The sequence below is a fragment of the Corvus moneduloides genome, chromosome 3 (genome assembly GCF_009650955.1).
Source record: "Corvus moneduloides isolate bCorMon1 chromosome 3, bCorMon1.pri, whole genome shotgun sequence".
Classification (NCBI taxonomy): Eukaryota; Metazoa; Chordata; class Aves; order Passeriformes; family Corvidae; genus Corvus; species Corvus moneduloides.
The window spans coordinates 61,247,081-61,361,266 of NC_045478.1; the positions used below are offsets into that span (position 1 = coordinate 61,247,081).

At 40.2% G+C, this 114,186-nt stretch overlaps 4 protein-coding genes across 5 annotated transcripts; 2 read left to right on the plus strand and 2 right to left on the minus strand.

Annotated features, from left to right (window-relative positions):
* Window positions 1–248: 248 nt before the first annotated feature.
* ZBTB2 (zinc finger and BTB domain containing 2) lies at window positions 249–10,669 on the minus strand. Its single transcript, XM_032101853.1, has 3 exons — window positions 10,449–10,669; window positions 6,495–6,678; window positions 249–4,511 (listed from the first exon to the last, which is right to left on the minus strand). Exons 2-3 carry the CDS (start codon window positions 6,665–6,667, stop codon window positions 3,149–3,151), a joined length of 1,536 nt encoding a protein of 511 aa, XP_031957744.1. The 5' UTR covers window positions 6,668–6,678; window positions 10,449–10,669; the 3' UTR covers window positions 249–3,148.
* Window positions 10,670–17,877: 7,208 nt separating this feature from the next.
* Window positions 17,878–38,221, minus strand: RMND1 (required for meiotic nuclear division 1 homolog). Its single transcript, XM_032101856.1, is given in 13 exon segments — window positions 17,878–18,064; window positions 18,296–18,412; window positions 19,083–19,203; window positions 20,357–20,433; window positions 21,305–21,369; window positions 23,388–23,494; window positions 24,743–24,843; window positions 27,862–27,901; window positions 28,249–28,324; window positions 31,224–31,332; window positions 35,783–36,294; window positions 37,681–37,763; window positions 37,765–38,221. Coding segments are annotated over 13 exon segments (1,803 nt in total). The 5' UTR covers window positions 38,127–38,221; the 3' UTR covers window positions 17,878–18,031.
* Window positions 38,222–39,101: 880 nt separating this feature from the next.
* Window positions 39,102–48,974, plus strand: ARMT1 (acidic residue methyltransferase 1). 2 transcript variants are annotated; one of them, XM_032101855.1, is made up of 5 exons: window positions 39,102–39,201; window positions 40,567–40,672; window positions 41,220–41,461; window positions 42,917–43,082; window positions 44,067–48,974. In XM_032101855.1, exons 1-5 carry the CDS (start codon window positions 39,152–39,154, stop codon window positions 44,832–44,834), a joined length of 1,332 nt encoding a protein of 443 aa, XP_031957746.1. In that variant the 5' UTR covers window positions 39,102–39,151; the 3' UTR covers window positions 44,835–48,974. The 2 variants fall into 2 exon arrangements, with proteins under 2 accessions (XP_031957746.1, XP_031957745.1); XM_032101854.1 differs by lacking the exon at window positions 39,102–39,201 and adding an exon at window positions 39,353–40,237.
* Window positions 48,975–52,673: 3,699 nt separating this feature from the next.
* Window positions 52,674–89,209, plus strand: CCDC170 (coiled-coil domain containing 170). Its single transcript, XM_032101857.1, has 12 exons — window positions 52,674–52,733; window positions 56,201–56,249; window positions 59,548–59,679; window positions 62,637–62,893; window positions 66,519–66,663; window positions 68,368–68,553; window positions 74,972–75,289; window positions 78,096–78,296; window positions 80,085–80,258; window positions 81,030–81,272; window positions 82,145–82,381; window positions 86,113–89,209. The coding sequence occupies exons 1-12, from the start codon at window positions 52,693–52,695 to the stop codon at window positions 86,308–86,310; spliced, it is 2,181 nt and encodes a 726-aa protein (XP_031957748.1). The 5' UTR covers window positions 52,674–52,692; the 3' UTR covers window positions 86,311–89,209.
* Window positions 89,210–114,186: the final 24,977 nt, after the last annotated feature.

A 114,186-nucleotide genomic window follows, 5' to 3' on the forward strand; every position in this document is an offset into this window, starting at 1 on the left:
AACCCTGAAGTTATCTCTAACAGTAATAATAATTCAGAGTTTAAATGAAGAATCTTGAACCAAATTGCATCTGTGCTGTAATTTCCCAAATTCTTGATGCAGCTGTTAGTAATACAATTTCTAATAGTTTCTAGTTCATTGTAGATAAACAAAACTGCTCAAGCAGTTGAAAGGCAATGACTTAAACATCCCTATGGAGCATCAGACAATAAAAGGGTATTTAAAAGACACCATTATCATAGCTCGACACATATTAAAACAGTCTCTTTATTGTGATTTTTTTTTTCTCTTTACCCGACCGTGTTATTTCATAAGAATAAATATTAACAGGTGAAAGTATCTCTGCTGAGCCTGCAACTTCACGTTCCTTGTAGCAGCAGTAGTCATAACCAACTCCTTCCACGGCTGCTTGTTCCCTGCCTACCTTGCTCCTTCTTGCTGGGCAGCACACCGGCCTGCAAGGCCACACTGCCCTCCAGAGGAGCTACCTGCCCAAGTGGGAGTCACCACTTCCCATCTTCTACATCCTGGATGTTGCTAGCAGCAACACTGGCTTCAGTAAAGCCTCTTCCCGGCTCATCTCCATCCTTGGACAATCTGTGAGTTGTTCAAAACCTTCTGCAGAGCTAAAATAAGGAACAAACTTGACAGAAAAAAATAGCACTTTTTAAGACTGGTTGTTTTTCACTTGAGTCCATTCAACATGTAACTGAGCAAACATCATGATGTCCAAAGAGTGGAGAAGGAAAGGTGGGAGCAGGAATAATGTCTCACAATAAATGGTGTGGCCATGTGCACCCCGAAACAACCAGCTACCTGGAGAGTTGAGCTGAACTGTTGTACTTTGCCCCAGAGCAGAGCTCTGGAATGAAAAGCAAAAACAGCATCTAAGCAGTAACTAACAGCTGAGGTGGCAGCACCTTTAGCAGCTTCAGTCATTTTGGAAATGAACTTGTGACCATCCCCTAAACCACAGATACCTCAAAAGCTGACATTACCCTGAACTAGGAAAGATTTATTCTTTTGTTTTTCTACTCTGAGAGCATTTTTAAGGAAGATTAAATAAACCCCACATTTAGGGGAATTATATTGGTAGATGAAGATCCTAAAGAAGTTTTAAAATGGGAAACACTAAAATAATTCTGTAAGATGTTATTTTTTTATCTCAAAAAGACTTCTATACTTTGAAGTAAATTGATTTTAAATCTATTACTCTAATACAAGAGAGATAATAAAATCAATACCACTTACAATAAACTTTACAATAACTGTCATATTATAATAAACTGGGAAAAAGTCTAGTATGTAGTAACTTTTTGTGCTAAATCCACCTTAAATTTTAGTAAGCTCACTGTTCACTTGTGTGACAGAGGTTTTAGTCTGATGAACAGGATACATCACTTGGCTTTTAAACTGATTCAGCAAGAGCTCATTCAGGAAGACCAAACACCGGCAACCTTCCACCTTCAACTCAATAAATCATATCCCATTTAATTCAGTTTTTATTCAATGAAATGATGTATAAAAACTTACAAATCTGAGAACTTAACTATACACAAAAAGATGATATTCAGTTTAAACATACACACAGAGAAGAGCTGTGGTTTGTGACTTGCCCTCTCCCACCCCTCCCCCCAAACACACACTGTCTCCATTTATGATGGGGCACTTTTTCTGTCCACTTACGCCTTCTGCTGGCCCAGTAATTGCTCAGTGGGCTTCACTGCTGCTGTCACTTTAGGTTTTTAGGCTACCAGCAAAAAATCTGGGCATCTATATGAAATAATAAAAATCAACAACTTGATTTTTAACACAAAGATGCAGTACTACCATCAGCAGTAACTAAAACTACAGAATTCATCCTTTCAGTTTTTGCAGGCTTCGTCTTGGCTTTCAAAATAACAGGACTCTCATAGAGCAGAATTTCCCAGCCAGCACTACAGATTCATTTTAAAACAACCATGATCCCCTGTTGCTAGAACACCACTTTTTCTCCCTCTTAACTCATGCCATTAGACCAAATGAAATCATGGACATTCCTTGCCTGAGTAAGGGAATAAAGCTTTTCTCTCTCCTTTCATCCAGAATGACTCAAACCTATATATAGCTAACAACACACACACGTGCTGCACTAGCGATGGTGCAGTGCTCACCAGTATGCCACTTCTCTAGTTTCCTTGGTAGCTTGGGTGACAACACTTACCTATTGGCTTCTCTTCAACAGGTCAATAAAAATGCACACAGCTCAGGACGTTTCAAATTTGGTTAAAAGTAACCTGTGCAATGACTAGTTCTGTTGAACAACTAAAAGACATTCCAGGCTGAATCTGAGAGTAGATGGCCAGTTACTTAAAAAGGATGTGTGCATTTATTTACCTGTACCAAATATACACACAAACACTTTATATATATATAAATCTTTATACATATACAGTATATATATATATATATATAAAGATTGCCATCACATTACTATTACAGCTACTTTAGTCAAAATTTGACTAAGTAACGACTTTGCTTGACTCTGAAACAGATACCCAAAGGCATACTTGAAGGAAAACATACAGCTAAAAGAAAACCAACACCCTCAGCTCTTTTTAACTCAATGAACAGAGATTTCTGCATTCCTTGAGAAAAGCTCTGAGGGCTTAGGTTATAACCTTAATTGACTTGCATGTGGACTTGTAAAGAGCATGGTGTTTAATCTGCCAGATCTCAAAATGCCTTCTACCAGGGAAACTAAAATACATATATCCTTTGCTTACCAAACTGATACTCTGTTTCTCGTTACACTCATCATTGTATCTAAATACACTTTTAAGCAATCTAAATTTTGTTTAAAATCTATTAAATTTGGAATAACTAATACTATCAACATAGTTAGCTGGATTGTTTTTTCACGTTCCTTTGTATTAAAATCAATTTTGTTGTGGTTTGATGCAAGAGCTTTTTTGTTTGTTTTGGTGGGAGAGGCAAAGTCCAATTTCCTAATGTGCCAGTACAGTTCTGGTTGTTGAAGACAAAGGGTGGGAAGGAGGTTGCTGGAAAAGATGGCGGGGATAAGTGAGGTAAGAGGTAGGGGGAGGAAAAAATTGGTTTAATAAAAAATGAGTAAAGAAACTTTAAAAAATTGATATAGGTTTCACATTCAGTCCAACAACACTGCTTCCTGCTCCTTTTTGATGGAGGCTAACACTGCATTATCAGTCTCTGAGGCTTCTGTGTCCCCACCACCTAACAGAATGGAACGATCTTCTTCTAGTGTAAAGACAGAGTTTTGATTTTGGCACGAATGTTTGACTACTTCATTGGGAGTTGAAAAAGTTTTGTCACACAAGTTACATTTGTAGGGCTTGTTGGTCTGTACTAACATGTTGTCCATTTGACTGCCTTCCTCAAAAGTACAGAGCTCCAGAGTCTGTTTATCCACCATCGTGTACGTGTCCATGCTCTGGTTTAGGCACACGTGTCTGGCAGCCTGGTTAGCCCTACAAAAGCTTTTGTCACAAGTGCTGCACTTGAAGGGCTTGCCTGTGTGTATGTACATGTGCTCCCTCCAGTGGCTTTTCTGAATAAATTTGCGACCACAGATGGAGCATTCATATTTCCGTCTCTTTACCTCCCTCTCTTGATCTGCCTGCTCCAGGTTGTCAATGTCTGCGATATCAGAGGGGGGAGGTGTCTCTGACTGCTGCTGCCCATCAATTATTGGAGAGTCTGAGATCTGCTGCAGCTCGCTGTCACTAATCATCCCTGCTTCAGGCACTTCCATGGCGTCTTTATCAGCTGTGTTGTTACAGAGAGACAAAGAAATATTACTTTCTCCCTGCTGGCTAGATGTGAAGGGAACTCCTGTGTGGATCTGCAGGTGCTCCCGCAAACTGCTGCGCAGATTGAACCGGCGACCACAGAGGTGACAGGCATAGTATTTTGGGAAGCTTCCATTCCTTTTCATAATGCTTGGCTTGACATGTGCAATCGTGAGAGAGGCAGGCTGCTCATCTGAAGAAGATGCTTCCATGTTGGCCTCTTCTCCCGAAGGTGAATTATTACCAGCAGCAGATACCAATTCTGGAGACAGAGAAGATGGCAACGGGTCAGAAGCAGACATATTTGTCCGGGTCACTTGTGGCAGATTTGCACCCAACTGCGAGAGCTGTGAGCCTTCAGAAACCTGCTCTTGGTTCATCCGTGATGTCTGTGGCCGTGGTTCTCGCCCAAGTTTGTCAGTCGCTGACGTAACCTTAGTGGGATGTCTTATCTGGTGATCTGCAATCTGAATGCCATATAATGAAGATGCTAATGGAAAGACTTGATCCGGGTGAGAAAAAGTTCCCTGACTTGCAAGGCTGGCCTCTTGAATTAGTGGATATGCATGCAGAAACTTTATTCCCTGTTCTAGTCGAACTGGGTCAATGAGTTGTGGTGCCATCTTCCCAGTGTACATCAAATGCAAGAGATAACTGAAGATATCTGGTTGTATGTCGGTCGCTTTCAAACGGACACATTCACTGAAAGGTGAAACAAAATTATAAACAAGAGATAAGGAAAATATTTTTTTCCAGTTCTAGGTTATTCAAGCCTTGATAAAAATAGGAGGCTTCTACTTAAATTCAAAAGACAGAATCTGCAATGAATATTAACAGAAATGATTTACTGTAAAAGAGCTAAACTTAGGAGCTACTTGAAAGATGACTTTTTTCCTCAGTGAAGTAACCAGCTTGAAAGAAAAGCTGTCCCATTGCAATCTATACCATTCTAAACTGCTTGTTGCAAATGTGGTGTCACATATTAATATATTTTGTAAACTACAAAGACATTTTTCCCCTTTTCTTGGCTGGATTCAAACACATCTGTAGCTAAATTAAAACCTGCTAGCATGGGACTCTAAATTCACAGTCCATTAAACTCTTCTCAGTATTTAACCCTGAAAACACCTAAAATTCATCTGGCACTTCCCTGCTGGGCTTCTATGTCCCACTAGGGTTTACAGCTACAGTTCTGCAAGTGTGTGGTATCGCACTGTCCCAAGTGCATTACGATCCAGAAACCATGCGGGACAGGGTGTGAATCCCCCTGGGCATCTGATGCAACAGGTGTAACCCATGGAGTCCAGGTTCCTTATGCCGCAGAACAGCAGCTTCTTTCCTTGAATAGGGAAGGAGAAACAGCAGCACCAGCGGACCGCCTGGTCAGCCTAGCAGTCCCTTGGTTAGAGCACTCAAAGGAAGATGCTTAGGCTGTGATGCTTTCTTCAGCCCAACAGGACTGAAACCAACACCACCCTCCAGCTCAGTGTGCCCTATGCATCAACCTTTACGATGCTCAGGACTGAGACAGCTACCACTGCTCTAGCCAAAGCTGTATTTCCGTGCAGAACGCAAGGCAAGGTTCTCAGAAGAAGAAAGAAAACACGGAACATCTTGGTTAGCTCAGTTAGCTAACCAGAGAGGAACTGGGATTCTAATTATTTTTCAGAAGTATTTGTAGCTCCTCTATTAAAAACAAACATAAATAAAACACAGAAATTCAGAAATGGACATGACTGCGTGCTGTGGCCTGAATGCTCTAACTACCATAGGCTACCAAGCTGAGGATGAAATTATAGGCAATTCTTCCATTTCTTGAGGTACACCCTTCTCGAGCTCTCTCTGTGACTGTTTCTGAATTCAGATATATGACTCAAAAGTAAACCTTGCAATGCTGTTTTCCAAAGATGACTGTGTGCTCTTGATGGAGCATCAAGACTGATACATCTGCCTGCAGTACTGTTTCAGAAGTGCAAATGCACTTCTGTCCTAGCAGTTCACTTTTGGCTAAGAACTCTTAGCCAATGAGTTAAGAGTGTGACTCACTTAACATAAACTTTCTGAGTTATTTCAAGTATTTTGGAAAAAGACCAAAAAATCTTTAGAGTGGTCTCACACTTTGGTGATCTTTTCAATGTCTTCAATGTAAGGCTGTGGTACAAAAAAAAAAACCAAACACAGAAAGAAAAGTACCACAAACCCCCTTATTTTCCACCATGTAGTATTTTACCATTTAACTGACTGAAAAACTGCAAAGAAATGAAACACATACACCTCTTTTGTAAGTTTATTTCTCAAAACCTCCTAGCAAATACTTACTGGGTTGTATGTAACATTACACAAATGTCAAGAACAGTGTCAAGACAGAGCAGAAGATAGTAAGTGGGGGAAGGAAAGTGCAGGAAAGAAGACAGGATCCTTGAAGTACTCAACTGTAGAAATTCTATGTTCTATGCTTTTTTAAGGATAAAGAACTTGTGCTGAATTATAAAATGACTGTTAATGAATCACAGTTCAACTTGAACATGTTCTAAAGTGAGGTTCTAGTTTGGAGATAAGACTGGATTCCATACTCCTTATGTCAGAGCAAGAAGCAAAAAGAACATTTTTGTTTCAAAATGTTTCTAGACTTCCTTAGCTTAGTTAACTGAACAACATTTAAATGGTGAACCTTTTTACAGTTACCTGGTTTGATGAACAAACAACATCTTGAAGTAGTTGGAGAAAGAAGCGAGGACAGATTTGTGTGCCTTGAAGTAGACATCCCCAATGGCAACTGTGCAGTCACACAGGAAACCGAACTCTCTCTGAGCATTTAGCTGCTGCAGCAGAATAAGTCCATGGTTGGCCAAATCCATTTTTTTACACTCTGAAAAGCAAATGACTTTCATGTAAAACTTAACAGTAGATGCACAGATGCAACAGTAGCTGTCTCTTAACAGATATTTTCTCCAATATCCAGATGCCATACTTTAGTAACACATCTTAACCACAAGTTACTGTATAAAAGATACCTTACATATAGGCAAGGATCTCTCTTTCGTGATCGGCAATGCAATTCACAAAGGTGTGAGTGATTTACCAAGGCTTAAAGAGCAAAGGAGAACCACGACTAAAGTGTTCTGAAAAGGCATGTTGTGGGTACTTGGATACAGAAATATAAATAGCTAAGGAAGATATATTAGTAAGTAGTAAAAACACCTATACACAATAGGAAAAAGAAAGTGTTTTGGTTGCTACCTGTCTGCTCAAATAGGAAAGCTGAATTTCTGACGTCAGTCACCCTCACCTATGTTGGTGGGAGTGTATTTTTAACCTGGATTTTAATGTCTCTCTATATCTTTTACCTAAAAGTTATGGGTCCATCCAGCTGAATCCAAGTTCAACATTAGATAACCAAACATTTGTGATGGTTATGCCCTCTCCTGGGAAACACCAGATACACACCTGAATCTTCCCAGGCTCATACAGTGAATTCATTCTAGGTATTGGCAAGCTCTCTGGACTATAATTTCACCTAACAATTATTGATCTATTTACTGAGACCAGCCACAACAGCATTTTTAAGAAGTCTGCATGCCTCATGCCTGCCTAGCAAATCAAGAAACTGAAAGAGTGAGAGGTGCAGTTCTGTCCATGGCCAGCCTTCAGCACCAGGTAGGATAATGAACGGTGAAACGTGGCACTGACCCAAGCCCCCCTAGGCCAGGGCTTCCACAGCCCCTCACCCTCCCAGGCACCTCCTTGTACCAGCTGCTGGAGCCTGCCCATAAAGCACTACCTAAGAGCTAGAAACTTTTTCTCAAGGATTCAAGGGCAGCCTTGGAAGCAAAAATTGGTAACTTCGGGGGAAAAAAATAGCCAGGAAAACACATTAGGACAGTTACCCATGGTTGGATGGATGGATGAATATAGGGCTAGTAAGATCAACGAGCAGATACAAAGTTAATCAAAGCAAATAGAGCTTTGGTCAAAAAAAGTGAAAGTATGAAGCAATGTAGATCTGTACATAAACATATAAAACAGCAAGAGAAGCCAAAAAAATTCCTGGCCATGTAATGCCCAGGACAGAACCAGAACAGAACAGAAAGAGAAGGTGAAACTAGAAGTGGACCAAAAGGTTTATAAAAAGTCTTGGGTGTTTTCTCCTCTAAACTTAGCAGGAAGTTATCAAAATTTTAAGTCAGGTTCAAGTGCCTTGTTTCTTTTACACAGTAAGAGCACGGCTTTTTGGGAAAGAGAACAGAAGTGTATCCCACATATGCCAGTATGTTTAGTCATTGGAGAAGCAAGTATTTCTACTTGCTGGACAGGGAAGAATTCCCTCATATTTAAAGCAATAACCAGGCTGGCCAAATGCATTCCTTTGCATTCACACGAGATCAGAACTCACTGGAGACAGGTGTGTAAAGACAAAGAAAGAAATACAGTGTAAGATACAGCTGATTATTTTCCTACAGTTAATAAGAGAAAAAGGTTTCAGCTCTCTTTAGGTACATAGTCTCCTCCCTAAAATAATGTTTGGATAACTAAGTTTGTACATACAATATGCTAAAATTCTCTTCCTCTCTCCACAAGAGGGAATACTTGCTATCAGCAAGAACAAAAATTATGCTTGGTGTTATTTAATACTGCAAGATGCGCCATGAGGGTGATGTTACAGAAAACACACTAGACATTTTTTTTTAACCTTTAATTTAGATTATTAATGTGTTCTACATTTTTTAATTCAGTCTCGTTTGCACTTGGACAACAAAACTTGCCAAGCAGAGCAAACCACCGATGTGAGGGCACTCTAAGCCAGACAGGCATTCTTTCTAGCTATTACCGTCCTAAGTTTGTTTGGTTTGGAGTTTTGCTCTTACCCAAACAGCAGGTCCTTCATCAGAGACCTGAACCGATCTTTTTAAAAAATGATACGTGTGCACAACGTTGTGTTTTGCACGTATCTGGATTATATTTAAATGCCCTAGCTAAAAGCACTACAGGAATTACACTCTGAGGAAATCACAGGGCAGATGAAAAGAGCGAGGAAAGCACGTTGTACATTATAGGTATGGGTGTGCTCAGGAATTTTACCCTTAGCTAAATAAAATGGTGATTAACACCGGCAAGGGCGTACTTCAGCGCTGACCGATTCAACAAGTGTGTGAAATACTTGTTGCGCCCTGAAACCCCGTGGGGACAGTCCTTCCCTGGCCCGGCCCCGCTCTGCCACGGCTTTGGAAATTACCTAATCTGTTCAACGCTGGGTGAGAAGCCGCGCGGGGGCGAGCCCGATCGGGAAGAGTGTTCGCTTCGGAGACCGCGCAGGGAAAAGGGGTACACACAAGCCCAGGATAACACCGGGGAAGCGCCGGTACCACCCCGCGGGAGTGCGCGGGGCACGGGCAGCCAACCGGGCTGGCAGGGGACAGCTCGGGCACGGCGCTTCCCGCTCTGCCCTCGCACTCCGGGCACCGAGCCTCGAGAGCACCGAGCCCGCGGCGCTGCTCCCGCTCCGACGGCGGCCCGGCCCCGGCCGCTCACAGACGCGCCGCACCTCCCGGAGCGGCGGCAGCCGCCCACTCGGCCGTCGCCCTCACCCCGAGCAGCGGGCGGGGACCCGCGATGGGCCCCGGCCCGGCCCGGCCGGCCCGCCCGCCACGACGGGACGGGACGGGACGGGAAGGGACGGGACGGGAAGGGACGGGACGGGAAGGGATGGCGCGCGCCCCTTCCCTGCCTCCCGCCCCCGCCGCCGGGGCGCTCCCGCCTTGTCCGGGGCCGGGGGCGTGTCCAGCCGCGCGCCCCCTCCATGCCCGGAGCACGCTCGGCCGCTGCGCGGGCGGGGACGGCGCCCTCCCATTGGCCGCCGGGGCGGAAGGCCGGGCGGCCGCGCGCCGCTCTCACTGGCTGCGCCCCGCCCCTCCCTCCTCCTCCTGGCCCCGCCCGCCGCCCCCCCCCGCGCACGCCACGCGCGCACGGACGGGACGGAGACGGCGCGCGAGACGCAGCGCGAGCGGAGCCGCCAGGGCGCGCGAGACGGGAAGAGCCGCCGCCGCCGCCGCCGCCAGGGCCGGCCCATCCCAATCCGCCGGGGGGGGACGGGGGACAGGCGGGGCCGCCCCGCCCCACGCGCGCCGGATCCCGCTGCTGCTGCTGCTGCTGCCGCCGCCGCCACCGCCGCCGGAGGGGGCGGGAGGGAGGGAGCGCGGGCCTCAACCGGCCGAGCCGAGCCCGGCGCCGGGCGGTACCGGCCCGCCCGGCCCCCTCCCTCTCTCCCTCCCTCTCTGCGACCCACCCACTCCCCTCCGGCTCGGCCCGGCCCTCCCCTCGGTGCGCACCCATCCCCCCCTCCCCCCCCCCCCGTACCGTGTCCCGGATAGAGCCGCCCGGCCCGGTCCAGCCCGGCCCGGCCCGGCGGGGATTCACCGGGGAGTTCCACCTCCCGCCCTGCGCCCCCTCGGCCCGGCGGGGCCCGGGGCGCCCCTCGCACACAATGCGGAGGTAGGGCCGAGCAGGCCTCGCCGCGCCCCCGCCGCCGCCGCCGCCGCTTCAGCCCGGGCCGCGGCCGGCGCGACGGGGCCGGGCGCACGTGCGGGCGGCGGGGCCGGGCTGCCCCGCGGGGCGGGCGCGGCGCGGCCGGTGCTCGCTCACCTGGGGGGCGTGGGGGCCGCCGGGTGGCGCCGCGCGGGGGCCGCCGCCGTCTCCGCGCCCGGCAGCAGCAACAACGGAGTCAGCGCGGCGGTGGCGGCGGCGGCGGCTTTTCCTGTCCGGTTACGTTCGGGTCACATGACCGGGAGCGGAGCACAGAGGCTGCGGCGAGGAGCCCCCGCCGTGGGGGAGGGGAGGCGGCGAGCGCTGTGGCGGCAGCGGCAGCGGGAGACACCCAGCCCCCGCCCCTCCCTCCGTGCCCGCCCCACCACCGGGAACGGGAGCGGCCCTCCCGCCCTCCGGGCACCCCTGGGCCAAAGCCGCTGCTCCCGTCCTAGCGAGGCGCGCTGCCCCTTTAAAACTCCCGGGCGGCGGCAGCCGGTGTGGCCCCCTGCACCCCCCTCCGCCTCAAGCGCTGCGGGATAACGGGGATCGTGGTGGCGTGCGGGGCCGGGAAGGGATGGGATGGGGCCGTGCTGTGCCGCGCCGTGCCGCGCCTGCCGCCGCCTTCCCGGCGCCCGTCCGGCCTCGCCGCGGCGGCAGAGGCTGCTCGGTGCCGCCGCCGGGGGGCACCGAGCGGCTCCCGCCGGGCGGTGCTTGGCGGCGGGCGTGGGATGGAGGGATGGATGCCGCCCGGTGCTGCCCTCCCGCTCGCTGCCGGGGAGGAGTGGCGGGCGCAGGTGCGTCCCTGCGCTTCCCGCGGAATCGCCGGGGATGTGGGAAACGGGGACGGGCCGGCAGAGGCGGGACGCGGTGTGCCGGGCCTCTCGGGCACGAACTCTGAGAGCCGGTGCCCTCCTCTGCGTCACCCTGGCTGCTCTCCAGGTGTCATTTATAGCCAGTCTCGGTTCGGTGCGCCGGGAAGGGGCGGCGTGGGACCGGTCTCTGTGAAACTGCCCTGGGTACGCCGTGGCTGAGCTGTCAGATGGGAGGTTACAAGTTCAGTTGTCAAAAAGAGTGATTCAGAGTACAGAAGGGGAAAGGTTGGGTCTGCTTGCGGTCTGTTGAGCTGGACGCAGGTTATTGGAAGCGGGTGTTCTGAACTTGCCTTTTTAGATGATATAGCTGTCATATGTAAAAATTACATCTGCAACTTCCCACAGTGGCAGATTTTGTTGTGGTGGAGTGTGGAGGGAAGGTGGCTGCAGCAAGGCCTTGTTTTATCCAAATCTGAGGCATGCTGTAGAATAATCCATGGATGCTTATAAAACTGCATAAAGAAATGCACCAACAGACATACATGGAAATACACGTATGTCTGCAATACGTGGAAAAAATTGTTGGTCTTGCAGAAATATTAAGTCAGAGCTGCTAGTGTGGAGCCGGGATGCCGTCTTCTACAAGACGCTGGGAAGCCCTTGGACGTGATTTCTCCAAGCAGGGAATCAGTCCAGGGACAGCGCGGATACATCTGCTAAGCGGAGCTGTGGCATGGACAGAAACGTTTTCGGAGAGAAACTTTGTTGTTGTTGTTGAAGACCTTGTGGGAAGATGTTTGGCCAGCAACAGTTAAAGGGGATTCCTTTGCACCCGCTCCCTTGGAGCCCTGCTCCTGCTGTCCTACAACATACTTTTTGTTGTTCATGGGGAACAGCATATGCTGCAATGCCAACTGTCTGAATTAGGTCCAGATGATTATTACCTTTTTTAAGGTACTTCTTTACACAAGCATTTAGGGGGCTAGCTGTACCTGGGGTGTTGTTTCCACCACAGTTAAATAAGATGTACTATGGAAAAAAATGCCCAAACTTTGAATTTTGCATCTTGACAGCAGGTGTGCTGATGGGGAGGAGGAGTTTTGTATCTTGTCTGTTTTGTAGATCCACAGATGATTGCAGCCATCCCAGGCTATTGTTACTTTTACAGGATCTAAACTGATAAAGCATTAGGCCAGTTTTATGTGAGTCTGACTAAGCCATCTCCCACTGAAATTAATGGATGTCTTGATAGGCACAGCTTGAGTCTGTTTGTATCAAATAGCTCATGAATATTAATTTATTTACCCAAGTTAAACTGCACTTGGAAAGTACAGGTTTTTAAGACTAGTGAAGTCTTAAAAAACCCCAGCAAACCAACCCCAAAACCCAACAACTTTTAATTCTAATGGAGCTGACAGTTTGTCTGCTGCTATTCCAGTACTTTGAATAAAGCAGCTGAACAGAACTTAATCTTTAAGACCCACCTCGAATAGCTGAGATGTTAAAAACATGTCCATTGTAGTTCAGCACAACTCTTTGAGTTCTGCAATGTGAGCATGTGGCAGAAAGTTTATAGAGTGTATTTAACCAGTCTACTTGGCAATTTTTTCCCCTGAATGGTTTCCCTTGCATTTCAGTTTTGCAAACTAAGTACAAAGTAAAGAGAGTAGATGGGCATTTGAACTCAAGTTGCTTAGTGTCTGATGATCTGTCTCATTCTCATGGAAGATACTGAAAAAATGATATGATTTTTAATTTAATTGAGTGGGCTACTTAGGAAAACCAGTGTGTTTCTGGCAGATATCTGGCAGGCTTTGTGGCCTCTTTTTCTCTTTTATGCTGCACTTGCTTACTTGTGTGTTGGCATTCGTGTGGGATTCTCCTCTCTGCTGTCTCTGAACTGGAGAAAAATTAACTTAGCTATGGTTTATTCATATTATTAATAGCTCATAATTCAGCTTTAAATCATCTTTATTTGGACTGCAGTACTTGAATCCAGAATAATGCAGTTTCTAATCCTGTTGGATTCAGTAGAAAGAAGGCTGTGTTGAGTATAATGCTGACAAACTTCAGAATTTCAGTACTGACTGACACCTGAGACATGTCACCTGGGTGACAGGGAGTGATAAGCAGTTCAACTGGTGCATTTGGGACACCGAATTTATGATGTGAATCCAAAATACTACTTCTGTCTCTTCTTCTGAGTTTTGGGTTTGTTTGTTTTCTAGGTTACAATCCATGCACCTGAAATTGTAATAAAAATTTATTCATGTCTCATTAAGTGGCATTACTGTGCTTTTAGTTTTTATGTGCTGGTTTTTCCTCCTGAGTTCCTAGAGGTACTTGATTAGGATTTCTTTCCCAGTTTTATAACTTTTTGAAAGGACTGTTCAGACTGTTTGAGATAGTGCTATACATTTGAGCACATTTTTAGTTAGGTGTGATGCTGTTGATGACAGCATCAGTCCCTAGGTTTTGGGTTTCACTTTGATCTGCACGTACTTGGATTAGAGGCAGCATTTTGTCTGATAAGATCATACTTTACATTGTAAATGAGCATACTGCTGATGATTTAAGTGTTAATAGGATGACGGAAGTGTCTGCTAATCTGAGTGAAAAGTCACTTGAGCAGTGGGAGGAACTTGATTCAGTCTCAAGTCCTGTAAGTGTGTCTTTTTGGAAGAGTTCAGTTGAAATCTGGAGTGGAATAGCAGATATTTTTACTGCTATAGTCAAAACCTTAACAGCTCTAGTGATGTTAATTAGGCTCAAAGTGCTAAGATTTTTAGTGAGTTTTCAAATTTCTCAGCATTTTTGAAAAGTAAGAGAGCAGGGCCCCTGTTCTGAAGAGCTCTTTGCTCACTGTTCTCTGCAACACTGCTGACCCACTCCCAGAGGAGTGGAAGCCATGGGGATCTGAGACTAGGCAATGTGTGGGAACTCTTCCCTGAAGGTGTGGGGCACTGCTTTCACATGGCTACAACTGTAGTAAAACATGAGTTTATGTCAGTGCTGTAAATCTGTTTTATTAGCACAGCTGCCGTTTCTAACACTTCCACTTCTGATTTATGTTGGCGACAAGGCTTGGTGGCAAGTGTGACGGCTGCAGTAGCTTCTTGCTGGAACACTGTACCTCTGAGAGTCTCCAAGCTTTTCATCCAGGACTCTTTCCTTCCTCTGTTAGAATTGTGCACAGTTGACCCAAGTCTCACCTATCTTTCATACAGCATTGTAGGAATGTAAAAGTGATCCCTGGGAAAACTGATGTATGGGTCCAGTAGCATTTGTGGAATGGCTCTGCTTTTTCTTCCCTTGGCTTCTGTGCCCTTCCTTGCCTTGCTGTTGGGGTATGTTTGTGAAAGGTGAGTGGTCATCCCCAAGGAGATCTGAACCTTCACATTTTTGTCGCCAGTAGGTCTGGTGGTCTGAGAGGTGGAGGAGATCCATGGTGTGTGAGCCACCTTTTGTGTAAGATCTATGAGGTGAAAAGATGAAGAAATGGATCTTTGCTGTTCTGTAGGCTAAGGTGTTTTTCTGGTATCAGGTTATTAGGAATTTTTTCTACACCTAGTGAACAAAACTAGTTGAGTAGCTGCAATTTAGACCAGGGGAAATAATAATTATAACCATACGTTTGTCAGTACAATGTATGTCATTTAAGGAAATGGTTTAACTGTGTGTATAGTTTTTCTTGTTAGGAGACTCATCTCCATCATGAATTTTTAGTGTAACCAACACAGTTCCTGCAGTGCAGATTAGCTGTCTATTGGCTTAGTCCGAAATTAGCCTTTTACATGGGCCCTGCCCACTTTTAACTGGTAAAGTTCAAATGTGACAATGTTGTCTTGGCTGGAGCAACATATCTAGTGGAGCTTGACTATAAAGTTACAGCAATATATGTACTTGCATGTGTTGTTTTCCTCAGAAAAAAAGGATTCAAACGACACTGGTTCCCAAGTGCATTTTTAATGCTCATGCAGGTGAGGTATTCCATAGAGGAAGCAGCTCTCAGTGGCAGAGCTCCAGAGAGGTGTGTGTATGCATCCAGCAAGCAGAGCTGATGTGAACAGCAGCACAGCTGAGAGCAGAGACTGACTCTATACCCACGAGTGCTGTCACCCCAGAAAAATGGGTCTGCAATTGAGTCACAACTCTCAGCATTCCTTGCTGTTTTACAAATAGCTACTCTTGTGACAACTTCCCTGCAAATCTGCCAAAGAAAATCATGTGCAAGTTGTCCTTTACCTCATTTGACAGAAAAAGCACAGATAGAAACAGTTTGCACAGTTGAGATCCTTATAAAGAATGGTCTAACAAGGCTCCATATGAACAGAATTTTGCCATTCAGTTCCAATTTTGTTAAAAAGGTCAAAATTTCAGAGTTCTGGATATTTTAGGATTCCTCTCTGGTTTTCCTTGCATTTATTGCTACTGCATCTTTCTTTTTTTTTTTTCCCCTCAAATGACCCTTACTGGTTAGAGTAGACCCATTTTGATGGAGACTCAAACTGTGCAAGCTGTAGTGACAATGGTTGTTTTTAGTTACACCATGAGGGCACGTGGTGGATGAAGCAGGCAGGTGTGTTCTCATAGCTAAGGCAATTTTGTGCTGCTTCTGAAGCTCGAGTCTCATCCTGCCTCTGCCATAAAACTTCCTCCTGGTCAGCCATGTGTACATGTGCACAGGCTGCCCAAGGGATCTCTGGCTTGAAACAGAAACAGGGACTGCAGGCAGGCAGTTTCCCACATGCTGTGCGGTCGCAGAGGGCTCTACTCTCTGGTATACTCTGCTGGGAAAGCTCAAGTTACGTTCTTGGTGCACTCAACTTCCCAGCTTGGTTCTCTATGTGCAATATAGCAAGAGGATTCTCTATAGTTAGCTGCTAAAACAAAAACCCCTCATCCTTGGATGCAGCTGCCAGTGTGTACACCATGAAAAAACGGATACAAAGTTTTAAAAGTCTGTTAAGGCTTAACTGAAGCTTTTGTTTTTTTTATACTTGACTAGCCAGTCAATGGAGTAAGCAGGGTTGGGGGCTTGGCAGAAAGCAGAGTGTGACTTTATGGCTGTGGTTTTAAGTGCCAAGATAAACTGATTTACAGTTTCAAAAGTAACTGTGCTTCTCTTGTTGACGTGTTGGTAACTCTTACAGTCCTGAGACAGAATGCTTTAGATAATGAAGCCTAGACACTTTATGCTTTTAAAGAGCATTTAGGAGTCCTCCAATGACTTTGTTAAAACCACTTTTCCTAGTGATGCAGTTGGTCTGCATATTTACGTTTTAGCAAATGACCTGAAATACTGAAACATTAAATGTCCGATGAATGTCTTTCAAGAACTAATGTTCTTGAAAGCAAGTATTACACTCAAAAGAGCAGAAGGAGAAGCCTGAAAAATATTTGCTGGAAAAATTAGAATTAAAATGTAACCTAATTCTCTGTTACTGGAAGTAAGTGGTGCTTGGTAAGTTTTCCTGCTGCATAAAAGATGTAACGTTCTGTTTCTTAACAACGCTGTGTAAGTCAGGTTACTGATGCAGTCTTTGTCACCAAGCTGTTTTAACCGATTCACTTCCCTGAGCAGGGTCTAACTGTTCAGACCTTCTCAGCAGTTCAGAGAAGCAGTACTTGAGCTATTCCAGAACTAAGACCTCCAGCTACAATCTGTTCTGATTCCAATGGAGAAAGCCTACTCTTAAGAGCAGCATCTGCTTCTTCACAGGCACCCATGGCATTGTATCATAATTTATGGCAAAAGGATGGGTTTGCAGTCAGATGTTTTTCCTAGCTGTGCCTGACTTTATTATTTTCTCCATTATATCTGTTTGATGTATTCAACAGGAGTCCAGCATTACACTCAGAAATAATGCTCTCGGGTGAAGAGAGAACAGTAAGCTACTGCAAATGTAGTTGCATTTTTAGCCAGAATTTAGTCATCATGGCTTGTTAATGATGCTCCAGGAGCTTTTAACAGAATCTTTAGGTTCTGTTCCTTATTCAATACACTGGACTAAAGTGACTTTGAAACAGGTGATAAAACAGCAGTTGTGTAGCAGTTTCTGAAAATACACTTAGAAAAAGAAGTTGCTAGGGAAAAAAATCCATTCATCCTCTCCTGAGTAAGTAACACTGTGGACTAGGAATAGATTAAAAATAAAAGAGAAGAAACTTTTACCTTAGAGGATGATTAAGACATCTTCCCCTATGCTAACTCACTCCCTGCAACTTACACTGATGAAAATCAGATAGCATGATAAGGTGCACAGAGAAATCCTGTGAATCTTAGTTTACCATTTTGCCACAGGTCCCTGTGACCTCAGAAATAACTCATTCTCCTTCCAAATGAATACTAAATGTTAAAAAAAATATAAATAGTACTACATCTCAACAAATGTATTCCTGTACAAGTATGTAAACACCACTTTCTGATGGGGTGGAACATAACATTAAATATATCTGCAATATATATTAAAATCATGCCAGGAGAACAAACAGTAGTGCCATCTCCAAGCTTGGGACAGTGTGGTAGCTGTCCAAGAGGGAGCTGGTGAAAATGAGGGAAAACACCATCAATCAGAAATACACGAAGTAGGAAAGTATTCAGCATCATTTTAACTGCTAGGGGAGAAAGCAGTAGACTCCTTCACCAAATACATTCAGCACAGATGGGATTCATCCATAGGTTAAGACCTCTCTAACCATCCCAGTAATGTTTGGGAATAATGTTCACAGACTGATTTTTAATTTTTTTTTTATTTGAATAGAAGATTTAGAGATTTATCAAGAAACACAATTTCATGATTCTCCAGAAGCATATGATCGGAATTTTCTAAGCCTTGTGTTCTCTATTGTTTTGTCAGTTTTCTTCTTCCTGAGTTTGTTCTGCCATCAGAAAACTACCCTTGCAAGTTCAAACAGAACCTGTGGAACAGCAAACACATTGATAAGAATTTTTATTTTATTTAGAAATCTTTAAACCAGCTTACACTATAAATCAGATAATCTGAAAAATAACTGTATCTGCAGTTTGAAAATTGCAAAGAAATACTAATCCCCATGTACATCACATTAATAAAATAATTCCCAAATCATCGAAATATAGAAATTGCACTTATTATTACATTCTTAATATTGGAAAGAAGCCCCACCAACCTCTATGGTGATGAGTATTACTATCATCCACTCAAGGCGTAGCGTGTGCTTTTCATTCAGGTGATTTCGCATCAGGTCTGTCAGCTCCATGCAGTGCTGGAGCTTTTCATTCATTACCTGCAAGCAATTACAAACACCACAAATCTGGACTCCCAAAATGGAATCAGATCACTAAATAGGGAAACACACTCCACAGAACTAGAAAGGGGTTAACACCTCTGCAAATAAGAACAGAAAATTCTGTAAGGCAACATGCACAAGCAACAGAAGCTTCAGTATAAATGAACCTGTTATTTCAATAGGTTCCCCAAAAGAATATAAATTTGGATATGCATCTACAGGTATTGAGGTGCTTCTGGGGGATACCTACTCATGAAAACAGTCACAAGCAAAAGAAGATGCAGCTTTCTGGAATGCCTCGAAATTAAATATTTATGCTTTCTGTACAATCAGGAGAGGTAGTTTTTGTGCTTCTTATTCTTGTCCAGCAGTAAACATTATGTCACCCTTCAAGAACTGATGTGAATTCCACTTCTCAGTTCTTCTAATTTAAAGCCTAATTTAGTGGCTCAGGAGATAAGCAATTCATTCATGTGAGGCAGGTTAACCTAAATTGGGTAAAGGTGCGAGTGGGCTAAGAACACATGGAAAAGGGGAAAGTGTAGAAAATCTTATTTTTTATTCAGTTTCTGCAGTTAAAGCACATTCACAGAGCGATCTGTGACCCTGCTGAGCCAAAGACAACTGATCTGAGCATGAAAAATTCTCTCAACAATATGACACTCACCTTAACTCTGCGATTAATGTTGAGAAACTGGCAAGTCTTGTCATAAAGCTCTTCCAGTTTTTCTCTATCCCAGTAGAAGTCAGGTGTTATTAGCAGGTCTGAGCTCAGATTTATACGGTGTCTAAAAAGAATGGGTACTACTGTAGTTCAGGCTTCATCTTGGTGAATATAGGAGCAAATATTTACATGGCAGTTAAACGAAATAAGAAAATTTTCCTGTAATGCTACATAAAATATGAAAAGAATTTCCTTTCATAGTATAAATACATTTGGAGCGATTGTTTAAAATTGGTCACATCTCCTGAAACCTTCCTGGGAATACTCTACTGTGGAACTGTTCTGAATGTAAATAACTTTTTGCCTTATGGCAACACCGCCTCCTCAACCTGTCACCTGCCTTAATTTTTGATACCTGCAGAGAGGTCCCTGACTATGCTGGCAGTACACAAAATAACAATACAGAACTCCTAAATGTGACTGGATGTGTGAACATAGCCCACTCCTCAGAATCAGACTATGGTCTAAGTATCATAAAGGCTAAAAGCTAAAATCTCCTGCCTTCAACGTACTGCTAACATAAACCTTTGGATACTTGGAACATCATTGTTGATTACTGATCAGTTCTTCAAACAAGGATGTAAGTCCTAGTGTTTGAGATAGGAATTTTTTTTTAATTTTACCTTGGAGATTTTGGTGGGTTTTTTTGCTGTTTTTTGTTTGTTTGTTGTTGTTGGTTTTTTGGGTTTTTTGTGGGGTTTTTTTTGAGTGTGTAATGGTCTGTATTGTCAATGGCCAAATTTCACCTGAGGGAGGAAAATATGTTAAATCCAGTAATTTTGCAGAGGTTTCTGAGTAAGTCAAGGGAAGACCAGAACTCACAGAAGATTTTTACCAACTCTAGGCTGTAGCTAACAGTTCTACCTAGCTGTCTTTCCCCTGGTATCCTTTACGCGCTGTAGTATCTGCTGTAATTGCTAGTTAAGAGACGTGTTGTGTTGCTGGACTCAGGAAGGGAAAAGGGTGTGGAATTTGGCCATTTATGATACACTGCCTGCCTAATGCCTGTAGTTGAAATGCCAGTGTGAGTGGTGAGCCATGGGGTCCTCTGACTAATGTAAATAGCACACAGACTCCAGTCAAAAGAAGGCTGAAGGAATTCTTCCACTCCGTCTCACCCTGCTCTATATTTAGTGTGTATTCTGCTCTTTGTATCATGCACAACATTATTTTTAAGTTCCATGTAATACAATGTCTTGGGTGCAACCAAAAATTACCTTAGTGCGAAGAGTTCTCCAATTTTCTGCATCACATCTGCATGAGAGAGTTTTACCTTCCTTCGAGACTTTAGAATCTGAAAAGTAAATTCTTTGCTACTTGATCAAGAAACATGTACTAGTAATTAAGAAGTCCAGAACTTTACAGCCTGAAGTGTGTTAAAATCTAAATGCATACTGTACTTATTAACATTTTAGTTTTGTTTGCTTAGTGCCTTGCTTCTCTAGCTTTCTAAGAGTATCACCAAGCAACTGGTTCATCCAGGTTTTTCAATAAATCACTGAGTATGTCATCAGTATCTACAAAAAATACTGGGGAATTTTCTATAAATGACTTCCTGAACAAGAGATCATTTGTTTTTCCTTCCTACTATTTTTAAGTCATGACAGTGCTCTTTTTACCTTGTCACTACTTAGCCTTTTAATAGACTTTCTCCTTACAACAGTCAATGTATTACCATTTATTTCCTTCACATAAAAGTAATAAACCCAGCATTTTCTCTTTTGAACCCTACAAATCTCATTTTTATATACAACATCATATAGGCTTTGTACAGTAATTAGGTCTCATGAAAAACTTTTAAGTAATTCACTCAAACTCTTCATTATATTCAAGTCAAGGCACATTATTTTCAGCCCTAGTTACCACACACTGTGTTTGGCCAGGTTTTTAAATGCTGCTTGTCCCGTTACACATACATTTCACCAGTAGCAGGTGACAGTGCCACAACATGGGAAACATCATGACAATGCAGAACCCCACTCCCAACCCTTTAAAGGTTGATGATTTCTTGTCTGACCACTTTGCAGGTGTTCTGAGCTGCTCCACATTGATGGATTTACCATCAAATGTGTTGAATTGCTTTTTCCCTACAGCTACATATGCACTGGTCTTTTACAAAACACAGGAGAAAAGGAGGGGAGAATTACAAACAAGACCTCACTCACCTCAGGAATTGACTGGATAGATTCCACAAAGTTATCCAGTAACGATTCCCAAATAGCCAGCTTTACTGCAACACAGAGATGAGAAAGCTGACTGTGAGAGGTACATATGCTTTCAAGTAATTGTAACTTTAAATCTGCCAACAGGCTGCTTCAGGACATGTTGATGCTTACAGACATTTGAAGCAAGTTACAGTTTGTATTATATAATCACTATTCATGTATCAGTGGACAAATCTGGGCCGGGCACTGACACAGCTCTGCACACAGAACCAGCTGCACTTTGAGTGCAGCTTTCTTCTCCAAGCAATTAGTTTATATCCTGGAGAGTTTTTGCTTCAACTCAGAAGCTGTGTGTCCAAGTGCTCTACTGGATGTATGAGCCCTCTGCAAATTACATTCCAAGGAGGCTGGAGAAAATGAGCTATGCTGGTGTCAGGCTGACTTCATATGGTACCTCAAGAGCCTCCACTGCATTTCTAGTGTCCTGCACAACTCTCATTCTCCATTCTCTCATCTCCACATGGATGCACAGTGCTCTCCAACCACAGAATTAGCTGGCATAGACACACCACCAGTTCCTGTTGAAGCTCAAGTCAAACTTGAGCAATCTCCCGTTTTGTTTTTAGGTGAGTGTACTGTTACTGAAGATACTAACTTCTGTTCTCTGGAAGCTTGAGTTCAGCACTGGCATTGGCAACACAAATTCTACCATGCCTCAGCTTGAACCTGGAAAGCTGTTTCTACAAGATGATAAAACTTGGGCCTTGTTCTTTAGTCCAGATTCCCAGACAAGAATGAAGTTGCAACAGATCAAAAATTAACCCCATTCAAACAGAAAAAATAATCGGGTAAGATTTAATTGTCAAAATGAACTCTTGTGGGAGTAATCAATAGTATCATCTGGTTAGGACACTGACAGTAAACCCAGTGCTGAGCATTTTGCACACTCATCTTTTGAATACAGAGGCCTAATCCAAGCCACTGACTTAAATGACTTTAAATTTAGCCCCTGAAAAAAAAAAGCCAGTAAGCGTTTAATCTGTCACCTGTTACTTGACAGAGGTTGGTCTCTGCTGTGTCATAAATTTGACGAGGGACTATACTTGCATCCTTTATTTTTACTGAACATAATCTCCTGAGAAAAAATCCCTTGCTCCCTTTTAGGTGGCACTATTCTTCCATACAGTGACTTTATGTATAGGAAAACTATAGAAAACAATATGCTTTTTTCTCAACAGCTCTTCCTTCCTCTTCCTTCAGGAACCATTTAGTTACACTGTACTCCTTGATCAAATGGTGTAGCACTTCAAAAATGTGCATTCTGTTTCTCTCCTGCATAAAGGTGCACTTCCCCCAAAATACTACTGGAATCCTGGAATTTACCCTAAAGACAGTAGTGGTAGGCAGACCAGACAGACTTCCCTTAAAGGCCTTTCTGAGGACAGCCTTACTGCTGCTAGTTCCTAACTCCCACTTCCTACATCATTCAATGTCTGAAGCAGCAGACAGGTGTTATTTCCTGAAGCAGCAGCACGACTGGTGAGCCTGACTTCTTCCCAGTGCCTCCCACTGTCTGCTACCATGGCTAATAAGCCTGGAAAACTTTATTTTGACTCTGGTCCAGATATGTGTATACTGATACACCTCCCCAGCTGGGAATAGGTGCTCTGTATCACTTTAGCTGGCATCTAGCTTCTTCTGTCAGAGGAAATGTCGTCAGTATGAATTACCCAAGATTACTGAGAAGTTTCTAATACTGAACTCTACACTCATTGTTATCGTAGGATAGTTCTCAAGGGTGGGGAACAGGATGCTCAGTAGAACGTGTATCTTTTGCAAAGCATGCTTGTTAATGTGCTTTGTTCAGCTTTAGAACAATTTACATTGAATAAGGCAATTCCAATTTACAAAAAACACAGTAAAAGCATTGAAAACAAATCCTCTCACTGAAGCACACTCCTTACACAGTTTGTCTAACCAGATACCAAGTCTTTTCCAGCCTGTGACTGTACAAGTCCCACTTATAATGACATTTCACAAAATCTGTAGCACAGACTACATAGTAGGAACAATATTAACTTACCAGAAAGACAAAGAGCATTTGAAAAGGCAAATTTCTGCAGAACAACTTCATCACTATCCAGCTCAGAATTTAACAAGATTTGTCCTTTATGGAGCTTTGACTGACCTCTGTTAAGACAAGATTGAAGCATCTTCACTGACGGAGCCACAAGCTTAAGAACATTTAAAGAATAATTGACAATGCAAGAAGGGCTGGTTATTTATTTAGATAAGGCATGCCATATCTGTATGGGTGTCATACTCATCCTTCCATTTTACTCATGTTCAACCTGACAACAATCACAACAATCACTGAAAATTAGTTCCTCAATTTAAGACTAATATTATGACCAAATTTTCTAGGTGTAAATGCAAGTGCCGCAAGCTGTGATGGTAACTACAGCATTACTGCATACACACAGATAATTCAGAGCAGGATGCTGGCCTCTCTCCTGCTCTTTAGCTCTTCTGTTATCTTTCTGTTTTCATTTTCCACTGTCACTCTTACCAACCTTACTACCTGCCCACTATAATGTTACTTTCCCTAAAACCTCTACTGCATAGGGGGCAAGGAGCAAAGAAAAGAGGACAAAAGACTCGTTTAACTTTTCATATGAATCTCTATGAAACATGCATAAGCACAATGGAGCATGTCAGGAATCACAAATTACACAACTGAATAGTACATGCAGTTTTCAAATGGTCAGGAAAAATCAAACACCTGTCTCCTTACCAGATTACCTTAAATAAGCTCAACCTCATTAGTTCAGTTCCTAGTATTAACAGTGTCCTGTCTAGGGGTTGCTTTTAGGTGCTGTTGGAAAATTACAGGTAATTTATATAATCATTTTCATTGTGAAATATTTCTGTAGAGATAATTTTCCTTCCATGATGAAAAAACATTATTTAACATGGAAAGACAACTTGCCAGGTTTATCATTACCCAATAATCAAGTTGTAACTTTCCTAGGAAATGAAGTATATGCTGAAATTACGTCTTTGTATATGAACCTCAGGGACAAAGAGAAAGCTTATAGAGAGCATCTTCTTTAAAATCGGACTTGTTTCAATAATGCTCATAAGTTTCTTTGCTGTGAGGTACATAGTTTCTGTTTGGGATTGCTGAAGAACACAGAGAGTTGTGTGGGCAGGGAGCTTCTTATTTACAAGATATATTGTATAAGCAAATAGCAAAAGCCACTACCTGCAAGTTTACCAAGACAGCAACACTTGTCAACTTAGATTTACTGTTTTCTTTATTTATTTTACTCATTTGGGAAAAAAGCAAGGACAAGTATATTTTTACTAGCTGCTTTTGCTTGAATTAGCTTTAGGTGTCTATTAGCTTTTATATACAGAATGCCTGAAGATACTTACTCTCCTATTCTATAGTTCAGCTCTTCATTCTCCCAATGGACTAGTGCAACTTCATATGGCTGAATTTCATGCTGCTCTAGCACTCTCATGATATTCTTCATCTAAGAAGACAATTGCAGCAACAGTTACCATGCAGTAAATTATCGCTCTGCAAAGAACTTGCATAGAGCAGGCTGATGAATGCAACCTTTATGCTGAAGTTATTTACATAACAATGAAGAGGTGTGCTAAATAATGAAGTTATTATTAACATAGTTTACTTCTGAAACTGCTTCAGAAGAATTTGTGGCTATTAACAACTGCAAGTAATCTGGGAAAACTGAAATGTCATTTAATATCTGCACACATGGAACACAGTAAGGATTAACCACAATAGCATTGAGGACAACATGGATGTATTCAGTATAACAATGAGCTGTACAAGATTTTGGCAGATGTCTCAATGTGGGAATGAATCTTTAGGATAAGTACATCAGGTGGTTGTTTCTGATAAAATTACTAGTTTGCTGCTAAATCAGTAGTTTTGTTTCTGATTGCTGCTGAAATCAGTAGTCTTGTTTCAGCTGCCAGAGGTCAGTTATATTAGAGAAATCCTTTACCACTACAAAAATCTGGAAAAATTGTTACAGCTGCCACATTCATCCCTGTAAATAGTTAAATGTGCAATTTTACTTGCAGAAGTAATCTCTTTGCTCTTTTATTCTCCAGCACATTAAAATCTGATGCAGGAAGAAAGAGCCTTTTTCTCTCACAAAACTTTGTCCTCTGACACCTGATTTAGGCTCTCTCATCCTTGTTCCTTTTTATATGCTACAAGGCTCCCCTCATCTGCAATTAGAACAAGTTCTGAACTAAAAAAAGCACTCACCTACAAGTTTTTAAAAGGCATTTAGCTACACAACAGCCAGTAAAAAACCAAACCACAAAACCACAATACACTTTTGATGCCTAAATTCTTTAAAGAGGTCAATCTTCTACTAAGGCATACTTAAAAAGCACTCTCTTTTTAAAATAAAAGATCATAGTTAATATTTTAGTACAAAACTGTATACTGTAACTTTTTCATAAAGCATATTCTCCAGGTTAAGTACTCTAAAAAATCCGCTGGATCACCTGCAAGAGGGATTTCCTTTGCATTGCTAGCTTTCTTCATTGCTTTCAAGAGTTTTGCTGATACTATCTATGTAACACAGTAACATTTTTCACTGAAAAAAACCCCCTCAACCCTACAGCTGCAACTGCTCCCTTTGTAATCCTGAATTCAGTATTAGCATGACTAAGATTTGCCATATAATTCACGTCTTTGGAAAAAAAAGGGTATGAAAACATAGGAAGCGTCTGTTCTGAGGCCAGTCACCTCAGCCAACCAGTGGTGTCCAGGGACAGTTCAGCAATGCAAACCCTGCTTGCTTCTAGGCCCAGCCTAATTTTATAGAAGGGACTAGTTGTGACACAGTAAAACTAATTAGAAAAGATGTTCTGGAGTCACTAGCTGCAAACTCTTGCTATTATGGGCACTTACGTCACACAATTTCCTTTTAAAAAAACCTCAAAGCTGGTTTTTCTTTTTGTCCTAGCTATTTTCGTAGGGAAGCTGCTCTACAACCTTCCTATTCAGGTATTTGAAACTGGTATTTCGTATTCTAAATTTTTTTTTGTGATCAGTCTGTATTTGTTACTTCTCCTGTTAAGCGTCTCTTAATGTAAAATAAGTTTTTTTTCTCCTACTAGTCAATCTGGAGCACTTTTGTCCATTTGCAGTGATACTCTACATTCTCTGTTTTACTGAATTACTTTCAGTTTCTGTTCTACAGCCCAGTTCGGGGTTTTTCTCCTTTTGTTTCAGTTCATTAAAGCATGTCCACAAAAATACTTCTTCTGTTTGAGCAAGTTGTTTGGCAGTTAAAACTTTGACTATGATTTCGATAAGCAGAAAGAGGCATTTTTCCTCCTCTTTTATAAATAAAGCTAGCAAGGGACCAACTACTGTTACTAGTATTGACCAGGAAAACAAGGTACGAAATTTTCAAAGGTACAAAGCATGTACAAGAAAAGGAGAATTTTCAGAGTACTCCAGGGGCTGAGGTGTCCAACTCAAAGATCATCAGGAGTTAAGTCAGCTGGTCTTCAGTAATACTTATGAATCAGTAGCGTAGATACATCCATAGCATCCTAAGTGTGCTAGAGGCAAGGTTTGAAGGGAGAACTAGTATCTTTTTTTGTACGGACACCTGATATACTGACACCTCCCAGAACAGACAGGAAATCAGGAACATTTCAGTTCTGAAACAGAAAAAATGAACTTGGATCCAGAAATTGTTCATGTCTGGAAACAAGTGCTCTCTGTTTTCATTTACCCCAATGAAAATCCTCCTGTGAACTTCTATGCATCTCAGTATGATCTATTAATTACACCATTTAATTTCACATACTCTGCCTACAGATAAGGTCAATACTTTTTGTATCTAGATCCCAGTTTAACCAGTTATAAAAATACATTTAAAACATTAAATAACTTTAAATATATTCATCAAAATAGATATGCCTCTGGCATACCCTTCTTGGTCAGCAAAGATCACCAAAATATTATATGTCAGCAACATATTTAATAATTATACCAACCAATAAAAAACTTCCTTCAGGAAAATTGCTAGCTGGTAAAAACACAGAACAGTATTAAAGAGTTGCTTATAGATTTTTTTCTCTTTCAAAGTTATACAAATACAAGTGTCTAATCGTTTTGACATAAAATGGAATAGAGTGGAATGATCCTTTTCTTCTAACATATTTTCTGTTATATTAATGCCTTTCAAACAATCATTCACAGGTTGATTTTTCTGATCTACTTTTTCAGGATGTAGAGCTGCAAAAATTTTCTTTTTGTCAGTCTCACTAGATTAAGGTGTCATATTTTTGTCTTAAGTATGAGTTGCAAAGGTGATGTATCAGCAGCCCACACACTTGAGGGCAGCAGCAGGTAAGAACCTGCACTCATTAGGAGAAGAATTTTCCTTCATGGAAAGATCAATCTTCCAAACAAACCCCTAACACACTGAGTTTTGTGAGACTGACAAAACACCTGCTTATGCAGTTTTAACCAACAGTTTCACTTTACTTACACTTTTCTCTTCAACATTCCAAAATACAACAGCCCCTTCCCTGCGAATTCAAGGAAAAACTGAGTGTAATCATACTGTTTTAAATGTATTTTAATGGAATAGTCTAATTGTACAGTGGCAATTTTTGTCATTGTGAATCAAGAAACTTAAAACTATCTTCACAGAAATTACATACCAGTTGCTTTTTAACCATACTTTAATGAAAAACCATGAGAAGGTGTTTTTTAGCCATTTAAATAATTCTGATTTTTTTTTAGTCATTCTGGCTGGACAGTTATTCCTTGAGTTTCATAAGGTAACATGATACAATGATTTAGCAAGCTGCACTACTTCCTTCACACCATTACTACTAATCCCATAATGTTTTGAGCACGATTTATAGCTTACCTGAAGAAAAAGATCATGCCAGGATCATCTTCTTTTGCAGATTTCTCAGTACTGACCACCAAAACATTTGCAGCATCTTGTTTGAAATAAATGAAAAAATTGAATAATTAGTTAAACTTCTGAACATGACAGCTGATAGCTGTAAGCATATAATTCAACAGTTGCACAGTAACACATCTGCCAGTCCCACATTGTATTTTTCTGATAGAAATGCTTGCCAGGAAACAACTACAATATGAAACTATACTGCTTCTCAGAACTGCCACACTCTAGGCCGACTGAGCCTCTACTGGGAACTTCACCAGAATCTTCAGTTAACGAAATGTAGCAGCCTTGAAGAACAAAATACTTAAGAGAAAACTGATGCAGACATAGTAAATAACCAGGAACAGAACACAGAAGTGGACATGCAGTGTGAGAGAATTATGGAAGTTGGCTGCAGTTGCAGAGAAATTACTGTTCAAATCTGTTTGCCTGGAAGATCTTTCTCTTTTCTATACACTAAGGGACTAATCTGCACTCAAATTGTGCTGACTTTGCTTTGCCAGTCAGAAACTTGAAAGAGCATACCCCCTGGATGGGGGAGCCTACACCTGCATTTCCCTGCACATCAGAAGTGTGCTTTTGAAACAAATCTTCCACCCACCCTCCTTTACCACACTTCTCATGTGCACTGCACAACAATACAAAAAATGTGAGGGTTTTTGCATTAAATTAAACTGAAAGAGAAGCTCCAAAAAATGCACCTGTGGTACTCCAACCACTCATGGGGCATTTGTTACAAAGGATTAGACTAGAGCTAGTCCAAGTAGAATTCCCCCAAACTTACAAAATGTGGTTGCTGGGTTCTCAAAACAGGGGTTTGAACTTTCTTCTACAAATCTTCTCCACTGTGCCACTCACTAATACAGATAAAGTTTTAGAAGTCCTGATGCTGTTTCAAACCAGCATGACTCATTTTGTTGCAGCACTAGTGGAAGCTAGACCAGTAAAGCCCCCTATATAAAGTGAAACCAGTAAAGCCCACTATTATAAAGTGAGACTTCACAAAGATTTTGCAGGGCCTAACAGCTAAGCCTTAAAAATTTAAATGTCTTTGCAGGAAAATCACAAGTCAAGTGACAATTCTGCTTGTGTACAAATTCTACCTTGTGCTTTACTGCTCAAGCCATAGAGGCCAGGTAGACTGAGGCAGCAGACAGAGATGACCAAGTGTAAAATACACTTTTGCTAATATCTGAATTGGGACCACATGGTTGGTCTGAATGAGCCCTTAAAGACTTTTCTTCCACTTGCTATTTCAGTTCAGAAACGCATCATTGGATGAACAACTAGAGCAAGTTTTAGGTGTGAAGTTTGAGTTCATCATGGAAGTAACATTTGTCTATATTTTCTCATTTGCCTTTTCAAATACTGGCCATATCTTTATTTATCCACTCCAGCCAAAACATATACAATTGAAGAGAATTTGGTCTACTTTAAGTGGAGGTGCAGGATCTGCCTCTAAAATGTTTTTAAAGAGGTCAAAACCAAGAATAATGCTGTGGAAAAACACTACAAAGTAACAAATCCACACAATAACTGCTGATTTAGATTTCTATGTGGTAATATTTTTAAAAATTATTTTCCAAGATTCAGTGTTTGGCTTGGTAACCAACCACTGCTACATGCATATGCTAACCATCACAACACTTCAGATTTGCTGGCACAATCCAATATCCTTTCATCATTACTTCCTCCAAACCTTTGATAAACAGTACTCATTATGAGTCAAAAACACCATGAAGAAATAAAAGGAACTGGCAAAAACGACACTGCCAGGGTAAAATACCATCAACAGTAACATTTAATTCACGGTCATGCTGGGGTTGTACAAAGTTTCTATCCCAAAGCTGTGAAACCAGGGTTAGTTTTAATACAAAGAAACGACAGAGGAACAGGAAGCCTATATTCTAGTGGGTATTGTCTTTCATATTCAGCTTTCTGAACAAGACAATCATTAGTAAATCTTGTCCTTGCAAGAGACCTACTGGAGTATTATTGCACTTAGATTATTATTTGAGAGGCAGACAGGTTTTTGATAAGCCCTACTAAAATGCCCATGAACTGCCTCTCCTTCTCCTAGCTTCATATAATTTGTTCTTCCAAAAGGAAGAAGAAAGGCATTCTACTACTCACATATGAAAATCACAGCTGTTCCAGGGCATAAGGCTCCTTAAGCTATAATAAGATCCATTTGTTTTTCTTTTGTAGTATACTGCAGCTATTTCCAAGCCATACTTTCCCAAGTCTTCCGAGATACTCTACATGGAAACCAGAACCAATTATTTTGCTAAAGCCTAGCTAAGTGAAGCATTCCACAATTGCTAGAATATACTTGGCCCAATAGAGAAGAAGTATCAACAGCATTCTCTTTACTAGAACTAAGCATTTATGTGTGTATCATTTTAATTTCACTTAGTCAGTAAGATTCTCTCTTGCATGCCTTCCTCTCCAGCTCTGTAATTTACATTAATAGAAATGTGGATACAGAAAGAAGATGCAACACTTCAAATTACAAAATTGTTTTGACAGCTGAAGTAGTGCACTACCTCACTACTGAAAGATTAATTAAAATAAAACATTCAGAATTTTCTCAGTTAGTGATGTCTATAGAAATTCTCTCTATCAGTCAATTTCCAAAGCTATTTCTCATGCATGCACGTAATTTTTCTATACTTCTAGTGTAATTGTAATGTTGGGAAAAATTATCACAGGGTAAGAGCAAGAGCTGCCCATATTGCTATTCTGAAAGGTTTTGTTGTGGGAATTTTTAAGCAAATAGAATCTTTAAGCAAAGCAATAATTTTACAGGAAGTATGATATATTCCAGGATATTATCAGAATAAGAATACATAAAGTTATAAAAATTATGTCCCTCACCCGTATTTTATTTCCCAAGGTATAACATTGCATTTAATGTTTCAAAAATCTACCTCTAGGCAAACTTGTTATTTCAACATATCCATGTGAAGTCAGGTCATGACACAGATTACCAAGATGATACTCATCTGCTGTTGCAAAGGCTGTGCACTGCATCAGATTCTGTGCCAAAGGAATAAAGATTTGAGTTAGGGCAAGGCTGAAGCAAAATGTTAATAAGACAACTATTTGCTTCAAATTTATTAAGAGTGACAGTTTTCATTTATGCACTGTTCTGTGGTATCATTGCCGTGCTGCCCACCTGCTGTACATATACTAATGAGATTACTTGCTCCTTGTTAAGTAGGAAAGCAAATCACACACTGAGAACAAACCAGGAGACAGGAGTTTAGTTGCACCAAAAAACTCTGTGGTAGAGCCACAGTGAAAACCCTTCTTCCCTGAATGCCAATCAAATACTTGAACAGCAGAGCCACACTTGCTGCTGCTCTCCCATCACACAGCTTATGACATGCTTGGCTGACCACTGAAACCAGAGGCAAGATATCCCTGATAGCAGTTTTAACATCCGTGTTTTAAAGATAAACCAAGTCTGACTACCCCAGACTGTTTATCAAGCAGAACCTCCAATCACAAACATCATGTTCTGCCATGCACCAAGCTACTGCCCAGGCTGAGCCACTGCAGCACAGGAAGTCACTGACCTTCTGGGCCACTTGCAGTGCTGCACATCTACAGCATCCCTTCCCCACCCTGAGCTGCATCCTGCACTAACAGCGTAGTCTCCACCACCACCACGGCTGAACAGTACACAATGGCCAGTTTGTCCCAATATCCCACAATCCTAAATAACTAAAATGCCTTATTCAACTGGAAAAAATTATGTTGACTTGCAAGGAGATTTGAGATTTTCTTGATTAATCAAGTCACAATAAACTGATTTGAAAATTGTAGTACTCATTTGAAGTATATTTCTTTGTTCTGACACCATGTATGACCTACAATAATGTTTTTCCGTACAATGTAGTGGAAAATATCCAGAAAGCAATGTCTCACTGTGGATCAGTCACTTCCCAGTTTTTTGTAACTAATACAAATGGAGATGTAACTAACCACAAATGAACAAAGGAACTGTACTCATCTGGAGGGATTTAGACCCACAATACACTTCAACCTAAAATCCAAGTTACATTCTTGCAGCACTCATACTGTCAAACAGCAAGGCTTAAAGAGGTGTTCTGCTCCCTGCAGGGGGCCTGTCACCACTAATCATCAGAATCACCACCTCACATTTGAACTTTTCTTTTTAAATGTTCACATTCTGTTATCACATCCAAAGCTTTCCTTACCCATCAGCTTAATTCTGCAACCACTCGCAGAAAATAAGCTTTCAAAGTAATTCTAATATTCAAAGAGCAACTCTGTAGGCATATTTCGACAACTGTGCTAGAAGGCTGAATTAACAGTGGAACAGAACTGTGTTTTCAGTTCCCTTGAAGTAGCAAGTTTCATTATCACAATTTCAACTGTATAAATCCGTTCTCAATCTCTAAATCGCCAGTGCCAATTATGCATCTGAATCTGAAGATTATTCCAAAAACCTCTTATTGTAAGTACACATACTCTGCCATGAAATTCTTCTGTCAAGAGTTAAGGGAGCAAACTCTTCATCTTCTAGTTAGTATACAATTGAAAATCTTTATCCTGCTCTGTGCTTCCCACACACAGTTTATTACTTGGGCTACTCTTCATTTCAACTTTCTGTCCTACAGCTGCAATTTTAGTTTGAATGGCTACATTTCTCATTTAGTTACAACCAGAAGTTTTTCTGCTAAGCTACATGCCTGAAATAGCATTTTGAACATGAACTACTTTCAGGTTTTGGGTTTTTTTGTTACAATGTACTGTTTCACTTAAGTATTTACAAAATTCTTGTTTGATAGAGAACATTTGCCTTGGATATAATTTGAGATTAAGACACCTAAAATACATGTCCACGGGTGCTCTGAATATCTAAATTCCCATGACTGTTGGTGGAGATACAGCCAAAAAATCTACTCTAATCAGTGAATCAGCTAATCCTAAAATCGATGTGTTAAATGGCTTATCAACCTTAATGTCATGTTTTCTGCTACATCGCTTTCACCTGCAAACTTCAAAAACCCCAGAATACAGCACCTGTACTGGTGCTAGAATGGAACTTGAGCTACTCACCACCCTCCTCCTTTCTGCCTACACTGTTATTGAGATTCCATTCAGAGCAGCACACAGGATGGCTGCTCCTAAGGACAGCTAAGTACACTGACAACTGATTTTCTGTATCATCATGCCCCCAACGACTGTACAAGCTCATGGAATCATAAGTCTCTGTAGTCCATCTCTTCCACTTAAAGCATACTAAAATTTTTAAGCAAGAAAATCTGCATGATGAGCTTTAGTCCTTGTATCACCAGAAGGGGAATCAGTCTTCACCTAAAAGTGTAGTAAATACTACGTCTTTGCCTGAATTTCAAGCTATTTCTATGCTAGATGACTATAGCACTAAGAATTAGCTCAGAGGCTTTTCCTGCCATCAGACCGTACGTACAAGATTAACCAAGTAGTGGTACCACTCACTGATGGACCGACTAAACCACCCAACTGCTTTCAAGTAACTCCTCCATCTATCCTGAAAAACTGGTTGTACAACGATTTATCACTGCTGGTGCTCAGCACTCTGCCTGTAAAAACACATGAAGACCAGTGTTGGGGAGGATGGGAAGGATCTCATTCACCAAGTGCTCTGCAAAAGAAAGGTGTCAGCTGTCAGGCTCTCCCAGACAGAAACCACCACAGATCCTCAGGGTTCTCTAACCAAGAACCTCAGGAGTGGGCCTGCAGCTCCTCCAGAGGCAGGAGAAGCTGGGAAGGAGATGTCCCCAAGGCAATGGCCTTGGCATTATGGCCTGCAATACTAGGGGGCACCTGGTTGCCTTCAAACATGCACAGAAGGCAAGATCAGCTTTTTTTGTGACACCAGGATTTAGAAAAAACTGATGGCATGCTGCAAAAAAAACCCTTCAAAGATTCTCCATTTGTGCTACTTCTATTAATCTTCCAGAAATCAGCTACCTCCAGAAGTTACTTCTCTATACTACATAGCTATAAGGACAGGTAAAAAAATGCTGACTCCACTACTGTCAGCCTGCAGTCATGGTGACAGCTTATCTGCACCCCTGCAGATTGGAATAAATATCTGACAAAACCACACTGGATTTATTAAAAAATAGCAAATGTTTCTGTTTCTGTTAGGTCTGAGTTTACATAATTTCTGGCCCAGCATTTTGCCATGCAAAAGCTTCCTCAGGAAGTATATTATTATTTCAGTGTATCAGGCAGTATTTTCTCCATTTCTTCACAATGGAAAAAAGTAAAAATAGCACTGCATGTTACTTGCACATATATATGAAAATGTCAAACAAAGAAACTGTTTGCATTCTATGCTGTCATTTAAAAGCCTCAAGAATGCTGCTGCTTCACCCAAAACCAAAAAGAATCAAACTCTGAATGTAATGTCATAGCATGACTAAAAAGCTGGAAACATTACATGATGTTTCAGGACTAATATTTCTCAGTTTCCTCTTGCGAAGCAGTATGAAAATAGGAGTGGGAACTAAATTGTCTGTAACTACCTCTTTATGTTACACTAAGGCATAGTCATCACACAGAATATTAACCAGAAGCTTAGATATGAGAAGGCAAGCACTAAAACTTTTCTCTGCTCACATTCAGTAGATTATGTAACAGATATATTTTGCAACGTGGAAGCTATTTCTGAAGGGACAAGGCTTGTTTTAGTCCCCCCTATCATACTATTTAACTAACAACACCCTGGAACTCAGTTGTTTTAGCCTGAGAACAGTACACATCTGACACCAGGATTCACCATGGAAATCCTATACTCAAGTATACTTAAGGCCTGGCTTGGCTAAGAGCTATCTTAAGGAGATATGGCTACAAATATGCACTGTTCTTCCTCGTCATATCTCAGGGTATCTAAAACAGTGTGTTGCTGCATTTCCTCTATAGCCCTAGGAGTCTGATAATCAAGGTGCTATTTCTACACAAAGAATGATCTTTCTCAGGTAACACAGGCTACACTTGCACGTTCATTTCCCATATGAAACTTAATCTGAATATAAACTTTATACTATTTACTTTCATTTTTATTTCTGTTTGAGTGAAGCCTTAAAACTGGGTAGATCTGGATAAGCAAGGAAATGTAGGGAAAGTTCAATTATTCTGAAAGCTAGACTTTGTTTCTCAATAGTAAATGTGATTTGAAAGCACTGGTCAAAACTATTTTTAATGCACTTCACCTTTCCACTTTATAATAACCACTCATCTTCCCTCCAGTTTTGTTAACACATTGCAAGTAAACTTCCATTTTACCTTCAAAATACCAGACATGCCAATTTCTATCAAGCTTGCTTCTATTTGCAAAGGTCCCACACTAGTGTAAATAATGAAGTATGTTAATTTCATTAAAATGTTAATCTAAACCCAAATCTGAATGTAAATTAAAGTGATGCACTCCCTTAATGTCACACAGACTGTAAATGTCATCCTTTACCTCCATGTCTGAGAGTGGCAGGTTTGTTCTGGATGGCTGCTTGGTCCTCGGTGCCTTTGGTGGCCTCTTAACTGGCTGGTTACTGGGTTTGGGGACAATTTTACCAGCTGATACAACTGCATAAAATCTTGACGATGTGTTCCTAAGCTTTTTGATCCACTCTGTATTGAGCCTGTAGTTTTCCATCACTGTCGCACCCAAATGTCTCCAGGATGAGAAAAAGCCCTCCCCACTCTGATAATGAACATTTCTTCCCAAAGTGGATACAAATCCTCGGAGGAACTGGCAATTCTTGACTTGCACATGTTGACTTGTCAACCAAGGGAACGCAGTTTTCAGAGCATACAAATTCCAAGACTTTGCTGTTCTGTGAGCTGTTCTTTCAACGCCATTATCCAGCTTTAATTGTAGACATCCAGTTTTGCTAAAGCTTTGGCACTGGCATATTGTTAAAGTGTGGAAAGATCTCATCTGAAGATGCAGAAGTTTCAGTCTCATTTCTTCCCTCTGAACTGTACTTAAAACAAACAAAATCATCGATCAACATTTTGGAAAGAAATAATATTATTTCCTCTCTTATCTAAAAGGTTGTCCATACTACTCTTGCATGTGTGACTACTCCTAAGCACATGACATTGGTGGGAATAAGATTTTTTTGATCCTATGGAAACACTCTAAGATCAAAACACATCTGTGTGCTTACAACAAGTGGTGAAAAAATAGAACTGGATGCTGTGTCAATGTACAAGCAGGCATCTTTTCCTTCTGCTGCTCATTCTGTGCAGCAGCCTGCACTTTCAGTAACCCCACTGCTTGTGAGCAGTGCCTTAAAGAGGACATCAGACACTGTGAATCACTGTGATATAAAATAAAAACAACAATTAGATTACTACATGGTTGTATGGGAATGTCACCTACAGAACACGCACACTGCTCAGCATCAGCTCCAGCTGCTGTGCCACGTACAGCCGAGCACAGATCCAGCCCCAGCCATCTGTCCTGACTACAGAGAATAAAGCTGAGTTACAGCCTTGCTCCTGCCAGTACATCCTGGTGCAACAGGGACCACCAGGCCTGCCTGCAGACTGATCCGTGCAGCCAGAAACACAACAGTGTCCTTATTCTGGTCGTTCAGACTAAGAGCAAACCTACTGTTTTCACACTATGTTGTGTGAGGTAATCAAATAAAATATTCAGACAGTAGACGCAATACCTCAGTGGATGTGTTTCATTTGCTGAAAAAACCCAGTGACAGTCCTCACCTGGTTTTCTTAATCAAGAACATTTCCCTTATGACACAAAATGCATTCCTCAGCAAGTTATTAACAAAAAGTCATTAAGCTGACTAGTTCATAAATCTGCCTATTTCAGAATATTTTTCAAAAACCGAAGAAGGATCTTCAATACTACAAATACTTTTTAATGTAACAGTCGAAATAAACATTTTCTTTAGAGAGCAAATCACGGTATGTGCTGTGGAACAAGCCCTCCATCCTGAAAAGGATACCTAGTTGAACTGATATAGGGCATGACTTTGTATCTTTATGTGGCCTTCACTCGTACATTTTTGCCTAATTTAGAAGCCTGTTATTGGCATACTTACTGGGATAAACAACTATTTCGTTTTAAACTTGTTCTGTATTTAAAAAGTGACCCTGTCCAGGATCAGGCATATTTACCTTATCAAAGGCCTGTTACCTCTGGATAAAAAAAGAGCTGACAGAAACTCAGCAACTTCAGTCCAGGTGGTGGAGAGCTAGAGCAAGGGGAGAAGTCTCCAACAGTGTGTGATAAGTGGCAGAATGAGACTCAAAATGGTTTTGTTGGCTTCCCTAGCCAACAAAACCTCACCCCGAATCAGTAATGCCAGGAATGATTTTTCAACTGTACAGGCTTACAGTAAGTTACAAGGAAAGAGAGATCATATAGACTGAATTCCATCGAGGGGCCTAAGCGTCAGACCCGTGGCACCAGAGGCATCTAGCCAGGAGGAGCGGAACAGCAATCGGAGAAGAAAGCGGGACGAAGGGCGACCACAACAGGGCAGGAGGCGCCACCTCCGAGCAGCAGCCACGGAACCAGGATTTATTTTCCAACGTCTCTTCAGCATACGGCACGCTTTAGCCACGCCCGTTGTCTCCCCGGCCGGGAGGCCTGGCTTGCTGCGGCACAGCCACCGACGTTTACGGACAGGGCGGGCCCGCTCCGCTGGCGGGCGGACCGGACCGGCACAGACCGGCCCGCCGGCTCTGCCCCGCCCACGCAGTCCGGATGCCTCCAGACTGCTCCCAAAGCCCGCCAGCAGCGGGTGCCGGGACACTCCACCCCTTCCTTGCCTCCGCATTGCCGCCCTTATCTCCAAGGTAAACAGCGGCCGCGCCGCCCCCAGGAGCGCCCCTGCGGCAAGCGGGGGGAAGGCCGCCGGAGATCGAGGGCTCCGCTCCTATTGGCTGCGAGCCGCGGGGGCGGGCACAGCGCGCCGCCAGGCAACCAATCGGAAGGCGAGGCTGCCCCGCCCGCGCGGGCACAGCGCCCCCGCCAGCACCGCCCCCGCCCCGCCCGACTCACGGGCGCCCCCGGCGGGCGCGGAGGGCAGCGCCGCCAGAGCGCGGGGGGCAGGGCCCCCCCCCACCCCCGGCCCGCGGCCTCCGCCGCTGCTGCGTCACCCCCGCGCAGCGACACCTGAACGCGGGGGGACGGCGGGGGGACCGCCCGGCAGCCGCCGCGCTCCGGCCGCCGGCGGGGCAACCTGGGGTGGGGGAGGCACAGGGCTGGAAATCGCCCCTCGCACCCGCAGGCAGGGCTCGTGCTCGCCCCGAAACTGCGCCCTCCTCGCGAGGAACGTCGCGAGGCCCTCCCCTCCGCGGCAGGATCGGAGCTGGCCTCAGCTCGCCGACACCCGTCTCGCGGGCATTGCGGCAGGCCCCGCAGCCCCGGGATTCTCCCGGGAGGGGCTTCGCCCCCCTCCCCTGCCCCGGCGCGGGCTCCCCCGCAGCTCCGGCCGGGGCGCGGGGCCGCCAAGGGCACCCGCAGCGCCGCCGGCCCGGCCCTCCTTCCCCTCCCTTCCCCCGCCCCGCGCGCGCGCCCGCCGCCGCCGCCGCGGCGGGAGGGGCGAGGCGGTTCCCGCCGCCGCCGCGCGCCAGCACTGACCTGGGGGAGGGGGCGCGCCGCTCTCCGCCGCGCGAGCCGCGGCCCCGCCCACCGCCCGCCGGGCCCCGCCAGGGCGCGCGGGCCGACACGCCCCGCCCGTCCGTCGCCGCGCGGCGGGGCGCGGCCCGCGCGCCAATAACGTCCGGCTGGCGCTTGGGCCCGCTTCCGGGAGAGGGCAGGGGGAGGGCGGGGCGCCGGCCCGCGGGGGGGCGGAGCAAGATGGCGGCGGTACCGGCGCTCCCGGTGTCCCTGTCGGGCAGGTTTAAGGGGTCCGTCACGGCCGGGCGCGCTCGTCACCGGCAGCGAGGCGGGGGGCGGGAGTGAGCTGAGGGGCCGTCCGGCGCCCCGCCACCGGGGAGCGAAGGTTTTCGGGCGCTGGGCGGGGCCGTGGGGCGGCTCTTGGCCCGGGGGGGCGGGCGGGGACAGCCGGGGCCCGTAGGCGGCGCTGCGGGCGCGGCGCTGCCGCCGCCGCAATCCCCGGTCGGAGCGGGCCGTGGAGCGGTATCGGCGCCCGTCCCGTGCCCCTGTGCAGCTGCTCGGCTCCGGGGTTCCGACGCACCGGGTAGAAATGTCACAATAAAAATCATCTTGCAGGCCCGCTGTGCGCTCTTTGCGGGCCTTGCCGCGTTCTAGTTGTTGTCCTCGTACATAAACAGCCTTTAGAGAAAATGTAAATCAAGTGTATAATGGAGAGCGCGTTTCTTGTTGATATGAGATACGTAGTAAACTTTGAGCAGATATCTGCACTTTTAATTTTACGTTTCCCTGATTTTGCATCTGGGTATCTGAGCAATAGAGGTCGCGTTTTAGCCTAGAATTAACTGCATTTTCTCGCTGTTTTGGTAGGGCCAGTCTTTCTTTCTTGAAAAGACTGCTGTTTATCACTTTTTGCAGAAGTAGGCAAAAAACCTGACCAGTTTGAAGGTTTTTTTGGTTTGTTTTGGTTTTCTTTTTTATTGCTGTCCACTGCTTTAAAGGCACGTAAAGCTACTTTTAATACTGTTGTGTTATAAGGCTAGCTGGCAACAAGGTACCACAGAGCTCAGCGGGGTGGGGAGAAGTGAATGGGAAGGGTAAAAATGAGAAAATTTGTGGGCTGAGATAAGAGCAGTTTAATAATTGGAATGAGAATAAATTGTGATGAAAAGAGCAAAGTGAAATAGAACCCAAGAAGAACAAGTAAGGCAAATGAAAACAATTGCTCACCACGAGCTGACTGATGCCTGGGCAGAGGCTCCCTGGCCAGCTTTTCCTCCTGGTTTCCACTGCTGAGCATGACACCATATGGTCTGGAATAGCCTTTGGGTGAGTTAGGGTCAGCTGTCCTGGCTGTGTCCCCTTCTGGTATCCCGTGCAAGGGCCTCCTCGCTGGTGGGGTGGGGTGGGGTGGGGTGGGGTGAGGCATGAAAGGCCTTGACTCTGTGCAGGCCCTGCTCAGCAGTAAGGAAAACATCCCTGTGTTATCAACACTGTCTCCAGCACAAATCTAGAACACAGCCCCATACCAGCCACTGTGAAGAAAATTAACTCTACCTCAGCCCAAACTAGCACAAAGATCATGCATTTGTTTTTAGAAATTGAAGCTATTTCATCATTTGCTGACAATAATACAATACTGATCCTTTCTTTTTTAGATCCTTTGCATATTTTACAATTAAAGACAGACTGCCCCAGATCCTCACAAGAGTTATTGATACTCTGCATCGACATAAAAATGAATTTTTTGAAGAACATGGTGAGGTAAGAGTAAGGTCCCTATTTTCCCTGATGTTTATCCCCCCCCCCCACACACCTAGTCCTTGAGACCCCTTCTCTGCCTTGTTTTTACTGGTGTCTTATACAGTCATTATTTGTTTCAATCCTTTTGTCTGATTTTTTAAAGATCATTTCTTTCTAGTAGCTATTTTTGATTAGTTCTGTAACACACCTTTCTGTCTAACCTTTTTCTGATCTGTCACTTCTGCAATTTCATCATTTACTTGGGTTTTTGTGTTGATGCAGTGTTTGATAGACAGTAACACCTTCTTAATATGACTGTGTTTCAACACACTCATCACCTCTAATAAGCAAAAAGTCCAATCTAAAAAGAAATTCCATATGAAATTCATTTTAGGATGTTGGATCTGAAATGAGCTTTATTCACCAAAACATATTTTGTTGAATCGAGCTCTGATTTGTCGGGAGCTCTCATTTGGCAATTAAAATATTGCACGTTCCATGAACGGCTGATCTGTGTCTACAGGAATAAATGTACAGAATAGGAACTTTTGTTCTCCACTTTTTTCAGAAGGGTGTTGAAGCGGAGAAGAGAGCTATATCTTTCCTCTCCAAGCTGCGGAATGAGCTGCAAACAGACAAGCCAGTGACGCCTTTGGAAGATGAGCTGCCTGATGCTGCGCTGTGGAACCAATACCTGGACTACCAACGAAATTTACCAAATGGAAGTGGAGAACCAAGTTGGTTTCAGTCCCCTTGGCTGTATGTAGAGTGTTACATGTATCGAAGAATCCATGCAGCATTAGCACAGAAGTACGTATTTACTGGATTGGTGTGTTAATTTGCAAAACACTGCTCTTACCCATTTTTGTTTTGGGAAAAAGCAAGACAGCTGAGGAGTAAGATAAAGGAAAATTTTAAGCTTTTACCATACTCCTTTTTCCTCATCTTGCACCTCAGATTTAAAATTAATACCTTTACTTCTTCAATTCAGCAGAATTTGAAGCTTATTCATTTTTTTATGCTTCAGTTTTGGTGAGTTGGTCTGCATGGAAACTTTTAAGCTTGACTGTATAGCTTGACCTTGCAGACTAATGTGAATGAAAATCATGTAGCATTTCTAAAAGGTTTGTTGGTGTAGAATTTTCTCTTAAGCCTTAAACACAGTATATGAGAGCCACAAATCTGTTGGTAATTCTAACGTGTTTTGTGGCTTGAAATCTGAAGTTACCATTAGAGAACTGTTTCTTAGAGCAGCAGACTCATCTTAAGCAGCCGCTGTTGTTCATTCTACACCAGCTTCTTAGTTACAGCAGTGCTTGTAGACCATGTGTTGCGTTGAACTTTGGGAGCTGACACTGGTTAAAAATAACTGGCCAGGAAAAGCTTGTTGTGCTGGTACCATGGAGATGTGCCAGTACAACGTCATGGGGTAGGAATGAACAATTTAAGATCCCAGTGCTGCCAAAAAAATTTGAAAGCTCCATGAGTGCTGGATTTACCCGTAGTGTTGCGGAGATGCAAATACAGTTAATGGGACTCAGTTTCTACTGGTATGTTGTGTAATTTGAACTCTTGTACCAAAAGCTTCAAATATGAAGTTGCTCCACTGGGTTGCACTTTAAAAGCTGAGCAGATACTTTTCAGTAGTACGCTTTAAGTTTCTTGATCTCCATTATTTAGTTGCTCTTAAGGATATACTTGGATGGAAGTTCAATTGTTTGTTGAAAGGTCTTCGTGCAAATATGTCTCATAATAGATTGGTCTATAATTTTAATATATTACAACATTCTCATTTGTCATGGTCATTTTCCAAAATCCTAGTAAAAACTTTCATAGGAATAACTTCCTGTTGCTTTAAGAGAATTTGGTATGGGAAGTACACTCCAGCACACACAAGCACGTTTAAAATCAGGCCAGCGTTTCTTGACTTGAGTTCACTTGTATGTTACAGTTTTAATTCTCTTGTCTGAAGATTGGAGTTCAAAGTGCTCACCGTATGGACAGTTCCCAGAATTGCTGTGATTGAATACTTGTTCACTTTCAGAATATATTGTTATATAAAGGTGCCTTGCGTAGTGTCTGTTTTAGCAAGATACAACATCGGGCTACGGAGAGGTGTGAAAATATAGTATGATGAATGAGAAGTGGAAAATCTAACTAGGGCCTATAATACAGTCTAAAAAAGCTCACCTTTGAGCTTCATTTGCATGTGCTGTCATGAAAAATGTGGAAAGTGTGTCAACATATTTGTTCTTCTCTTTTTAGCCCACCTATTGACAACTTTGACGTATTTAAGGAAGGAAAGGCTCAAAATTTCTTTGAATCCCAAGAAGCTGTTATTGCCTTATGCACTTACTTTCAGGAACTTCTTAAGAACATCAAGGATCTAGATGAAAAGCAACTTAAGGAGGAACTTTTTAAGCTATTGCAGGTAAACTGGTAGTGCTTAACACAATAATTTAAAATATTTCTTCTATGAAACAAACAAGAATTTGAAGTTGTAAAGAATCTGAACTTCATATGGAAATAAAAATATGGATCTTTTGTTTGTAGAAGTGTGATGAAGTCCTGATAGCCATACTGTATTGCTGCTATTCTGGAAATATTTATATTTTGTGTACTTGTATAAATGTGACACTTTTTTATTAACTGCTGGTCTTCATTATGTGTATGAAAACCCATCAATTCTTCCTTCAAAACCAGTATCTCTCAAACACTTTAAGTCAAGTTCCAGATTACGTTTTTGATGTTTACCTATAATTTCTTAAAACAGTTAATTTTAGTTGGCACTTTAAATGTTTTTGAGACTTCTTTGGAGAAAAAATTAGAAGTCAGTCTGAATCAGAAGTGGTTTAAAAGCTTTATAACAGCATTATTCTTGGAATATAGTGCCTTTGGGTAGAAACACCAAAGTATCATGGGATTACAAATAAGTCTGTTAGTTGGCAACAGTGCACACCAAGTATTGATGAATCTTTACAAAGGGCTCATTAGTGAGTACTTAAAATATATATACTTAAAATACTTATTTGGCTGCATGTAATAAAAAAACAAAGCTGCTTTTATTATTCCTTTTTCTGTGTTACCACTGATATTTTTTGGAATTGCAGTATGGAGAATATTTCTGTTTTGAGCTTTGTGATCAATGTGTTTATGATGATCTAAATCTTCCATCTTTGTCACTTCTGATGCCTGTGTAAATCCAGAGCTTTGTTTGGTTTCTTCCACAAAATCTTGTCTATGTTCAGATATCTGTGCAAGAAGTTGAGTTTTATTAAAGCTGGGAAGAATATGTGGAGTTAGAACCTTTATTACCTAAACCAAAACCAAGGAAACAAAATCTTTATAGTGTACGTAAAGTTTAGAATCTAACTACAGTGAGACTTAGCAAATGTTTTTTTTTTCTTCCTTCTAGGTGTCATTGTGGGGCAATAAGTGTGACCTTTCTTTTTCAGCTGGTCAAGACAGCTCTCAGAAATCTAGTCCCTTGCAATCCCTGGAAAACATGGTACCTTACATCTTAGTGAATGATATGGAAAAAGTTTGGTCACTACTTGTAAATGCCAAAAAAAATAGAACAGAAAGAAGTAATGTTAGAGTTGACATAATCCTGGATAATGCTGGATTTGAACTTGTAAGTGATCTTGTGTTGGCTGATTTCTTGCTATCATCAAAGCTAGCCGATGAAGTCTATTTTCATGGAAAAAGTATTCCATGGTATGTATCAGATACCACAAAGCATGATTTTAACTGGACTATTAAACAACTGGGGTCAGCTAATCATATGTGGATGTCTAGATGTGGGATAAACTGGGAGGGCAATTTGAAAAAGGGAGTTTGGGTTTTCTGTGACCACATGTTTTGGACTTTACCACATGACTTTTCCAGTATGAGTGAAGTTGCTCCTGACTTGTATGCTGAGCTACAGAAGTCAAACTTGCTTCTTTTCAAAGGTGATCTAAACTATAGAAAATTGACAGGAGATAGAAAATGGGAACACAGTGTCCCATTTCATCAAGCCTTGAATAAGTTTCATCCTGCACCTCTCTGTAGTTTGAGAACACTGAAATCTGACACTCAGGTTGGCCTAAAACCTGGACAAGGTGAGCAAGTTCAGGCTTCTGAACCTGAGTGGATGGTAAGTGGAAAATACGGGGTAGTTCAGTTTGATGCTGGCCTTTAGTTAAACGATTCCTAATATTCTGAAAGAGAGATTTAGTCTGAGTTTAATTTTGGAACTTTCTGAGTTCCATGCTTGGCTTCAGTAAAGATGCTTTTCTGTTTGCACTTTTTCCTCCAAAGTAATTTGTTGTTTTTGTCCCACAAAAGACTTTAATGTGCAAAAATTTATGAACTGTCTTTGTACATGTAAATCAATCTGCATTTCAATACATTTTGTTTTCCTAATGTCCAAGTTCAGGAGACCTTTAAGTTGATTATTTAGTTTTCCATAATATTTTTTCCTCATCACTGGGTATGAGTTTAATGAGTGAAAGTTTAACAAGTGAAAAATTTGCTTCAGAAACAATTTCCCTAATGCCACATTAGCATGAATTTACTTATTTCAGAATAATTTATACTCCACGTCATTTCATGCATTGCATGAAGGTTAGTACTTTAGACAATTCAGAAATTAATTCCAGACAGATTCTTTTGATGTTTTGAGTATAGTTTGCTATTAAGTGATAAGTTATTGGGTGACAGCTTGTAAATATTCATGTAGAATTGAAAATTGAATTTCAATTTTAAAGCACAAGTGAATGTTGCTAGCCAGTTTGCCTGTGGGAGAGAAGTTGTCCCACCTGGTAGGGAGATTAATGGGAGAAAGGACAATCTCATTTTAAGAGTATTGAAGATACTGTTTATTTACAAAGCTCTACCAAGAAGAAGCACACAGAGAAACCTCCCCAAACAAACAAATTAATGAAACCAAGCAGTTACATTAACTGGATTTTAGATTTAATGCAGACTTGATTTGCAGGTGGCCTGTCAGCAGTGTATGTATGAGGTTCAAGCACTGCTACTTCCTTCTGTTGTGATGATTCTCTTTATTTGTCAAATGTATTTGTTTGTGGGTTTTTGGCTGGTTGGTTGTTTTTAAGAGGGATGCCTTAATTTTCGGGGAGGGAATAGAATCCCCAGTTGCACTGAGAAGTACGGGCTAGAGAAGCATATGCCATACAGGTTCCTGTTAACTGGAGTTAGGTGCCTATTTCTACTCTTCTACCCTGGTCTCCAAAGCTGCTGCTCGTTATGTTCATACGATAAAGATTTATACAGTGGATAAGTATGTTCCAAATGCTGATGACTTTGATTATTTGTGTTTATTTTCTTCTTAAATCTGAAAGAGTATTTTAAGGTTTCAAGGTCAAGTATTCAAAAACAAAGATGCAAGGAATTTCATGAGGCAATGAGGCAATTGTAGGTAGAGTTCTAATTTTGAGACCTGGGTTTACTCTATTTACTCATCTCCTGTGTATCTTTGGCTTAGTACTCCTACAGAGTGAATTCATCCTCATCCTTAGGCACCTGATTGAACTGCAGAAATTAGAAATCCAGTCAAGAAAGCTGAAGTCAGGCTGCTGAAGGTTTCTCTGACTGGAGAGAGCTCAGCAGCACTCTGGCTTTAGTGCTTTGATCAATTATGTAAACGACACGAGGACTCTGTGCACTGGAGCCTCAGTGTCTCATCTTTGAAAATGCTGTTATCTTGTTTCAAATGCATTTTGAAGCAACAACTTTGGGTCAAGAACGAGAGATGGAAATTATGAAATATGTGGAATGAGACCACACCTTGCTCAGAGAGACAAAACGAATTTGGGACGAAATCTGCTTTGCCTGTGCTCAGATTGTCTGTAAGGTGCAGACTTAATTTGCTGGAGAGGTTTAAAGGTGTGTAATGGACAAGAAGAGAAAGTCACTGCTTAGGCCACCCTTGATGCATAGATTTGTGTCTTACACAGTCCTTACACATGCTGACAAACTTGGTTTTGTTTTTTACTGGTTGTTTATGTGTCCCTGTGCCCAGGTTGCTTTCAGGCTGTTACTTCTGGGAGCTCACAATGCAGATCAGTGAAAATTAGTAGTATGAAGTTATGATAAATACAATCCTACAAAATACAAAATCAATTAGGAGATGCAGCAGCATTTGCTCAGTGTTACTGAATTATGAAGAGTACTAAAATACATGGAATTCTTAGCGTAGCGTGTGAATGCTAATGTAAGACATGATGTCATGCTGAAAAAAACTAGTTCTATTCTCCAGTTGATTAAAAGTGCACTTTTCATCTTTTGCCCCTCACAAAGAGAAGTTTATATGGTGTGACTACATGGCTGTGTAAGGAATGCACAGCCGTAATTCCAAATACTTGACTTCCATAGCTGTAACTGCGAAGTGCTATCTCTAGGCAGAATTGAACATGCAGCATAATTTTATGTTGGTTGGCTATATTTTTGTAAGATTTTGATTGATTGTATGAAAAACAGAAAAAACAATGTTGCTGTAATGCCAGTGTTACAGTCTCCCATGACACTAAAAAGTTGTGAGGACATATTCCAATGAGGCGCTGTGCTCTGCTGATGGGTTTGCTACAGTTTACTTAAAAATAGGAAACGTTTTTGTAGCTATTCAGTGTTAATTCCTTTTGTAATACAGCTTCATGAAATACCAGCATGAGCCTATTGCATTTAGGTGGAATTTACTATTAAAAACATAACATAAAGCATGTGTTAGAAGAATAGCATGTGCTGTAATATGGTGTTTTTTTAACTTGAGTATTCAAGCAAGTTCCTTCTATACATCTGTGTTACAACTGATTGCCCAAAATGCTTCTACAGTATAACTCAGGAGTTACTGATTTGTACATCCAAATTTTTGAGATTTTCGTTTCATATGCCGTTTGAATATTTATGGAAAAAACCAAAGGCATTTTCAGTAATTCTGAGTACCATAACAAAAAATGTTTTTTACTTTCTATTTTTGTCTTCTACCTTTTGAACAACTGTATTTGTAAGTCAATTTTTGATGGTGATGACTTTCATTGTTGATGAAATAGGAGGAAAGTAATGTCACAGGCACAGTGAATACCAGTACACACATCTGTCTGAATACTTGATAAGTTGTGTAAGATATCTACAATAATTTCTTATGTATATACGGTTTCTTAAGATAAATTGATGTGGAAAATAAATTGATTGAATGACTAGAAGCTTGTAAGAATATTGAAATAAATTATATAATTTTGTGCAAGTCAGACACAGTTACACTATTTCAGTGGCTGGGGAAGCCAACTTAAAATAATTCAGCTCTTAGTTTTTGGATTTTTTTTCTTTGAAACAGATTTTATGCATAAACCTGTAAAGCATATTTATTCAATGAGGTTTTGAAAGATACAGATGCAAGAGATAGGTATCATAAAATGTTCTTCTGTAACAAGACAGAGGAATAATAAGGAATTTTCTGACTTTTTACGCTACTTATATTCCTGTTAAAATTTCAAAACCTTAAAAATCATTGAGAATCTCTTAAAATGTATCTGGTAATTACTTACTAAGGTTGGTGCAGTTGATGGTGTCATTTCCAGAATCACTTCTAGAACTGATAGATGCTCCATGTGTTCTCAGCAAAAATGGAAATACTGTGGTGTTACTCTTGCTGTAACTAAAACATTTCCAAAACACTTTGGTTTACACACCTTGCTGATGTCCCATAAACCCTAACTGTTGTTGTTGAAATAGTTTCTTTAAAGTTCACAGTGTATTTGCATTCATGGTTAACTATTTAACAACTTGTTCCATGTGAACATTTGTCTCCTGTGCTGTCAGACAGCATAGGAAAAAAGTTCACTCTGTTGCATGAAAATTACTCTATGAAATCGTTTTAATCTGAAAAGAAACCCTTAATTGTGTCTAAAATAAAAATTCCAAAATGGAATCTTGTACAGAGCTGTTGGGTTTTTTTCACTAAAGTTTGTTTGCTTGCCAGTTTTCTGTTTACCCAAAATTACAGAACAAAAGCTTGTAATTATTTTTATTTAAAGCAAAAATGTAAGTTGAAATTCACCTAACACTTATCTAAGGATTTTAAAATAAAACTGAAAATGTGCTGGTTAAAATGGTCCTTCCATTCTTTTCCATATGTCAGTGGCAGAACACATGTGAGGAAAAACATGTCATATAGTGTGGACTGCCTATGTTTTCTTGTTTGCTTCTGGTTTGGGGTTTTTTTCCTAAAAAAGATTTTGAAAACTTCTATACATTTTTGTTCTTGCTGGTGTACTTCTGTTTCTAACAGCCCTGGAAATAAAAAGTCCACTTACATGTATTTTTACATGAATGAAGAATTATTTTATAGATTCACAGATCCACATTCTGCCTCAGCTTTGCAGTTGTGAATTCTGCAGACATGTTGTGAGAAGGGTTTTTATTTACAGTGCTTTTTTGAGATTTAGCTCATCTGGCTTTGTTTCCACTGTGAAAGAAATATAAAATGTCCTCTTACGATAACTTACAGTGAATAAACATATTCAGTATTTGTGTGCTGCTTTAGTTGTATCACTTTCCAGCAAGTGACATAATCACAATCTTTCAAACTCCCTGTTAAGAAAAATCTTCATCCTTGTAGAAGTTTATTTTTCCTGGGATTCTACTTCTTCCAAGCCTAATGAAGTAAAAGATTAAAAGCTGAGGTGAGATATATCAAGATATATACTATGGGCTTTCTTATTTGCTTTCTTAATGTTAACTAAGTGATTAGTCTCGCACTACCATGGTAAGGCTGATGCTTTCCAAGTGACTCTAATTGATGAAAGGCCTGATGAGGCATTTCATGCAGTTGCATCTGGGATAGGTTTCAACTCTTATCTCCCACTTCCCAAAAAATACCATTAATTGCCATAGATCAGGAAATGCACTGAGTTGTGGTCCTGGATGGTTTATATACACACATAATTGTTAATTTTGTCTAGGATCTGTGTAAAATGCAGAACAATTCAGGAAAAAGGGTTAGGGTCCAGGAGTGCTCCCTCAAGCTAGCTGAAGGGTCTTTCCACCTACTTTTCCTACTGTCCAGTGACTCTTGTGTTAGAATCTGTGTGGTGGTCCTATTTCTGCTCAATGAGCATGTGTACCCCTGGGCTAAGGTTAGGTAATTAGGAGACAGGTAAATTCCTCCAGGCAGAGAAGGGCCTGCAACTTGCACTGAGGGCTCAAGTATCTTTATGTCAACAAAGAACATCCCTGTTTTTCTGTAGTTGGTTGTATCCTTGTTTTCAGGTAATCCTGAATTAGAGCTACATTTGAATGCCTTTGTCATGTATTGGATGCTCAGCTTTGACTGCATCCATGGTGTTAGATTGGCCCTTGGAAGTTTTGCTGCTACTTTGCTGGATTGTGATGGAAGCATTAGCAGGAGCTAGTTGCCCAGTGCAAATCGGGGAGTTTTCATATATGTGTGGAAACCTAAGATCCACATACAGAGAATTTGCAAAATAGCTGCATGAGTTTAGACTTTCAAGGACTCTGTATCTGGTTTAACTTCCTCAAACTGAAAACGACCTAATACAGCAGCAGCAGCAGCTTTCATTTACACTTCTTTCCCAAGCCTGATTAGTTCCCCCATACGCGTATTGCATTTTCACCACCCCCTTTGTCCAGGGGGGAAGTCCAGGGTTGTAAAACCAGGTTATTTCCTTCAGAAGATTGCTAACCCCACGACATGTGCGTATCACGGGGGCATCATTCTGTGACTTTTGGCTTTGAAATTATTTTTAGACATCCATTCTCATTTAGACACTTGCAGAATATCAGCTGGTACATTTTTGAGTGTACTGGGTGCTGGAATTGGGGTTTCATAACACAGATCAATTTTAGCATCTTTTCTCAACACCGAGCATTTTCATGGAAGGGAAAGTTTGTAGTAATTTTTAAATTACTTTTTGTTTCAAAAATTAGTGTGGCTTTATTAGGTACATACATTCAAGACATTTGCATCGTTCTTTGCTCAGAAAGGCTGAGAACATCCTTTCCATGTATTTTATCAAGCACAACAGGAAGAATTTTGATCCATGAAAATGACTCCTTGAAATTATTTAGAATTAAAAATCCCAAATTTATCCTTCCTAAATTGTTATTTCCTGTCCCTGTTAAGGAAAAAGAAACATGAGATTCTTTTGAGAACTCTACTTTGAAATACTAGCAAACAAGGGTAAAGCATTTGAAAGCGTGAGCATTGTGTAATAAGGTAGTTTATTCTCAGTCAAATGGCTTGAAGTGGGTATTGCACCCCACCAAACTGTCCCGTTCTTTTTTCAGAGTGTTATGTGACATTTCTACTTTCCTTCATCCTTTTTTAATCTTGTCTCTTTTGTTGTTACTCTTGCTACAGTTCATCAGATCCAAGTGTTTTTTTAAGGGCAAATAACTCCATAGATCTGTGGTAAAATACAGCAGTATAAGCTTTCCTTCCCCGTCACCAAGGGTGTAGAAGCAGCTGAAGTGTAACTCCCGAACCAGCCGTGGCACTGCAGGACTAGCGATGGGGAAGTGTGCTCGAGCACATGCTTAGAAAAGTCAGGACAAAGTTTCGCAATCATTTAATCCTGCATCTGCACGCCACTCCAGTAGTAGGACAGATTAGGCTGTAGTGGAATGCTGGACAAATCCAGGATGATATTTGCAGTGTATAGTAAAACGTGCCAGATTTATGCTAGGTTTATGCAAGACTGCCAGTACAATTTTAACCTGTCAAAAATACTTAATGAAGAATGAGGTTACCCTGGAGCAACATTTTGCACCATGCAGTGGTAGCAGCTTTGTCCCTTCTCTGCACCCCCATCCACTCTGTCAGCACTGGATAATTTTGTTCCGGAGGTGCCCTACTGGGTTTCACTCCTCTGCTGCAGCACCAGCATTTGCGTGCAGTTAAGAACAGTGTTTTTTGTGATACGTTTTTGTACCCCTGTGCCGTCTTGTGTGGCTGGTAGCTCACTCTTCGCCCGTGAGGATGAACTGGAAGGGTGCCACCAAGGAGCTGTCGTCACCCCGCGCACCCCCAGCGATTGTGTCTTTCCCCTGAGGCTCAGGAAGGTGGATGCTGGCGGCTCCTCCACTGCTGCTGCTTGTGCTGCACCGCCCCAGCCCCGTGCAGGGTCTCCATTTCCCCTGACCTGTTCGCAGCGCTCCTTCCTCACATTAAGCGATTTTTGTCCTTTCCTTTATGAGTTTAGTGTCAGATTCCAGCTGAGGGATGGCATCGTATATCTGTGTGCTTTAAGCGATGCAGCATTTTAATTAGGGTGATGATCCACGCCGGCAAACCCCCTGCTTGGGGTGTCCTGTGTGCTCGGCAACAGCAGTGAAACGGCGTCGGGCACACAGGGACAAGGACAAAAAAATTAGTACCATCCCTAGCTTTGCCATTTTCTTCTCTGCAAAACGTGATTACGTCAGCATTCCTGGGAAAGGTGGGGTGCTTTTTGATTTGTGAGTACAGAAATAGTGCACGATGGCACTGTCCCCAGAGGCTGATTAAAGCTCACAGGGTCTTCAGAGGAAATGATATGCAGCCCCTATAGACCCGCAGGCCTAACTTTCTTTTATTGCAGCTTTCATTTCCTCTCTTCCCATGTTTATCCACTTTGTTTGGATGAAAGGTGAGGAAGAGGAGGAGGTGCCCTTTCGGCTGGCGGTAGTTCAGCAGACATCAAGGAAGCCTACTTTCTCCGGGCTGCGGGGGTGCTCCTTTGGCAGGTTCTGGGGGGAGAAGGAAAGCCTGCCTGGGTCACAGGAGCCGCTGCTCAAGTGCCCTCTGCTCTGCTCGTCTCTTCTGACTTTTTTTGAGACAAAATGCCAGCAAATTTTCTCGGGTGATGTTTATTTGAAGTGAAAACAAACAAACAAAACCAACAAACCCTGGCGTTTCTGTGAGCATCCCCTTATGAAGACTGTTCATTCGCAGCCACCGAGCTGTGTCCCCCCTTCCCTAGCCAGGGCCTCCTCTTCGTCCTTCCCCGGGACGCGTTGCCAGGGGCACGGCCGTGGCCATGAGCGGCTCCAGGCGGGGCAGCGGCGCGGCGGAACCGCGGTAACCGAGGGACGGGGCAAGGCAGAAGGGGCCCAGGGGGGTGGTTTGGTTAGGGCTTGGGGGGTTTTTTGGCTTGGGGGGTTTTTGTCCTATTAGGGAATAAAGCCCTGACTTGGGAAAAATGCCCCTTCCTTCTCTCCCCTCGCTCTATCAGTAGTTTCTATCGGTGTTACTGTAGAGGCTGACACAGGCTGGCTGTAATCCCCCTTTGCAAGTCATCTGTGCAATATTCAATTTAATATCGCCTTTAGCACCCCATCCCCCCCCCCCCCCAAAAAAAAAAGAACAACAAAAACCCCAAAACAACAAACAAACCCAAACCAATCAAAAAACCAAAGCAAACAAAAACCCCAACCCCAAAAGAGAACTTCTGCAGGTGCAGAGCTGCACCCGGTGATGCAATTGAAGCCCCACGAACTTCAGCTGATCATTATAGCTTATCTTTACAAATTCAAGGTCAAAAAGATTTATCTTACTAAGTGCTGCAGAAGGGAGTACTTTCACAGAGCAGGAATTTATAGTTATCTAAGAATTTCTTCTTTGCATCTCTTCCTCCTTTTAAACTGATTTGCTGGCTTTGATGTGATTTTAAGGGAGACACTTGAGGATATTGCTTAGAAGGATCAAACCCTTGTACTAAAGATATAATAGGAACCTTGTAACAGTTTTGTGTTCCAAAAGATAAGCAATTTAGTTGTGTGTGAACAAGTTCATTTTCTCCTGAATAGTTGAGCATCAATTTTGTAATGAAGCTATATTGTTCTGAGGCAAAAAATTTACAAAATTTTGGTAGTTTGTGGTGGCAAAACCAACTGCCATTATATTAAATACAACTGTTATGACCCAGTTAACAAAGTTTTTGTTAGTGCTGCTTAGTGACAGAGTGGACAGCAACCTGCTCCACATTCTAACCAACCCAAAGTCAAATGGTTTGTGAGTGTTGATTTTGATACTCAAAAACACACTAGAAATTACATGTTTATAAAGCGTGAGTTATAACTGGTAAATCAAACTACAGCAATAATCAGTCTTTAATTGTGTATATACCAACATACTCAATTATTTCTAAAACATTTGCGTTTTGTTTACTGCAGTGAAGTGTAGTAGGCATTGGAGGAAAATTGCAGCTGTTGACATTGCATGATGGTCTGTTTTTTAAATCTGCCATTTAAGTTGTTCTGTTACAGAAGTTATTTAACTCTATTTAGCACTGTTAAAGTAAAAACAGTAGAACAAATCGTTTGTAAAAATCCCTGCATAAACACTTAATTTTTTCTTAGCAATCACCCTTTTTATTGTTTTGGGAATAAGCACAGCAGCTCCTTTTTAATCATTTTGGAAAAGCTGTGAGAGAAAGTGTCAGGGGAGTTCCAAATTCCTTAATTTGTCCATAGAGACAAAGGATGAAGTCAACCAGAAAGCATGTTAAATAATGTTTAGAGTAGGTGATGCATCTCTCTAATTGCCTTGAGATGACTGCTGTCTTTCATCACATTAAATGCATTTATTATATTTAGATGCAAAGTCACCTCATCCTAACAGAAAAACGAAAGATGAAAATGCTTTAACTGCTGCTTGTAGTAGTAGCAGTGGGTAAGACTAAAATTTTGATTGTAATGAAGCTTTCATTTGGTCCCATTAATCAAGCTTGAAATTGGCCTCTTCAGCAGATGAACACCACAAGTGATTTTTATCTTTTCAGTAATACCTTTCAGTGATTGCTTCAAAGGGAGGAGGGTAGAGCTGAGCAGTATCCTTCTGAAAGGAATTTAGAAAATCTCTTTGCTAATTTATTTGAGCTGCTGAGAACACTTGAGTTAGTTTTACATGTTTCTGGAACATTATGCTAATGCAGAAAAACTCCTTAGGTATATAAAAATAACAAAAAAAAAAAGGTACTGCAAGCAATGAGTTGCGCCTAGTTACCAGGAGGAATCAGCAAGGGGAAACAGGTGTTTACTGAGTGGAAAGTGATCAAAAGTATTTGAGTGTTTCTGGAACTTTATAATGTGCAAGAGCAAGTGACAGAACTGAAATAGTTGTGAAATATTACTTGCAAATTTTGATTTATGTTAATATATAGTTATCAATACATTTTAGATCCCTGATAGGCAAATTGGGCAAAGTATTATCTCTAAAGAAGACCCAAAATATACATACAAGATGGTTAATTTGTGAACCTTTTTTTTCCCTCCCCCTGAAGTGACTCCAGTGGAGGGGTCAGCCTATTCCAGGTAACTAGGGACAGGACAAGGGGACACAGTCTTAAGCTGCACCAGGGGAGGTTTAGTTGGGCATTAGAAGGAATTTTTTTACAGAAAGGGTTGTTAGACATTGGAACAGGCTGCCCAGGGAGATGGGGGAGTCCCCATCCCTGGAGGTGTTTAAGGACAGACTGGATGTGGCACTCAGTGCCGTGGTCTAGTTGACAAGGGGGTGTTTGGTCATAGGCTGGACTCAATGTTCTCAGAAGTCCTTTCAGACCTCATTGATTCAGTAATTCATTTTAGTCTGTTCTCGTATGCGTTAGCAGAATCTGAGTCACTGTGGAATAGTGTCTGAACCTTCTCATGCTCATTATTGTGTGTAGGTGTTGTGGCTTTTCTGAGGTGATGTGCATGCTGGCTGGCTGGCTGGCTGCTGCTACCAAGAAAAATCTGCACTAGCCAAGTATGGAAATTTTTTAACTACCCATTCTTTCCAGTATTTCATGTTGGATGTCATCTTCTTTCTGTTGCAGCAAATAATAATAATAGTAATCAACTCTGCTGCTGCATTGTGTTTTCAGAAGTTAGAACAATTTTATGCACATATACACTCATGAGTATTCATTTGTCTTAAGAAAAAAGATTGCAGATTTGGGATATCTCATTTTGCTTGTTTTCAGAATATGAACAGTTGTGACACTGGGATTTACAGAAATCATTGAACAGCCCACTGAGCCCAGCCAATGTACCAAGTCCTGTATAAACACGTAGGTAAAAAGGGCCCACTGATTACTTTAACATCTGAGGGGGAAAAAAAGATGTATTTCAGTTAAGATAGATCTTGTGTTATTGCTTAGATCTTTTTTTCCTTTTAAAATATATCAGTGTAGAAGAGATGCAGGACAAAAAGAGAGGTGAAATAAAAACTTGGAGCACCTGAAAAGCAGTGACAAAGGAAGCAGTCACTGCATGAAGGCCAACTGTGTAGCTGAACCGGTGAAAGTAACCTGGACAAGCCAACATGAAGGTGCCTGTTTTGGTTAGATGTGTGTTTAAATAACTGTGGAGACAATTAGAGCTCATAAGCTACTAGAGAAACTTTCCCATGGTGTTCTGCTTTCATGCCCAACTTTGCTGATGGTAACCTATGATACAGTTTAGTAAAGCATATCTGTGAAAGAAGAATGTCACGTGCCATCATATTACAAATCTATTGAATTTTCAACCTTTCTTCCCTCTTCCCCCCCATTTGTTCTGTAGAAGCAAAGGAAGAATGAAGTCAACAAATGTTCGTGAGTCATCGTGTTGGGTATGTCAACCCCAATGTGTTTAGGTACTTTGAGAATGGGAAGAAGACATCTCTGCCCTGAGTACAGTCTATGCCAATGCATTGACAAGTCACTCAGGGGAATGATGGCTGCTTAAATGCTTGCTGGGGGCTTTCTGTTTCAAAAAAGATTCTTAAAAAATATATTTTTTTGGAAAGGGGTCTGGGCTGTGTGCAGGCAATGGCAGTGGTAGCAGCATTTGCCAGTGCTGAAATAAGAAACACAACAGGAAATGACAGAAAAGTTGTCAAAAGCAGAATGGGAGTGAGTGGCTTTAACAGCTGGCTGATTTCAAAGTACATGGATAGGTATAAACCTACTGAATGTTGTTGTAGTTTTGTTGTTTCTGCATCAAATGAAGACTGGATTCCAGGGAGATAAAGGCAGTTATTTGGTAAAAAAATCAAACCAAAAAATGGTCAAAAATAACAACAATCACCATATATTGTTGATCTTCTAAGAAACATCTATTACTAATAAAACTGAATATCCAAGTAGATATTGCTCTTAAGTACTGTAAATATATGCTTAGCTTCTGTTTAGCATGTGGAGTTAGAAGAAAGCTTCATTTTCTTTCAGGTAAGTGGAAAGAGATCAAAAAAATTAGTAGTATGAGTGGGAGAAACACCCAAAACTTAGGTTATTTAGAGCTGATTGAGTGTTAATATATTAAGACTTCTTCTGTCTAATCTCTCTTATTCTTTTAACACTTCATTAATTCTATTTTCCTAACAAAAATCAGTATAGATTACATAGTACTCATGAAACATTACAAATCGGAATTTTTCCACAGATATAGAAGTGCCACATCCACATTACAAATTTTGTCCCTACATTAAAGTCATGCCAAGTTAATTGAGTTGTCTGATAGGTCTGATTAAAGATCATACCTGTGACTGGCTGATGGCAAACCACAGAAACATAGAAAACTATTAATTTTAGAGCATGCACATTTCCTGCAAAAAGTATGATGGTAATACCAACTTCCCTACACACATGGTGGTGCCACCATGTGTGATTAGTTCTATGTTTGCTAAGGCACTGGAGGATGCAGAGATCTGCCTCTGTAAATCTCACTAAGACTGTAGATGAGTCGAACTGTAGTTCCCATTGACTTCTGCCCCGGCTTCCTTAAACTTCTTTTAAGTCCTTTTGGATGTGTAGCTGCATCTTCAAAGTGCTCATCATTTAAAAATCTAGATTTGTATGAAAAACATAGATTTTGGAAGTTTCAGCTCTAAAGCTGTTACATTGATCATTGTTTCTGAAAGGGGGCTTATTTTCTTCAGCTATGCTCTGAAATGTATTTATTTCATCAGTTTTGCGATGTACTCCTTTCTGTAAAGTTGTAAGTTGTGTTTGTTTAGAGAAGAAAAGGAAAAACCTCCATTCATGCAGTACTACAAATATAATAACATACATAAGCAGCATACAAAGTGTTACTGTTTGCAATCTCCATCCATTGTTTTGGAGCCCTGGTGTATTAGAGAATGAGAAGAATGCCCTCTACATTAAAGAATTTAATGTAGTTCTACATGTGAAACAAGCAGAGTGAAGCAAAAGCAAGGCAAAAGTAGTGAGGAGATGGCACATGCTTTCCCTCACTCCCTCACAACAGTGATAAAGTGTTGAGAAAATTAGCACCCCTTTTATCTCCAAGATTATGAGCTGTGTTCCATGTGGCCATGAGTTTTCTGCACGTGTCAGTCTGGCTTGTTGAGAGTGGCAACTCCTTTGTGGAAGAGCACAGCTGAGTGTCTTTGAAGGAGATGAATGCAATTAAACTTGATGAGTCTAATCTAGTGTCAACTAGGACGGGGAAGAAAGATTAGAGAATAGAGTTTGTGATATTATAGCAACTAATCCAAGGTGATTTATCTTCTGCTACAGCCTAAACGAGTAGTTTTTCCTTATTCCTCAGGGATTTCTCTATGTGTTCCATGGTAAGTCCTTATTTTACGAGATGTTCACATATTTGGAAAGCTCTTCAGGTTTTTTTTTCTATTTAGAATGGGTAGGGGCTGAAATTGTAATTTATCTCAGCCTGGAAACTGATGCTGATATAAAAAACCATGAAGAGAAGATGTCTCTGTCTCCATTGCAATACCTTTTTCCAATAGCAGCCTTATCTGGGGGTGTTTTGCATTTTATAATTCATACCCAAACATACGAGGATTGCAGCTTTGTTTCAGTCCTGTGTGAGAGCTGATGGAGTACAAATGTCGTGTTCGGTTCTCTGCCATGTGTGCTCCCAGCATAACCTAAACTTAGTTCTGTTCTGAAGAGGTTACATTTCATCGTCGTATAGTTAATATTGATCAGAAAAAAAAAAGTTCTGTCTAATGAAACTCTATCAAGACTTCAGGTCTGAATTTTCATCTTGGAAGACTTTAAGTAACAAAGATCAAGAAATCCAGCACATTCCTGCTCTACTGTAGAAGAGCAGAACACCACAAAAAGGAGAAAGCCTACTATAGAATCTAAAGGGCACAGCTAAAAGGGTTGTACAAGTGGTGTGAAGGAGACTGTACTAGAAAGACGGAGGCAGTGCTTGCCATGGAATCAGGACTTGAAAAAGAATCAAAGGAAGTCATTATGGTGATTGCTGGGGATGAGAAAGCATCAGTCAGGAAGCTGAAGTGGTGCCCAAGTGATGGAGTTCAAAAGGACCTCTAACCTTGAAAGGTTAGATGTAAAAAAAAGTAAATGGCAAGCCAAAAAGTGACTTGGAGGAGCAGATACAAGTGTCTGAGTAGGCATGGGCTCTTCAACCTGATAGAGAGACTGTGGAGGTGAGATACAATAGAGATCTGCAAAATCATGCACAGAGAGGATTGATAGCCATTGCTTTTTTTCAACATTTCTTCTGAAATAAAAATGGGGGGACGTGCAGTATAACTGAAGATTAAAATCTGAAGTGATTCTTTGCATGAGAGACATCTGACTCCCTCTGGGTTAAAGTTTGTACAAGTTGAAAGAGTGACTGGATAATTTTGTAGAAAAGGAACCTTTTGAATGTTACTAAATACATAGAAAGTGCTGGAAAGAGCCGGAGCTGAAAACAGTGGGAGGTCATGGTGTTGGTGGCTGAACTTGGAGATGAAAGTGGTGACTTGTAGAAAAGGACTGTTTAACCTATTTTTCAGTACGCGTGTGTTACTCTGGGAATAATATTTGGAGTAATGCCCTTGAGCAGTTTAATCAAACAAAAACATGCTGAAGCAAAAATGTTCAAAAAATGTGATGTCTAATAGTTTTGTCTTCATGCTGTCTTCACAGGAATCTCACGATCACGTTCTTTTGGATATTTCTGTCACTAGAGAGCAGATGAGTCACTATCGAGCTGCAGCTGAAACTGCTCAAAGTGAACTTGCAGCACTTTCAGTGAAGTATGACTGTGCCCAGTCAGAGGTACATTTAAAAAAGTTCAAATCCTTCTCCAGACCTGAGGATTCTTTGCAGCACCTTCTGTAGAGAATAGAAAGCTTTCAGAAAGTCCAATTTGCTTTTGCTACAGAATTTTTGGAGGTTTTTTTTGTAATAAATTTGTTTTTAGAATGTCTGTGTGATTTTTACTTTGCTTTCTTCTGTGATCAAGAGCTGATTATTAGCTTGTATTTGAAAGACTTGAAGCAGTCTAGATTTTATCATCACCTAAATTCAATCTTTTTATATTAAACCTGAAAATTAGCATTTCTAAATTGTGGTTGTATAAAAGTTCAGATAGATATCTTCCTGTTGATGGCGAGTTAAGATCTAGCTGCCCATCTTTACTCATTTCTCCCCTTTATTCAAGTTATAGCTCCCCAAATTTGCTCTGCATTCATCAGTGAAACCGTGTCTGTGCTAATTTGCTCTGCTTTCAGCACCAGTGAAACTGCGTTTGTGCTAATGGAGTTGACTGTAACTAGAGAGGCTGAAGAACATGTACACATACTTTTCTACTCTTCCTGCTGTGTAGATGGTGCTTCTCAGGAGAGGACTTATTACAGGATAACTTTCAGAGCTTCATTATTTCCACAAGTAATTTTTTTTTAACATGTAACTGACTAAAAGTGATTTGATGGAAGTCAGCAATGCTGGCAGTGGTCAGTTTTAAAGTGGAGTAAAATTTGCCTTTAGAAGACATGAAAGGCTTACATTTATTCATATGCAGAACTACAGGCATAAGTGTCCATTGACTGAGGTTTAATTCGATCAGTTGATCCTGAAGTTACTGCAGGGCTCCCCTACATTTAACATTTATCCAGAATCCATGCTTTAAATTTAGATTTTAAAAAGCCATAGAGAATCTCATGTTCTCATACAAAGAATTTATTACTGGAAATGTTGAATGGCTTTATTGCCAGAACATCTGACTGATTTATAGATTCCTCAAGACTGTGCTTGCAAAAGCATAGTCAAGAAAACAGCTGTTCATGCTCTTGTTAATAAAGACCTTCATGACCCAGCTGAGGTCAGAGCCTTGTTCTTTTGAGTGCTCTGTAAAACTCATGATATAGGATTATTCTTGCTTTTTCTGCTATTGGAACTGACCACAAAGACAATGGACAGAGGAAAAAATATTGGATGGGGAGTTGAACCACAGAGAAATTTTAAGGCTATGAACACTCTAAGATACCATAGCTTGGTCCAGCTGCCAAGCAAAGCAATGCTATTGTTCCTTCAGCTGCTCATTTCCTTCCCCACACTGCCCCACCCCTTGTGCCAGCACAGATGTATGTGTAAGTGTAGTTTTTACAGTGCACTGTTGTGTCAATGCAATTGAAAAATAATTCCTTTCAAGTTGTTTCTTAGCCAGATCAGTTTCCCAATCTTATTTCACCTTGTAGCCATATAAATGCTTCTGATAGCACAAAGAGGAGGGTATGGAAATGAAGCCCATGAACTCGGGAAAAAGCCAAGCTGCTTCTGCTTTTCTCAAAGTCAGTGCTGCTTTGTGTCAGCTCCAGAGTGTCTGATAAACCAGTGCTTGCACGTGAAGCATAAGCTTATCGAAGGCTGTGCTGCTGCTGCAAGGGTGATCCTCCTACCTGATTTCTCAGCATCAGCCTGTGCTCTGTGATGTGACCAGCTCCACTTCCTCTTTCTCCTCTGCGAGAGAAAAAGTGAATATTTTGTATCAGTTGTTACTTAAGTTGTTTGTGGGGAAGTCAGACAAACACAGAGCTGGTGCGAGGGAGAGGAGAGGCGTGCGTGGCTGAAAAGAGGAGAAGCAGGACTTTTCCAAGGCAATTGGCTCACCAGCCTCTCTAGTTTCTCTGAGTGTCTTGGGTCTGGTGATACTGAAAGACTCCATCAGAAAAGTGAATTTCTCATTGCCCTGGATTGCAGTTTAATATCTTAAATATTTTTGCCTTAAAATGTTTGCCACAATTTAAAAGTTATATCACTCATCATAAAGAGCAGTTAACGTGGCTTAATTATTTGCCTGTTAATTTTATGTAATAGGACAGAAGTCCTTCAGATTGTGTCTTGCTGCTTTTAATTGGAATAGTCAGGAAAGCTGAAACATGCCTTACCACTTCTTGTGACAAAAAAGTCCACTTTAAATTACTTGTTCCTATAACAAAAATAAATCATATGAAAATGTTGTTTGCCTGGTGAGTCTCCCTCAAGCGCAGTCTCCTAGAGAAGCTTCTAGCAGAAATAGTTCAATGGAAAATGGTATATTGAACAAAAAGAGAGAGGAAAATCTACTGAACTCCATGAACTCTTGGAAAGCTCTAGCATCATCGCTGTAAGAGGTCTTTAGCATTTGAGGGTGATTTTCCTTCTCTTCCCCTTCTTTAAAAGGTGCTATTACTGTTTCAGCATAAATCCAGCTACATTTAATTGGATTATCATGCCCAAAAGTAACTACTTGCATAAGATGAGAAGAGGGTGCCTAACACACAATGCTCCAAAAATTTATTTGCGTCTGAATATGCCTCAGATCATCTAAAGTCTCCACACTCATACAACAGGATACTTTGCTATTACAACTCCCTGCAGCTATAGATTATCTGTGGAATTTTGCACCAGAGTTGGAAGCAGGCAGGCGGCAGGCAAAAAAGAGGGAATAGAGGTGTTAATAACTTTATCGTAATGCAGACACATAGGAGACATGAGTTAAGGTTGTGCAGCAGAACATAATTTAGACTTGTCCGAAATTCTGAGTTAGTAAATAAATTTATCTTCCTGTAAGGTGTTATCTTGTATTGTGTTACCCAACAGTAGCTTTTGTTTTTGCAAACCTCTCCTATTGCTTTTTCTGTCTTGTAGTGATAGAAATGCATTTCTATCACATTACTAAGCTTGTTATAAAGTCATGTTATTTTAGCCTGGGCAAAGTACTCTTCATTAATTTTCTCCTTTTCTATCTATAGCTTCTTAAACTCAGATCGAGCATGATCTCTAAAGAAGTTTCTTTTCAAGAGCTGAAGGCTGAAGCTGACAGCTATAAGGAAAACAATGCCAGACAGATGTCTCGCCTCCTGTCTCTGCAAACACAAATCCAGGAGATGGAAAAAGATCTGTGTGCACTTGCCACTTCTAAAAACCAGGCTGAGCTGACAGCTCAGGTGGCATATAAGGAAAATTTGGAGCTGAAGGAGGAGCTTCATGAGAAAAATGCCAAACTTAAGTAAGAGTCATGTCAGATAAGAAACAATTTTTCGGGGGGGAGGACAGAACAGTGTGGAGGACAGAACAGTGTAGTTGTCAATACAGAAAAATATGTTGGTGGATAGCCTTTACTGCAGTTCTGAATTCTGTTACAGTGCCTTGCACAACTGTTGTACCTGAGTGTGTGGCAGGTATTGAAATTTGAATTTTATTTTGAGTTGTTAGTCCATAAATGGAGGTTGGAGTGTTTTGTACTTTGAAGGTGAAATGCATTAAACTTATAAAAGATAGTATCCTTTAACTGTACTGTTTTTAGCATAGTGTATCAGAGCACTGATCTGTCAGTTCTGCATAATTGCTTGTGTTTTGGGTCTGTAGGTTGGAGACTCATGGCAAAATTGATTGGTATGAAAATATTCTGAACTCTGAAATTCCAAAATCAGTGTCAGTCATATTAATAGACACCTTGTAGACTTTTATAATGGATTTTTCCACCCATTATCAGGCTAATATTTGTGACTCTATCAATACTGTCTAGTTAAGAGCAAGATGAGTGTTTACCAGACACCTGTATTTCCCAAATCAGTATTTCACACAGCTCTGCCAGGCTTTGTGCATTAAAAATTAATAATTAAGTAATTTTAAAACTTAGAGAAAGCCATTGCAGTGTACTTGTTTATTACCAGCTGATTTGCCAAAAGCCCTGCCTGGAGAGCGCAGCCTGACATAATGGCTGTTAATATTTTTAAAATGCTATTTCTGGTAGGAAAAAAAAAAAAAATTAAAAAATGGAAGAAAATACTCCTATTCTCTTTGCTTGCCTAACTCACTGGGAGAAAACTGCTGGAATACTGGTTTTCATACTCACCTGCCATTATAGTGATACAGTCAGTTTTATGGGCATAAATCTCTGCTGTCACTCCCAGAGCAGTCCTGGCTGCTCTCTTTGGCCCACAACGCTTGTGTAATCAGTTGTGTAATCAGTTCTGTTTGTGTTGATGCGTGGTGATCAGGACCAGGGGACTGCTCCAAGAAATGAGCAAAATAAAAAGCTCAATTTCCACCTCTACCAATCCCAGATCTGGTTCACTGTGCACCTGGAGTGTGCCACTGGACTTCTAGCAAAAAGGAAGGGGTACAGGGGTAGTGAGTTTGCTCATTTGGAAGGAACAAACATGTTGGATTGCTCATGAATGTGCAGTGTTTGCTTTCAAAGCTTTTTCTTCTCCTCAGCTAATGGTTGCATGTGTCACTTCATACCAACCAATGTACTGACTCAGTGAACTTCAGCCACTTAGTCTGGCTGCCTTGGTAATACTTGGCACAGGACTAGTCCTAATTAGGTGTTCCAAAAAGATTTTCACTGAAAACCACTAATGAAAGGGAAGAGCAAGCCAGCACCCATGAAGTGCATATTTACATTCTGTACCTTGGGGATATAGTAAGAAATGTTTGGTGAATTCTATGATTGGCTTCCAGGATGTGCACCTCTCCTATTGAAAATGGTGCTTTTCTACTCAACAGGTCTATTGCCATGGTATTTTTAGAGTCTGAACTGTCAAAAGCTTTTTTCTTCTTCTTTTTCCTTCTCTCCTCTTTGCTCATTAGTTCTGAAGAGCTAGCAAAACTGTGAAAAAGCTGTGTTCTACTTTTTTTTTACCTGACTGCCTATTTTCTAGGTGCTCATGCCTTTATGGCCCTACAGCAGGTAATTAGATGATTTGTAAAGTTATCAAGTGAGTGCTTTGTACTTCAGATTTTTTTATTTTTAGAAGCAGGCATGGTTTTGTCTGTGGATACCTCAATTTTTTAGACACAGAACAGTTGTGGTGCTGTTGGTCAATCTTATATAATAGTCTGACATATAAGCATGCATATATGTCATGTCTAAGCCTAATACCTTTTCACTTAACATATCCCTCCTCACAACAGCAGTTTAGCAATCATCTCATGATTTACTTTGTTGGGGCTACAGAGGAAAGGAGGGTGCTGAGAGGTGAAGAAGCTGTGAGGGTGCTTGTGTTCTGAGGGACAGTGTCTGCTGCAGAAGGCAGACTTCTTTTGGCTCATGGTGTGTGCTGTGTGGTAGTATGTGGAACTGCCCTCACAATATCCAGAGCAGTAATTAATGTTTTCCATTCCTCTCTGTTGTTCTGCCACTCTCTTTCACTTTGCAGCGTTCACAGCAGCTGCGCTGATCTCGCTCCTAAGGCTATGTGTTAAATCCTTTCATGGACTGTCTGTTTTGCTTACTGATTTATAACCATTCAGTGTACTGTGTTTGCACTCACTGTGCATCTCCTGTTGGAGTCTCATGCTGCTCTTTGGTTATGGAATAATACTCTGTTTGATTGCCAGCCTAGAGAGGAAGAAATCAGGAATGGAAAAGAATGAATCCAGAAATGACTACCATGCCCACCTTGAAAACTGAGAATAGTGCTACGCTCTGATAAGCAAATGCATTTCAATAAAATACTTGCTCTAGACACCTGTTTGGTTACATCTCAGGTCTTGATTTATTCTAGAGTGAAGAACTTGCTTTAGAAAGAACCTTGTTTCTCAACTGGAAGCACAATAGTTTGTCTTGCAAATCTACCGTTACCTATCTACCACTCTTATGGGAGTTAGTGAGAGGTATTGGAGTTGACATTTGGATTACACTGGTGGTCATTTTGAGCTCTGTTTGGTTGACTGATTTTGCTAATCTGTTTCTTTTTAGTTTTCCATAAGTGATGTGTGTTTCAGCATCATGAACAAGATTTTTGTCTGTGTTTGCTACCAAAGCAGACTATGGTGGCTCTTATTTGCTGGACCCATCTTTGTCCCTGGCAAGGGAAGGAATTTATACTAATGAGTTAAACTCACTATTAATTTATTTGCTTTGTTGTTCTTGTAGAGCATTTACAAACTGACACCTGCTGTTAAGGTTGAGAACCTGTTTCATGTGGGACATTCATCTGCATGATAGGCACTTGTTGAGTGATAAAATTGCTGACAAAAAGCTCCCTTTTCTTCATATCTTTGTGATAGCCCCTAGATGGTGTCTTTTTTTAATGCATCCCTTTCATGGGTAGTGCTTCAGAGTACTGTACAGCAAAGTAGTGTCTCCCATCTCTGCTTCTGCTGGTAAACTTCTCTTCACAGGTACTCTGGATGTCTTACACTTCCATTAGTCCAGAAAGGCTTCTCTTTCCTTGGAGTTTGTTAATCATCACTGCCAGCTTCTTTAGAGAGGGGATGTGAAATGCTTTTCACATAGTTTTGCTAAGAGTTGATCACTCTCTTCCTCCCTGAATTTTCTAAGCTTTTGCTTGCACTTTCTGCTTCTAGTATCTTGAGGGCACTATTTATTTGTGTCACTTGGTTCTTGTGTTTTATTCAAATTTTGTGCTGAGAATGAGATTGGGGTCATAGAAGATTTTTTGAAGTGTTAATCAAAAGCCAAGATGAAGAAATGTTTATACGTAAGGCAACAGCAAAAGTTATATGTATTACATAACAGGTACAGAGAATTAAATGTAACTTTTAAAATTCATTTGGTGGTATGCAGAAGCTAGCAATAGTCTTGGGACAATGTATTTTGCCTAGAATTCCTTTTCAGGGAACATTCATCCTGATGTGTATATTTTTTTCTCTCTGATTAGTAAATATTTGAATGAGTGTAAAGAAAACATGACTCAAGCTTCTAAAATCAGCAAAAACTATGAAGAGCTCCTTACACAGATTTCTGGATTCTTGGACATAGACATCAGAGAAACAGAGAAACCACAGGAACGTTTAACATCAAAGGTGATTGTGTAGGCAAATGTTTCTCTACAGCAATTTAATAAAAAAGTATTTAGTTGTCACAGAAGTAAAGCAAGTGATAGAGATCTTTGTATTTAATAATGGTTTGCAGACAGTGCTATCATTTAATGACAGATTTTTTTTTCATACTGGGCTAATTTTCAAAGGTGCTAAACACTAATAGGCCTCAGTGAACTCAGTCTGCCCTTACCTGCATAAATACTTTATCAGCTGGTAGCTCCCACACATAGCCCTGATTAGACACTTGGTTGAAAGATTTCCTCAAAATATTAACATGGGGGTCAACAGGTGATGTGTAAACTGTAGCACTAGATCTTAACTCTTATCTTGAGCTGACGTACCATTAAATGCAAACATCTGAAATGGCCTGCCCTAAAACAACCCTAACTGTGTCCTGTAATAAAATGCTGTAAATAACTTCGTGGTGCTTCTGAGACTTAATAATAAAACTTTATTATTTCTCTTCTCTTCTGAAGTTCCAATAACTAAGCTTCCGTTTAGGAAAGGAAAATTGTTTGTATATTCTTTTAACCTCTATCAATGCTGCTGAAAGACATTTTATTCTAATTTTTGCATTTTACTCATCTTCTGTCTACTCTTTGATCCCAATTTTTCTTCACTTTGGAGCACAATAGGTATTTGGGGAAATTCTATTTCATTATGTTCATAAGAGTACAGTCTTAATAAATCAAGATTTTTTAGGTATGTATCACAGTGAGTGTACACCCTCATAATATTGCATGATATTGCAAGCACACTGAAATTTTAATACTCTAAAAAAAGTTGTCACGCAAGATGCACTCTTGCATGCTTTAATATTAATAAGTTAATAATTAGAGCTTTATAAAGCATATCTTCATGTCTTTTAACAATGTAGTAATAAATCTAGTTGGGAAGTCTAATTTGTGCTGAAAGCTGTTCCTTAGGAAACCTTTTCTGGGGTCTTGGCACACCTATTTAGCTTCTTTTTCACATTATGGTTTTATTTAAGACAGAATTAATCCGTTTTAGTCTTAACAAATGTCTTGCCAGTAGGAATCAGGGTACATTTTTTGCTCACTCTTTGAAGTGCCCACATTCATCTATTCCACTGATTGGAAATAGCGTAGTGTACCAAAACAGCCCTAGAATCCTCCTGGAAAGGACTGCTTCTTCCAAAGTGCTGGCTGCTCATAATGCCAGCACACCCAGTATTTGGCCCTGTCCTTGAATGTGCTTATGAAATATCTGTTACAAACTCAAACCTCTCATGTTTAAAAAGTTTTGAGCATGAATTGCAGCTTTCTCATTCCAAATGAAAGGCACATGTCTTAAAAAGCCAGGCTGAAATGATTTGCTTTTCACATGGGGTAGCTGCATGGTCTGTTTTGTGACCTGCTTCATGTCAAGCACGGAGATGCAGCAGCAGTAGCTCTCCACCTGTTTAATACATCAAAACGTCTGTGTGGGAGTAAATCTGAATCACATTATGCTAAGGTGGGGGTTTACTGTGAGAACATGATTCTATGATTTTGTCTTTCTATTCTTTTCATAATGAATAGTAGAGCGCAATTATAAATCTGACCTAGGGGTCACTAGTAACACCATGTCTTTATTGCCATGATTAGGAGCAGGTATAACTGGGATGAATATGTTTAATTGTTAAGAGCTTTTAAGAAGATACTAATATTTGAATTATTTCTCAAGGTCTCTGAAATATGTAAAGAAAATCTGTCACTAAAAGACCAGGTTGCTGCTCTTCAAGAAGCTGTGAATGTCCATGAGATGGAGTCCAAAGCTAACAGAGAAACTATCATGAGATTAGTTTCAGAAGTGGCCAAGGAGCAGAAAAAGGCAGCAGGATACTACCAAGACATGGAAAAACTTAATAAGGTACATAATTGCATGTCTTGTATGCTTGTCTGGTTTTCAAATGATTTCTTGAAATTTCAAATTAATTTTCAATAGGAATTACCTGAGAAAAAATGCTTCTGAAAAAATTATGTTGATTAGGGTCTTTCCTAAAAAGGACATTTTTCTAAGGTTATTTTCAACTTTTTGAAAGTGAGATATGAAGATGAAACAATAACATTTTGTAAAATTAGACCTGAGGTAGATTAATGTCTTTCAATGCTGTTTGCAAATTTCTATTTTTGCTTTCTTCTTAGTGTTGTAGCCTTTGTGCTTGCACAAACATGTAAATAAATGAATGTGTATATTGTTAATATCTGAGGCACAAGCATGCAGTGGTGCAAAAATGCTCTTTTAAATAACATTTATTTGATACTGCCAGTTTTCTGAGAATTTTTCTACTCAGTTTTTCAAAAATTCTAATGAGAAATTGAAAGGCATTGATAGGACACTATTCTTTCTTTTAAGGCACTGGAAGATAAAGTGCCTTGGCTTCCATACACCCTAGATTATCTTTTCAGTGCATCATAAATTTGTATTTCATAACCATTGGCTCATACCCAAAAAGTTGTAGGCAGTAGGATGGCTCTTGCAGGAAAGCACTGTTCACTGTTGGGAAGTCTTAGAGGAAATCTGTGCAGCAGGAAGGATGGTCAGATGAGAAATATAAGTTAAGTTGTAAGTCAAGTATTCACCAAATTCACCTAGCTATGATTTGGGAAGGAAAAGGACATGATTTAAGGATTGAATTGCTCCAGGAGAGTTTAAACTCCCCATTAAGGGTTTGTATATTTTAAAGGATGGATGAACAAAGTGCATTTATGTGGCAATTTTCCTTACTGCTTTGCACTTTGAGTGATGACTGTGAAAAGGAAGCAGTTTAGTGAAGCCAGAGCAAAGATTTCCTGCAGGTGAAACAGTGTGGTTAAACCTCATGGCCAGAAGGTGAGAAAATTAGAGAAGAACCTTAGACTGCCAAATATGTAGCTGAGTTGTGTGTGACTGAGTTTTTAGGTTACCTAAACATAAAGGCACCTTGTGCAAGTGAGTTTTCAAATGTAATACAGCATTTTCCCCACCCCCGGCATTCCTCTTTTCCTAAAGAAGAGACACCCACCATACACTTTAAAGGATATAGTGTTCTGATTCAGTTGTAAGCAAAATACTTAGGAGATGAGAAATAGCTGGCAGTGTGCTCTGGAGGAGAAAGAATTTGTGGGGAAGATAAATGTAAGTACCACAAGGGTCATAAATTTTACATTCTGCTGAAAATAGTTCTTACCAAGCTGTGTACAATTTTCTAAGACTCAATGGAACTGAGAGAGAACCCAAACCAAAAACTTAAACAGGTCCTTTTTGAGAACATTCTGTTTTCATGCTTCACTTCAAACACAGGTGTGTGAGGAAGAACAGAGTGTAGTTTACTCAGTAAGCCAGAAGCAGGAGATGTTTTAGACCAGGATCAGGGCTCCATTTGTGACTTGTTTTTCAAGTTTTCTCTGACTGCCAAAACATTTACCAAGTTCAGCTAGTTTTCTGAAAAATATTCTCCTATCATTATTGTGCATATGACAAATGAGTAATTTATTTAACCAATTTTACAGAAATGTCTTTCTAAATGATTGGCATTGCCTTTCAAAAGCATTGCCTTTGAAAAGCCCCATCTTCATGGAGGCTGCATATTCCTCCAGTGGCGTTTCAGTTTAGCTACTTACATTTGCAGACACTGAGTAAATCTGTGGAGAAGGTTTTGTGTTCACAAAAGCATATTAAGAAGTTCATTATTGAAAAAGAAAGTAAAAAACAAAAATGCTTTAAGTCCTCACATGTAAAGTGTGATGTATGGGATCCCCTGTTCCCTTGATGGATGTCTTACTTGGTTACAGGAGGGGCACCAGCAGCATAGAGTCAGTCTGACTTTGCCATGTACTTCATGCTGCACATTCAAGCACATGAACGGAGTTGCATGTGTTGTGACATGTTCCCCTGTCAAGGTGAGAAGCAGAAATCCATACTGCTCCTATGCCAGAAGACTCATAATTGGCTGTGTGTTTCTGGGCTGTTTTCTGGGCTTAATTAATGGAATTGCCTGTAGCTGAATTCACCCAGCAAAGGCTGAGTACAAGTGACTCCTGCCTGCGTGTGCCTAAAGTTTTTAGGGCCAAACATTTCCGCCATCTTCAGTATTACAGATTGAGATGGCAGCCCATTTCCCCCAGTTTGCTCTTAAAATTCTTCCTAAGTGTATAGAGACCATCACACTGTTCTGTCAATCATCTCCAGCAAGATTCGGCCGCTGCACTGTCCCCTGCCACCCCTCTGAATAATTGCCTGTTTTAATTGCCAGGTAGTTCTCCACTCCTGTTCCTCAGGATTTCTGTGAATTCCTTCTCTTGACCAAGTGCTTTTTTTTATGTGCCAGGAGGGACATAAGCCTGTATTCAAAAATTCTTACTGAATAAAATGAAAGCCAGTTAGTTATGTTTTAAGGTTAATATATTTAAAATATTCTTTAGCATGTTTGATACTTGAGTATTTGTTGCAGTTAGCTGGAATTAATTCGAGGAACATTAACAAGTGAACAATAATTTTATCTGTTCCCCTCTCAGTCTCACTCTATGACAATATGAAGTGGCAAAGAATAAAAACCAGTAACTCTTAAAACTAATAAAAGTAAAAAAATCAATTCAAGAAGCAGTTTTTTTCAATCTATTACTTTTTAAATTGCTGAATGTATGTTTCTATTTATTTCTGAATTTCTCATGTTTCTGATAGAATATTGCAAGATTTTGCTTCTGGAAAGCTGTAAATATCTGCATAACTTTATTATGGCTGCATTGGATATCAAATTTGCATTTAATGAAAAACAACTTTTAAACCCTGCCCAGATTTCTAGACTGAGAATCAGAATACCTGTCCATGCTTTCTGTATGTCCAGAAAGTGATTATTGATTATGGTACTCATAATTAGAGAATTATAACATTCTTTGAGAGTCTCTGTAGGTCCTTTAAAATGTCTTACTTACTCTAACCAAGTTTCTTTTTAATATTTAATAAATTCCTCTATGGTATTTATCTAAGGTATAGAAGAGGATACATATATTCTTCCAGATTAACTTAAATACAGCATTGCCATTGATGAATTACAAGAGCTAGTAAACTGTCTTGTTCTGTTTCACATCTTTGCTGATGATTCAACCTGAAAATATTTGTGATTTCCTTCTGAAGTGTTATTTTAAACATCTGTTTTTCAAAGATGTGCACCATGCAAAATCTTTAAAGAACATACTTGAAATGTAAGCAAGAAATTTTAATTAATACAAATATATATCTGCATGTACTACTGATGCAAAATTAATCAGTAGTCAATATTGACTTATATTGTTATGTTAATGAAAAAATAGGTCTAAATAGTTTCTAATCAATATAAATTTATTAAAATAAATCAATTGTATGAAAAGTGTTAATTAAAATATGAAAATATAATTTAAGGAAATTGATTGAACTTGAGAAACATGGCTACATTTTGAATATTCCCAAATACTTAGACTGTAGGAGAGACAGCCAAATGATTTCAGGTTTTCCTTGTCCCAACAGATAAATACAGGAATGAGTTTCTCAGAACCTGGATTTTTTTTTCTTTTTTGTTTATAAGATGTCATTAAGAAAATATGTATTAGAGACAGGTTTCAGCAGATGTTTCCAGATTGAATCAATCTGGAGAAGACAAGAGATAAGAGCAAAACAGTTAACAATCCTTATGGTGTAACAGTGGTAACTGGAGGTGCAGCTGGTATAAGAATTCATCTGGAAGATACCTGCATTCTCTTTAATACCTTATATTACTCTTAATAAGATAATAAAGTATTGTGGGTTCTTTTTTGTATATGTATGTGTAGCTGACTTCAGCATATTGAGACCATGCTGCTGATTGGGGTGTCGGTATTAATAGAAAAATGGAATTATTTAGGTGGGAAAAGACCTGTAAGATCATGGAGTCCAACTGTTAACCCAGAACTGCCAAGTCCGCCACTAAACCATATCCCTAAGTACCACATCTACAAGTCTTTCAGATACCTCCAGGGATGGTGGCTCCACCACTACCCTGGGCAGCCTGTTCCAGTGCTTCATGAAGCACTTTGATGAAGAATTTTTTTCCTAATATCCAATCTAAACCTCGCCTGACAAAATTCTGGGCCACTCCCTCTTGTCCTATTGTTTCTTAACTGGGAGAAGAAACTGACCCCCACGTGGTTCCAACTTCTGTTCAGGCAGTTTTAGAGAGTGATAAGGTCTCCCTTGAGCCTCCTCCAGATTAAACACCCCCAGCTCCTTCAGCTGCTCCTCATCAGACTTGTGCTTTAGACCCTTCCCCAGCTCTGTTGCCCTTCTCTGGGCGTGCTCCAACACCTCAGTGTCCTTCTGGAACTCAGGGGCCCAAAACTGAACACAGGACTCAAGTTGCAGCCTCAGCAGTGCCGAGTACAGGGAGACAGTCACTGCCCTGCTCCTGCTGGCCACACTATGGCTGATTCAGGCCAGGATGCCACTGGCCTTCTTGGCCACCTGGGCACAGCTGGCTCATGGTCAGCTGCTGTCAACAAGCATCCCAGGTCCTTTTCTGCCAGGCAGTTTCCCAGTCACTGTTGGTGGCTTTCACTTCTTTTATACCTTGATCTTTTGAATAAACTATGTTTGTTTTCAGCTGTTCACAATTTAACAAGATGGTGATTAGGTAAGATCCCTGGTACTGGCAAGCCATTTTAGCACTGCCTTTCTGAAAGGAAAAATACACACTGCTGAAAACTGTAATTGAAATAAATGACTCTTTATTGTTTGCTGTAATTACCATAATGTAGTTCTGAGCACAGGTGGGAATTTTCTATTAATAGGACTTGTCTAGAATAAAAAAGAGAAAATGGCAAGGAATCTGGCCAACATTTGTTTCTAAAACAGTTCTAAAATTACTTCAAAAAGGTGTAATAGCAAATAATTTCCTAAATGACAAGGGTTGTTTTTATTTGTGTTTTTGCATGATTGCCTTTTGGTAGCTATTAAAAATTTGAGTATTTTTAGTATCATATTTTTATATGTTATTTTCTAAAAGTGCCCTGCAAACTCCTTTTTTTTTGTCCACCCTCCCTGCTGATCTGCAGAAATGCTCCCAGATTTACTGCTTGATTGGCAGGTATTCAATTAATACAAATGGCATACTATGCTCCACAGCAAGCACACACAGACCGTGAGAGACCCTTGAGTAATCACCATATTCATAACTGCTCCAGGAACAATTCTTTAACTCCAGTGTGCACAGTCATAACTCATATCAGTCCAATTATTGAGCCTTTACTTACCACTGAGACCTCCAGAGGAATCCCTCTCTGTAAACATTCCATCCTCCATAATAATTTAGTGTCTTGGGTGAAGTATTATTCTTTCCTTCTGTATCATGTGTGAATATTCTTTCCCATTTGTTCTTACCAATCAGAAAATGCCTTGAGGAATGAAGACTTATTCTTTGCTATATTTTTAGTTGCTTTCGCTGCAGAGATTTTTCTTGTATATGTGTGTGTAAGCACTCTTAATATTGGTATTGTGGGGAAAGGAAAGAGACTCACAAGACTTTATTTCTTTATGTTTAGATGGTGATTTTTCTTTATTTTTCCTCTCATAATTTGTTTTGGTGTCATGGGTCAGGATACAGAATTCTGTCTGTCTGCTCTACCCTGTTAGGTCAATATTTATATACAACTGATATAGATACATTTGTATTGGCTATATTTTATTTATTCCCAAGCAAACCTTGATTTGTCTGGTCCCTCACTTCTCATTTCTGTGAATAAATAATCTCAGGAATTTTTGTCACATTCAGATAAGCTGGTCTCAAAGATCACCTCTCATCACTATATTCAGGGAGACCGTGACTATTGTTTTGGTCACCTCTGAATTGTCAGGCAGTTGGAGTTGATCATCACTGCAGGCTACTTCCAACTGAAATATTCTATTTTATCCTATCCTTTTCCCTCTCAGTTGTAGTACTTTGGCTTTGTGACACGTCTTTTTCAGTGCTTGTTTTTCAGGTTTTTCAGGAAAAGCAAGATTTCAATAATTTTACAATAAAAAAATTGGTTTTTTTCACCTGCAAATTTTATTCATGTATTCCTTTTTTCAATCCAATATAAGATGTTAGCCTTTAGTGTGATTACAGCAGACTTCAGGTTTTCATCAGTTTCACTGGCAGTTCTCCTATGAAACCCTGACGTTGAGCAAACATGACGAATATGGGTCCTAGTTTCTCTGTCTGCAGTACCTGCTCCTGAGTTATTCCTTAATTTGTGTGTGGTGGAGAGGGTTTATAACTGATTTAAAAAATCTTGTTTAATTTTTCATGCACTTTTAGGATCTTGACAGTGCTATAATAAAGAGGCAGAGTTTAGAGATGGAGATCAGAAACCTCCAAGAGAAACTGACTGTTAACCAGAAAGCTTTGGAAACCTCAAAGCAGGAACTGCACAATTTGAAGAAATCTTCCAGGGAGCTAGATGCAAACTTGAAGAGCAGCAGAGAAGAGGCCAGGACTGCTCAGACCTCTTTAAAGGCTTTTAAAGAAGAAATTGCTACCCTGCTCAGCCATGGATCTGCAATAGTTAAACCTTCTGAGAAAGCCATTTTGGAGAGGATCCAAGAAATAAATCACAAAGAGGAGACTAAAGAAATAGTAAGTCGGCAACTACTGCACTTGCCCAGTGTGTGTATTAATTCTCTTTGGGTTCCGTTTTATTTTATTCATCTGGTAGAGTGTTGGTTCTTTCTGCTTAGGTATTGAAATTACAGAAACCGTTCATTTTGTTGTCTATTTAAGGTAATTTTATATATTATTTAATATATAATTATATTATATATTATTTAATATATGTTTTACTAAGCAGGAAGAGTTCAGAAATTAATAACAGATGCTGTTAAGAAGAAAAGACTTGGAATGGTCTTTGAGTTCCAACATTGAAATTTGGTTTCTGTGCCAGCAGACATCAAAGTTGGCTGTTTGGTTGCTATGATTTAGGGAAACATGTGAACAAGTATGGATTTGCTGCTGCAATGGTGACTTCAAGAACTGACTTCTTTCTCAAAGCAGATATAATTGATGAGTTGCCACAGGCAACTTCTTTCCCTCCAATCCTCAAAACCTGCACCTAAAAATAAATATGTATTTTTACACTTACATCTAAACATTGTTCGCCATCCAGGAGAAGGTAAAAGGGAGGCTCTGGGTTGAGGCATTTGGGCTGGTAGTGTTTACAAATTTGTATTTGAATATATAGATAGAGAAGGGACAGCTTGGGAGGAGGGTGAGTCAGAATGCAGCCTTACCAATAGCAGTACCCTGACACTGCACTGAAGTTTCTTGCTTGCTTGCATAAGCATTTATTAATTTTGTCAGTGAAGACTATTTATATAATCAAAAGTCACACACTAAATCAAAAGTTGCTTTCAGTGAGCTGCTGAAAACCAGCTTTGGTGTCCTTGCCAGATTTTAAAATTCTAGCATCTTCTGCTGATGTGATAGTTTTTAATGACAGCAAAAGATTTTGTATTCTGTCCAAGGCTGGAAATAGTTCTTGAAAATATCCTGTGCATTTTGATGAAGTATTTAAAAAAACCCCTAAAACAAAAAACCATGCCATTGGCATTCTTGCCCACCTGGGCACACTGCTGGCTCAATTTCAGCCAGCTGTTGACCAGCAGCCCCACGTTCTTTTCCACCATGCAGCTTCCCAGCCACTCTGCCCAGCCTGTAGCAATGTTGTGACCCAAGGGCAGGACCTGGCACTTGGCCATGTTGAACCTCATACATTGGCATCAGCCCATTAATCCAGCCTGCCCAGATCCCTCTGCAGCGCCTTCCTGCCCTCCAGCAGATCTACACTCCGACTCAACTCAGTGTCATATGTAAAATGGTCATAGTTTGAAATTATCCAGTAGCCACATTAAAACAAAAAGGAGGAAGGGGCGTTTTATTTTGCAGGCTGACTGATCAAGCACAAGTCATAGGAAAGAGAAATTGTGGAGGTCAGAACTGCAGGACCAAAAATGCAGCCTTTGTAAGATGATGGATCAGGCATGGGTGGGTAACAAGGGTGCAACCTTGTTTTAGGAAATGCCTACATTGTGGGTTTTCGCTAAGCCAAGGATGAAAGTTACACCAGGATGCCCCAGGATGATAAAAAGCCCGCTTGGTGGTTTTTTGCTCTCCACTTCTGTGGTACAGTCCTTCAATTTCTCGTGTTTATGGAGGCTTTGAAGCCTCCAAAACCCCATTGCAGTCCCTTTTCAGCCTGATAAAGGGGCTCTGGGTTCTCTGGCAGCAGCACATCTCTGGGGGAACAAGTTACTGAAACTGTTGTTCCTGCTGAGTGATGTGAGATGCAGAAGAGCATAAAATGTGTTTGTGGGTTCTTGCAGATTCATTATTGTTTAGTGTTGTCTACTGTATGAGCAGCAGTAATTTCTCAGTGTTTTTTAGGCAAGTTGGGTGCAAACTGTTGTTTGTATTTAATTGTAGTAAGATTTGGAAACCTTTCAGTGCCATTAAAATTAATGAGAGCTCTGTGTACTTACTGTTCATTTCATTAACATAAACCAACAGGATGCTTAAAATGAAGAGGCTGCTTGCAGATGAGTGTCTGAACACTGAGTTACAAATGCAATATAATTAATTATGTAACCAAATTATTATATGACAGTAAGTAGAAGACAGAGGCAAACAAGCAACTTTGTGTATAGAACTGTCTTTCAGTATTTGGCTGTAGTGTAACTAGATACTTTCAAGCATTTAATTTATTAATAGTTTACAACTTAAAATCCATTACATTATATGTAGGTGTTGTAAAGTTAACAGTAAAGAACTAGAAGTTTTTTCAAAATTGTTCTAGTTGCTTGTTTTGAGATTTTATCCTTTTATCCTTGGGCTCTGGCTAGATTACAGAAGTTATTATCACTATATTTTTTAGCAAAATCTTTTAGTCACTTAAACACTGTTTAACAGTTAACAATTGGGAAACACTCCTCCGAGACTTAATTATCCCTATCTACATTCTCCCCTACATTCTGCATGTATTTTCTAAATAGCTTATATTATTTTTCTAATCAACCCCTCAATAGAATAGTGATTTTTTGGGCTTATTTTAAAGAATGACAGCTGACTACCAAGTATTGCTGCTGTGCCCACATGTTTGGAAATTTTGTGTCTAAATTAGTTTGTATTGATTTTTTAATAGATAGCAACACCTTTCAGTCATTTGACTCATCTTATGTATGATATCTGCTGTTCACTTTTGGGTGTCTTACATGTCACCCCTTCTGCCATTTTCTGCCAATGGTTATAGCAGATTTTTCTTTTTGGCTTTTTAAATGCATGTGTTTTAAAGATAGATATTTTGCCCTGTTTTTAATCATTTGTTGGTTTCATGTCTTCCTAGCATTTCCCAACTAACCCCATATGCTTTGTTGCTTTGCTTGCTCCCTAGATGGTATCTCAGCTTGAAACCCAATTAGCTAAATTGGGTGAAACTTTGGAAAATCAGACCAGATTGTACCATGAAGCCCTGGAGAGGAGCAGTAAAGCTGAAAAATGTTCAGAGAATTGCCACGATCAGCTGAAGCACTTGGAAGAGGAATTATTAACTGGAGGCCTGATGCAAGATGGATTGAAGCTTGAGAAACAAAAAGTAGTTGTACACATTATTTACTTAAAGAATAGAAGTCACTAAAGGCAGAGACACAGCTCATTGTATTGCTTTGGTCACTTGGAACACTGCAAGTAATGCGAAATAGCAAAGTCAGACGTCATGTAGGGAGTAGTAATACCTTTTCTTTGACCAAAAATTGCAGTTGGAAGATGTAGCTAAGCTTTTGAGCTCCAAGTCCATTATTGTGAAACAAAACAAACAAACCAACCAAAAAAAAGCCCAAGCAAAAAAAAAAATCCAAAGCCAAACTACACCCCAAAACCATCTTAAAAGAAGTCCCTGTAGGTACATCAGAAGTGCTTCAATTATTCTCTGCTCTCAAAATGTCTCTCATCACTATGTCTTTTTCTAAAACATCGTCCGGTCTGCAATCTCTCAAGAGCTCGTAGTCTTTGATTCTTTTATATTCTTAGACAATCACGGCTACTAGGATTTTTTGTTAATTGTATGAATAAACACACTGTTAGCCCGTAACTCATTCACATAACAAAGAGTTTGAAAAATGACATAGTACCTGGAAAGCCAAACACTACAGCTAAGAAAAGCAAAGTTTTAGCATGTTGCCAGGCCAGGATTAATGCTTAGAAAGTTGTATTTGCAAAGAATCATCAATTCTGTGCTATTTGTTTTGCCTTAGACTATGATACACTAACTTTTTTGAATGAAGCATCCACCACATTGGGAGAAAACCAGAAAAAGGAGCTGTTTCTTCAGCTCTGCTTCCTCTGTGAATAACATGTGGCCCTAGATTCTTAAATTTCTCTCTAGATTTTGCTCCAATCAAGAGAATTTTCTTGGGATTTTTTTTCTTTAATGAACAGCTTCAGTACTTCTGCTACTGTTTTTAATTTTTTTAATCAGAAGTATCATGAGACAAAAAGGTATTTTTGCTAACGAATCAGTTGTGAAACTGGTTTGTTGGTGGGATGATTTTTTTGCTGTTTGTTTTGTCATTTCTTTGCAAAGAAAATGGTCTGCTACAGAGGTAAGAGGAAACAAAATGAAACAGTTCTTAGTGGGAAGGAGGGCTTTGGATTTTCCAAGACAGGCTAATTGAGAGCAAGGGACTAAAGCAATTTTTAAAGAGCTGGTAGGGCAGGACAAAAGAAGGGAAAAAACAGATTGAATAATATTTTGTATCTGCATGTGTTCACACATCAGCAAACCAGATGGAGATGCCATTAAAATAATCTTAAAAGCAATTTGTAAACCAGTAACTTATCTCTAAACCTTGCTGGTCCAAAGAAGGGCTGAAGGCTGACCGTGTTAACATTCCTGCATCTCCTTGGACTACATCGTGTGTCATCCATGGCATCACTGCTATCAGTTACATCTGGTTTAGAGCTCACAGTACTGGGCAATCACAGCACTTGCAGTATTAGTTAGGACACAGCAGTCCATTCTAACTTCTCCCTGCCAATGCACAGCCATGCAAAACAACAGAGCTCCAGATAGGAACTAAAGTCAGAGGCAGGAACATACCTGCTGCTGCAGAGAAGCAAACCCAAGTTTTCCTGCTAAAAAGATAAATACAGTAGATCTAGGGATTTATGAACAAAATAAGTATTGACTAAAAAAAGGACATAAAGAGAATTTGAAGTTGTGTCAGGAGTGTGCCCAATTACACCCTTTCAGTATTATTTCTTGTGGGTAGTGTACTTGGCTATGTATTGCTGGCTGCCACTGTAGCAGGAATTGCTTTTAAATTGTACTTCATGACTTTTAATGAAGTTTTATTATTCTTCTGCCACCTTTCCCACATCTTAGTATCTGAAATTTCTGGAGCAACTTAATGAGAAGATGAAGCTGGATAGCCTAGCAGCAGAGGTTGGATTTGATATGACTATGGATGCAATTCTGGCCCGAGTAGAGCAGTTGGTGAAACTGGAAGGTGACGCGGTGGTTGAGAACAAGACTGTGGCATACAGCCTCAGAAGGAAGGTATGTGAAAAGGACATACCATTCAAAGATAAACATATGGCTGTGTTTCTGTAGTGGCTTGCTAGAGGCAGCAGACTGTATATGTGCAAAGAATTTCAAAGATGTCCATGACATAAAAAGAAGATAGTGAATGATTGCAAACTTTGCAAAAAGACTGCATTATTGAAATAAGTAAACCTACCGGTCGGTTGAACACTATACTGCTTTTCACAACTTCTTAAGAAAAAACTATGAAGTTATGGATGTTTATATCTGTGTATTTGTCTACTTTTTAATACACATTTATAGTTCTGTAAACAGCTGCCATTAATATTTAAATCTAAAAGGATCTGCCAAGGAGGGAGGCACATTACACAAACTTCTCTAGGAACTAGTAGAGTGTTGGTTGTACTTCATCAAGAATTTCAACAATTCCAACAAGAACTGTTCCTTCATTCAGTTGTTCCTACAGGAACAAGTCTGTTCAAATTTGGTCAAACACCCCTCTGTCATCCTGTTATGATACAGGGAAATCTTTTGGGTTTAGGCTTGTCAGAACAGTATAGAGCTGGGAACTGGGTCTGTTTAAAGTTTAAAACAATAGAGAAGCACAATGAATTGGTAATACAAGGAGCATCAAATTAAGGTATATATGTTGATACTTCACAGAATTTTCAAGAGAGAAAGAGGAGTTCAGGTTGTATATGCAACACGAGGATTAAATTTGCAATTATGTAGCACCACTGCCTTTCACATATATTTTTTCCAATGTCCTTGTGTTTGGAAATCAAGCTAAAGGCTCAGAAAGAAAAACTTGAAAGCAAAGAGCTGCACATGAGTCTTCTGCGGCAGAAAATAACCCAGCTGGAAGAAGAGAAGCAAGTGAGGGCTGCCTTAGCTGTGGAAAGGGATGAGGCCAATCTTGCTGTCAGAAAGTTACATAAAATGATAGAGAGGCTACAGAAGCAGCTTGATCTGGCCAGGGAAACAAATACTGATCTCAAAGCCAAGCTGTCTGAAACCAGTGAACTTAAGGTGAGTTAAAAGATTGTCTCAATCCTTTTTTCTATTCCAGCTGGATACAGCTGGACTTCATTTAAAATAAATGTGTTCATGGAGAACTACTCAAATGTAGGTGGAGAAAGCAAATATAGTATTACAATGTTTTGGGTATTTTACAATTTGTCTTAATATGCTAAGTAGAATCTGCAAAGCACAATGTAAATTTTCCGGCTAGTGTAAGAAAAATACAATATATGCATCCCTTCTTTCCTGTTGATGTGACTGTCATCTTGTATTTTCCCATGCACTGCTCACAGAAGGTCTATTCTGATAGGTATGGGGGGGAAATAACAGGGAAGATGCTTAATTTTAATTGTTTCTATGTTTCATTACATAGCAGTAGTAATATATTACCTGCTTCAACTCGGGTGAATACAAGTAGTTTGCAGCCATTGATAGCTTGCCACCACTAGGAGAAAGGAAGATTGATTTTATGGGACTTAGTGTCTTGCGGCTGATGGAGTGAAATAGCCAACTATGAGCATGTTCCCACTGAATAATTTTTACCAGCAAAACATTTGGCAACACTTTTTCATACTATTTTTCCAGGGTCTGGAAGAGAGTAAACCCTCACTGTGGATTTTCTCTTCTGTCCAGATACCTCTTTCCACAAAATCTGTAGAGGATTAACTGTCATTGAAGGAAAAATCTTTTCGTTAATCGTGTTGAAATAGGCCAGTCTCCTTTAATAACTTTTCAGTTCACAGGTACATGTGATGATTAATGAAGAACCCAAAAGAAACCACACTAAAGTGCTTATTCATGATCACTCCTGATATTTTTATTATTTGCTCAAGTTAGATGAAAAAGTATGACAAATTTAACACTTCCTTATCTTATTGCAGATCAAAACTTTGGAGCAGAGCAGAACAATAGAGGAACTCAGTAAGTCTCAAGGCAAATTGGAAAGAATGAAAGAAAAAGCTGAGAAACAACTTAGATCTGCCAAATCAGAACTTCTTTTAAAGGAGTGTAAAGCTGCTGAAGACAAAGAAAAAACCAAAAATATGTTACAAGCAGTTACCAGTGAGATGAAGGTGCTTAAAACAACCCTTGCAGAACTAGCAAAAAGAGAGAGACAGGTAGGTGTATAGGTGTTTGAAAAGTGCTAGGTGTACCTAAGAGTGTAGGAAAATGGTATAGGTGGAGCAGCTATCCAGCTGTGCTTCAAACTGTTCCAAACATTATCAAACAATGAATTTTTAGCTCACACTTGTGAGCCAGAGTGACAATTGTGATTGCAAACCTATTCCACAAGTTAAGTTTTGCAAGAGAATAGTAAATACAGGCATTATTTTCTTTGCTCATCACCAAATATTGCATCACCTTTTAGAGAGCTATCAAAATGCTGTAAATCCTAGTATCTCTTTTAAAGTATGTCTTTTTCCAAATACTTTAGGTATGTAATGTATCAACTTCTCATCTGTTTCCTTTTGTTTCTTACACATCCATCTCTTGCACTTTCTCCTTGCCAATTGTAAGAGATTCAACAAGACTAAGTCATAGGAGGAAAGGAAGCAGCCTCAAGTTGTGCTGGGGGAGTCTAGATTGGATATTAGGCAAATTTATTCACTGAAAGGTTAGTCAGGCATTGGAACAAGTTGCCCAGGGGAGTGCTTGAGTCAACAATCCCAAAGGTATTTAAAAGATGCCTAGACATGGTTTAGTGATGGACTTGGCAATGCAGGTTAAGAGTTGGACTTGATAATCTTAAAGGTCTTTTCCAACCTAAATGATTCAATGAGTCTGTGTTACTGTGTATAGGCCACAAATCCAAAGAACACTGGAAAATACAAGAAACGTCCCCCCCCCCCCAAACCCCCCAGATTTAATATTGAATGTAGTTATTTTGGATCAATTTGTGACATATAACTTTGTTAAAGTTTAGATCAGAAAAATTTTTGTGGTAACTCAGAGGGAAAGTATAATTTGTGGGAAACATATTAGTAAATGTGTTCCATTCTAACTTCAAAAAATTGTGAAGTATGTATGTTATTGCCCTGCATGTTGTGTTTTTGAGCAATGCTATAGGTGGCATAATTGCTGAAAGCAAATTGGACGTTTCTTTAAAGTAAAAAATTTGTAATTTTAAATTTATTTCAACTGCCTAGAATTTTATTAGTGCTGTATGTTGGGCTTAACAATGACTCTGAATGAAATTTAAGAATGTTATTTCAGAAAATTAGTCTAGAAATTTTTCTTTTTATTTTCATGGAGAGAAGACCAACAACCTGGGGATCTTTTCACCCCTGGAAATCTTTAGCACGGTTTTTGTTTTATAACAAAGATTAGAAATTTGGCAGGAAAATTTAATTTCTTCATACATCGCATGAGGAATCCAAGCATCCGGCACAGAGAAGATATTAATTATATGGAGGAAATTATTCCATGGAGTCATACATCGAGTATTTTGCTAAAAGCACACAAATGTTGGATTTTTACTGTCTGAATCCAAGGGCATTTCAAACCACTTGAATATTGTTGCAATACTCTTTGGACTTATTTTTTTTGCTTTCTTTCTGTTGGAATAAGACCCCTTCTACTTTCTTGTAGTTACAGGGTGAAAATAAAATATAGTATCTGCTTTTTACTTCCCCAAACCCCTGCCCCTCAATATCTTGGGTTAATGCTCTAAATTACATTCATTGTCTGTTTTTTACTTCTGATAATTTTACTCACTGAATGGAAGGTGCAAAGAAAATTTAGCAGGAATGCTGTTTCCTTAGCACAGCTTTGTGTTTGAGTCTTTGGTGACGTTTATCCTTTATTATTTCTCTCCTTCATCCAAAGGCTGGATCTTTGCAGAGTGCTGCCTTGATCTTCTAATGTAAAGTCTGTATGGAAACAAATTCCAGCTTTGCTGCCTCCTTATCTTGTCTGTGATCCAGATGTTTAAAAAAAAATCTTTAGCTTCTGCTAAATACTACTTGCCTAACATACTGCCAGAGCCCCGCATCGGTGACCTCCTGAACTAGTGTAGAAGATAATATATGGGAACTTTGGGGTTTTGGCGTAACATTGTTCCAACATTTGATCCAAGACATTGCACTGCCTTGGTGATACAGGTAGCTGGGACTGAATTCTCAAATCATAGAATTGTGGAATGAGTTGGGTTGGAAGGGACAGTAAAGATGATCTAGTTCCAACACACCTGCCATGGGTAGGGACAACTTCCACTAGACCAGATTGCTCAAAACCCCATTCAACCTGGCCTTGAACACTTTCAGGGATAGGGCGGCACAACTTCTGTGGGCAAACATGTTCCAGTGCCTCACTACCCTCCCAGTAAAGAATTTCATCCTAATATCTGATATAAATCTCTCCTCTTTTAGTTTAAAACCCTCCCCTCTTTTCCTATTGTTATATGCCTGCGTAAAGTGTTGCTCTCCCTTTTTTTTTTTTTTTTATAAGCCCCCTTTAAGTACTGGGAGGCTGTTATAAGCTCTCCCTGGAGCCTTTTCTTCTCCAAGCTGAACAACCCCAACTCTCTCAGCCTGACTTCATAGAAGTTCTTCAGCCCTCTGGTAATCTTTGTAGCCCTCCTTGGGAGCTGTTCTAACAGGTCCATGTCTGTCTTGTGCTGAGGACTCCAGACCTCAGCTGTGTTCTGTATTGGTTTCCCTATTTGTGTTTCTGAACTGATGGCAGCTCCTCAGGGTTTGAAACAAACTGTCTTTGGCAAGGTCTTGGAAACTGAGACCTTGTTTTCAGGAAAGCAGCAAACCCCTTTCCTCACAGACTCTAACTGCTTTAGAATTCTGCACAGTGTTCTTGGGGTCAGAGACATTTCAGGACTGTCTGTCTCCTTCTTGCCCTTAGCCCTTGGCATGATTGGTGGAGTGAGGATGCTGCTACACCAGAACATGAGTCCAGTTTCTTGATGGTTTTGATGATTTTGTGGCATTTTCAGTCTCTTATATTCTTGGGAATGGGGATCTTGGCATTCAAATAGATAGCAAGAAAAGCGTATTTCCTCAAATAGTAACATTTTTCTCTTTTGCGTGTAGATGATAAGGGGTATTAAAGCATTTGTTGTTTTGGCTGTGTAATTTATTTTCTGTTGAAGCGGCCTTGAAGCTTGACTGATAATGATCCATACTGTGAGTTGAGAAGAGTAAATCAGCAGAGATGACAACTACTTGTGGACGTCTGTCCATTTGGAACTGCAGAGAGAAAGCTGGTGTCTTTAATTACTTTACCAAATACCATTCCTATGACATTTTCAGCAGCTAGGCACGGAAGAAAAACAAGCATTTTCCTAAGCTGCATCTTGAATTTGGGCTGTATCCTAATTCAAATCAAAGTCAGACTGTAGGATGCGCCAAAAACTTCCACCTTTCTTCTGCCTTCCTCCTTTCCTTTTTCTCAAGATAGTGCAGGGTGGAGGGGAGCAGTGGCAGATAGTGGTCAAGGACGAGCACCTTAGCCTGTGCTCTGGGATGTGCCCACCAGAGTTTCCAGTTTGTATAATTTGTGGTCATCTGGGTCAGGTAAAAGTGTGTTTTCCTCAGTTTTTGTAGTTGAGTCAGCAGGAAAGATATGCCTGTGAAAGAAACTAAAGAAACACTTGAAAAATGTATTTTGTGTTTGAGATACTTGACATCTCAACTGTTTGTGTTTTGTGATTTGAGGTATGCCCCAAAGGGCTGTTTCTGTCCTCTTCTGCTCTCTGTATTGAGCAACAGCAGATATGCCTATATTTAGCACTGATAATACAAGTGCTTGTGTTTGTATGTATGCCTATGTGTACGTGTTTTCCCTGACATCTCCTTTGCCTCCTATTTAATTTATTCCCCTCCATTTGCTCTCGCAGCTGGCAGATTTCCGAGAGGTGGTCTCGCGGATGCTGGGCCTTGACATTGCCAGCCTGGCTCTTCCTGACTATGAAATCATTACACGCCTTGACGGGCTGATTCACTCTCATCAGCACCATTTCTTCCCCTGTGTCTGCCCCAAAGACATGGCAAGGACCCCGCAGGAGCAGCAAAGAAATGTGCAGCTTCTTGACTGAAAGGAGACGGAGCAAAGTAAAATTTTCTGTTTGCTTCCTTACCTGCTAGACACCCACAGAAAACAGATCCTTGTTTTTGTTCCCTACTCTACAGACACCAGCTAGGGCTGATTTTTAGAACTTCAATAGCGAGACTGAGCGGAATGGGTAGAGTAAAGTCAGCAGCCTGGAGATGGCACACAGAAAATCCCTGGGCAGCGTAATACTTCAGTTATGAAAATGATAGGCACCACATCAACAATACCCTCGAGTTTCACTGCAGAGGCATTGAAGTCATGGGTCACCCAAGGTCAGTTCACAGTTTTGAGAAGTTACTGAATGTCCTCTTCAGTGGCACTGCTTGTGTTTTACCTCTGGGTGACAGAGACGAAACCAAGTAGAGGTAGTCCTGCTTCTGTTCCTCTTGCCACATGGGACCTCTCTGCATTTTTACACATAAGGGCTTTAGCTTCAAGACAGTTATCTGCAAGTTAGAGCATTATCTCAATTTTGGAACAAGAGATGTTTTTTGCTTCTGCTAGTTTCTTTTGTCTGCTCATATGGCAAAACAAAAAATTTCGCTTTTGCAGCAAAGGCTTTCTCAAAAGGTCCTGTCATGTGCCTCATGTAGATATATCTGGTAAAACTGGGTGTTGGCCTTGGTAATGATGCCTTGAAAATTTTGCTTCCAGCTACTGTATTCCATGGGCAATTAATTCACAGGCCAAATAAGTGGCAATTCTTCTGGGTTAATTAAAAATTATTTTTAAACTCTTGTTCACTACAGAAAATAGTTGAACTACTAAAGTGTTTATTTTCAGACAAGTGATGATGAGGTGTACAAAACTACCTCTTAGTCATAAAAACTTCTTTTTGAGTGTTGTTAAACTTCATGATTTTTTAAAAAGAAATATGGACAATAAATCTGTTTTAATAGCAAATTCAAACTTGATTCTGTAGTTTCAGCTTTCTCTTCCCATTATATGTTTTCTACGGATGTGTAGAACAGTAAAGAAGACTTACCTATTTATGTCTGACCATTTGTGGGCTTTCTACAGTATCTCAGCAAATGATGACCCACTCAGTAAAACTGAACACACTATTTTAAGAAAAATGACAATTTTTCAAGTAAGAGTGGTAATTTTGGTACCTGGCTGGGGACTCAAAACATGCTTTTATTTCATTTGCTTCTGAAGAATTGTTTCTCAGTGACTTGCTGTAAAATAAAAAAATAAACACACAAGCTTTTGTAAAATCAGTAATTTGAGGAGATAGAGATAAATCTTGTGTAAATTCTTATGCTTCTGTGGCTAACTGGATTAAAATAAATTTAATTTCTTGTTTTACAATGTAACACTGTTTTGAGGGGAATGACTTCAAACTGAAAGAGAGTAGGTTAGATTAGACATTAGGAAGAAATTCCTTTCTGTGAGGGCAGTGAGGCACAAGTTGGACTAAGAAGTTGTGGATGCTCCCTCCCTGGAAGTGTTTAAGGCCAGGCTGGATGAAATGTAATTTTTAGGCATGATATGTTGATTGAGAATTTAGAGTGTGGGAAAGGATGCAATAATTTTATAATTATTTGTGAGATAATACAGGTAGTTTCACTTTGTGTTTTGTTGGTTTTATAGGCACTTCTGTTTGATTTATTACTAAAGAACAAAACCTGTTTTCTTCATCCACATTAATATATATCATACAGAGCATGATTTACTGTATTTTGAAAATTAAGTAAATTGAATTACAAATTTAGGTCCACTCAGCCCAGATAATACATTCATAACATTAAGAAATAGTCTCTGAGACTGACAATTATAAAGTAAGTTTGCATTGTGAAACGATTTCCTGATGTCTGCCTGTTCCTAGAGACTTGCAGCCTTCCTGTCGTTCTCGTTAGTCCCGTACCCTGCCACCCTGTGACCAGCCCTGGCACCAGCAGTGAAGTTCCAGCCCCACAGAAGCCACCAGCAGAGTTCTCAAAATTATTTCAGACAAGGCAGATTTTCACATGAAGTTCACAGCAATGCTTCATTACTGGTTTGCATGCTAAGCAAGAAGAAAGAATAAAGGTTTTCCAATGCCTGTTTTTTTTTCTTTTTAGCACAGCAGATCTGTCTTTTCTGAAGTATTACTGCTCACCATGCTCACAAAGGAATATGACCTATTATCTGACTACTAATACTGCCTGTATTTACTTTACTTTTGGAAGCGTACTGACATATTTCTTCATTTAGCCAAAGCAAATAAATAAATAAATAAATAAGAAGCAATTTGATGGGAACAAAGTTCAGGTGATTTTTGACTTACATAATTTAGGTTACCCCTGAAAGAACTGACTTTCAATTTTCAAGGCTTGTTTCATACAGCACGGAAGTTAGTCTTTGTTTTGGAAGAAAAGTTAGATGAGGCTTATAAATGTTTTCAATGTTTGTTTCAAATGTTTTCTTCTGTTTTAAACCAAGATGCATTCAACACAAGACAGGCATTGCAAGTGTGTGTTAAGGTTGTGTCAGCAGACACCCCTCCTCCTGTAGATTATTTTTGCTAGGTTTGTCTGTATTCATAAAAGGTGTGGGATCAACAGTTTTCTTTCTGTTCATTATTGCTCTTTTATTGTGGTAAAAGATTCTTGATTTATCAGCAGAACACATATGAAAATAGAAGCAATGTGTGTTAACTCCCAAAATGGTACAGCTACAGAACTTCCTTTTTTTTCTCCAAAGAACAGCTGAACCAACTCCAATGAAGGCAGCTTTACTACGAAGTGTTAAGGCAAAACTCAACAAATTAAAATGTTGCAACTGTAGATTATGAAGTGAAATAATTTACATGCTATAAACATTGTAAAAATAAAATCACAAAGCAAATAGGAAAACAAGTGTTATAGTGTTATGAGTGTATTAAAGTACATGGAACTGAATTTTTGCCTATGCATCCTGTTGTTGATAATACACTATTTGCAACACAGCAGAACCATGCATCAGAATATTAATGTAATAGAACCATGATTCCTCAAAGAAATTAAGCACAAAAGTATTCAAATACTTTGCTAAATTAGAATTAAGACACATAAGGACAGACCACATTAAATTACTCTTTGACTTCTGTCACTCTGTAGTTTATTATTGCTGTATAAAGCAGTTTCCTTGCTTTTTCACATTTTCTGTGGATGTGTGCATCATACACATTTTCCTAGGGCTGTTCAGTTACGGGATTATTTTACACATAATGAGGGAGCAGGAGAGGGGAAATATGAATGACCCAAGTCAAAATAGCTGTTATTTTTTAAAAAGGCAGAGAGGAATCAGGTACATTTTGAGAGAAAAAGCAATGTATTCTCCCAAATTTTTCATGTAAAATAGAAGTATTTTGTAAGACTACAGATAATGACCATTTCTCTTGACCATCTAAAAGAAAAAGGGTGAGGAATGAAGCAAAATGAAGTGACATTCTCTATGAAATTAGAGAAAAGGGATTTCTGATATCACTGAAGCATACAAAACAAAATCAGTTAACTATGTGGAAAATAAAAAAAATGATAGCTTGCCAGAATAGGAATTGGAAAGAATGTTCAAAGATAATCCTTTTCAAATGGAAGTTTTCAGTGAGGTTTTTTGGTTTTTTTTTTTTGTTTGTTTGCATTTTTGGCGCTTTTTTGGGGGTTTTTTTGTTTGTTTGTTTTTTTTGTTTAAACAAGTAAGAATACTCTATGGCAATACTTCCTTTTTGTGGAAGGAGGATGAGTTTATTAGATTGCACTCATAATTAGTGAGGATAACTGAGTCAGAAAAGAAAAATCTGCAAAATATAACAGTGTGTTTGAACAAAATAGTTTACTTTTCTGTCAGTTTCAAATTAAGTCAGCTAAGGAGCCCTGAGACAATGAGGAACACTTATTTTCAGAAGGGAAAAAATAAAACAGTTAAGAAATGTTATTTTATTTTTTCCCCTGTGACTACTTACACTTTGGGTAAGTAGGAGAAACAACACAAAGCAGATTGCAGTGTGAGCAAGTGGGCTCCAAACAGGTCCCAGATAGAGAAACCAAGTGTCAGATGGCTTCTGGTAATGCTGAGGCTGGGACTGGAAGGCAGGAAGTCTCACCAAACTGGGAGCTGGATGGGTTTCAGCCACAGGTTACGTGTACATTTTATAGTTTTTGTTGTAAATCGGTGTTTCTATGAAATGGTTTGGGCTTTTTTTTTTTTTTTTTTTTTTTTTGAAGAGGAATGTTGATATGTTGGGTGGGGATGATGAGTGCTTGGTTATAAACAAAACAGTTTTCTATTAACGCTGTTTTTAAATAGGCCAATGAATGCAATTTAATCTTAAATTCTTAAAAAATAATCTTGCCCACAAAACACTGGGAGCTCTGGTTACAAAACAGACATGTGATGGTACCCGTGGAATGCTGGAAGACCTTCCCCAGGGCAGTTCTGAAGGCAGCAACACGCCAGCAGAGCTGAGTCAGCCCTTTCCCCTCCTGGTTATGTTTTTCACTGTGAGGAACAGCACGGCCACAGCAGCTCTGGGGGCTGTGCACACCAGAGAGGCACCTCTGGTCCCAACAGGGAGTGTCTGCAGCCTGTCAACTGTGCTTTGATTGATGGCTTGGGCTCAAGCTGGCTTGAAGTAAGGAGCTCTAAGAGTATTTGTAGCACTAAAACTACTTCACTGAGTATTTCAAAGCATTTCCTCTGTGTACCCTTCATGCTGCAGTAGCGATGTAAATATGTGCAGCATAAATTATAAAGTAACGATATGAATTTATATGGTCAGCCACTCTGGCTGGTTTCTTGCCCTTAGAGGAGGTCAGAGACTCATGATTAAACCAACAGGCATCCCACAGGACCAGCAAAAAACACTACTGGCAACAACTCTCTGACCTTTATCTGAAGAGTTTGTTTTTCTTAGTCTCTACATGCTGCATTGGATTTGTTGTGGTTCACGCTATCTTTCTCACCTGGATCTTTCACAGATCACTTGCCTGCACCAAAGTCTCTGTGGTCAGCCCTGTTCCTCATCCAGCAACGTTTTGTATCCATGCCTTGCAAGGAGCCCCAGCGTCAGCCAGGTTGTGTAGGTTTGCTGGAGAAATCTGCCCACACCCTTGGTCTGCTGCCACTTTCCACCCCTCAGACCTGGCAGCCTCCTCCTGCACTTTATCCCTAGCCAGGGTGCAGTCGGAGCTTTGCAGCGTTGTGTGGCACTCAGCAGACATCAAGATACAGCTGACTCTCTCATGTAAGACCGCAGTGTCTTTTAGATGCTTCCTTCCCCTTCTAGGTAGTTTTCTGGAACTGCTGGGACAGGTACAGTCAGTCCACGCTTGTGTAGGTGGGAGAAAGAGCTGAAAGGCTTTGGTCAGCCTAAAGGATCCTACGAAGCAGCAAGGCTGTGTCAGGCATACGGCCACAAGGGGACAGATACGTTCTGCGGGATCTGCAGGGGGGGAGGTGGAGCTGCGAGAAGGAGAAATAACACGAGGGTAAAATGACGGCAGCTGACAAACCAGGACAGGTGCAGGTTCTTGTGAAGCAGACTGCAATGATTTTTATAGCAGATGTACTATGGCCATCAGTGTAGATGGATGGAATCCTGCAGGTTATGGAGTGAAAGTCCCTTAGAGCTTTCCATAGAGATCAGTCCAAACCAGGCTGTGCAGGAAAGTGCTAGGTTAGTGCTGAGATTATCATAGTAATATCGATGTTTAATATTTTTGATGTTGTTTGGTATTAGAGACATTTAGAATAACACCTCCATGGTGTTACTGCAGCATGTGACACCACTATGTAGTCCTGGCTGCCTTTGAGAATACGGATTGGGAACAGTGGAACAGAGGACAGACAACAGAGCTGGGGTGTGTCCAGCAGGAGTGGAATAGTGAGTGTGGCTGATATAACACGTAGGGATCTGAATCTCAGCTGGTATTGATGACACTTAGCTGTCTGAGGGTTTGTGGAAGGAAGTGGGAACAAAGGGTATCTGAGACACATCTCACAAAGTCATGGAGCTAAAATGGATTGATTCAAGTGGCTAAAAATATGCCTGAATATATTTTCCTGTATTTACTATTAGCAACTATTCATCTCAACAGTTTGAGACAGGAGGCTGTGGAGAGTGTAGGAATCAAAAAATAAATATTTGAAAAAGCAACCAGTAAACAGACAGGAATTTAGACTAATGACCTAAACAGAAAATAATGTCATGGGTTAAGAGCTGCACAGACTAATCCTCTGGTGATAAATCTTAACTGCAAGGCTTTATAAACTTCTCCTGACTTGTGGGTGAACTTCAGAATAGAAACAAGAGGAGCTAGTTGCCCTTGGAAATCAGCCTGTGATGTAGAGGGAAAAAAGGAAGCTGGAACAAGAGGAAAGACTGGCTCAGCGCCTGAGGACTGCTGCCCAGCTGGTTTTTGAATCAAGATAGGTAAGCTTCCTTTCAGTCTCATGAAGCTCTACAAATGACAATATCTGCACCAGCAAGTGACAGAGATCCCAAATCGCCCCAGTTAGGATAACAGTTTCTCACAACAGCTCTTTTATTCTTAAGTAGTGCATGTTCCAATACTTCATAGTTCTTTATAGTGACTTCCTGGCCTAATCAAAGAAGAGGTTGTATTTCTCAAAAAATGTTCTCTCTGTGGTTTTCCTAAGAAATTCTTGACTGGACTGCTTTGGAAGTTCAGTTTTCACGTGTGTCTGTAGCAGTAGTATCATTGCCTGTAATGCAATGTGATGCTTTGCTTTTATTTACAGGAGGAGGGAAGTCTTCCATGACAGATGGCAGAATTTATTTATTTGAAAATTCAAGCCAAAATGATTCAGTCCTTCCTAAAAACAAGACTAATGGAAAACCTATAATTTGCCTATATCCATAAACAAAAATCTGGCAATTCGGAGCAATTCAGGCCAGAGTCAAAACTTAGTTTCTTTGTAACAAGCGTTCCTGGCTTGCTTTGCCAGAGCAAAGGTTGACGCACCTCACTGCTCCCAATGCTCTTTTCATTAGAAATAAACAGGAGTGGAAGGAGGGGTCCATTTCCAAGCCACAGGGAAAAGGGACAGACTCAGGAAGGTGCTAGTTATGGCAGGTTTCACACGGAAGAGAAGAGAACGGAAGTTCCATGGGAGAGATAAAGGTGGGCTGTAAGATAAAAAAAGAAAAGGGAGAGGTGTGAGTAGCTGAGTAGGGATTTGGGAATGAGTGTTTGGGAGAGCTGAAGATTGGGAAGCAAGCAGCAGATAGCAGTGAGGATGGGAGCATTTCAGAACTTCCTGGTCATAGACCAGCATGAAGGACAGGGGGGAAGCCAAGGGCAAGAGACTGAGCCTGTTGGATGCAGTAATGGTAAACCCAGGAGCAGTATGAGAAATCAGCACTCACATCTCCAAATGAAGTGGGAAGAGTGGGAGAAAGCAAGGTAATGTAGGATGGAATCAACTGTGCAAAACGTTCCCAGCATTTCACGCCAGCAGGAGATGGGACATGCCGTGTTTGTGATCTTCTTCCATTGTGTTTCTGTACATGCATTCTGCATATAGGAAGGGTTTTATTATCTGGGTTTTGGAGGTACAGAGAACCCAGAAAGACTCCTAAAAATAAGTTGGAGTTAAGAAGGGGAATATCCTCTGAAAGGGAGGGACAGGAGTTTGAAAGAGAGATACAATCAAAACTAGACTAACCTGCTGCCTGCCTCTGAGAGACTTCAGCAATACTGTCAAAATGAGGGGGAAAAGAAGTATGAAGAAAAAGCTGGTTTTAAAATGGTCTAAAAGCAAGGGAGAAAAGTAAGTTTTTGAACTGTAGGAATTCTAAGATGGAAATAATTCTATTTTTCTCACCTAGCAATTTTCATCTTCTCTCTTACTGTAATGGCAAATGCTGTTTGATTTTGAGAAACTGAGAAGTCCCTCCCATTTCTCACTACCATCATCAGGAGTCTTTCACCCATTAATCCTCAGAAGATGGTTAAGCTACAATTTCACCTTATGGTAGCAGGGTGCTGTGGTCTTAGTCTCCCCCAGCAAGGCTTCTGGTCCCTGCCTGCCTTCCACTGCTTGGCCCTTGCAGGGGAAGAGCCTCCCCAGGAACTAAAATACTGGTGAATCTATTTGGAAAACTGCAAAATGTTCAGAAGGTGGCCTTCTCCATGAAAAACAGTAACAATGACTAAAAGTCACTCTTCCCACTGGTAGAGCTCCTGATTCTTCCAAGTTCCAAGTGGAGAAGGAAGAGTATAAAGATGCCACTCTGGGCTGGTGTCTTGGTGAATTTGCCTGGCTTTGGCTGGATGAAGCACTTCACCAAGGGATCTCCATTTGTACCTTGTGAAACCCATAAGGAGGAACTGCAGGTTTGGATAGCAGCTGAGAGTACTGTGTCTTCTCCATATGGCAGAGCAATTTGTTTCACAGTTTCTAAATAAAGAGGAATTTTAAAAGTCTTTTCCATATGTATTCACTGAAAGATAATTATAGTTATAACAGCACAAGGACTTTACTCGAAAAACCAAACTAGTAAATGTAGTAAATTAGTGCTTCTTACAGGAAGAAAAGCTGATTACCACACATCCATAACAGCATCAGTGGTGTATTTCTCCCAATATGAAATTACTGTTTGTACTACTGTTTTGAAAAGGAAAATTTTAATAATATCTAGTATTTTATTGTTCCATTTTACAAATCCCAGTGCTGTAGTAACTAGACACATCTCCTTTGCTATCCCAAATCCTGCAAGATTTCTGCAAAATTCTGTGAACATCAGAATAATTTAAAATTTTAGAATGTGTAAGACTTAAAAAAAAAATACATTTGCCTTTGTTTCTTTCATAGTTAAACACCCAAAATACATTTGCAAGCTGTGTTTTTTGTCAGAGAAAAACGTAATTTTTTATAATAGAAAAAGGCTCCTTTCTGTTCTGTGGTCCAAGACCTCAGTTCCAGAAAGGTTAAGCACTAATGTTTTCATTCTGTTTAAAAGGAAGATAATTACAGTTTCTCACCCACCTTTAGAAAGCTCTTTAAAATTTTCATACAAGAGTGTAATGACTTTATATGTGGTTATCTAAAAGACTCCCTATAATTTGTTGAATTTTTCTTTAGGAAAAAATGGAAATATCATTCTATGTTATTTCCTTTTAGTTTTGCATTTAGCTTAAAATGAACTGTAATGCTATTTATTTCTTAGGTGGATTGCAAATTTTACACCCCCAAAATTGCAACCTGTTACTGTTAAAGAATCCTTGAATAAGCTGTCCTGGAAAGTCTCTTATATACTTTCAGTGGCAAAGAGCTACCTTGGAGAGTAAATTTCTCAATATATTACACTTTGAATAAATATTTCACAATTGAGTCTACGCTTGTCTTAGAGTTGTAGTCAGGAGTTAACCCTTTTTTGGCTTTACCACCCTCCTGTTTCTTAGCTGGGCACAGGTTAGTGACCTTGTTATCCAGTGCTAAACAGAAAAAGCTTTCTCATAACATCCACATTTTTTCATGTGAGTGAAACACATGATAACATGGATTCATATGATATCATGTGAGTAAAAAATTGCAGCAGTGGTGCAATTGCCCAAACTTCTGACACTCCTTCTTGTGCTTTGGGAAGCTGAAATTGTGTTCCTGGGGAGGAATAAAGATTTACAAAGGACTCAGGTGTGACAATATTTTCCTTTTAACCATATTGATTACTTTTTGAGAGCCTTCTCCGACAGCAACTCTCTAACTAATGAACATCATGGTAATGCTGTCAAATTCTTAATCAATGCCTGTCCTTTAGATCTTAAATGCAGGTTTAGCACCACTATCAATATGCAAATTAAATTAATATTGTAAAGAAAAGCGTCAGAATACAAAAATACTATGATGTGTTGAACAGAAAACATACACAGTGTTGTCCACCTAATAACAGTCATAGTGATGATGATAACGAAATAATAACACTGACTTCTAATAAATACATTTATTTGCAAATATTTTACCAGTAAATTATTAATAACTAAAAATATAATTAGACTATAATAAATGACAAAAATTTTAAAAATAATAATTACTTATGATTCACTAATTATTATTAATAAGAATGTGTTCCAACATAGTATGGTAAGATCTCAAAGTTCTTGACAAAGGGCTTCTGATCTCCTGTTACTGTCTGCATACAGAGAAACTACAATGAAGTGAAGTAACTTGCTGAAAAATGCAACAAAGTGCAAGGCAGAAGGATCACTGTATCCTCTCATTCTGTCCTGTTGCCCAGCTGCACATCTGTGCTGCAGCTGGACCTGATACTTCCCTGCTTTTCCAGGCCTCATTTCTCAGCTGCATTTCCTGACAAAGTATGGATCTTCTTCTTTAGTGTAGTACAGTAAACCCTCCAATTTAACAGTTGCTAAAGGAACTGTGCTTTCTTCACTAAAACAAGATGAAAATATATGAAAAGCAGTTCAGCTCAGTTGCAGTTTGAATGCCATCACTTAAACTCCAGGCTGTTTGATAGACCGTAGAGAAAGGGGGTTGGAATCATGCAGGAATCACACTTAGCAGTCTTAAGATTGCTTCCACACTCCCTTGTAAAAAATCTGAATATCATTGTCACAAATATTTCTAAATAATCATAAGTATAGGGTGTTTTTTGACATTAGTGGGCTCAGAGAAATTAGAAATAAACCAGGAAGTGACATAAAAGAGAAAACTCCCCTGTGTGTGGGGTGGTCCTTTCTGGAGCAACCTGTTATAACTTACACCAGGGGACTTTGAAATGATAATTAAGAGTAGTTAAAATACCAAAATCCCAGATCTTGTAATTACCACAGAATATATTTGCTTTTGCCTCTCCTGGAAGCTTGCCATAATTTTCCAGATTGGCATGTTGGTTTTAGTTCCACATGATAAACAACAGGAGCTCTAAAAAAAATGGCAAAAACTTTCAGCTTCAGTTTAAAGGAATTATTTATATTTCTATAAAAAAAAGAAGAGTTTTAAAAGCTCCAAAGTATCAGCCAGCAGGAGCCAAGTGCTGTGGGGTGGTTGGTCTGAGGGATCAGGATGCCAGTGACACAGAGATGTGCAGTGAGGGAATGGGACCAGATTGCAAACTGGTAAAGAGCTTCTGGTGATGCTGGTGTAGAATAATCACCCAAATTACTGAAGTCTCCATGTGGGCATGTACATTCCTTCTACACATCCAAACACATGATGGTCTTTCTTTTCTAGTATGTAGCAATTCTCAGTCATGAGTCTGTGGTGAGTGTTCATCAAATAAGATAAAGTGATGTTTGCCATACGAATATTTGCCATTGCCTCAATTATAGGCAGTTCACATGTAACATCAGTTACATGGTGTTCCATTAATCTTGAAATCCAGCTAAAATGCCTGCTTGAAACAAATGACATTTTTTCAGTGTGTTGTGGTGCCTTGTAGTGTTTTATCCCCACGCTGAAGGCAATTCATTTAGTAAGTGTCAATTCCTGTTTCTCTACTAGTAGAGCAATGGTAACAACTTGCAAAAAAGATTAATAAAGAGCACATGGGTAGGCCACTAACACAGGCAGAAAGGAGAGGAATATTTGCTGAAATAAGGTAAATGAGGTCATTAGGCTGGGAAAATCTGACAAACTTGCGGTAGTAGCTGTGATCAAGATTTGACAGGACTATCAGTGGGACAATGATCTGTGCACAAGTCTGGAGAGAATCTGATCATTCCTGTCACAAGAAAGGGACTGGAATAGATGGATTTCAGGGGTTTTTTTTCCATCCAGAAGTACATAATTATGTATCAGAGATCTGTCCAAGGTTGGTAATATTTTCAACATAAACAGTTATAGCAGTATTTTGCCATATCATTTCTATCCTCAGCTTTGCAGTTAGAAGCTACAGTTAAGTTTTTATTTATATTTGTTTTTAAAGCCTTATCTATAACAAAGTAACACTGTAGCTTTTTAAAGAGCAACAAAAAAGGCTGACAAATAAAAATTTAAGGAAATTGTATTCTATGAAAAAGTTAAATACTTTGGCTGCTGTGGAATTTCTTGTTTAATTGCTCCTAAGTGTCCTTTTCTCTGCTCAGAAGCCTAGGTAGTCAAAATTAAGTGGAATAAAAAATGCCTTAAATTTTCAAGAGCAGTTTTTTTTACACATTACATTATTTGTGTACTTGTATGTTTTAGTCTGTTACTGAATACTAGCAGGAAACTAAAATGGGTACTTACTGCAGATGTATTTTACTGGCTAGGCTAGTGTGAGGAATTATTGTGAAGCAGGGAAACATGTTACCAAGGTAAGAAATAATGAAGGAAGGTGAATGCCAATGCATAATATAATTTAGGAGTTGGCTTTGTAGGAAAAAGCCTGAGAATTCTTACCTTAACGTTTTCAGAGATGAGATAGGTTGCACACATTTGTGGCAATTTGCAGCTCAAAGGCCCCAGCTAACAGGTAAAAGTCAGCATAATGCTTTTATTTAGGAAGCTGGCAGAAAATTGTCAGTGACAGAACGCAAATTCAGAAAAACTGATGGGAAAATATTGACTGTGTAAACATGGAACAGCCAAAAGAATCAGGAGGCAAAATGCCACCAGAGCTGTTGCTGTCATGCAGCGAGACTTGTGGGCTGCTGCCGAACAGTCTCATGTCAGTACTCACGAGGATGCTCTCTCAAGGCTTCAGAAGGTTAGCAAACCAATTCATTCAGTTGGTCACTATCACAGAACTGGAGAATCAACATATTTTACATGACATATCAAGTAGCTGCCTTTTCCAATGTGATTTGGTTTAGGACATCTGTCAGATGCAAAGAAGAGAGTCCAGCATTGTTAGCCCGCAGTTGCTGCCCGCTCAGGGCAAGTGCCTCTGGAAAGCAACAGCCTGAAGAGCTGAACGTGTTCAACTGCAAGAGGACCAGAATTTGTCCTGTTAAGGCCGGGTGAGTTTAACCTGTTAAAAACATTTTACAATGTTGTGTATCAATGTAGGCATCAGAAAGAGTCCTGCTGTGGAGTCTTGTACCTTGTGCTAAGAAAATGTGGACATTTGTAAGAACGGCCCAGTTATTAATGGGGTGGAAATTTTCTTTGAGTACCCTGCAAGCTTTAGTCCCTGTTGGAAGCAACTCAGAACTGGGTTCTATTTATAGCTGTAGTACAAATTTTCTGAACACAGTTATTGATTCAAATTTTCTTTCATTTAATTGCTAGTGATTTAGCTAAATAGCAAGATAAAAAGACTCGAGCCAAACAAAATCACCACAACAAAAGAGTATAGAACTGAAAGAGGGATTGAATTTCTATTAACCAATTAACATTTTTATTCTGGGGCCAAGCAATACACATTTGCCTTTAACAGAATGACCGACCAAATTGCTGTCAGTCAGCCAATCTGATAAAGGTCAACTACTGAAAACGCAGTCTGTCAGTATACAAAATAAGTGACCTGGGAAGCCAGAAGTTCATTTGTTGTTTTGAAAGAAAAGTACACTATTTTCAGAGATGCATCTGTTCTGCATCAATTACAAAACGTTTAATGAAATTTTATGGTGGAAATAATACTATCAACTTTCTTAATGATACTCCTTGTTCACTGGGGCTTCTTTGGATATCTTGACAACACAAACTTGTTTTAAATAAAATTATATGTTTTAAGTCCTTTTAAGTGTTGTTTACTTTTAGTTTAGTCAAACAACTCTTCCTGACAGTTAAACTGCCTGAATAAAACTGGCAGGGGCGGAAAAGAGGAATATGGACACTATTCCTAAGATAGGCAATCGATTATTTTGTGTAGAGATCTACATTTTAGATTGTAGAATAAAACTTCAACTGTTTACCTATTTTCAAATTACCTAATTATGAAAAGATTTTAAGCAGGCTTAACTCTCTGTAGAGTGCTGGCCTGGCAAACCTGGCTGTGGGACCTGGCAGTGGAACTGACTGATGCTCTCTCATGGCTGATGTTCACCAAAGGAAAGGGCCAGGCTGGAGCACCACAGACAGGGAACACCTGTAGAGTAACTTTCCTACACGAAGAGGTTTGCACAGGAAAAGTTTATCAGTTGCTACAAAGAAATTCCCTTATGTTCTTGGTTAGGAGTTGATTTATTAATTGCAGGCTTGTTTATATCCCTTCTAAGAAAAGAATTTAAAAATATGTCATCCTCTAAATGTGGCTGCCTCTGAGACCATCGGCTGGACACATGTTTAACTTTGGAGTCAGCCTGAATAGTTGCAGTACCACACTGATCTAAATCTTTCCCTGCCATGTCTGCCTAGAGGGAGTGTTTTGAGTGTTGCAGCATTCCTCATACCAGGGAACAAATAGCATTTCAAGATGTAGGTAGCTTTTGGTTTTGTAGGCATTTCAGGAACTCACATCTGCCAGTAAAACTATCATGCAAATTAGATGTTCTGTCTTAATAGGTAAATTATGTACTTATTCTTTTAACATCCCTTTTTCTTTTCGAACATACTAGACATGTACATTTTTGATTTGAAAGAGGGAAGCTGCTCCCCCTGCTAAGCTGCAGGTGTCTTAGCCACTTAGTTCTTTTTTCCTCTCACTTGCCTCAGTTCTGGCGTCTGTTATCTGTAGTCACTTCTTTCATAAGGATGATGGTTTTTTACATCCATGTTCTCCCTTTCAAAAAAAAGGAAGCTTAAAGGAATTAAGATTTACTCTGACTTGAATGCAGGATATAATAATTTCTTAATAGAGATGGGAATAGCTTGTTACAGAATAAATTACCTAAATGCTGTGTGAAAGCAGTGCACAGAAATCCTCAATAATAACGCTGAATATATCTGCTTACATGATTCCAGTAAATATATGATTACTGAAAATGGCTGCTAATTCTTCTGTTGCTCAGATGGTGCCAGTTTCAGAAGCTAGAAAATACAAATTTATTGTTGTTTGTTAAATCCTGATTTTATCCTTGTGTTATTGTGTACTTCTGTTCCCTTATTAAGATGGAGACAAGCAGAACTATTTCTGGTTTATGTGCTTGTTTGAGCAGAATCATCACTAATGTCAGCATTACTGTAGAGAAGAAGTTGATACCTATAGGCTGCCATACAAGCAAGAGGGTATTTTCCCCCAGTTCATACCGTGCCACTGTGCTGTGAGTGCACAGAGGAGCACATAAGCACATATTAGCAGTGCTCATGTGCATTTGTGTGGCACTGAGTCGCGTGGGCATGAAGCAAGTCTTATCTAAGGAGACGCTGGCTTCTCTAAAGCGGTTTGAAATGAATCAAGGTGGCAATATTTTGGAGCCTGAAGCCTAGAGTTTTAGCTATCACATTAATCCTTTTCTTACAATGTTCCTGGAGGATGTTTGTCTGGCAGCTTGCCCTCCCCCAGCTTTCCACTGTCTGACAGACCTCTGGGGGTTTGTACCATCATTCTTCCTTTCTTTCCCGTCTTTGTCCTTAGTGTCTCCAGAAGGGACAATGGGGAGAGCAGTTGAATGTTGGCACCCAGATTCCTGTTCCATGAGGACTCACCCCAAGTGTCTGTGAAGGAAGGGCTTGCTCACCATGATCCATTGAGAAGTTGCTTCCTTGGACTAATACATCTTTCCAACTGCGAGTGAATTTCCCTCGCCAGTCCCAGAGGTTCAGGAACACATGGCCTCTCCAAAAAATCCTGAAGTGAGAAAGGAAAACCAGCAACCACACAGAAGCTCCAAAAAATGCAATATTTTAGCCTGATTTCTGATTTCCTTCTGAGCAAGAATGCTTAAGAATGATGATGGTTGTTGCACTAAACTACAGATTTGCAATCATAATCTTGGAAGGGTGAGCCTAGTCTAAAGAGCTTTCAAGAAAGAGTTAAAAATGGTGGAAGGTACACTTTAGCTTTTCTTCCTTGCCCCCTTCTGAACTTACATTGCATTGAGCAGATACTATCCTGATGAGATGGAATAGCTATTTCTTGCTCTTTATTTTTCACAGAACTAAATCTAATGATTTTTTTTCAGAGGAGGAACAAACCAGGGTAAGGAATTAAACATACGACTTTGAGAACTTTGTAAAAGGGACACATATTAGGTCATTTGGCCCAACAGTAATGTCTTGATAACAGAAAAGTTTATCAACATGTAAGTGCAATAGAAATGTTTCTATTAAATCTATAAAAAATAGTAATTGTAGAGCTATTTGTGTGGCACATGAAAGGATTTTTCCTCCACAGCAGTTTTTCCTTGAAACTGTGGAAAGTGTAATACCTCAATTTTTGTGAATTGATTTGATGGTTGCCATTTGTAACATCTACATCTGTTGCTCAAGAGGAACAAAATGAAACTAGCAGACAGCAGAGAAGCCAGAAGAAAATTAGATTTTAAAAGTCTATCTGAGTCTCATTTACATTTTGCAATGCAGGTGTTGAAATCTATTTCTCAACCAGTAAATTTTAAAATCAAACTGTGCTCCTTTAAATTGCTTAAATAAGATTTGTGCTACTTTTCTGCTTCCCAGGCCTCCTCTTTCTTAGAAGCGAACTTAAATTGCTTCAGGAAACTGGAGGCAGAAATGGAAACACCATGTGATAGTAGGGAAGGGCCCCGCTGGCTGAGGAGAGATCATCCTTAGTCCAGGGTCACTTTGCAGAAACCCCATATTTCTTAGTGTTGGGATGAAAAGGAGTGACAATAAAATATGTGTTTTCCAGGGGGAAAGTAATTGTGCTGAACTGTCTCAGTCCACCTCTGCCAGCCACTTTAGGTTCACTTCCAATATATGGTAAGCTCTCAATTATATTTCTGTTTAACTCAAATTGCTGAAATAACCCCTTGTTTGAAACTGTTTCTACATATGAAGATTTATAGTGCTGGGAATAAAAATCATCGTCTGGATTTCATTAAGATTTTCCTGGCAAGTAATTAATGCTGAAAGCATGTTTTGATCAAGCATCTCCAATAGCAGCAATGGTAAGTGAGTTAAAAGCAGCTAGCATTATAGAAATAGGGCTACATGGTCTCTGAAAGTTTTTGCTAGTTTTCCCAGCCCTCAGCAAATGGTGGTGCTAGTACCTTATTTTTCATTCCCTGTGTTTCCTCATTTCATGGTCATATCAGCCTCTTGGTGACTGCCAATGAGCAGATCTCATCAGCTGAAAATTCAGGAACATGTGCAAAGAAGCCACCCAAATGGACAAGAAATTTGAATATTCTCTTTCCTGGCTTTTTGCTTTAGAATGAGAGGACTGCAGGTATGAATCTGTCAAAGTAGGTAATTAATTTTTTTATTTGTTTGTTTCTGTTTTGATTTATATCTGTTGTGACTTAATTTCATGTCTCTATTTACATGTACAGTAAGTCAATGTAGGTTTTACTGTGTTATACCTGTTGTGCATTTTTGTGTTCTAGACTATGAGAGCAGGACTCTGTCTCAGCCTGCTTTTGGGAGAATTGGCTTTTGAACCAATAATCAGTAAGATGAGGGGTACCCTTTTCCCAAAGCAGAAATGACAGCTTATCTAGAGTACTCCAAGTAAAATACATTGTGTACAGGTCCCTGTAAAGTTCCATGTTGCAGAAATGCAGAAATACCCATTGGCACCAAAACAGTGTTTTACACTGTGCACTGGGCTGGGGAGGTACCTGTGAGATACCCTTACCCTTAGAAATACCTAATAACTCTTGTCTGTATTCAGTGGAGTTATTGAGTATATTGGAAACTATCAGCTACAGGTGAAATTTGGGAAAATTTCCAGAAAGTACCGATGACTTAGAACAGCGTAGCAGCAAGTGTACAACTCCTTTTAATTTCACCCATTGAAAATTACAAGCTGGAAAAGCCGTTATGAGTTGTTTTGAGAGGTCCGTGTTTTATCATCAGCTTGAAATTGTGCTTCTGGCTGTTAGTCACTGGGCTGCCAAAATTCAAGTGGCTTGAAGTGTGAGAGCTACTGGACCTGCAGGGCAACAACGGGAAGGAGGTTATTTTATGGCTGATCTCCCTGTATGTGCAGTGTGTTTCCCTATGATAAGGTGGCTGTATCAGCCCCACCTATTAAAGTTGTCTGACACTTCCCATCACAGACTTTGTTTTCAGATGATTATAATGTAGCCAAACTATAGCTGTCTGAGTGGAAATCTGACTTCTTGTACTGGCATGCTGAAGTGCTTTGTGTAGAAATTAATCAAAATTGGTTCTCCAGGTTTGGGTTTTCTTTTAATAAGGCTAGAGAAATTGTTTTGCACAGTGAAGATAATCCCCTCTTTGTGGAACTCTAAATGTACTTGTGTGATCTTTGATCTGCAGATCACCATTTCGTGATCTCATTAGGGTGAGGAGAGTCAGTGTAGGCTTTGCATTAATGTAGAAAATGTGGACCCTAATGGATTTGTTCACGTGTACTGTGTGGGCTGCCAAAGGTATTTTCAAGTCCTGTTTGGCTCTCATTTCTTGCCTGAGTGCATCTGTGTTTTCTGAGTGGAAACTGGACACTTGGAAGAGAAGTGGCTATTGGCTAAAGGACAGCTTTTATCTCCGTGAAATCAGACCAAATCTGGCAAAGCTGTAAGCTGCTTAAAGAACACGTAATTCCAATATGCTCTTGCTTGATGGATGTTTTCAGCCTTATTCCCTATAGTTTATCTCTGTGTGCCCAGGCTGGGACAGCTCAGGCTGAGCAGATGTCTCCCATAACTGAAGTTCGCAAACTGCTGCTGGCTACACTGGCCCTGGATGTCACTACAAAGATCAGGGGCTCTTTCTCTTCATTGCCAATGCTTTATAAAATTATAATACAAAGTTATAATATTTTAAAGAATAACAGAGGAGACCTTGGTCTTGGCAACAGATTAGATCTGGCTGTGGAAGACCACCAAATACAGGGACTGGGGGCTTATGGGGCAGTGAAAACAGTATTTGGGTTACTCTGCTGGGTAAAAGCAACCAGGATTTAGTGGCCTGGATCAAAGAGAGACAAAGAAATTAAGGTAATGAATGAGGAAGGGAGTTAAGGCATAGACAGCCAGAGGTTATTTTACCAGCCTTGAACAGAAGAAATGGGGCTGGTGGGCCATATAGCCGAAGCAGGCATTTCCTGCAGGAGGGACTGGAATAGTGAAAAAAAAATTCCGCTGTAGTGTCTATGAGAAGATGAACTTCAATCAGCAGGCTAAGCAGTAAACACTAAAATTGGCTCAGAAAGACAAAATGGGAAGACTTACGTGTGAGGCAGCACCAGCCTAAGGAAGGAGAGAATAAGAGAAGGGACAGAAGACGGTTTCGTGGGTTTTGTGGTTCTAGTTCTACACATGAATCGAGGCATCAATACATAACTGAAAGAAAGAATGTTACTCTGTTTTTCAAACCGAAACAACTGTACACAACACCTATTCTAAATGCATTTGCAATTCTGCAGTGCCGAAAACTCAGAATGAATGGATTCCAGAGATAAAATATCCCATGCAAACTTAATTTTGGCCTTGCTTATTTACATCCAGAAGATATTTCCCTTTGCCTAACACATGCAAAAAATAGGGGGATTGAACAGTCTGTGAAAGTTCAAGTCACAGTTATTTTAATAGCAAAGAATTTTAATAAATATATTACACTAGCTGTTAAAGGTCCCTTGTTCTGAGCTAAATAGTATGTCGTATTTTAGAAAAAATTATGAAAGAAATAATTTTTAAACCCAAACTATTCTGTTGGAACCTAGAGGAAAATGAAATCTATGTTAAAATGTGTGCAGCAAAGTGGCAATGGAAATGTACAAATAGAAACAATAGTGATAACTAGGCTTACTTTGAATGCCCAAGTTTGCAACTCTGTTCTTCTAATGTTCTTCTAATTCTTGTCTTGGAGGAAATGGCTTGGTTTTCTCCACAAGACAGTCCAACAAGGTTATAATACTCATGCAGAGTGGAGGATACTGGATCAGGACCCAAGAATGAAAGCAGGGGGTCACTAAACTGCCCCTGTAGACACCACCTGAAGGTGTGTAAAGGCTGTGTGTAGCTTCCACGTGAATTTGAATTACTGCCATGAACTCTGATGAGTATTTTTTCACCACAAGATCAGTATTTAATTAAAATTATGCATATTACATATGGTGCTTCTCCCCCCCTCCCCCCCATCACAATATTGGCAGGTGTGCATATGGCTTTATTTTACTTCTTGCACCTGCTTGGAAGAATGAAGTGTTTTGTGTATGTAATCTTTTGCAAGTTTGTTTCTGTTTGAAGATTTTGCCTGCTTAATGACCAGTAAATGAGCTCCCTGACAGAACAAACCCCTCACATATTCCAATATTCTTTACCAGATGCTGACAGCTTGCACGCAGAGAAGGTGAGCACCTGAATTAGGTGCCTGTTAGGAATGGCTGTCTGCTCAATGGAAAGGATTTAATTTGTGGTTTAGGACCCACCTCTTTTCATTAATTATAGAGGAAGCTAAAACGAGACATGCATATCTGGAATAAAGTTACACTGCCAAATTAAAGTTCAGCAGTGTGATGTCTTTCAGTTCTCATCTGTTACTGCCTAGCGAGTCAGTCTTGTTCACGCTCACCAGGGCAGAGCTGCCACGAGAAGCCCTTAATGACAAGCCTTCCTTTCATCAGATGCAGCAGAGGGCTCATACACTTCTGCTTGCAAAATCAGAGCAAATTCTGCCACAAGCAGATGGAAGGTGTGTGATTTTATAATTTACGAAGTGGTTGGTTGTAATTTTGGAGAATAAGCTCAAGCTTGAGTTTCCATTAGATCATGGCAATTGTAATGGTAAGTAGACAGAGACAACAATGGAAAAATATATTTTAATTGGAACAAAGTTGTGATTATGCCTGTTCCCAAGAACAAATTCTGTTTGCTCTATGCTGATAGCCCCTAGGTGCACTTAGCAATTTGGAAATTTTGAATTCAGAATAACAGCTTCAATTCTGTTTTCTCCCCACTTTGTATGCCTTAAACAGACAGAATCAGCAAGAAGTGAATAGGCAAGATTTAAGTTTTTCCAAACAAGTAACATACAAATGAAACCATATGACTACAAACAATAGCTCTTGTGTCCTATTCCTGCTATTTGCAGGTCCATATAGTGTTCCTTTGGCTAGCTACCAGAACTCATAAAATGCTTTTAGGCAGCTGCGTCCCATTAAAGCCACATGTTACATTACATCAATAAGGAACCACAGAAGTGCAGAGCTGACAGGGATTTTAGAAGACCACTTTTTTATCTTCATAGACTGAGAAAGGATCAAGCATGCCACCATGGAAGATATTAAAAGCCCTCAAAGGAGGAGATTCCAGAACTCTTTAGTCTATTTTGGCATTTCCCTTCTCTGACTGTTAGATAACTCTTTGTAATATCCAGAGTTAGTTACTTTACTTTTTTTTTTTCTCATTTCTCATGGTGGACATTGTAAACTGTTGATTACTGTCCTTTTATAGCGCTCTGTTACTTACTGTAAGATCACTGTCATATCTGTTCCCAGCCTCCACTTCAGAGAAAAGAAAACCAATTACCACAGTCTTTTTTTTATCTTTTCATCACATTTTCTGTTTAAATTCTCTAATACTATTACAGTTCTCTGGATTCTGATTTGTTTAAATTTTTCTTGGAAATGGATGAAATAATTTCTTCAGCTGAAGAGCCATCATTGACCAATATAGCAATCAATGGCTTCTGTGGGTACATGTGATGCATTTGCTGCCTAGTCAAATATTGTCTTGGTGCATTTGATTTGATTATATTCTATAATATTTCTATAATGTGAAATTAATATAAAACATAGAAATGAATTTCTGCCCCTTGGCTATGGTCTAAACAAAAGAACACATGGATCTGAGTATTAAAAGAATCACTTTTTTTTTACAGTATTTTTGTTAAAAACAAATTACGCAACCACAAGGAGGACTTTGTTAGCAGTCTCTCTTAAGCCACAAATTTCTGAGTTTTGCTCATATACTGAGATTAAATGGGGAATAGTTAAAAAGGTTAAGACTCATCATAGATGAATAGATGAATTAGGGGGTATTTGACAGAAATCTGCAAAGTTATACATGATGTTGACAGTTTATAATTTTTTTCAGTACATGAAAGCTAACAGAAGCCAGGCTCAAAACAAGCAGAAGATGGGTTTGGTTTTTTTTTTTTATGCAATAGTCATGCAGCAAGTTAGTGTTAAAGCATTTTATGGCTACTTTACATGTGTGATAATTTACATATGTTTGAGGACACGTGGATAAGTTTGTGTAAAAGATTATGTATATGGTTAGTAAATGGATAAACCAGGGTCAGTAAAGGGACAAACAAGACCCATTTCTCTGAGGGAGAATAGCTGGAGCTTAGTAAAGTACTCAGAAATATCATATGTACTTGATCCTTGAGTATCTGCTTCTGTTCAGCTCTGAAGATGTGGCACTAGAAGAATTGCCTAGTCTGTGCACCTGTCTGCACCAATGGACCAATGCTGTCATACTACCAGAAACCAAGGCAGTTTTCTAAGAGCATTGCCTTCTCACCAGAGTTTGAAAGCTACTTTTTTTCGCCTGAGAGGAGAGATACTATCTCCCTACCTCTGCACATTATTTCATCAGGCTCTCTTTTATCCTTCTTTAAGGAGGTATTCATGGGTGGATGTGTTTGGAAAAATTATGAGTGGCATAGAATGAAATCAAATATATAGAATACCATTATCATTTAGCAGAACAGGAAAGAAAATGGACCCTCCTTCAGTAACTGTGATTTAAGAAGTAACAGAAAGTATACACTAAAAATTAAGAGAAACTGAAGAGGATAAAACCTAAACATTCTACTCTGTGCAAGCTTATTCAAACAAAGGACAGCATTTCAGAGTTAGGTATAGCTGTGATATACATATCATACAGGTAGGTTCCAATCTGTTCTTCTAAATTTTCTTTGCAAAATATGGATACAGTGACAAAGGAAGGGAAGGAGGGAAGGAGGGAAGGCAAATGAAAGAAGACGTTGCTTGAATAAAAAAATTTTGAAAGATTGAAAACTGAAAATAGATATTAATTTAATATTGTCTTCTTGACTAGTTAAGATACTTTTTAATCTGAGAAGTGGCTATATCTTTATGTATAAATCACTGTGTTGAAAAGTGAAACAACATTAAGATAAACTCTAAATGAAGGCTGGAAGTTGAAACAAGCTTCTAAAAAAAGCCCCTTTACCTAACAAATCATGTCTGTATGGTGCACCAATGGAAGACATCAAATCTGCAGTAAGGTCAGTGGCACGCAGCATTACCAAAAAGAGACATCTGTGTTTCAGACCTTGGAAAAGAGATAGCACTTTAAAGCATTTGTCTGCGCTCCTTAAGCTCGTTCATGGGCATGGAGGAGTTGCATACAAACATTCTTTGAAAAAATACAGACGAAGTAATTTTTGTGTCAGTGAAAACTCAAAGAGGGCAGTAAATCATTTAGAGGAGCAGCCTTTTTTTCTGTCCAGCTTAAAGGACTAAGAGATTGGGCTTGCACAAAGTAGAATGTTTGGACAGAATTCGTGGAAAAGAGTTTATTTTTAAATTCAGGACAAAAGGCAGAGCCTCAGGATGGCTATTCCCTGGCAATCAGATAAGAGGAAGATTGTTCATCATTACATGGAGGTTGTGGAAACTTTCAAATTTAGAACTCAAGATACCAGAAATAGCAAAGTTGCTCTTCAGACTTCAGTGCAAGTTGTGCTTTAATACTCCCTGTGTTTTAATCCTCTCAGAATTCTTTGGTTAAGGAGTAATGTAGTACTTTTGTGAACAAAACAAAAAGTAAACAGATGAAAAGGTACTTCAGATGGCATCTTTTCCATAAGTTTGATTGTTTTAAAGTTTTTTTTTCTTTTTTTTGTCTTCTAATGGGGAGTTTTCCTTGTCAATATCTTTATAACAAGAATGGTTCCCCCAAATTCATATAAGATCTCCATGTCCCAAAGCTCTTAAGAGAATACTGACCCATTGCAGCATTTTTTTCAGTTTGTTGCTACACGTTTCAAAAGATCAAATCATTCCCCCCAGAAAGCTCACAGCTTATCAGCGGAGCGGTGCTTGAGCTGTAGAGAAGGCAGCTCGGACCACGCAGTATCTCTTCACTATCTGCTTCTTGATTTAGCAGTTCCTGGGCTAGCTAATTTCTGAAATGGGTCACAGTAGCATGGATTTTCAGCTGGTCCAAAAGACATACTCTCCACAAGGTATCCCCCTTACACCTCAGTGCCCAATCCCTCCCTCCTCTCATTCCTCCATGTGCCAGGGCACCCTATGCGGGTGCAGCCAGTGCTCTCAGGCACATGCTGTCCCCTCTAGAGGCAGTATGGGATCCTGACCTGGTTTTTGCTTCTTTTTTCATTTTTTCATTTGCTTCTGCTTCTTTTTAAATTTTTTCGTTTCCTCCCCTATTGTTTACTACTGGGAACATTGACTGAGTTTGTGGTGAGTCACTGGTAACCATGGACAAGCTGGCCTGAATTATCTTTAAACTAAAGACGAATGGAAGGTGACTGGAGAATTAAAGAGACTTTTTCCAGCAAGAGGTTAGTATGTCAAGAGGTTAGTGCATGGCTTGTGGGGTCCAAGGAGGGACATCACGATGCAGTGGGAGAACTGCAGTGTGCAATTTACTTATGTCCATTGACACAGGGCTTAAAGAATTTTTTTTTTTTTTTTTAAATGAGGTTGGAAAGGCATTAATGCAATAACTAAACAAGCATACTGTCTCCTCTGTCTTGTGGATATTAAGTAAGATGTCTTAAAACTTACCTTATTTTATTACTATTGAATTCTCTGTTCTTTGCAATGTTAAATGGTCATAGCAATGTAACTATAGATAACTTCACTGAATTTGGCAACGTTGCTATCCAGGCCAGCTGGAATTAATTTTTAAGTTATGATTTTTATAAGAAATCTAGTGCTGTTCTTACTGTCACATGGTAATTCACTTCTTTCACTAATTTGATAATTTTTTGTTTGGAAAGGGCCATGGATTTCTGGCGAGCTTTTTCTTCTATAATTTAATACTCTTTGATTCACATAAACTGTAGCAATACTATCCAGTAAATAATCTTTTAGCATTTGTGCCATTTGTTGTTCAACAATAAAGATAAATTTGCAGGAAGATTACCAGAAATACCCTATTTTCTTTTTTTCTTTTTTGGAAAGAAGTAATTTTCTTCTTTTTATCCTTTTTTCCAGTATCTCCCTAAATACTAATAAATTTTTTAAAATATTGGCAGCTCTTGTCTACAAGATATGCTCAGAATTTGCTATGGAGTTCATGGTCTGCACTTACGTACAGTTGTACAATTCCACTTACCTTCTACTCTCCAGCAGGCTTTTCTTTCTAATTGCAGAACCAGAGAATGAAAGCATCTGTAGTTTTGTGGAGAAAAAGTGGTCCTGTGCTCTTAGGGAAGCTGAGATCCAGTGCGAGCTTTAGGATGAATCGATACACCCGATTCCTGCAGTTTTAGCTGCCAAACTGGTAGAGGGTCATTATCCCAGGGGTTGTGGCTAAAAGGCCAGAAGCACATGTTGTAGAGTCATGCTGTTCACATGGGTGAGTTGAAGAGCAAGCTTGGCTATAATGCTGGACTCATTAATACCAGGTGCTCAAGTATGGCTGGTGACAGAAATTACGCAGGCTGGCTCAAACACTTTCTGTCACAATTTTATGGGATAAAGCCCTGTTTTCAACCATAGTTGACCTACACTCCTAGACACTTTGCACTGGCCTTCAGTAATAACATCTGAGAAGTGATCCAAATCTGTGTGTAATGACCAGTGTTTAAATCCTCTACAAATGTCGTCCTGAGATTTTACTTCCCCACCTCTGATTAAAAGGTGTGATCAGATCATTGCAAAGTGACCAGATCACTGTGGAAATTTTAGGAGAAGTGCCAAGAAGTGCCAAGTGTCTTTTGGAACTGCTCTGCTGCTAGATTAGCAAGACAAAGATTGCATTGGCTGCCTCAAATAGTGCCCTAGGGTATAATCTATCAAGTCTTTAATAGGTGTTGTTTAATGTTATCCCCAATGATTAATGGTTTTGAAAATTCTTTGTTGTTACCAGTTATGCAAGCACAGCACTCTGCTTTTTCTCGAAGCTGTTCTTCACTTCCTAATTATCAATTTTATCATCTCCAATTACATTTGGAAAGCAAGCAAAAGTAAATGTTCTGAAATCTGGCAAGAATCCGTAGGGTTTCCCCTGAGATCTTAACTTCTTTTTGCACTTCTCTGCACTTTCCTCTTCCTGCAATTAATTCTTTCCTCTATGTTACTATTTTCTAGTGCTCCTGGGAAGAGTGGAAGGAAAGGGAGGAGCACAGAACAAGCACCAATTTTTTTTTCTATGTCAGCTCATTCCCCTTTCCGCTTAGTCTAAAATCCTGTTGCATTTCTCACAGATATTTGGCCATTAGCTTAAAGTAAACAGAATTCTTTTAATTGCTTTCATTCCTCTTCCTTTTCCTTTTCCTCTTCCTTTTCCCTGTATCATCCTTACTACTTTTTTTGACACAGTGGAGAAAACTCTTGTCTTTCCTATTGCTCAGGCCTGGGTTTCAGCTCTGCTTTGGACATCTTTGCTGTATGCAGTCCAATGCTGAATCACTAATTAAAATTAAGCCCTTTAAATAAAATTGAAATTAATAAAAAATAATTAAGTATATTTAAAATAATCTCCAAGTTTATTCAGGCTCTTTTATTAGATGGTACTCCACACACACTAAATTTTCAAGCAGCTCATCTTTTGTGTTTTCTCCCCACTAAGGGCTTCACACCAATGCAGGACTAATTCCTGGATGCCAGTGAAATCCAGGAAAGCTCTCTACTACAGTGCTTTGGGATCTGTCTTGAAATGCCCAGCCTCTGGGATGTTAGCCCAAATGTGACAGAAAGAAAGTGCAGAATCACTGCCTGCACAGTCCAGGAATTAGAAGACAAAACTTCCGGGTTTGAGCATCAGAGGTTCAAGAGGTCTGGACCAAGAGGCTGGACTGCCTTGCCAAGTGGGTAGGATCATAAAAATCATTTAAGTTGGAAAAGACCTTTGAGTCCAGTCATTAACCCAGCACTGTCAAGTCCACACTAAACCACATCCCTAAGGGCCAGATCTACGTGCTTTTAAAATACCTCCAGGGATAGTGACTCACCACTTCCCTGGGCAGCCTGTTCCAGTGCTTCTTTAGTGAAGAAATTTTTCCGAATATCCAATCTAAACCTCCCCTAATGCAACTTGAGGACATTTCCTCTTGTCCTATCACCTGTTACTTGGGAGAACAGACTGACCATGTACCTGGCTACAATCGCTGTTCAGGTAACTACCTGAGGCTGAGCCTCACCCGAGGCTGCTTTTCTCCAGGTTAAACAACCTCAGCTCTCTCAGCTGCTTCTCTTAAGACTTGGGTTTCACAACTTTCACCAGCTCCAATGCTGTTCTCTGGACTCCCTCCAGCACCTCAATGTCTTTCTGGGAGTGAGGGGCCCAGAACTGGACATGAACTTGAGGTGTGGATGTGGAGAACAGATGTGGAGGAACTGGAAGGAAGATAGGAGGTTCTGGTGAGTGCCAGACTTGGAGAGTATGCCTTGTGGTCAGCTAACTCAGGCTTTTATTGCAAGTTACATGCTATGAGAACTTATTGTTAGTTAATTTAAAAAAAGACTAAGTCATGCAATTGCATTATGTTCCTCTTCTCTTAAAGATGAGCTTCTGTTCTTCACAAATGCACTGATCAGTTAGAAAATTTTGCCCAAAAGGTAAAAAAAAGAGACACCCTCCTCCCCAAAAAAAATCCCCAAAACCAAACCCACCAGATTTTACAGCTGGTGCTGACCAGGCTCACCTGGCTCTTTTGGCAGCCAAGGAGCAGCAGGGCTGGCTAGTTAGGCCTCTACATCAGCCTGTCTTTCTGCTTTATTCTTTCTTTTCCC

What these genes read in the sequence shown, in the direction of transcription:
- ZBTB2 (XM_032101853.1), bottom strand. Translation starts at nt 6,667, where the DNA reads ATGGATTTGGCCAACCATGGACTTATTCTGCTGCAGCAGCTAAATGCT. An exon ending in TTGTTTGTTCATCAAACCAG is followed by an intron (nt 4,512 to 6,494) that starts GTAACTGTAAAA and finishes TTCACCTTTCAG; the next exon opens with TGAATGTGTCCGTTTGAAAG.
- ARMT1 (XM_032101854.1), top strand. Translation starts at nt 40,152, where the DNA reads ATGCCTGGGCAGAGGCTCCCTGGCCAGCTTTTCCTCCTGGTTTCCACT. An exon ending in CATGCAGCATTAGCACAGAA is followed by an intron (nt 41,462 to 42,916) that starts GTACGTATTTAC and finishes TTCTCTTTTTAG; the next exon opens with CCCACCTATTGACAACTTTG. An exon ending in AACTTTTTAAGCTATTGCAG is followed by an intron (nt 43,083 to 44,066) that starts GTAAACTGGTAG and finishes TCTTCCTTCTAG; the next exon opens with GTGTCATTGTGGGGCAATAA.
- CCDC170 (XM_032101857.1), top strand. Translation starts at nt 52,693, where the DNA reads ATGAGCGGCTCCAGGCGGGGCAGCGGCGCGGCGGAACCGCG. An exon ending in AGCGGCGCGGCGGAACCGCG is followed by an intron (nt 52,734 to 56,200) that starts GTAACCGAGGGA and finishes TTTGTTCTGTAG; the next exon opens with AAGCAAAGGAAGAATGAAGT. An exon ending in AAGAGGAGACTAAAGAAATA is followed by an intron (nt 75,290 to 78,095) that starts GTAAGTCGGCAA and finishes CTTGCTCCCTAG; the next exon opens with ATGGTATCTCAGCTTGAAAC.